The 144,179-nt window shown below is 42.7% G+C and overlaps 1 protein-coding gene across 1 annotated transcript; it reads right to left on the bottom strand.

Annotated features, from left to right (window-relative positions):
- Window positions 1-28,255: 28,255 nt before the first annotated feature.
- On the bottom strand, window positions 28,256-126,104 carry LOC135542374 (protein TMEPAI-like). Its single transcript, XM_064969301.1, has 4 exons — window positions 125,742-126,104; window positions 35,156-35,310; window positions 33,392-33,445; window positions 28,256-32,638 (listed from the first exon to the last, which is right to left on the bottom strand). The coding sequence occupies exons 1-4, from the start codon at window positions 125,845-125,847 to the stop codon at window positions 32,036-32,038; spliced, it is 918 nt and encodes a 305-aa protein (XP_064825373.1). The 5' UTR covers window positions 125,848-126,104; the 3' UTR covers window positions 28,256-32,035.
- Between the last annotated feature and the right edge of the window lie 18,075 nt (window positions 126,105-144,179).

The raw sequence follows: 144,179 nt of genomic DNA, 5'->3' as shown, positions 1-144,179 counted from the left end.
GGAATTTGTACAAGTAGTATCAAGAATTGCACTTTTGATCTAAGAAATGCACCAAAGCGACTGAGAAACTGTAAACCAGCCTCTCTCAAAGAGAGACCATGGTTTACAAGGTCAATAATTGTGGCCCATATCTCATCAGAGACCACCACTCTTGGTCTTCCTCTCCTTTGTCCTCCAGGCAGTCTACCTCTCCCTGCCACTCTTCTTTCCCCACCAACCTGTCTTCCTTGATCCATTTTTCCAAACAAAATAATTCTGAAGCCGTCCTCTTTTGTCTGTTTGGTAACAAAACTAAAAACAGGACACTTGGGTAGGCTTTCAGCTGACATTACAATCAGCTGTGTTTGGAATGATGAAATATTCTGCAGAGATGTTTCAATCTGGTTACTGCAGAAATATATATATATTTTTTTAATTTTTATATTTTGCCATCATTCTGTTTTCAATGCGTTTTTAATAGTTTTGGAAACAGTGTGTTAGCATTTGAAAACGTGCTGCAAATATATAGTTTTGCAGGTGGTGGAGTATGAATGAGAGATGAATGAATGAGTTCATGGATTTCGGAGAATATGGTAATTGAATGCATTTTGTGTGAAGATTTGGTCCAAATACACTTCTGTTTCGCTGACTGTGTGAAGAGTTTTGACAATGTGACTTCAGTTTTGACCAATGGATGTTAGCAATTGAAAAAAACTGTAAATGATTTGATGCCAAGGCTGAACCACATGGAGACGGCTCCATCTACAAGGGAAGTGATGGAAAACTTGATTTCTGAGTAGAAGGGCCCTTAATAGGGGGCACCCGAGTGGCACAGCGGTCTAAGGCACCGCATCTCAGTGCAAGAAGCATCACTACAGACCCTGGTTTAATCTTGGGGTGTATCACAACCAGCCGTGATCGGGAGTCCCATAGGGCGGTGGACAATTGGCCCAGCATCGTCTGGGTTAGGGGAGGGTAAGGCCGGGGTAGGCCGTCATTGTAAAATAAGAATCTGTTCTTATTAACTTCTTGGATATAGGGGGCGCTATTTAAATTTTTGGATGAAAAATGTTCCCGTTTTAAACAAGATATTTTGTCACGAAAAGATGCTCGACTATGCATATAATTGACAGCCTTGGAAAGAAAACACTCTGACGTTTCAAAAACTGCAAAGATATTGTCTGTGAGTGCCACAGAACTGATGTTACAAGCGAAACCCAGATAAAAATTCAATCAGGAAGTGCCACATTTTTTGAAACAGCCTCATGCCAATGACTCCTTATATGGCTGTGAAGGAGCCAGGAGTGAGCTTACGTTTTCCACGTTTTCCCCAAGGTGTCTGCAGCATTGTGACGTCTTTTTAGGCATTTCCATTGGAGAATAGCTGTAAGAGACCATATAGGGTGAGTGGACGCATGGTGTCTCCAGGAGAAAACGTTGCGTAAAATACTGAGGTAGCCATTTTTCCAATAGTTTCTTATGAGAAACCAACTGCCTCCACGGATATATTATTGAATACATATGTTAAAAACACCTTGAGGATGGATCCTAAACAACGTTTGCCGTGTTTCTGTCGATATTATGGAGCAAATTTTGAAAAGAGTTTGGCGTTATAGTTGAAGTATTTTCGGTCGATTACTCAGCCAAGCAGGATGAACAAACGTGACGTTTTTCGCCTACAAAAATATTATTTTTGGAAAAAGGAACATTTGCTATCTAACTGGGAGTCTCCTGAGTGAAAGCATCTGAAGTTCTTCAAAGGTAAATGATTTAATTTGGTTGCTTTTCTTATTTTTGTGAAAATGTTGCCTGCTGCCAACACAGCCTAGCATAGCATTATGCCATGCTAAACTTACACAAATGCTTGTTTAGCGTTGGCTGTAACGCATATTTTGAAAGTCTGAGATGACGGTGTTGTTAACAAAAGGCTAAGCTTGTGTTTCAAAATATGTATTTCATTTCATTTGCGATTTTCATGAATAGGAAACGTTGTGTTATGGTAATGCACTTGAGGCAATGATTACGCTCCCGGTTACGGGATTGCTCATCGCTAGAAGTTAACTGACCTGCCTAGTTGAATAAAATAAATTGGTTTGCAAACCAAAGTGACGTCTAAACTGGTTACAGATCTTGAGAGTGGTTTTTGCCAAAATGTTAACCTGAAGTATCAAACTGAAAAGGGGAATGTGCCAAAGCAGCCAGTAAGGATGGCATACATGAGGAAGATTCTATCTTCACCTTGTAATCAGAGACCAGGCCAAATGTATTAAGAACAGATAGCACAATGGGTAAGGATAAATAGTGGTTTGAGATATAGAGAAGCAAGTCATCAGCATAACATTAGCCCCTTTGTTCGATGTCACCTCTGAATACTCCTGTTATATGTGGGTTGGATCTAAATGCAATAGCGTGGGGCTCGATGGCGATGGAAAAAAGCCAGGGAGACCATTGACACCCCTGTCTAGTGCGTATGAAGAGAGGGAAATAGTCTGAGTTGGTGTTATTCATTCTGACAGATGCAAGTGGAGAAGTGTATAGTAACTTGATCCAAGCAATCCATTTTTACCAAAGCCACATTTTTCTGAAGTATGAAAAGGGTTGCCCCACTCCACTCTCTCAAAAGCCTTCTCAGCATCTGGAGATATTAGAATCTTTGGCTACCTTGAGATTGAATGATTCTACATATATTGTCTGATATTTGAGAAAGAATGTGTATTTTTTATATATCCTGTTTGGTCAGAGAAAATAACAGATGGTAAACCCGACTCCAAACGCACAGCTAGTAGTTTAGCTCAGAGCTTAACATCCACATTGAACATTGAGATTGGGCGATAGGACCTGCAGGAGAGAGGGTCTTTATTATTTTTCAATATAAATGAACTGGAGGCTTGTGTTAAGGTTTGAAGGAGAGATACTGATTCAGAGGATTCAATAAACATATTATTCAAGAGCGGGTCTAATTTATACAGAAACTTCTTATACAATAATATTGGGTATTCATCTGGTCCAGGACATTTACCACCTTGCATTGCATGTGCCACCTCAAATCTCTTCCATGGGGATAGGTTCCTCCAATTGAAGTTTTGAGACTGCAATGAAAAACTTCAATCAGACCTCCTTTTACCCTAGAGGGGGGAAGAAAATAACTAGTAGGGATTAACAACTCACTCTCAATCAAGGGAGAAGAGTCAGGTCTGCACTCAAGATTCACCAAAGGAATGAGCTTTGTTTCAACAAACTTTTTCCAGCTGAAACTCTAACACGTTCAAAAGTGAATATCGGAACAATAGTTCTAACATAGAACATTTGGAATGGTCAGAGGCGAACTATAGAACACTAATGTAATTGTGTTTGTTATTTTGTGATTTTGTTATAAAGGAAATACTGTAACTTGGAAAGTATACCCACTGCATGTATGAAGTTTCCATACTATGCGTTGTGCATGTAATAGGAAAATGATGAACGTGTTTTTGTTAAGAGTGATGTGATTTGAGAAGCTATAAGAGATAATTGTTTTTATAACTTTGCACAGTAAGTAATCACCGTCCCTGAGTGAGGTCAGAGAGCCTGCCTAAAACGCACCTTTCCTGCAAACTATATAAATGATGGCTTAAGAAATTAACATACCATACCAGAAAGACGTGAAGCTGCACGTTTAAATTGGTTTGAACTTTGAATCTCAACACAAGGTGGAGGCGATAAACTCCCCTCCCGGAATATCACTGTTATGGCTGATTAGCTGTCCTAAGTAAAGTATCTTTGAAAGAGAATTTAAGTAGGACCATCCTGTTACTCTGCTCAAACCATCGATATGGCTGGCTAGTCTAGTCCATCTTCAAATAAACCTCTTCAAGAGTGAATGAAAGGAAAGTCAACTGTAGTTCTGTTCAGGACTACATGACAAGTCACCGGATACTGGACAACTACGGAGAAGATTGGAACCATTTTGGACAATTAAAGCCTTACAAGTGTGCCATGAAAATGCCAACTCCCTTTCCAAGGCTGTCCTGTTCACCGAAAGAGATCCCCGGCAAACCCAGGCATTTCACGTAAATACAATCATGATTTCTTACTCAAAGCAGGAGGTGGTTCATGTGCAAAGTATATGGTTACTATAGGTGAGTATTTTCTGAATGTACCAATGTTAAGTGTCTATGTCCCTCTCTCTCCCTCTCCATCTCTTCTTTAACAAGCAGCCATGTTGTTGTCATTCCGCTAGGGACCTGTTTCCAGCGTATTAAGTCTCCAGTCAATAACCGATGCAAAGTGTGTATGTTTATCCCGCGTTCCCATTTAATTAGCTAGTAAATAAATAATTATACCAATTTGGGTAGTACTGAATCATAAGTAAGGCTCTGGTTTTTGCAGATGGAAAGAGGTTACGATTAATAAGTTGAATGTTTATATATGTGATAGGTAAAGACCTTTTAGAGTTTAATTCAGGAGATGGTAACTCTTTAAAGAACCACTCTCGTGGTGCCCCAGATCCTAATGAGTTAGTTACATGATTAATTTAATCGGGTAACAATTAAACATATTTAATTAGATAAATAATAGTCTTCAGATTAATGTTAAAGTCAAGTCACAACAGAATATTTTAAAAAATGTATCAAAAGCCGTAGGGTCAGCAGACTGTTTCCGAAGTGTAAGAGAGTCCTTAAACTTGTTATTTATTAGGTGGGGATCTATTGTTGCACCTGTAGGCGTTTGAATGATGTGTTGAGCAGAGGAAGACTGGTGAAGTGGATGAGAAAGCAATTGACTTGCCTTGTCACCATACTCAGAGTGAGTATGTTGCGACTCAAGCAGCTGCTCCTCAATTTGGCCTGTTGACAAGGTATCGAATTCAGCTTGTAAAGAGAGACGATCCCTGTACACATTCGGGGATGGTGAGGTAGCATAAGTATTGTCTAAATGCAAAATACTAATTGTCAGTTCAGAGTCTCTTTTTTCTTTCAAAACTAGTATATTTTTTATATTTTATTCATTTAATTGAACATTTATTTAACTAAGAAAATCAGTTAAGAACAAATTGTTATTTACAATTGGCCTACCCTTGGCCAAGCCCTAACCCAGACGACGCTGGGCCAATTGTGTGCCACGCAATCACGGCCAGTTGTAATACAGCCTGGAATCGAACCGTAGTGTAGGCCTCTACATCGTCTGTAGTGAGGCCTCTAGCACTGAGATGCAGTGCCTTAGAACACTCTGCCATTCATATGACATGATTTGATCTCTAATGTAGGCCTTAAACTGAAATGTTGGGATGTCGTTAGTAGCTATAAAAACATAAATCTGAGCAGTCACAAAGTTGACAAAACATTAATCAGAAAACAAGCGAGTATTAAAACACCAAGATGCATGAGGCTTAGTCCCACCAGCAAACATTAGCTCTAAAGTCAGAGGGGTGTTTTTTTCTCACCTTTATTTAAACAGGTAGGCTAGTTGAGAAGAAGTTCTCATTTGCAACCTGGCCAAGATAAAGCAAAGCAGTTCGACACATACAACAACACAGAGTTACACATGGAATAAACAAACATACAGTCAATAATACAGTAGAAAAATCTATATACAGGCAATAAATAGGCCATGGTGGCGAAGTAATTACAATATAGCAATTAAACACTGAAATGGTAGAATGTGCAAGTAGAGATACTGGGGTGCAAAGGAGCAAGATAAATAAATAAGGTATGGGGATGAGGTAGATTGGATGGGCTATTTACAGATGAGCTATGTACAGGTGCAGTGATCTGTGAGCTGTTCATACAGCTGGAGGTTAACGCTAGTGAGGGAGGTAAGAGTCTCCAACTTTAGTGATTTTTGCAGTTCGTTCCAGTCATTGGCAGAAGAGAACTTGAAGGAGAGGTGGCCAAAGGATGAAATGGTTTTGGGGGTGACCAGTGAGATATACCTGATGGAGCGCTTGCTATGGGTGGGTGCTGCTATGGTGACCAGTGAGCTGAAATAAGGCGGGGCTTTACCTAGCAAAGACTTGTAAATGACCTGGAGCCAGCGGGTCTGGCGACAAGTATGAAGTGTGGGCCAGCCAACGATAGCGTACAGGTCGCAGTGGTGGGTAGTATATGGGACTTTGGTGACAAAACGGATGGCACTGTGATAGACTGCAATCAATTTGTTGAGTAGAGTGTTGGAGGCTATTTTGTAAATGACATCGCCGAAGTCAAGATTGGTCAGTTTTACGAGGGTAAATTTGGCAGCAAGAGTGAAGGATGCTTTGTTGCGAAATAGGAAGACGATTCTAGATTTAATTTTGGATTGGAGATGCTTAATGTGAGTCTGGAAGGAGAGTTTACAGTCTAGCCAGAATCCTAGGTATTTGTAGCTGTCCAAATATTCTAAGTCACAGTAGTCAGAAGTCAGAACCGTCCACAGTAGTTATGCTGGACGGGCGGGCAGGTGCAGGCAGCGATAGGTTGAAGAGCATGCATTTAGTTTTACTTGCATTTAAGAGCAGTTGGAGGCCACGGGAAAGAGAGTTGAATGGCATCGTCTGCTCGTCTGGAGGTTAGTTACCTCTTGAAACTCCCCATCCCGGATCCGGGATCGTGACTAAAGCCTCAGGCTCATTAGCATAACGCAACGTTAACGATTTCTGAAAATCGCAAATAAAATGAAAATAATGCGTCTGCTCTCAAGCTTAGCCTTTTCTTAACAACACTGTCATCTCAGATTTTCAAAATATGCTTTTGAACCATAGAAATTGACTAATTTGTGTAAGAGTATGGAAAGCTAGCTTAGCATTTTGAGTAGCATTTAGCACGCAACATTTTCACAAAAACCAGATAACCAAATAAATAAAATCATTTACCTTTGAAGAGCTTCGGATGTTTTCAATGAGGAGACTCTCAGTTACATACCAAATGCGCAGTTTTTCCTGAAAGCGTCTGTGTGTAGGAGAAATCGTTCCGTTTTGTACATCGCATCTGGCTACCGAAACGAACCGAAAATTCAGTCACCTACAACGTCAAACTTTTTCCGAATTAACTCCATAATATCGACCGAAACATGGCAAACGTTGTTTGGAATCAATCCTCAAGGTGTTTTTTCACATATCTCTTCATTGATATATCGTTCGTGGAAGCTTGCATTCTTCTCTAAATTCCATGGAAAAATACTTGCAGCTGACTTTTGCGCACCAATTTCGGCGCAGGACACCGGGCGGACACCTGGTAAATGTGGTCTCTTATGGTCAATCTTCCAATGATATGCCTACAAATACGTCACAATGCTGCAGACACCTTGGGGAAACGACAGAAAGGGCAGACTTACTCCTCTCGCATTCACAGCCATATAAGGAGACAATGGAAAACAGAGCCTCAAAAATCCTGCTCATTTCCTGGATGCCGTCTCATCTTGGTTTTGCCTGAAGCTCACGTTCTAGGGCACGCACAGAAAATATCTTGGTAGTTCTGGACACGTCAGAGTGTTTTCTTTCGAAAGCTATCAATTATATGCATAGTCGAGCATCTTTTTGTGACAAAATATCTTGTTTAAAACGGGAACGTTTTTCATCCAAAAATGAAATAGCGCCCCCATAGCATCAAGAGGTTAACACAGTGTCTAAACAAGGCCCAGAAGTATACAGACTGATGTCTGCGTAGAGGTGGGTCAGAGAATCACTAGCAGCAAGAGCGACATCATTGATGTTTACAGAGAAAAGAGTCTGCCCGAGAATTGAACCCTGTGGCCCCCCATAGAGACTGCCAGAGGACAACAGGCCCTCTGATTTGACACACTGAATTCTGTCTGAGAAGGTGTTGGTGTACCAGACGAGGCAGTCATTTGAGAAACCAAGGCTGTTGAGTCTGCCAATAAGAATGTGGTGATTGACAGTCGAAAGCCTTGGCCAGGTCTTTGAATACAGCTGCACTGTACAGTCTCTTATCGATCTTAACAGTACCACCGGGAAACTAAAATCCACAGAGCTGTGAATGCAATGACTGACAGTCCATGAGATCAAAATTATAGTTTTAAACAGATTTTGAAGCAATACATTTTATTTACAAAGACTCAAATGACAACAAAAATATTAATGGAAGTATACAACGTTTGGTTAAGGGTTACGATAGCCTTTAAGAATCACCGGTATATTGTCAATTGAAATAGCCAGAAACAGGATTGTGAATTTGAATATGCTGGAAGTTTATATGCTTCAGTGTAGCTGTAACTGGTAGAGTTTGTCAGGATAAAGTTATATTTCAGCTAAATTTATACACGTGTTTAGCAGATGTTATTGCGGTTGTAGCAAAATGCTTGTGTTTCTAGCTCCAACAGTGCAGTAATATCTAACAATACACACAATCTAAAGTAAAATAATGGAATTGCGAATATATAAATATTTGAATGAGCAATGTCAGAGCGGCATAGACTAAGGTACAGTAGAATAGGACAGGATACAGTATATGAAATGAGTAATGCAAAATATGTAAACATTATTTAAGTGACTAGTGTTCCAATTGTTAAAGTGGGCAGTGATTTCATGTCTATGTATATAGGGGTGAAGCCTCTAATGTGCTAGTGATGGCTATTTAACAGTCTGATGGCCTTGAGAAAGCTGTTTTTCAGTCTGTTTTTCAGTCTCTCGGTCCCAGCTTTGATGCAGCTGCACTATCTCGCCTTCTGGATGATAACGGGGTGAACAGGCAGTGGCACGGGTGGTTGTTGTCCTTGATTATATTTTTTGCCTTCCTGTGACATTGGGTGACACTGTAGATGTCCTGGAGGGCAGATAGTTTGACCCAGATGATCCGTTGGGCAGACTGCACCACCTTCTGGAGAGCCTATGGTTGTGGGAGTTGCAGTTGCCATACCATGCGGTGATACAGCCCGACAGGAAGGTCTCAATTGTGCATCTGTGAGGGTTTTAGGTGCCAAGCCAAATTTCTTCAGCCTCCTGAGGTTGAAGAGGCGCTGTTGCGCCTTCTTCACCACACTGTGAGGGTGGACCATTTCACTTTGTCAGTGATGTGTACGGCGAGGAACTTGAAGCTTTCCTCCACTGCGGTCCTGTCGATGTGCATAGGGGGGTGCTCCCTCTGGTGGTTTCTGAAGTCCACCATCAGCTCCTTTGCTTTGTTGACGTTGGGTGAGAGGTTATTTACCTGGCACTACACTCCCAGGGCCCTCACTTCCTCCCTGTAGGCTGTCTCGTCATTGTTGTTAATCAGGCCTACTACTGTTGTGTAGTCAGCAAACTTGAAGATTGAATTGGAGGTGTGAGTGGCCACAGAGTCATGAGTGAACAGGGAGTACAGGCGGGGGCTGAGCACACATCCTTGTGGGGCCGCAGTATTGAGGATCAGCAAAGTGGAGGTGTTGTTTCCTACCTTCACCATGTGGGACGCCCCGTCAGAAAGGTTCAGACCCAGGGCCTCAAGCTTAATAAGGAGTTTGGAGGGTACTATGGTGTTGAATGCTAAGCTGTAGTCAATGAACTACAGTCTTACATAGGTGTCTAGATGGAATAGGGCAGTGTGTAGTGCGATGGTGATTGCATCGTCTGTGGATCTGTTGGGGTGGTAAGAAAATTGAAGTGGGTCTAGGGTGTCAGGTAAGGTAGAGGTGAAATAATCCTTGACTACTGTCATGACGTTGGCCTGGGGGGTAGGTTTATGACAGTCATAAATACCTCTTCCCCCCTTTTTCCTCTCCACCCTACTGAGGTTACATTTGCAAAACCCTTGGTTAGTATAGAGATTCTGGGAACGTCAGAATGTGAGGGGAAATTAACTATATTCTGGTATTCTGAACAATTGAACATATGCGGTGATACTTAACCTCTTGCGACGAGCAATCACGTATCCGTAATCATAGCCTCAAATGCATTAGCATAACGCAGTGGACATAAATACCCCTAGAAACTATTCCTATTCATGAAAATCACAAATGAAATGAAATAAATATATTCAAGCTTATTAAATATATTCAAACACAAGCTTAGCCTTTTGTTAACCTCTTACATCTATGGGGGCGCTATTTCATTATTGGATAAAAAAACGTGCCCGTTTTAAGCGCAATATTTTGTCACAAAAAGATTCTCGACTATGCATATAATTGATAGCTTTCGAAAGAAAACACTCTGACGTGTCCAGAACTACCAAGATATTTTCTGTGCGTGCCCTAGAACGTGAGCTTCAGGCAAAACCAAGATGAGACGGCATCCAGGACATGAGCAGGATTTTTGAGGCTCTGTTTTCCATTGTCTCCTTATATGGCTGTGAATGCGAGAGGAATGAGTCAACCCTTTCTTTCGTTTCCCCAAGGTGTCTGCAGCATTGTGACGTATTTGTAGGCAGATCATTGGAAGATTGACCATAAGAGACCACATTTACCAGGTGTCCGCCCGGTGTCCTGCGCCGAAATTGGTGCGCAAAAGTCAGCTACCAGTATTTTGGGATTCAGAGAGGAAAGCAAGCTTCCACGAACGATATATCAATGAAGAGATATGTGAAAAAACACCTTGAGGATTGATTACAAACAACGTTTGCCATGTTTTGGTCGATATTATGTAGTTAATTCGGAAAAAGTTTTACGTTGTAGGTGACTGAATTTTCGGTTCGTTTCGGTAGCCAGATGCAATGTAGAAAACGGAACGATTTCTCCTACACACAGACGCTTTCAGGAAAAACTGCGCATTTGGTATGTAACTGAGAGTCTCCTCATTGAAAACATCAGAAGCTCTTCAAAGGTAAATGATTTTATTTATTTGGTTATCTGGTTTTTGTGAAAATGTTGCGTGCTAAATGCTACTCAAAATGCTAAGCTAGCTTTGCATACTCTTACACAAATTAGTCAATTTCTATGGTTCAAAAGCATATTTTGAAAATCTGAGATGACAGTGTTGTTAAGAAAAGGCTAAGCTTGAGAGCAGACGCATTATTTTCATTTTATTTGCGATTTTCAGAAATCGTTAACGTTGCGTTATGCTAATGAGCCTGAGGCTTTAGACACGATCCCGGATCCGGGATGGGGAGTTACAAGAGGTTTTAACAACACTGTCATCTCAGATTTTCAAAATATGCGTTACAGCCAACGCTAGGCAAGCATTTGTGTAAGTTTATTATGGCATAATGCTATGCTAGGCTCTGCTGGCAGCAGGCAACATTTTCACGAAAATAAAAAAAGCAACCAAATTAAATAATTTACCTTTGAAGAACTTCAGAAGCTTTGTGGGACACAATCATGAAGTGGAACGACATTTATTGGATATTTCAAACTTTTTTAACAAATCAAAAACTGAAATATTGGGCATGCAAAATTATTCAGCCCCCTTAAGTTAATACTTTGTAGCGCCACCTTTTGCTGCGATTTCAGCTGTAAGTCGCTTGGGGTATGTCTCTATCAGTTTTGCACATCGAGAGACTGAAATTTTTTCCCATTCCTCCTTGCAAAACAGCTCGAGCTCAGTGAGGTTGGATGGAGAGCATTTGTGAACAGCAGTTTTCAGTTCTTTCCACAGATTCTCGATTGGATTCAGGTCTGGACTTTGACTTGGCCATTCTAACACCTGGATATGTTTATTTTTGAACCATTCCATTGTAGATTTTGCTTTATGTTTTGGATCATTATCTTGTTGGAAGACAAATCTCCGTCCCAGTCTCAGGTCTTTTGCAGACTCCATCAGGTTTTCTTCCAGAATGGTCCTGTATTTGGCTCCATCCATCTTCCCATCAATTTTAACCATCTTCCCTGTCCCTGCTGAAGAAAAGCATGCCCAAACCATGATGCTGCCACCACCATGTTTGACAGTGGGTATGGCGTGTTCAGGGTGATGAGCTGTGTGCTTTTACGCAAAAAATAACGTTTTGCATTGTTGCCAAAAAGTTCAATTTTGGTTTCATCTGACCAGAGCACCTTCTTCCACATGTTTGGTGTATCTCCCTGGTGGCTTGTGGCAAACTTTAAACAACACTTTTTATGGATATCTTTAAGAAATGGCTTTCTTCTTGCCACTCTTCCATAAAGGCCAGATTTGTGCAATATACGACTGATTGTTGTCCTATGGAAAGAGTCTCCCACCTCAGCTTTAGATATATCTGCAGTTCATCCAGAGTGATTTACATTTACATTACATTTAAGTCATTTGGCAGACGCTCTTATCCAGAGCGACTTACAAATTGGTGAATTCACCTTATGACATCCAGTGGAACAACCACTTTACAATAGTGCATCTAAATCATTTAAGGGGGGGGTGAGAAGGATTACTTTATCCTATCCTAGGTATTCCTTAAAGAGGTGGGGTTTTAGGTGTCTCCGGAAGGTGGTGATTGACTCCGCTGTCCTGGCGTCGTGAGGGAGTTTGTTCCACCATTGGGGGGCCAGAGCAGCGAACAGTTTTGACTGGGCTGAGCGGGAACTGTACTTCCTCAGTGGTAGGGAGGCGAGCAGGCCAGAGGTGGATGAACGCAGTGCCCTTGTTTGGGTGTAGGGCCTGATCAGAGCCTGGAGGTACTGCGGTGCCGTTCCCCTCACAGCTCCGTAGGCAAGCACCATGGTCTTGTAGCGGATGCGAGCTTCAACTGGAAGCCAGTGGAGAGAGCGGAGGAGCGGGGTGACGTGAGAGAACTTGGGAAGGTTGAACACCAGACGGGCTGCGGCGTTCCGGATGAGTTGTAGGGGTTTAATGGCACAGGCAGGGAGCCCAGCCAACAGCGAGTTGCAGTAATCCAGACGGGGGATGACAAGTGCCTGGATTAGGACCTGCGCCGCTTCCTGTGTGAGGCAGGGTCGTACTCTGCGGATGTTGTAGAGCATGAACCTACAGGAACGGGCCACCGCCTTGATGTTAGTTGAGAACGACAGGGTGTTGTCCAGGATCACGCCAAGGTTCTTAGCACTCTGGGAAGAGGACACAATGGAGTTGTCAACCGTGATGGCGAGATCATGGAACGGGCAGTCCTTCCCCGGGAGGAAGAGCAGTTCCGTCTTGCCGAGGTTCAGCTTGAGGTGGTGATCCGTCATCCACACTGATATGTCTGCCAGACATGCAGAGATGCGATTCGCCACCTGGTCATCAGAAGGGGGAAAGGAGAAGATTAATTGTGTGTCGTCTGCATAGCAATGATAGGAGAGACCATGTGAGGTTATGACAGAGCCAAGTGACTTGGTGTATAGCGAGAATAGGAGAGGGCCTAGAACAGAGCCCTGGGGGACACCAGTGGTGAGAGCGAGTGGCGAGGAGACAGATTCTCGCCACGCCACCTGGTAGGAGCGACCTGTCAGGTAGGACGCAATCCAAGCGTGGGCCGCGCCGGAGATGCCCAACTCGGAGAGGGTGGAGAGGATCTGATGGTTCACAGTATCGAAGGCAGCCGATAGGTCTAGAAGGATGAGAGCAGAGGAGAGAGTTAGCTTTAGCAGTGCGGAGCGCCTCCGTGATACAGAGAAGAGCAGTCTCAGTTGAATGACTAGTCTTGAAACCTGACTGATTTGGATCAAGAAGGTCATTCTGAGAGAGATAGCGGGAGAGCTGGCCAAGGACGGCACGTTCAAGAGTTTTGAGGAGAAAAGAAAGAAGGGATACTGGTCTGTAGTTGTTGACATCGGAGGGATCGAGTGTAGGTTTTTTCAGAAGGGTTGCAACTCTCGCTCTCTTGAAGACGGAAGGGACGTAGCCAGCGGTCAGGGATGAGTTGATGAGCGAGGTGAGGTAAGGGAGAAGGTCTCCGGAAATGGTCTGGAGAAGAGAGGAGGGGATAGGGTCAAGTGGGCAGGTTGTTGGGCGGCCGGCCGTCACAAGAAGCGAGATTTCATCTGGAGAGAGAGGGGAGAAAGAGGTCAGAGCACAGGGTAGGGCAGTGTGAGCAGAACCAGCGGTGTCGTTTGACTTAGCAAACGAGGATCGGATGTCGTCGACCTTCTTTTCAAAATGGTTGACGAAGTCATCTGCAGAGAGGGAGGAGGGGGGAGGGGGAGGAGGATTCAGGAGGGAGGAGAAGGTGGCAAAGAGCTTCCTAGGGTTAGAGGCAGATGCTTGGAATTTAGAGTGGTAGAAAGTGGCTTTAGCAGCAGAGACAGAGGAGGAAAATGTAGAGAGGAGGGAGTGAAAGGATGCCAGGTCCGCAGGGAGGCGAGTTTTCCTCCATTTCCGCTCGGCTGCCCGGAACCCTGTTCTGTGAGCTCGCAATGAGTCGTCGAGCCACGGAGCGGGAGGGGAGGACCGAGCCGGCCTGGAGGATAGGGGACATAGAGAGTCAAAGGATGCAGAAAGGGAAGAGAGGAGGGTTGAGGAGGCAGAATCAAGAGATAGGTTGGAGAAGGTTTGAGCAGAGGGAAGAGATGATAGGATGGAAGAGGAGAGAGTAGTGGGGGAGAGAGAGCGAAGGTTGGGACGGCGCGATACCATTCGAGTAGGGGCAGTGTGGGAAGTGTTGGATGAGAGCGAGAGGGAAAAGGATACAAGGTAGTGGTCGGAGACTTGGAGGGGAGTTGCAATGAGGTTAGTGGAAGAACAGCATCTAGTAAAGATGAGGTCGAGCGTATTGCCTGCCTTGTGAGTAGGGGGGGAAGGTGAGAGGGTGAGGTCAAAAGAGGAGAGGAGTGGAAAGAAGGAGGCAGAGAGGAATGAGTCAAAGTTAGACGTGGGGAGGTTAAAGTCGCCCAGGACTGTGAGAGGTGAGCCGTCCTCAGGAAAGGAGCTTATCAAGGCATCAAGCTCATTGATGAACTCTCCGAGGGAACCTGGAGGGCGATAAATGATAAGGATGTTAAGCTTGAAAGGGCTGGTAACTGTGACAGCATGGAATTCAAAGGAGGCGATAGACAGATGGGTAAGGGGAGAAAGAGAGAATGACCACTTGGGAGAGATGAGGATCCCGGTGCCACCACCCCGCTGACCAGAAGCTCTCGGGGTGTGCGAGAACACGTGGGCGGACGAAGAGAGAGCAGTAGGAGTAGCAGTGTTATCTGTGGTGATCCATGTTTCCGTCAGTGCCAAGAAGTCGAGGGACTGGAGGGAGGCATAGGCTGAGATGAACTCTGCCTTGTTGGCCGCAGATCGGCAGTTCCAGAGGCTACCGGAGACCTGGAACTCCACGTGGGTCGTGCGCGCTGGGACCACCAGATTAGGGTGGCCGCGGCCACGCGGTGTGGAGCGTTTGCATGGTCTGTGCAGAGAGGAGAGAACAGGGATAGATAGACACATAGTTGACAGGCTACAGAAGAGGCTACGCTAATGCAAAGGAGATTGTAATGACAAGTGGACTACACGTCTCGAATGTTCAGAAAGTTAAGCTTACGTAGCAAGAATCTTATTGACTAAAATGATTGAAATGATACAGTACTGCTGGAGTAGGCTAGCTGGTAGTGGCTGCGTTGTTGACTTTGTAGGCTAGCTGGCAGTGGCTGCGTTGTTGACACTACACTAATCAAGTCGTTCCGTCGAGTGTAATAGTTTCTACAGTGCTGCTATTCGGGGGCTAGCTGGCTAGCTAGCAGTGTTGATTACGTTACGTTACGTTAAAAGAACAACAATAGCTGGCTAGCTAACCTAGAAAATCGCTCTAGACTACACAATTGTCTTAGATACAAAGACGGCTATGTAGCTAGCTAGCTACGATCAAACAAATCAAACCGTTGTACTGATCATGGGCCTCTTGGCTGCATCTCTGATCAGTCTTCTCCTTGTATGAGCTGAAAGTTTAGAGGGACGGCCAGGTCTTGGTAGATTTGCAGTGGTCTGATACTCCTTCCATTTCAATATTATCGCTTGCACAGTGCTCCTTGGGATGTTTAATGCTTGGGAAATATTTTTGTATCCAAATCCGGCTTTAAACTTCTTCACAACAGTATCTCGGACCTGCCTGGTGTGTTCCTTGTTCTTCATGATGCTCTCTGCGCCTTTAACGGACCTCTGAGACTATCACAGTGCAGGTGCATTTATACGTAGACTTGATTACACACAGGTGGATTGTATTTATCATCATTAGTTATTTAGGTCAACATTGGATCATTCAGAGATCCTCACTGGACTTCTGGAGAGAGTTTGCTGCACACACTCGCAAAGTTCAAGGGGGACGGAATACTTTCGCAAGGCACTGTATATTCGATAATATATCCGTCGAGGCAATTGGTTTCTCATAAGAAGCGATTGGAAAAATGGCTACCTCAGTATTTTACGCAAGATTTTCTGCGGGAGACACCATGTGACCACATGCTATATATGGTCCCTTACAGCCATTCTTCAACGGAAATGCCTAAAAAGATGTCACAATGCTGTAGACACCTTGGGGAATACATGGAAAACGTATGCTTATCGTAGCTCATTTACAGCCATATAAGGAGTCATTGGCATGAGGCGGTTTCAAAGAATGCGGCACTTCCTGGTTGGATTTTATCTGGGTTTCGTCTGTAACATCAGTTCTGTGGCACTCACAGACAATATCTTTGCAGTTTTTGAAACATCAGAGTGTTTTCTTTCCAAAGCTGTCAATTATATGCATAGTTGAGCATCTTTTCGTGACAAAATATCTTGTTTAAAACGGGAACGTTTTTCATCCAAAAATTAAAATAGCGCCACCTAGTTGCAAGAAGTTAATGAATATTCGGTTGTCAATATTCGGTTGTCATCTCATCAATGATAAGATGACATAAACTCTACAGTGGAAAGTCTACATATCAGAGTTATCGGATGGAATTGTTGTTCAATTTAAATGTTTGAATATGAAATTATTTGTGATGGGATGAAATGTGATTTTAGCTTCTAAAATGTGAGACATGGAATTGTTGTTCAATTTAAATGTTTGAATATGAAATTATTTGTGATGTGATGAAATGTGATTTTAGCTTCTAAAATGTGAGATGTGGGTTTTCATACAATATTGCTGCTCACTCAGTGGCCCGCCCATGTGAAGAGACAGAGGTTGTAAACTATGACACACACCCCTTTTCTCCCTTTCTATATAAAGCCTTGATGACAACATAACGTCCTGTTCCGATGAGGTAGGATGACGGTCCTATGTCAGAATGGTTCAGATAATAAATACAGAACGAAGCCAACATCAGCATGAGCTTTGGTTGAGAACTTTGAATTCTTAATCACTATAGAAGTGATACCTCCTAGCTGTTGAGTTAGCGACCGCAGCTGCTAACGCAGGTTAGGAAGGAACAGACAGAGTATCCCGTCTATCACACAACAACGTTACTACAACGTATTCGATTGACAACCAGAGACATTCTTCAGAGGACTCGGTTTGACAACACGGCCTTCCATCTACCACCCACCTACTGAAGCGCAGCTCAGAGTAAATATTTATTGCGTTTTCCTTTTCCAAATGGGCGGTAATTTAGAATGCATAAGATACTGTATTTATGATAGCACAGCTTCGCCTTTGTTCCTGTCTTCCCGCTCTGTCACTCAACCCAGCCCCTTTTCCTTTGTGTAACAAGCTGTCATATCTGTTCCGCCCGCTAGGGACATTTTCCTTTATGACATAATTTGTAATCAAGTTATGATTAATTGTGTGTATGTGAATTCTGTGTGATTAGTTAGGTATTTAGTAAATAAATAATTAAACCCAATTTTGTTTTGCTGATTCAACTTGTTAGCCAGGGTTCTTGCAGATTACCAAGAATTTTCAACTTTCAGATAAGACTGAAGTAAGATTAATGTTGACTGCTATTAAAGTAAAATATCACTAGGTCTTTAAGAGTTTATTCGGAAGATAACAGCTCTATAAATATTATTTTGTGGTGCCCGACTCTCTAGTTAATTATATTTACATGATCAGCTCAATCAGGTGATATTAATTACGGAGAAATTATTTTATAGAATAGCATGTCATATCACTTAATCCGGCATAGCCAAAGACACGACACTAGTATCTCAAAGCACTTCATGACAGACAAGAGCGCTATGGGACAATAGTCATTTCGTTTGGTTGGCTAGGGAATAGGGGCTACAGGTCAATTTGGAATATAATCCTTAGTCTCTGTGTAGGCTACTGTGTGTGGTCTATTTATAATAATACATTATAAAAGCCTACCTACCTTCTGTTGGATACTGAGTGTCAATGCCTACACCTTAGAGAAAGAGGCAAAACGAGAGGGATAACTGTGCCCAAAATCTGTCTTCTCCTGCAGGCGGCGTTTAAAACAAATGTTTCGCTCACTAATCAACCAGTTTTTGTATGGTCAATGAGAGTCAAATTTTGTAAACAAAAAATGTAATCGCTTATTTGCCAAGTTTGGCTTATTTAATCAAATATACGCTTCGTTATGCTTAAGTTGTTACGAGTGTACTGATATAAGTGACGTGACGTCGTGACGTCCCGGAAACTTATCATACGTGTATCTACCCTTGTATCATTGGCTAGAATGGTCCCACCTGATCTTGCTTCCTCCCGACTGGCTTTTCATTGTTAGAATGGCCAATGGTGTATCTGGTCAACAAAATTGATAACCTGTATCTACACAAGCATGGTGGGAAAGCTGCAGTGGAGTAATACTCCAACAAATGTGTATGACTGCCATCTTGTGGTAGTATATTTTCACATTTTAGTCATTTAGCAGACATCTTTGAAGATGGCTACAGTAGGTGAGACAACCACATACCACAGAAAAGACAAGTGAGCAAGTATTTTTTTGTAGTATTTACTATCACTATTAAATGAGCAAGACTTTTATTAAACAGGTTGAGTAAAGGACTTTACTTATATTCTATAGCGTCTGAACAGTGAAATTCAACCTGTGAAATTGTCAGCCCATTAGAATAATTTAAGAATTCTTATATGGGTACTCCTGCAACATGAAGTAAGAACCATAACTGGTATATGTCTTAAATTAAGTAGGCCACATTCATACACAGCCATAATATAATAACCATATGTTTTCCTTATAATGTTGTCACATATACAGTGAGCTCCAAAAGTATTGGGACAGTGACAACTTTGTTGTTGTTTTGGCTCTGTACTCCAGCACTTTGGATTTGAAATGATACAATGACTATGAGGTTAAATGTGTCACTCTCCTAATACTTTTTGAGCTCACTGTATTTGACAAACATAGGAATTGCATAATAATCATATGTTGTGTTTTCTTATAGAAAGCCATAATCATAACATTTACTTTATAAAAATATATGTGAATTCTTTCCATAAGGGAGGTTGTACATTGACATAAAGCGTCATGAGAAATTGTGTAGTTGTGGACTAATGTCTGTATTTTACTCTTCATGGTCAGTGAGAGAGTAAAAAGACAAGCAGACCGTTTTTATAAAATGTTTTTATTTGTTTAATTGGGGTATAATTGAAATGTATCAGATTCATAGCATGTTCTGTAATTGGCATTGTGTCTTGTTCTTGTTCAAATATAGATACAAACCCAGCAACACTTTAAGGATCCAATATACAGTACCAGTCAAAAGTTTGAACAGTTTGGACCTACTCATTCAAGGGTTTTTCTTTATTTTTTAAATCCATTTTCTACATTGTATAATAATAGTGAAACATCAGAACTATGTAGTAACCAATATATTTTAGCGTCTTCAAAGTAGCCAGCCTTTGCCTTGATGACAGCTTTGCACACTCTTGGCATTCTCTTAACCAGCTTCACCTGGAATGCTTTTCCAACAGTCTTGAAGGAGTTCCCACATATACTGAGCACTAGTTGGCTGCTTTTCCTTCACTCTGCATTCCAACTAATCCCAAACCATCTCAATTGGGTTGAGGTTGGGTGATTGTGAAGGCCAGGTCATCTTGTGTAGCACTCCATTACTCTCCTTCTTGGTCAAATAGCCCTTACCCAACCTGGTGGTGTGTTGGGTCATTGTCCTGTTGAAAAACAAATGATAGTTCCACTAAGCACAAATCAGATGGGATGGTATATCGCTGCAGAATGCTGTGGTATCCATGCTGGTTAAGTGTGCCTTGAATTCTAAATAAATCATTTAAAGTGTCACCAGTAAAGCAACCCCACACCATCACACCTCCTCCTCCATGCTTCACGTGGGAACCACACATGCGGAGATCATCCGTTCACATACTGTGCATCTCACAAAGACACAGCGGTTAGAACAAAAAATCTCAAATTTGGACTCATCAGACCAAAGCCCGGTTTAATATCCATTGCTCATGTTTTTTTGCGCAAGCAAGTCTCTTCTTCTTATTGGTGTCCTTTAGTAGTGGTTTCTTAGCAGCAAAAGGTTCTTGAAATATTCCGGATTGACTGACCTTCACGTCTTAAAGTAATGATGGACTTAGTCTTTTACCAAATAGGACTATCTTCTGGATACCACCCCTTCCTTGTCATAACGCAATTGATTGGCTCAAAGAAGGAAATACATTCCACAAATTCACTTTTAACAAGGCACACCTGTTAATTGAAATGACTTCCTTATGAAGCTGGTTGAGAGAATGCCAAGAATGTTCAAAGCTGTTATCAAGGCAAAGGGTGTCAACTTTGAAGAATTCAAATATAAAATATATTTAGATCTGTTTAACACTTTTTTGTTGACTAAATGATTCCATATATGTTATTTCATAGTTTTGATGTCTTCACTATTATTCTACAATGTAGGAAATAAAGAAAACCCCTGGAATAAATAGGTGTGTCCAAACTTTTGACTGGTACTGTATATTAAAATAAACAATGTTGATACACGTAAGCAATTATTGTCGACAATTGTAGGACCTACTTATTTACTGCAATACATCTCGGCATGGAGCTTGTTATAGAATAGAACTGATTTTATATTGACAGTATAGCATTACCTCTTCATCAGTACAGAAAGCGTCATAACAAAATAAGCACCAGGATCGTACATTTTTCTGTACAGTTAATACATTGCTTAAGAGTTTTATAAATATGCTTATACTGTAACCATGTGTTTTTTTTTCAAATCAATCATCACTCGTTTTTTAAAATGTATTTATATATTTAAAAGTCGCAAAGCAACACTGATTTGAAGGGCAAAACAAACAAAGCAACAAAACAGTTAAAAAGGGTCAAAACAAAGGAAAAGAGGACAGCCCAAAAGTTTCTGGTTAGGTTTATACAAACAAAGCAACAGAACAGTTAAAAAGGGTCAAAACAAAGGAAAATAGGACAGCCCAAAAGTTTCTGGTTAGGTTTATACAAAAAAAGCAACAGAACAGTTAAAAAGGGTCAAAACAAAGGAAAAGAGGACAGCCCAAAAGTTTCTGGTTAGGTTTAGACAAACAAAGCAACAGAACAGTTAAAAAAGGGTCAAAACAAAGGAAAAGAGGACAGCCCAAAGGTTTCTGGTTAGGTTTATACAAACAAAGCAACAGAACAGTTAAAAAGGGTCAAAACAAAGGAAAAGAGGACAGCCCAAAAGGTTTTGGTTAGGTTTTTATTCCTTCTTTGAAAATGCCTTTTTTTCACTCAAACCCTCAACAGTAACTTATTGAATGAAATAATGCAAATAACAATCTAAAACAGATGATTAAGTAAAAAATGTTATAATGCAGTAGAGGGACATGTATTGTATACTAGGACAAGTTCTGTTTGCTATGTTCTACTGTATATTCATAGAGCTGGGCCCTTAAGAACCTGTCCATCCCATGCTTCTCCCTTTTGGTTTACTTTAGTGCTTCAAATTTGATTTACTTTATCGGTATGTATGCAGTAGAGTTGGAAATTATCATCTTATGATAGAACATGGAGTCAATTCTTTATTGTATTTTTTTTGGTATTACAAATAAGAAGGGCGATTTGTTACATTGAAAAAGCAAATGAATCCAGAGCCAAAAAATTGCACTATAACGCATTACAAAAATAGTCTCAACCACAAAAGGCACACATCTAGAACTGAGCATGTGGTAGAGAAGGGAATCTATAGCGATTTGGGTATGTAGACCATTGGGTAATATGGCAGATTTGAACCCAGTCAGGTCCACTCTACAGTGTCAATATTAGGACAGCCTCAATCACTGCTGTCCTAATATGGACACCGTACTGCTCACACTGGTCAAGGAGAATGTAGTTGGAAGGTAAAAGAAAGTTCTTACCCAGGGTGATGCCTCTAAACCTGACCCCATCTGATTTCTCCTCGTACTCATTTTCAAAATGGTGCCCCCAAAAGGTAGAGAAACACATTCCACATTAAAAACTACAGGGCATGTTGACGACAACTTAAGGGTGAATAGAAGCAAAGACATCATTCTGGCACCTGATTGATCACCTAATAGTACTTCCCATCAACTCTACCAGTTTGAATTAAGTGCAGAAACCTGTGGTCCTGGATACATTGAAACAAAGTGATGCCCAACCTGGTTTGGGCCATTGTCTCCAAAGCCTGACTCACTATGGTAGACAGTATTGCTTGTGAAGACACCTAGTGGTCAAATCATGGAATAAATGTTTTGTTATTAATTTGCGAGTTATACAGCAAAACCCTCATACGCATGTACAATGAATTGGAGCAAAATGTGTATATATATTTTTGAAAACAATAGAAAACAATCATTACATTTTTCCTAATTTTAACAATGACTACATTATCAAAAGGCAAAGATTAGGTATATTGCAACGCTCTCCATGACACCTCTATCAACATTATCATCATTGTTATCATCAACTATAAGTCTCTGTCAATATGTGAGTCAGTCTAGAGCCAGTTTAGTCAGATTGCTAGTTCAGACAGAGCCCAATCTGTCAGCACATGCAGGCACACAAACACTGAACATTTTCAATGGGACCGACAGCCAGCCTATGGCAGCACAAGCTGGTCTGTGTGGGACTCACAGGCATCTCTATGGAACAGGAAGAGCTCATTACAGACAGGGAACCCTAAAGGCACACCATTTGAAATCTTTGGGATTATCTGTTTTGTCTGAGTGGTTCTGTTTTGCTTTCATCTTTCACCCGGTCTAGACGGTACAGTTCATTAGCGGGGCAAGGCAGCGTACATGACCAATGCAAACAAACATGTTATGGGAGAATGAAAAACATTGGATCTTGCAATGACTTAAATTTCTCAATGAAGTACATGTATTAGCAGATATGTTGAAAAGTTAAGTTCTGAGGAAAAAGTTGCTCTTTACTTGATGCAACTTGACATGATACCACATTTTGTTGTTTTCATTAACATTCCTTAACGTCTGCTGTCATTATCCATGACATTTCATTTGAATGACCGAAAAAAAGGTTGTTGTAATGAACAGTCATACAATGTTATGACGGGCATAATGCCAAGTGTTATGTCAAGATTACAAAGCAGTATGGTTTGGTATGCCAATAGTGGCTCCTCCTTCTTCATTTCTAATGGGTCAATTCCCACCCTGCCTGCATAGTTATCAGTCAGCACTGGTTTCCCTGAAGAAAAGACTGGAATCCAACCAGGAAACCTACACAAGCTCCCCTCTGACGTCATTAAACTGCATCATGAGATGTCACCAGGGGTCAGAAGTCAAAGAGCCACACCCCTTAGATCAATCCTTGAGCTGCTTGCGTATGAGGGGTCAGACATCTTTTTTTTTTTAGGTATTTGTCCTCAAATTGAATGTAAAGATACAGTACAAAATAAATTAAGCAGGGCCAATGGGAAGAAAGCGAGAGGGGTGAGCGGACCACCTTGTCTGGTGTTTTTTTCCGTCGACCTCTGTCCTCTCTTCCCTCCCTCTCTCTTCTTTGCTGTGATATAAGCTTAAATTGGGACCTCTTGCAGCTTGAGTCTAGCCTCAGAGGAAGAAGTTGAATCATGCCAATAGAGAAGTGCGACCAATGCTGACAGAGGGAGATTGTGGCTCTCTCATTCTTAATTAAAGTGCTAAGAGATGCCTGTTTGAGAGAAGCCCAGACAGTAGGTGGATGTGTCCAGCGTACAGTTGCCTGCTAATCTCTCTCCCTCTCCCTTTATTTTCCTTTCCTCACTACTTCTCTCCCTCATCCGCGTCTTGGGGCAATTTCACCCTACTTCTGGTCAGACCATCTGGGCTCTCTGCAGATAATGGACTTGAACTGGAGTTTAAAGGCTGATGGCTCTGTCATTCATGATCACACATGTACACAAAATTCCAGGAACCTCATTTATAAACATTGTGCGTGTACAAAATACGCATGCGCCAGTTTTCAAGCAAAAGTTGGCATTCATAAAAACTGAACTTGACAATTGAATGTGCTTATCCTCCCACAAACTGTAACCGTGGGTAAGCACAGTTTTTAGTGGTTGAAGTATTGCATTGCAATAAGGCAAATGTACCCTAGTAGTCTTGTGCAAATTGGGAATACATAATGACTTATTCATAACAAAAAAACAGGTAGTTAAATATAATAATAAGATGCAATCATTTGCTGTTAGTGAGAAGAGCAAAATTATATTTATTTAATCTTTTCCTTCTAAAATAATCTGAAATCTATTTCCGATTATTTATTTAGTTTCCATGATAATTGCAGAATAAATTCCTCACCTTTTCTGACTGATGGTTTCATACTAGCGAAATAGCCTATAGGTCTACAACAAGATAGGATGGGCTACCATTCGTCCCATCTCTCATTTAATTGGACCACTTCATAATAGTAAAAAGATAAGCTACCGGTACTTAAAGTATTTTAACAGTAGAAGAAGGTTCACCTTTTCCATTGATGTTTGAAGGCTATGTCTGAATACTGTAATGACAAATTTCTCGAGCAGCCTAAACAATATTTTATTTGTAAAAATGATGCATAATATCATAACGACCGCACCTTTTCTGGCCATGATAGTTCATATTTGTAGCAATACAACAAATTACCATGCACATCTCTCATTTAATTGGGCCTATTAGAAAGGCTATTATAATTTCATTTTTTTACATGTTTTTGCTCAATGCAGCCGAAATGGAGCACAATACAGTAGAATTTAACAGGTGAACAGACAGTTGATCTTTTGCATTGAAGTGTGTAGGCTACCACTGTAAGTAGGCCTGTACTGTAATTTAAATGTTTTTCAGAATTCGTGGACAGTGCATCACATTTAGGTTCGGGCGAAAGTAAATGCAAAACATTATTGAATAAAAACAATCTGTTTACAAGTCCACGACAATTTGGAATTGTTTTTGTGTTTCAGAAATGGTCAAACATCAAATGTCACTGGAAAAAAAAAACATTTTGGCAACACCTCCAAAGACATTTGATCAAGTTCACAAATGTAGATTTCCTTTAGATATAATGTATTGGCCTAATTTCAATACTATCAAATTATACAGCAAATTAGGCTATTAATGTCACGATAAAACGTAATTGATGGGTGTTATTCAGGTGCAGTTATAATGCTCGTTCACATGTGCACAATTTTATGACAGGTCTGATTTTTAATGGGAAACATGCGCATGTATGGTGTCCTCCAAGTGTATAAATCTCAATATTTATTTTCAGAAATAGAGCACGCAGCTATTGAGAGTAAAATGTACGCAATGGTTATAAATGAGGGCCCCACATTTCCTTGACAATAGAGGTGAATTTTTATTTCTCATTCCATTTAATTGTAATAACAAATAGTGCAATTCTTTTTAACAATTAGACTATATAAATAACTCTAAAATTGCCATTTCTAAGTTAGTTTATTTGTTTCCATATACGTATATACAGTGGGGCAAAAAAGTATTTAGTCAGCCACCAATTGTGCAAGTTCTCCCACATAAAAAGATGAGAGAGGCCTGTAATTTTCATCATATGTACACTTCAACTATGACAGACAAAATGAGAAAAAAAATCCAAAAAATCACATTGTACGATTTGTAATGAATTTATTTGCAAATTATGGTGGAAAATAAGTATTTGGTCACCTACAAACAAGATTTCTGGCTCTCACAGACCTGTAACTTCTTCTTTAAGATGCTCCTCTGTTCTCCACTCATTACCTGTATTAATGGCACCTGTTCGAACTTGTTATCAGTATAAAAGACACCTGTCCACAACCTCAAACAGTCACACTCCAAACTCCACTATGGCCAAGACCAAAGAGCTGGCAAAGGACACCAGAAACAAAATTGTAGACCTGCAACAGGCTGGGAAGACTGAATCTGCAATAGGTAAGCAGCTTGGTTTGAAGAAATCAACTGTGGGAGCAATTATTAGGAAATGGAAGACATACAAGACCACTGATAATCTCCCTCGATCTGGGGCTCCACGCAAGATCTCACCCCGTGGGGTCAAAATTATCACAAGAACGGTGAGCAAAAATCCCAGAATCACATGGAGGGACCTAGTGAATGACCTGCAGAGAGCTGGGACCAAAGTAAAAAAGCCTACCATCAGTACCACACTACGCCGCCAGGGACTCAAATCCTGCAGTGCCAGACGTGTCCCCCTGCTTAAGCTAGTACATGTCCAGGCCCGTCTGAAGTTTGCTAGAGAGCATTTGGATGATCCAGAAGAAGATTGGGAGAATGTCATATGGTCAGATGAAACCAAAATAGAACTTTTTGGTAAAAAATCAACTTGTCATGTTTGGAGGACAAAGAATGCTGAGTTGCATCCAAAGAACACCATACCTACTATGAAGTATGGGGGTGGAAACATCATGCTTTGGGGCTGTTTTTCTGCAAAGGGACCAGGACGACTGATCCGTGTAAAGGAAAGAATGAATGGGGCCGTGTATCGTGAGATTTTGAGTGAAAACCTCCTTCCATCAGCAAGGGCATTGAAGATGAAACGTGGCTGGGTCTTTCAGCATGACAATGATCCCAAACACACCGCCCGGGCAACGAAGGAGCGGCTTCGTAAGAAGCATTTCAAGGTCCTGGAGTGGCCTAGCCAGTCTCTAGATCTCAACCCCATAGAAAATCTTTGGAGGGAGTTGAAAGTCCGTGTTGCCCAGCAACAGCCCCAAAACATCACTGCTCTAGAGGAGATCTGCATGGAGGAATAGGCCAACATAGCAGCAACAGTGTGTGAAAACCTTGTGAAGACTAACAGAAAAAGTTTGACCTCTGTCATTGCCAACAAAGGGTATATAACAAAGTATTGAGATAAACTTTTGTTATTGACCAAATACTTATTTTCCACCATAATTTGAAAATAAATTCATTAAAAATCCTACAATATGATTTTCTGGATTTTTTTAAAACTCATTTTGTCTGTTATAGTTGAAGTGTACCTATGATGAAAATTACAGGCCTCTCTCATATTTTTAAGTGGGAGAACTTGCACAATTGGTGGCTGACTAAATACTTTTTTGCCCCACATATATATACACACACACACACACACACACACACACACACACACACACACACACACACACACACACACACACACACACACACACACACACATACATACATACATATATATATATATATATATATATATATATATATATATATATATATATATATATATATATATATATAGTTGAAGTCAGAAGTTTACATAAACTTAGGTTGGAGCCATTAAAACTCATTTTTCAACCACCACAAATGTCTTGTTAACAAACTATTGTTCCGGCACGTTGGTTAGGACATCTACTTTGTGCATGACACAGGTAATTTTTCCAACAATTGTTTACAGACAGATTATTTCACTTATAATTCACTGTATCACAATTCCAGTGGGTGAGAAGCTTACATACACTAAGATGACTTTAAACAGCCTTTAAACAGCTTGGTGTTCTTCAGCTTGCAAGTCTCCCCCTTTTTCCTCCAAACATAACGGTGGTCATTATGGCAAAACAGTTCTATTTTTGTTTCATCAGACCTGAGGACATTTCTCCAAAAAGTACGATCTTTGTCCCCATGTGCAGTTGCAAACCGTAGTCTGGCTTGTTTATGGCGGTTTTGGAGCAGTGGCTTCTTCCTTGCTGAGCGGCCTTTCAGGTTATGTCGATATAGTGCTCATTTTACTGTGGATATAGATACTTTTGTACCTGTTTCCTCCAGCATCTTCACAAGGTCCTTTGCTGTTGTTCTGGGATTGATTTGCATTTTTCACAACAAAGTACGTTCTTCTCTAGGAGACAGAACGCATCTCCTTCCTGGCTGCGTGTTCTCATGGTGTTTATACTTGCGTACTATTGTTTGTACAGATGAACGTGGTATCTTCAGGCATTTAGAAATTGCTCCCAAGGATGAACCAGACTTGAATAATGGTCAAATTACTTGTCATGCACAAAGAAGATGTCCTAACCGACTTGCCAAAACTATAGTTTGTTAACAAGAAATTTGTGGAATGGTTGAAAAACGAGTTTTAATGACTCCAACCTAAGTGTATGTAAACTTCCGACTTCAACTGTATACACACAGTACCAGTCAAAAGTTTGGACACATCTACTCATTCAAGGGTTTTTCTTTGTTTTTAATATTTTCTACATTGTGGAATAATAGTGAAGATTTCAAAACAATGAAATAACACATATGGAATCATTTAGAAAGCAAAAAGTGTTACAAAAAAAATTGAAATATATTTTAGATTCTTCAAAGTAGTTACGCCTTGATGACAGCTTTGCACACACTTTGCACTCTCTCAATCAGCTTCACCTGGAATGCTTTTCCAACAGTCATTGTGGCATCTTCATAATGCCAAGAGTGTCCAACTCATCCCAAACAATCTCAATTGGGTTGAGGTCAGGTGATTGTGGCGGCCAGGTCATCTGATGCAGCACTCCATCACTCTCCTTCTTGGTCAAATAGCCCTTACACAGCCTGGAGGTGTGGTGCGTCATTGTCCTGTTGAAAAACAAATGATCGTCCCACTAAGTGCAAACCAGATGGGGTGGCGTATCACTGCAGAATGCTGTGGTAGCCATGCTGGTTAAGTGTGCCTTGAATTCTAAATACATTACTGACAGTGTCACCAGCAAAGAACCCCTACACCATCACACCTCCTCCTCCATGCTTCACGGTGGGAACCACACACACACGGAGAACATCTGTTCACCTACTCTGCATCTCACAAAGACACGGCTTTTGGAACCAAAAATCTCAAATTTGGACTCATCAGACCAAAGGACAGATTTCCACCTAATGTCTGTCCATTGCTTGTGTTTTTTGGTCCAAGCATGTCTCTTCTTATTATTGGTGTATTTTCGTAGTGGTTAATTGCAGCAATTGACCATGAAGGCCTGATTCACACAGTCTCCTCTGAACAGTTGATGTTGCAATTTCTGAGGCTGGTAACGCTAATGAACGTATCCTCTTCAGCAGAGCTAACTCTGGGTCTTCTTTTCCTGTGGCGGTCCTCATGAGAGGCAGTTTCATCATAGCGCTTGATGGTTTTTGCGGCTGCACACCACCCCTACCTTGGCACAACACAACTGATTGCCTCAAACGCATTAAGGTAAGAAATTCCATAAATGAACTTTTAACAAGGCACACCTGTTAATTAAAATGCATTCCAGGAGACTACCTCATGAAGCTGTTTGAGAGAATTCCAAGAGTGTGCAAAGCTGTCATCAAGGCAAAGGTTGGCTACTTTGAAGAATCTGAAATATAAAATATATCTAGTGTTTTTAAACACTTTTTGGGTTACTACAAGATTCCATATGTTGTTTTGATGTCTTCACTATTATTCTACGATATAGAAAATAGTAAAAATAAAGAAAAACTTTTGAATGAGTAGGTGTGTCCAAACTTTTGACTGGTACTGTTTATAGAACACACACACACACACACACACACACACACACACACACACACACACACACACACACACACACACACACACACACACACACACACACACACACACACACACACACACACACACACATACATTGATACATATATAGTCATGTCTAAAATGATTGGCACATTTGATAAAGATGAGCAAAATCCTTAGTAAAATAAATAATACAAATACTGCGCTATATTGTATGCTGCCAAAAAGTTGGGAAATTACATTATTTTATACTAATACAATTGCTCAGAGATGCAAGATATGTGTCAAAATTATTGTCACCTCTGTTTTCAATACTCCGGCACCCTGTTTTATGAGACTGGAGAACACATTGGGAGGGATCTTAGACCATTCCTCCACACAGAATCTTTCCAGATCCTTGATATATCTTGTCTGTGCTTATGGACTGCCCTCTAATTCAAACCACAGGTTTTCAATGGGGTTCAAGCCCGGAGACTTTTATTTCCATTGTAAAATTTGGATTTTCTGGTCAATTAACTACTTCTCTGTGGATTTTGATGTGTGCTTGGGGTTATTGTCTTGCTTGAATGTCCACTTGCGGCCAAGTTAACGTCAAAGGCCCACCACCATATATTACAGTAGGAGTGAGGTTATTTTCTGTATATGCATCCTTCTCTCAATGCCAAACCACCATTGGTGTGCTTGGCCAAAGAGTTCTATTTTCATGTCATCTGACCATAGCACAGGTACCATTCTGTGCCATTTAGAAAATTCCAGGCGTTTACATTTGTGGGATGCTTGCAATAAAGGCTTTTTTCTAGCAACCCTTCCAAAGACATTTTGGCATGGAAGTGGCATTTAATTGTAGATACGACAAAGTTTTGTAATTCTCCAATTTTGGCCTTTAGATTGTTCATTGCCTCCTAAACCATCTTCCTCACTGTGCATGGGGACAATATACACATGCATCCAATACCAGGCAAGTTTACCATTGCTCCAGTGGTTTTAAACTCCTTAATTGTTTCCCTAATAGTGGTAAGTGGTATATTTGTTTTTTGTACCCATTGCCTGATTTATGCAGGTCAACAACCATTTGTCTCTTTTCATTTGTGAGTTCTTTGCCTTTCCCCATGGTGATGGATGACAAAGGGATTTTACATGCGTGTTACCTCATTGTTATACCCCAGTGAAACAGGAATTCATGGAAGGAAATAATAAAGTTCCATAAACTGAGATTAATTTAAAAAAAGTAGAATGATATAACAGATAAAATGTTGTTTGTTTTTACTTATTTGCTTATCTTTATCAGGGTGCCAATAATTTGTATATGTATAGATAGCACAAAGTTAAACACGTTTGAGTTGGCACACCAACAGATTACCGTTTTTACCTTTTCTTCTAGAGCAGGCAAAACATTTAAAAAAAATGTTTTTTTATCTTTAGAATCCATTTGTTTACAAAAATACCGCTCCTCTCCTCTCTTATGATACATATTGCAGATTGATTTTCTTTTTCTCCAGATAAACAGTCTTGAATCTTGTGCAAACATCTCTTTAAAAAAGATCATAATAAAAAAAAACAATGAGAGTATTCGCACATAGGAACTCCTGAACTTGTCTGGCCAAAGACCCACAGACAGTACTAAACATGAATAGACAAAGAACTAAAGTACAGTACTAACCTCAGATGGGTCTAGATAGTACAGCACGGTGGATATATATGACTTCAGTGGGCACAGTGATGAACTCAATTGACCCAAACTCAGGACTCTACTCCAGTACTCATGTTGACACACATGGCCTGACACCACAAACCCAGTCAGCTGTCAATCATGTGTTTCCATAGATGCCAACGTTGACCACCGCACCCTCTGATGCAGATTGACGGGGAGTGATGGGGATCTGTCTGGCAGTGAGGCTAACTGGGTCATGAGCTGAGAGGCTAACTCAGGCTAACGTATGAATCTCAATCTTGGATCCCGTGAGAGTCTGAAACTGTCAACCTGTTACAAGAGTGCTATCAATGCCCTCCCTGTACAAGCCAGGTACACGGACAGTATTCAAAGCCAGAAAGGGGTTCGGGGGAGGCTCACTAAAATAACCATCTGCATCTTAAAAAAAGGAAGACCTGGTCATTCTGAAAGTCTTCCGGAGGAACTAAGGATAAACTATGAGGAGATAAGTAACTAGAAATTATGCAGACAAAACAAAATAAACCTAAATACTTGGAGAGAATTTTGTTTTGTTGTTTTTGCATTTGCCAGTACAGAAAAAAAGCTGTAAGCAAGGAAAATAAACAAGTAAATATTTATACAACGTAAGTTTTGGGGGGGGGGGGGTTCAGTAAGACGGTGACCGGGGGTAAAGTTGAGAGGGGAGTGCAGTCCTTTTTCTTTGTGCGCCTGTCCCCCCCCCGCCACTGCATGTCACCCTCTCCAACCCTGCTTGCCACCAACAGTTCAGCTAAAGTGCGCGGAGAAGGAGAAAGCAGCCTCGGAAAACAATGCCCGAGACCAACACTGTCGTCACACCTGTTCAGGAGTCTGCTTCTCCTTCTTGTTGCACACGTTCCTGCTCTCCAGGCTGCTCAGGTGGGCCTGCTTGAGAATCCCGTGGAGTAGCAAGGACGGCGACGAGGGACCCGGGCCTCCTAACCTGACTCCACGCCCTGCGCCCCTGCCGCCACTGGAAGTCTGGTGGTGTTGCCTGGGTAGTGAAGAGGGGTGGTAGTAGTGCCCTATCACCTCGCTATAAGTTGGTGGTGCCCCTTCCACTCGGCTGGAGTAGGCCTGGGCAGCCGTGGCTACCGTGGTAGTGCTGATCCCGGAGTTGAGGCTGGGCGGTGGGCACAGGGAGGTGTCGAGGAGGTGGCTGTCATAGACTGTGCGGTTGGGGGGCGCACGCACCGACTCCCTGTTAAGCTCCATCTGCTGCTCGGGGTCGCGGAGCTGCAGAGTGCAGGGGCCCTGGTAGGGCGGCGGCTCTTCGCCGTCCGACAGCGAGATGGTGGGAGGCAGGTCAATGATGGGGTGGGGTAGGTAGGGATAGGTGGGCTGGAAGCGGGCCAGACGCTCCCTCTGCAGATAGGAGGGGACGCGGTCTGGGGGACGCGTGGTGTACACCTGCTGCTAAAGGGAGGAGGATAGGAAGAGTTAGCGCACACATTTATATTTGGTCATTTATCTTTGTGAGAACAACACACGAAAAAAGTTTAACAATGTATTCCCATTGTCAGAACCCTCTTTTATCCACAGTGACTTAGTGTGAGAGTATATTGATACAGCACCATTGTTGTCATCGCTATGCTATGAACGTCAATAAACATTCATAGCCCATCTGCTCTAATATCCAAGGACGAATACAAAATTAATTTCTGGACAAACACAAGTAGTGGTCCCAGGTTCCTGGGTAGGTTCTTCAAGTCTAGGTTTATGGCCCAAATGGCACCCTATTGCCTATACAGTGCACTACTTTTGATGCCCCGGTCAAAAGTAGTGCACTTTAAAGGGAATAAGGCCCAGACTAGGTCCCTGTGCAGGTCCCTGTGTTTAGGGATAACCCCTATAGACCTAAAGCAGGGGTGGGCAAATGTTTTGGCTCAAGGGCCACATTGGGATTTTGAAGTTGAAAGGAGGGTGGCAAAGATTGTTTTGGTAACGATATGTTAGTCAAAATCAATTTGCTGTCAGAAAATGTGCAGTTATTTAAAAATATATAGGTCCATTATCATTCCTACATACTTACTATCTAGTTTTAAATGTTCAAGAGTGGCTTGGTATGTTTTTTTGCCCATTATAATCATTCCCCCCCAAAACAAAAACTCCTGTGGGACGAATTGAATGGGCAGTAGTTTGCCCACTCCCACCCATAATCCACTTTACCTCGCTCATTCCACTGGCGGGACCTGGGCCATCTGAGGACCACAGACTCCCATCCTGTGAGGAAGAGAGACAGAGAGCATGTATCACGTCAATGGATACCATGTTGTGCCACTAGGTGGAGTTCTTCCCTTTCCAGCCAAAGAGCCAACCACAGAGGATAGGGTGGGGGAGATGAGATTAATCCCTGAGCCAATTTGTCTGAACCCAATGGCTAATAATGGAGGACTTCCTGTCCTTTCATTCCTAGCCTTGTTCTTTCCACATAGATGGGATACATGTAGTATTAAAGTGCTCTTCACAGAAGCAATCCCAGACAAACACACAGACTGACACTGACCCAGAGAGAGAGAGAGAGAGAGAGAGGCGCTCTGTCATCTATGACTCATACCCCCTCCTGCAGAGTACACAGACTTCTGCATAGCTCTAAGGGTTGTGCTCAATTCAGAATTGAATGTCTCATAAATTCCAATTACATTCTTGAATTTGAATCAAAGCAGTAAACAGGATACAAAATTGTAATTTGAATTAAAGGAAATATAATTGAATTCAGTGAAATTCAAATGCCTAGTCTATTCCACATTAGGTGTAAGCCTATTCTATTGAAAAATGTGAATATTCTAAGTTATTATATTTCACAAATAACTTTAACAATTTTGTTCAATATGGGGGAAAGACTACATTTCCCAGAATGCATTAGTTCAGCCCTCAAGTTGACCCTAAAGCCTTCAAAAAGAAGCCAAACCAATAAAATTAATGGTGGAAAATTAAATTTACTATTCTAAGCACTGAGGTTAAAATAACATTTGAACATTGTTTTTGGAGTAAAGTGATATATTATTTGGTTTCTTGAAGTGTAACCTGTCAGATTCAATGAAACTCTCATGTTGTATAACTGAGTGGAATTTCATTGAATTGCACTGAATTCGCTTAAACTCAAAATTCCACATCCTTGTGGGGTGTGGCCAATGTAATTCATAAGTTGAATGGGAGTCAATTCCACAATTCTGAATTAAACACAAACCTGATAACACACACACAGCATCCTGCCCCATATTTCCTAACAGATGAATACCGGGCTAGGTGATTCAGCAGCAGTATGTGTTTGTGTGTGATTCAGAAAGCAGCAGTGCAGTCATATGGTTCTAGAATCTCCAGATCACTGCACTGAGCGATGTGGCAGACATGTGGCAGACAACCCGTCTCCAGTGAGCCTCTGTCTCACAAAGAGACACAAAGAAAGGAACACCAACATCAACACATATACTGTACATAGTATACAGGTCCAACTGAATACCATTGTCTGCTTATCATATGTGTTTGCATTAGTAAAAAATGATCTGCTTTTCTGACATGACTAGTTTGGGCCTGCCATGATGTCCAAATAGGACCCTGTACTATGGCTTGCCTATTTCCAAGTAGAAACAAGGGTGGTTTTAGTTTCATATTAAGTCTATACACTGGTTTGTGTGAAGGCTGTAAAGTAAAGGCTATGTCCTGGTTTGTGTGGAGGCTGTAAAGTAAAGTCTATGTATTGGTCTGTGTGGAGGCTGTAAAGTAGTCTACACCCTGTGTGGAGTAAATGCTGTAAAGGAAAGTTTACTTCCTGGTTTGTGTGGAGGCTATCAAATAAAGTATATTGCCTGTAAAGATGTGTGGAGTGCTTCTAAAGACGGTAAAATCTATGTCCTGGTCTGTGTGGAGGCTGTAAGTCTGTATGAAGACTATAACGTTAGTTTACAGCCCTGGTCAGGGTAGAGTACTTACAGAGGCCAGTGGTAGGTGGCGTCTGCGGGCCTGGCTGTCCCTGGAGATGAAGGAGCGTTCTGACAGGCGGTAGTGGTTGAGCAGGCAGGTGATCACTACCACCATCACCATCATCACCACAACGATCACCAGGATCTGCACAAACTCCAACTGGGCTGGAGAGAGAAGAGAGAGAGGGGACAGGTTAGAACTAGTGGAAGACGTTCTGATTGTATCACCTAAGCTTCATCAAAATATCACATTTTGGAGCAGAGAACAAAAGAGGACAGATACAAGGATATGCACATTGCACAGTTTATTGGGAAAGGGTGTTTGGGACCATGGTAATTGAAGGTCATGACGACTTAATCCGATGTTACGAAACGCAACTAGCATAGCAACTAACTTGTTCTTACTGATTGCATAGAAACCGATATTGTAGAAATGATTTTGTAGCAGGCCATGAGTTTTCACAACTGAAATGTAGGCACGTATGGCCAACTCATTCATAATCTGTCTCAGTTCATTGTATGTTATAACTTGTTGTAGGTTTAGCTACATCAATTACAACTACGTAATAAAGCATGAACCTAGAGTCAATGTCCGCAACCAGGTGGAAAAACAAATTAGCAAAAGTAAACATGTCCCATCCAAATCTCTGTTTAAGCTGGGGTTTTTTTGCATCGGCTGCTTCTCAATCCACCACATCCGTCAGCCTTCTGTGGCGGAATGTGGCAGAGCTACAGTGGTGTTTTTCAGACCATGAGACATCCCGAAAATCAGTCGAACGGTTTAGGCTACAAACTAATATCACCTCACTATGGAAAGCTGAGACTCTCACGAACACGATGGTCTTTTCCGTGCTCTACGACCCCTACAAGCGTCACGGGACTCGTCAGATGTTGGTACAGCCAACTTGCCAACTTCTGTCTGTAGAATCCGCACGGTTTGGGCTACAGACGAGAATGACCCCACCATGGAAAGCTGAGACTCACAAGAACGTACATGTCGGTTGTTTTGCTCTATGACACCCAAAAGCTTCAGAAGACTCGTCTGAAGATAACCCAGTAGCGGTTGAAAAAAAATGTATGGAAGTAAGGCAATAGCTTTTTAAAATATGGGTAAATCATTTATGAAAACTATTTCCTGAGCTTTCTTATATTTCACTTCAAAATATACTTTCTTTTCAAATTTAATTTGACTGACTATCTGTTATGCCATATATGAATATGTTATTCAATGCATTTCTATGGGCTTACAGCAGTAAGGCCAAATTGAATGTTCCATTAAATATATAAACTGGGGGCAGTATTTCATTTTTGGATGAAAAACGTGCCCGTTTTAAACAAGATATTTTGTCACGAAAAGATGCTCGACCATGCATATAATTGACAGCTTTGGAAAGAAAACACTCTGACGTTTCCAAAAACTGCAAAGATATTGTCTGTGAGTACCCCAGAACTAATGCTACAGGCGAAACCAAGATGAAATTTCATACAGGAAGTGAGCCAGATTTTGGAGGCGCTGTGTTCCAATGTCTCCTTATATGGCTGTGAATGCGCAAGGAATGAGCCTACACTTTCTGTCGTTTCCCCAAGGTGTTTGCAGCATTGTGACGTATTTGTAGGCATATCATTGGAAAATTGTCCGCTCGGTGTCCTCCTTCGAAACTATTGCGGAATCTCCAGGTGCAGGCACGTTTCCATTTGGTTCAGAAGAGAAAGTCAACTGCCCCAAATTATTTATCATCGAAAGATATGTGAAAAACACCTTGAGGATTGATTCTAAACAACGTTTGCCATGTTTCTGTCGATATTATGGAGTTAGTTTGGAAAAAAGTTTGCGTTATAATGACTGAATTTTCTGGGGTTTTTCTTAACCAAACGTGATGAACAAAACGGAGCGATTTCTCCTACACAAATAATCTTTTTGGAAAAACTGAACATTTGCTATCTAACTGAGAGTCTCCTCATTGAAAACATCCGAAGTTCTTCAAAGATAAATGATTTTATTTGAATGCTTTTCTTGTTTTTGTGAAAATGTTGCCTGCTGAATGCTAGGCTTAACGCTATGCTAGCTATCAATACTCTTACACAAATGCTTGTGTAGCTATGGTTGAAAAGCATTTTTTGAAAATCTGAGATGACAGTGTTGTGAGCCAATATATTTATTTCATTGAATTTGCGATTTTCATGAATAGTTAACGTTGCGTTATGGTAATGAGCTTGAGGCTATAATTACGCTCCCGGATACGGATTGCTCATCGCAACAGGTTAATACACTGAGTGTACAAAACATTAAAACATTAAGAACTCCTTCCAAATATTGAGTTGCGCCCCCGGATCAAATCCCTGAGCTGACAAGGTACAAAATCTGTCGTTTTGCCCCTGAAAAAGGCAGTTAACCCACTGTTCCTCTCTCTCTTCTTCTCCAGGTATGCTCCTGTTTGTTTGTTCCTTTGTAGTTTTACTTAGTTTTCACTCAGTCATATTCACACACACAGATTCATGCATCCCTGCACTTTACATACACCTTACATTATGATACCTTCACACCTCATTCCATTTTCTTTGTTGAAAGTTAATAGTTTTGGTTTATAATAAGGAACCTTTTTGATTGGCCTATACCTGTTGTTTGTGTCCCCTCATTTTTGCCACAGGCTATGAGCCGGCCTGTGACAAATCCCTGAGCTGACAAGGTACAAAATCTGTCGTTCTGCCCCTGAACAAGGCAGTTAACCCACTGTTCCTAGGCTGTCATTGAAAATAAGAATTTGTTCTTAACTGACTTGCCCAGTTAAATAAAGGTAAAATACATATATATATATTTTAAAGACCACACTATCTACAAATAGTTCTCATCTATATTATTTGTAGCTCTCTATTAACCACCACAAACTGATGCTGGCATGAAGACTGCACTCAACGAGGTGTATACGGCCATAAGCAAACAAGAAATTGCTCATCCAGAAGTGGCGCTCCTAGTGGCCGGGGACATTAATGCAGGCAAACTTAAAACCGCTTTACCTAATTTCTACCACCATGTCATATGTGCAACCAAAGGAAAAAAAACTCTAGATCACCTTTACTCCACACACAGAGACGCATACAAAGCTCTCCCTCGCCCTCCATTTGGCAAATCTGACCATAATTCTATCATCCTGATTCTGCTTAAAAGCTCAAACTAAAGCAGGAAGTACGCAATACGGAATTGGTCAGATGACACGGATGCTACACTACATGACTGTTTTGCTAGCACAGACTAGAATATGTTCCCGGGATTCATCCAATGGAATTGAGGTGTATACAACCTCAGTAACCGGCTTCATCAATAAGTGCATTGACGGTGTCATCCCCACTGTGACTGTACGTACATTTCCCAACCAGAAACCATGGATTACATACAACATCCACACCGAGCTAAAGGCTAGAGCTGCTGCTTTCAAGGAGCGGGACACAAATCCGGACGCTGATAAGAAATCCTGCTACGCCCTCGGGCGAAACAACAAACAGGCAAAGCCTCAATACAGGGCTAAGATTGAATCCTACTACACCGGCTCTTGACGCTCGTGGGATGTGGCAGGGCTTGAAAACTATTACGGACTACAAAGGGAAAGCCGTGAGCTGCCCAGTGACACAAGCCTACCAGTTGAGCTAAATGCCTTTTAAACTTGCTTCAAGGCAAGCAACACTGCATAAGAGCACCAGGTGTTCTGGACGACTGTGTGAGCTAGACCTTTAAACAGGTCAACATTCACAAAGCTGCATGGCCAGACGAGTTACCAGGACATGAACTCAAAGCATGAACAGAACAACTGGCAAGTATCTTCATCGAAATGTTCAGCCTCTCCCTGACCAAGTCTGCAATACCTACATGTTTCAAACAGAGTCTGTAATACCTACATGTTTCACACAGCTTTGTGAATGTTGACATAGTTCTTGTGCCCAAGAAAGCAAAGGTAACCTGCCTAAATGATTTCCGCCCCATAGTACTCACGTCGGTAGCCATGAAGTGCTTTGAAAGGCTGGTCATGGCTCACATCAACACCCATCATCCCAGAAACCCTGGACCCACTCCAATTCGCATACCGCCCGACAGATCCACGGATGACGCAATCTCAATTGTACTCTACTCTGCCCTTTCCCACCTGGGCAAAAGGAACACATATTTGAGAACGCTGTTCATTGACTACAGCTCAACGATCAACACCATAGTACCCACAAAGCTCATCACTAAGCTAAGGACCTGGGACTAAACACCTCCCTCTGCAACTGGATCCTGGACTTCCTGACGGGCCGCCCACTGGTGGTAAGGGTAGGCAACAACACATGTGCCACGCTGATCCTCATCCTGGGCCCCTCCTGTGCTTAGTCTGTATACGTCTGGCCCTTCTTTGGACACTGTGTTAACTAACCTCCAGACAAGCTTCAATGTCATTCAACTCTCTGGTCACCATAGCAGCACCCACTCGTAGCACGCGCTCCAGCAGGTATATCTCACTGGTCACCCCCAAAGCCAATTCCTCCTTTGGTAGCCTTTCCTTGCAGTTCTCTGCTGCCAATGACTGGAACGAACTGCAAAAATCACTAAAGCTGAAGACTCATACCTCCCTCACTAGCTTTAAGCAACAGCTGTCAGAGCAGCTCACAGATCACTGCACCTGTACATAGCCCATCTGTAAACAGCCCATCTATCTACCTCATCCCCATTCTGTATTTATGTATTTATGCACCCCAGTATCTCTACTTGCACATTCAACTTCTGCACATCTACAATTCCAATGTTTAATTGCTATATTGTAATTACTTCGCCACCATGGCCTATTTATTGCCTTAACTCCCTTATCTCACCTCATTTGCACTCACTGTATATAGACTTTTTGTTTTCTTTTTTTCTACTGTATTATTGACTGTATGTTTTGTTTATTCCATGTGTAACTCTGTGTTCTTGTATGTGTAAAATGGTTATATTTTATCTTGGCCAGGTCGCAGTTGCAAATGAGAACTTGTTCTCAAGGAGCCTACCTGGTTAAATAAAGGTGATATATATATATATATATTTAAATATATTAGTCGCCAAACCCACTGGCTCCAGGTCATCTATAAGTCTTTGCTAGGTAAAGCCCAGCCTTATCTCAGCTCACTAGTCACCACAGCAGCACCCACCCACAGCACGCGCTCCAGCAGGTATATTTCGCTGGTCACCCCCAAAGCCAATTCATCCTTTGGCCGCCTTTCCTTACAGTTCTCTGCTGCCAATGACTGAAACGAATTTCAAAAATCACTGAAGCTGAAGACTCATATTTCCCTCACTAACTTTAAGCATCAGCTGCCAGAGCAGCTTACAGATCGTTGCACATAGCCCATCTGTAAATAGCCCACCCAACTCCCTCATCCCCATATTGTTATTTATTTTTTGCTCCTTTGCACCCCAGGATCTCTACTTGCACATTCATCTTCTGCACATCTATCACTCCTGTGTTTAACTTCTAAATTGTAATTATTTTGCCACTATAGCCTATTTATTGCCTTACCTCCCTTACCCTACCTCCTTTGCACACACTGTATATATACTTTTTATATTGTATTATTGACTGTATGTTTGTTTATTCTCTGTGTTGTTTATGTCACACTGCTTTTCTTTATCTTGGAAAGGTTGCAGTTGTAGAACTTGTTCTCAAATGGCCTACCCAGTTAAATAAAAAAATATATAACATTAGTCCCCTCCTGTAGTCCCTGTTCACCCACAACTGTGTGGCCAAGCACAACTCCAACGCAATCATTATGTTTGCTGATGACAACAGTTGTAGGCCTGATCACCGACAAGAATGAGACGGCCTATAGGGAGGAGGTCAGAGAACTGGCAGTGTGGTGCCAGGACAACAACCTCTCCCTCAATGTGAGCAAGACAGAGGAGCTGATCGTGGAGTATATGAAAAGGAGGGCCCAAAAAGCCCCTATTAACATTGACTGGGCTGAAGTGGTGCGGGTCGAGAGTTTCATGTTCCTTGGTGTTCACATCACCAACAAACTATCATGGTCCAAACATCATCTGACCATAAGGCGCTACAGAGGGTAGTGCATATGGGCCAGTACATCACTGGGGCCAAGCTTCCTGACATCCAGGACCTATATACTTGGCGGTGTCAGAGGAAGGCCCAAAGAATTGTCAAAGTTTCCAGTCACCCAAGTCATAGACTTTTCTCTTTGCTACCGCATGGCCAAGTCTAGGACCAAAAGGCTCCTTAACAGCTTCTACCGCATAGCCATAAGACTGCTGAACAATCAAATGGCCACCCGGACTACCCCCTGTATATAGCCTCGTTACTGTTATGTAAATCTTGTGTTAGTTTTTGATTTTATAAAATTTTGATTTTATTTAGTTTATTTTGTAAATATTTTCTTAACTCTATTTCTTCAACTGCATTGTTGGAAGGGCTTGTAAGTAAGCATTACACGGTAAGGTGATATTCAAACATAAGCATTTCACGGTAAGGTAAAATGTTATTTAATTTGATTGGCTGCTTCCAGTGAAAAGTTTGTTATTTACTTCCTGGAAAATACCAACAGAATCCATTAAAATCAAAGCAAATGTATTTGTCACATGCGCCGAATACAACAGGTGTAGACCTCACTGTGAAATGTTTAATGTCTTATGTTTGAATATCACCAGTGATCATCATAGTGATACACTCCAAAAGGTGTTTGTGTACAGTATGTTTGTGCCTGTGCGTCTCTCTTTGTCTTTCTGTCTGTGCATGTGAAGTGAAAAGAGTGAAGTTAGTGGTCCTCTTAGAGGCTCTATTGATCCTGAGGCGATGGGAGCTCTTTTCCCCAGCAGAGTTCACAACAGTGTCGATGCAGACAGACAGAGCAATCTTTGTTTGGAGACAGGGCAGGACAGCCTGACCTTCCCCTCCCCCATGTGACCCCAGACAGACGGAGCATGCATGCACGCACGCACGCACGCACACACACACACACTAACTCAGACACACTTTGTGACACTTCAGCAGTCAGAGAGAAAGAGTGAGAGAAAGTTCACGGACAGCCCTACATAAAAAACCCAGCAGGGACATTGGCCCCAAGCAAATACTTCCATCAAACACAGACAGCCTAACTAAACAGATAAGCAAAGCATAAGATAACACGGTAGCTTCCTCTGTGAAACAGTCTAACCTATTCTATTCAAGATGACAAAGAGACCAAGCTATGCAAAGAGTGTGCACATAACCCAGATACTGAAATGCTCTCGCAGGCTAGACAGACTTGATAATAGTTTGTTGCAAAATTCCATAACTCTTACCAGCAACTATTACACAACATTGTCTGACTTGCAGCTGTATTCAAGGAGAGTTTGCCATCCTCAGACATCAACAAAGGCTTTTATTGCAGTAGCTAAACACAGACAACAACACAATTGGAGAATAAACTGAAATTCGAGAAAGTCTAGAAAATGAGCACAAAGACTCATCGCGTTACACTTTTGACTTGGGAATAAAAACTACAAATGCACTATGAACTTTACACAATCATTAAAATACAAGATACACAAATATTAAAATCTCAAATCCAAGAATGCACAACTCACCGCTACATGGAGTTTGAACACAGTTATAATGGTGGTGGGGACCTCCTGAAACCGGCTGCATCGTGTTACCTACTAATACCTGAACTTTGGTGAGCGAGATGACACACACACTGCGACTCACAAAGGTCTGCAGCCTTGTCCCCACTTTTTCTCACACACATTCCTCGACAGACACAACAGCTGACTTCCTGCAACCCCCTCCCTCTCGCTCACAAATATGGGGGGCAAGTAGAGGGAGGAGGCAAGGAAAGAGAACAAACAGACCTCGTTTTCCAGAGGGAGAGAGCGGGTTAGGGGGAGTGGTAGGACAGACCACAGAAAGACAGATGGGTCAAATATGGAAGGGATAATGATATGAGAAAGACTGAAAGAGAGGGATGAGGAGGGTGGAGGAGCCTGGTTTTTTTGATTGAGTTAATTTTACTTGAAATATGAGAGAAAGGAAATTACCAGAATTACCACTGCAAAGCACATTCCTATATATTTAATAATTTACTGTAAATTACACTTCTTCATAACACATTTATTTACAACCTTAAATACACAAACCTGCGGATAATACAAAAGTATGTTACTAGAATTCCTCATGTTATTAAAGTCAACAGTTATGGAAAAGAAACACAAATACAGTGCATTCAGAAAGTTTGTCCACATTTTGTTGTGTTACAGCCTGAATTTAAAATGGATTCAATTGAAATGTGGTGTCACTGACCTACACACAATACCCCATAAGGTCAAAGTGAAATTATGTTTTCACAATTAAATAAAAGTCGAAACGCTGAAATGTCTTGAGTCAATAAGTATTCAACACCTTTATGGCAAGCCTGAAAATTCACATAATAAGTTGCATGGACTGAGTCTGTGTGCAATAATAGTGTTTAACATTTTTGAATGACTACCTCATCTCTGTACCCCACACATACAATAATTGTAAAGGTCCCTCAGTCGAGCAGTGAATTGCAAACACAGATTCAACCACAAAGACCAGGGAGGTTTTCCAATAAAAGGCACCAATTGGTAGATGAAAAAAAAAGACAAAAACAGACATTGAATATCCCTTTTAGCCTGGTGAAGATATCAATACACCCAGTTGCTACAAAGAAACAGGTGTCATTCCTAACTCTGTTGCTGGAGAGGAAGGAAACCATGAGGCCAACGGTGACTTTAAAACAGGGATAGGAGAAACACTGAGGCTGGATCAACAAGATTGTAGTTACTCCACAATACTAACCTAAATGACAGAGTGAAAAGAAGGAAGCCTGTACAGAATACAAATATTACAAAACATGCATCATGTTTGCAATAAGACACTACAGTAAAACTGCAGAAAAAAATTGGCCAAGAAATTAACTTTGTCTTTATTACTTTATTTATTTAACTTTATGTCCTCAGTACAAAGCGTTATGTTTGGGGCAAATCCAACACAACACTGAGTACCACTCTTCATATTTTCAAGCATGGTGGTGGCTGCATCATGTTATGGGTATGCTTGTCATTGGTAAGGACTAGGGAGTTTTTTTTATGATAAAAACAAAGATAATGGCTCGGTCTGCTTTCCACCAGACACTGCGAGAGAAATTCACCTTTCAGCAGGACAATAACATAAAACACAAGGCCAAATATATACTGGAGATGCTTACCAAGACGATATTGAATGTTCCGGTGTGGCCTAGTTATAGGACCACATCGCAGTGCCCACTGGCTTGCTTTTTCCCTTTCTTCACCCCCTCCCTAGGCCCCCTCTCTCCCTATCCATCCGGGCTTCAGCTCTCCAGCCCAAACACTCACTCTCCCCCCTTGGGGGTTCCATAGACAGAGCCAAATGTCTGGTTCCACTGACATGTCTATTTGGGATATTATATTATGTAGAATCCAGGGACATGGTGTTATTGGGTACCCTATATCATAGGCTAGGCTTACATCATATCAGAGGCTATATATCAAAGCAACAATGAAGCCAGCTAAATCGTCTACAACCAACATTGTGTCTTGTGAGAAGTCTTTTTGTGTTGGTATTAATTGATATTTTGATTTGATTTAAAACAAACCCCATTAGTCGATACCAAGTGAGACAGCTAGTCTGTCTCACTGGGGTCCAACACATAGCGAAAAAGACATTACAGACAAAATACTTTACAACCGACATACAATAATGCACTTCCAGTAGTCCATTTTCTATCTATCGTTTCTGGATCATTTGAACAGACGAACCATTGCATGAGAGAAGTAATATTGTTATGAGAAAGGCAAACGAAATGGAAGTTATTCATATTATTGTTGATTCAGCCGTGCTCCCCTTCATGCTCCTGAATGGCTTATCTTGAGGAATGCAAATGCAAATGTTTTTGGAGTCTGGTCCAGGAATGGTTGTTATCCCATAATATCCGGGTGCAGTTGGACCTGCAAACTGTATTGCTGGGGATTTGAAGGACCACAGTCAGTCAATGGGAAATATCATTGTGCTCTTGGGTAAAAATTCTATTTTTAGGGTTTATTTTTTCAGAATAAATGTTGCTGATGGGGAGGTGTGAGTCTCTAGTAAGACACCATGGGAGAATGGAGGGATGTATTCCGAGAGGAAATGGTAGAATGACGATTTATTGGGAAACATGGGTTGATCTGTGGCTGTCTGAAGGGTGGAATTGAAGAGTGTTGGAATAATTATATAAATGAATGTACAATATAAATGTTTGAGTTCCTCTAAATCAGGAGTGAGGGTGGGGATGGAATTATTGTATGTTTTGCTTTCGCTATTTATGTTTTATGGTTTGGTTTCATGCTGTGAGCGGTCTGTCTTCTGGTCGTGGTAGTTATGGGTGCGCTCGCTTCCATGCCGGCCTGGGCGACGGGAGGAGCTTGGTTTTCCCCTACCTTAGAAAATCCCTTTGGGCTGGGAGCAGGGCCTTGCTTTGCCGGCATCTCTGGGAAGGTGGGAGCGAGCGCTCACCCTGACCAGAGCACCTACGGATGGGAGCGGACATTTTTATTGTATATGTATTGTATAGTATTTTATTGTTGTTTTAAAGAATAATAAATAAATAATATTACATATACAGTGCCTTCTGAAATTATTCAAACACCTTGACTATTTACACATTTTGTTTCGTTACAGCTTCATTTTAAAATTAATGACAAAGCAAAAACAGGCTTTTAGAAATGTTAGAAAATGTATTAAAAATAAAACAAAAACTTTATTTACATACAGTACCAGTCAAAAGTTTGGACACACCTTCTCATTCAAGGGTTTTTCTTTGTTTTTACTATTTTCTACAATGTAGAAAATCAGTGAAGACATCAAAACTATGTGGTCGAATTGCTGCAAAGAAACCACTACTTACCCTAGTAAAACTGACTATCCTACCGATCCTCGACTTCGGCGATGTCATCTACAAAATAGCTTCCAAAACTCTACTCAGCAAACTGGATGCAGTTTATCACAGTGCCATCCATTTTGTTACTAAAGCACCTTATACCACCCACCACTGCGACCTGTATGCTCTAGTCGGCTGGCCCTCGCTACATATTCGTCGCCAGACCCACTGACTCCAGGTCATCTACAAGTCCATGCTAGGTAAAGCTCCGCCTTATCTCAGTTCACTGGTCACGATGGCAACACCCACCCATAGCACGCGCTCCAGCAGGTGTATCTCACTGATCATCCCTAAAGCCAACACCTCATTTGGCCTCCTTTCGTTCCAGTTCTCTGCTTCCTTTGACTGGAACTAATTGCAAAAATCGCTGAAGTTGGAGACTTTTATCTCCCTCACCAACTTCAAACATCTGCTATCTGAGCAGCTAACCGATCACTGCAGCTGTACATAGTCTATCGGTAAATAACCAATAAATAACCGGTAAATAAATGTATCACTCCAGTGTTAATCTGCAAAATTGTAATTATTCGCCTACCTCCTCATGCATTTTGCCCACAATGTACAGTGGGGCAAAAAAGTATGTAGTCAGCCACCAATTGTTTAAGTTCTCCCACTTAAATGGTGAGAGAGGCCTGTAATTTTCATCATAGGTACACTTCAACTATGACAGACAAAATGAGAAACAAAATCACATTGTAGGATTTTTAATGAATTTATTTGCAAATTATGATGGAAAATAAGTCAGAGGCCCGAGCCTTCTCTTGTCTCTACTCCTCCTGTTACGGGTCTGAGACGCCGAAGCTTCCCACCATTAGCTCTGACAAATTGAAAACCCTAATCATTGGGGACTCCATTTACCCGCAGTATTAGACTTAAAACGAATCATCCAGGGGGCAGGGCTACTGACGTTAAGGCTAATCTGAAGATGGTGCTGGCTAAAGCTAAAACTGGCGAGTATAGAGATATTGTTATCCACGTCGGCACCAAGCGCAACATAGCTTCAGCCTGTAAATCAGCTAGAAAGATGGGTCGGCATCGAGTAATTGTCTCTGGGCCCCCTCCCAGTTAGGGGGAGTGATGAGCTCTACAACAGAGTCTCACAACTCAATCGCTGGTTGAAAACTGTTTTCTGCCCTTCCCAAAAGATAGAATTTGTAGATAATTGGCCCTCTTTCTGGGACTCACCCACAAACAGGACCAAGCCTGGCCTGTTGAGGAGTGACATACTCCATCCTAGCTGGAGGGGTGCTCTCATAACTCCTCTAGCTCCACAATGAAATAGGGTGCAGGCCAGGCAGCAGGCTGTTAGCCAGCCTGCCAGCTTAGTGGAGTCTACCACTAGCACAGTCAGTGTAGACAGCTCAGCTATCCCCATTGAGACCGTGTCTGTGCTCGACCTAGGTTGTGCAAAACTAAACATGGCGGTGTTCGCCTTAGCAATCTCACAAGAATAAAGACCTCCTCCATTCCTGCCATTATTGAAAGAGATCGTGATACCTCACATTTCAAAATAGGGCTACTTAATGTTAGATCCTTCATTTCAAAGGCAGTTATAGTCAATGAACTGATCACTGATCATAATCTTGATGTGATTGGCCTGACTGAAACATGGCTTAAGCCTGATGAATTTACTGTGTTAAAGTGAGGCATCACCTCCTGGTTACACTCGTGACCATATCCCTCGTGTATCCCGCAAAGGCGGAGGTGTTGCTAACATTTACGATAGCAAATTTCGATTTACAAACCCCCTCCCGATGTTTTCGTCTTTTGAGCTTCTAGTCATGAAATCTATGCAGCCTACTCAATCACTTTTTATAGCTACTGTTTTACAGGCCTCCTGGGCCATATACAGCGTTCCTCAATGAGTTCCCTGAATTCCTATCGGACCTTGTAGTCACAGCAGATAATATGCACATTTTTGGTGATTTTAATATTCACATGGAAAAGTCCACAGACCCACTCCAAAAGGCTTTTGGAGCCATCATCGACTCAGTGGGTTTTGTCCAACATGTCTCTGGACCTAGATTTGTCCCATGGAATAAATGTTGTGGATCTTAATGTTTTTCCTCATGTTCCTGGACTATCGGACCACCATTTATTACATTTGCAATCGCAACATATAATCTGCTCAGACCCAAACCAAGGAGCATCAAAAGTCATGCTATAAATTCTCAGAAAACCCAAAGATTATTTGATGCCCGTCCAGACTCCCTCTGCCTACCCAAGGACGTCAGAGGACAAAAATCAGTTAACCACTTAACTGAGGAACTCAATTTAACCTTGAGAAATACCCTAGATGCAGTTGCACCCGAAAAACTAAAAACAAGGAATTAGCTCCCTGGTATACAGAAAATACCCGAGCTCTAAAGCAAGCTTCCAGAAAATTGGAACGGAAATGTCGCCACAACAAACTGGAAGTCTTCCGACTAGCTTGGAAAGACAGTACCGTGCAATATCGAAGAGCCCTCACTGCTGCTCGATCATCCTATTTTTCCAACTTAATTGAGGAAAATAAGAACAATCCGAAATGTGTTTTTGATACTGTCGCAAAGCTAACTGAAAAGCAGCATTCCCCAAGAGAGGATCGCTTTCACTTTTCACAGCAGTAATAAATTCACAAACTTCTTTGAGGAAAAGATCATGATCATTAGAAAGCAAATTATGGACTCCTCTTTAAATCTGTGTATTTCTCCAAAGATCAGTTGTCCTGAGTCTACACAACTCTGTCAGGACCTAAGATCAAGAGACACTCAAGTGGTTTAGTACTATATCTCTTGACACAATGATGAAAAGAATCATGGTCTCTAAACCCTCAAGCTGCATACTGGACCCTAATTCCAACTAAACTACTGAAAGAGCTGCTTCCTGGGCTTGGCCCTCCTATGTTGAACATAATAAACGGCTCTCTATCCACCGGATGTGTACCAAACTCACTGAAAGTGGCAGTAATAAAGCCTCTCTTGAAAAAGCCAAACCTTGACCCAGAAAATATTTAAAAAGCTATCGGCCTATATCAAATCTTGAATTCCTCTCAACATTTTTAGAAAAGCTGTTGTGCAGCAACTCACTGCCTTCCTGAAGACAAACAATGTATACTTAATGCTTCAGTCTGGTTTTAGACCCCATCATAGCACTGAGACTGCACTTTTGAAGGTGGTAAATGACCTTTTAATGGCGTCAGACCGAGGCTCTGCATCTGTCATCGCGCTCCTAGACCTTAGTGCTGCTTTTGATACCATATATCACCACATTCTCTTGGAGAGATTGGAAACCCAAATTGGTCTACAGGGACAAGTTCTGGCCTGCATTAGATCTTATCTGTCGGAAAGATATCGGTTTGTCCTCTGACAAATCAACTGTAAATTTCGGTGTTCCTCAAGGTTCCGTTGTAGGACCATTTTGTTTTCACTATATATTTTACCTCTTGGAGATGTCATTCGAAAACATAATGTTAACTTTCACTGCTATGCCGATGACACACAGCTGTACATTTCAATGAAACACTGTGAAGCCCCAAAATTGCCCTCGCTAGAAGCCTGTGTTTCAGATATAAGGAAGTGGATGGCTGCAAACTTTCTACTTTTAAACTCGGACAAAACAGAGATGCTTGTTCTTGGTCTCAAGAAACAAAGAGATCTTCTGATGAATCTGACAATTAATCTTGATGCTTGTACAGTAGTCTCAAATAAAACTGTGAAGGACCTCGGCGTTACTCTGGACGCTGATCTCTCTTTTGACGAACATATCCAGACTGTTTCAATGAAAGCTCTTTTCCATCTCCGTAACATTGCAAAAATCAGAAACTTTCTGTCCAAAAATGAATCCATGCTTTTGTTACTTCTAGGTTAGAATACTGCAATGCTCTCCTTTCCGGCTACCCGGATACAGTGCTAAATAAACTTCAGATAGTGCTAAATACGGCTGCTATAATCCTGACTAGAACCAAAAAATGTGATCATATTACTCCAGTGCTAGCCTCCCTACGCTGGCTTCCTGTTAACCTCTTGAATCTCCCCTTCCCGGATCCGGGATCGTGACTAAAGCCTCAGGCTCATTAGCATAACGCAACGTTAACGATTTCTGAAAATCGCAAATAAAATGAAAATAATGCACCTGCTCTCAAGCTTAGCCTTTTCTTAACAACACTGTCATCTCAGATTTTCAAAATATGCTTTAGCAATTGACTAATTTGTGTAAGAGTATGCTAAGCTAGCTTAGCATTTTGAGTAGCATTTAGCACGCAACATTTTCACAAAAACCAGATAACCAAATAAATAAAATCATTTACCTTTGAAGAGCTTCGGATGTTTTCAATGAGGAGACTCTCAGTTACATACCAAATGCGCAGTTTTTCCTGAAAGCGTCTGTGTGTAGGAGAAATCGCTCCGTTTTGTACATCACATTTGGCTACCGAAACGAACCGAAAATTCAGTCACCTACAACGTCAAACTTTTTCCGAATTAACTCCATAATATCGACGAAACATGGCAAACGTTGTTTGGAATCAATCCTCAAGGTGTTTTTTCACATATCTCTTCATTGATATATCGTTCGTGGAAGCCTGTATTCTTCTCTAAATTCCATGGAAAAATACTTGCAGCTGACTTTTGCGCACCAATTTCGGCGCAGGACACCGGGCGGACACCTGGTAAATGTGGTCTCTTATGGTCAATCTTCCAATGATCTGCCTACAAATACGTCACAATGCTGCAGACACCTTGGGGAAACGACAGAAAGGGCAGACTTACTCCTCTCGCATTCACAGCCATATAAGGAGACAATGGAAAACAGAGCCTCAAAAATCCTGCTCATTTCCTGGATGCCGTCTCATCTTGGTTTTGCCTGAAGCTCACGTTCTAGGGCACGCACAGAAAATATCTTTGCAGTTCTGGACACGTCAGAGTGTTTTCTTTCGAAAGCTATCAATTATATGCATAGTCGAGTATCTTTTTGTGACAAAATATCTTGTTTAAAACGGGAACGTTTTTCATCCAAAAATGAAATTGCGCCCCTAGAGTTTCAACAGGTTAAGGCAAGGTCTGATTTCAGTTTTACTGCTAACCTACAAAGCATTACATGGGCTTGCTCCTACCCATCTTTTCGATTTGGTCCTGCCGTACATATCTACACATACGCTATGGTCACAAGACGCAGGCCTCCTAATTGTCCCTAGAATTTCTAAGCAAACTGCTGGTTGCAGAGCTTTCTCCTATAGAGCTCCTACCCATGTGAGAGACTCAGACTCGGTCTCAACCTTTAAGTCTTTACTGAAGACTCATCTCTTCAGTAGGTCATATGATTGAGTGTAGTCTGGCCCAGGAGTGTGAAGGTGAACGGAAAGGCTCTGGAGCAACGAACTGCCTTTGCTGTCTCTGCCTGGCCGGTTCCCCTCTCTCCACTGGGATTCTCTGCCTCTAACCCTATTACAGGGGCTGTCACTGGCTTACTGGTGCTCTTCCATTCCGTCCCTAGAAGGGGTGCATCACTTGAGTGGGTTGAGTCACTGACGTGATCTTTCTATCTGGGTTGGCGCCCCCCTTGGGTTGTGCCGTGGCGGAGATCTTTTTGGGCTATACTCGGCCTTGTCTCAGGATGGTAAGTTCGTGGTTGAAGATATCCCTCTACCCGCAAAGTGGGTGGGGTTATATCCTGCCTGTTTGGGCCTGTCCGGGGGTATCATCGGATGGGGCCACAGTGTCTCCTGACCCCTCCTGTCTCAGAGTCCAGTATTTATGCTGCAGTAGTTTAGATGTCGGGCGGCTTGGGTCAGTCTGTTATATCTGGAGTACTTCTCCTGTCTTATCTGGTGTCCTGTGTGAATTTAAGTATGCTCTCTCTAATTCTCTCTTTCTTTCTTTCTCCCTCTCTCTCAGAGGACGTGAGCCCTAGGACCATGCCTCAGGACTACCTGGCATGATGACTCCTTGCTGTCCCCAGTCCACCTGGCCGTGCTGCTGCTCCAGCAGTCCACCTGCCTGCGGCTATGGAACACTGATCTGTTCGCTGGACGTGCTACCTGTCCCAGACTTGCTGTTTTCAACTCTCTAGCAACAGCAGGAGCAGTAGAGATACTCTTAATGATCAGCTATGAAAAGCCAACTGACATTTACTCCTGAGGTGCTGACTTGTTGCACCCTCGACAACTACTGTGATTATTATTATTTGACCAAGCTGGTCATTTATGAATATTTGAACATCTTATTTGAACACCATATTTTGTTATAATCTCCACCCAGCACAGCCAGAAGAGGACTGGCCACCCCTCATAGCCTGGTTCCTCTCTAGGTTTCTTCCTAGGTATTGTCCTTTCTAGGGAGTTTTTCCTAGCCACCGTGCTTCTACACTGTAACGGAATTCCTCTTCTTCTTCAGAGGAGTAGCAAGGATCAGACCAATGTGCCGAATGGTAAGTGTCCTTTATGATATATTTAATAAATAAACAGAACACTCAACAAAAATAACAAAAGTACAAACAAACAACCGAAACAGTCCTGTATGGTGAAAACACTAACACAGGATACAACCACCCACAAAACACAATAGAAAACAGGCTACCTAAATATGGCTCCCGATCAGAGACTGACACCTGCGTCTGATTGAGAACCATACTAGGCCAAACACATAGAAATATAACAACAGAACAAAATATAGAAAAACAACATAGAATGCCCACCCCAACTCACACCCTGACCAACTAAAATAAAGACATAAAAAAGGAACTAATGTCAGAACGTGACATACACCTGCATTGCTTGCTGTTTGGGGTTTTTGGCTGGGTTTCTGTACAGCACTTTGAGATATCAGCTGATGTAAGAAGGGTTATATAAATCAATCTGATTTGATTGTTAAGGGCAGCATTTATTCCAGTTCAAAATAGTTTGGCAAAACACTTCCATCAGATTGTCCTGCTTTCCCCTCTTTTGTGACAATTGCTCAACGAGTCTATGACCACAGTTGCATGATTTCTTTTGTTGTTGTTTTGAATCACACGGCCCCCAAAAGGTCTATGCACTTCTCATCCAAAACAGTTTGGAACAGAAAGTACATATATTATGAAGACATTTTGTGAAGTTATGTTCATTTTGGTCTTTGGCAAGGTTTTTTTTCAGCTGTTCGTGCAGAAAGTCTACGCCCCTTCCTTGGTCATTGGTCAACAGTCTTTAAGTGTTTGTTGTCATTCAACAATAGATGACTCGTTTTACATTTTAGTTTGATGAAAAATTGTATGACTAAGAATTCCTCAGTAAAAAAACAGATGTACAAACAGTACCTTTTCTCATTTAAAAAAAATATATATTTTAAGGGAGTAAGCGAGCGCACTCGTTCGGTGTTAGGTGCCTGCCAAACCGAAGCATGCCGAGGTCTTTAGTCGTGGGAAGTTGGGAGTGGCCAGATAGCAGATTGTGTGTGTGTGTGTACAAGGAAGGGTGGGGGTTATCAGTCTGTAAAACTGTCTGTTCACATGGGCAGGAAGGAGGGGTGTGTGTGCGCATGTCTGTGTGTGTCTGTGACAGAGGGGGTTGTAGATGAGAAAAGACTGTTTTGAAAGGGGTTGCAATGCTCAGAGCAGACAGGGCACGTTTGCACTGTGCAGAGTCACTGAGAAGGGCAGAGCAGAGAGAGACCTAGACAGAGAAGAGTGACAGAGAGACACAAGGGGGGGGGGGGTGATAAAGCACATCAATTTTCATTGACTTTGGAGCCACAGTCACACAACCAACAAGTGTGGGAACTTTAGACTGGGTATACTCACACTATTGATACGGGTGAGGGAAAAAAGGAGTGGCAAGGGGGAAGTTGGGCTAAGTGAATTATTTAGCTTTCGGGTGATTTCTCACAAAACTAAAAGGAAAATAGCCATGATGTAACAAAATGTTATCCATAGAACAGTCCTATGGAGGAAGGATTGTTGACATATTTGTGACATTTTGGCCTTACCCAGGCCTCCTTTAAGACTTCATCTGTAGGTGCTACAAAGCAAACATTTATGTCATATGAACCTTTACCGCCTGCACTGTAATATTAGTAGTATTTTGATTTCAATAACAATTTTGTTTAATTACAATAATTTATGAATAACGGAAAATAAAAACATGAATATTGAAAATATATTTTTCAATATTGAAATATTAAATGTAGGAAAATTGTTATTGAAATAAACATACTCATATTACAGAGAAAGCGGTAAACACCAATCTTTCTAGAACCTACAAACATTATGGAGTTTTAAAGGAGGCCTGGGTAAGGCCAAAATGTCACAAATATTGCAACTTCAATTAATTATTTCTCAATTATACTTTAAGTTATACATGTCAAATAAGTCAACAATCTTTCCTCCAAAGGGACCCTTCTATGGGTTACATTTTGTGAAAATCAATAAACGCATGGTGTTTTTTGTTTGTGAGGAATCACCTTTTGCCTTATATAGGGAAATTATAGCGTAGATGCTAACACTGATCTGCTCAGTCAAAAAGTTGGGAACTTAGAGGTTAGTCAGTTGGGCTGGGCGATATGTCCCAAATATAATATAACAATATTTTTGTCAATTTATACTCAACCAAACTAGGAGAAAACATACAGTGTAGTCTTACTTTTTCTTTACATTTTTGTTGGCGTATCTAAACATTGTTAAAAACTATATTGTAAAAATCAATACCAGTATGTGGAGCTTTCAGTGAAATTCTGAGACTACGCTTTCTCAGAAGAGCCAATTGAACTGCAAGCAAAGCATGCACCACCCAACACCCAGCTTATGGCTGGAGCTTTGGTGAACTTCATAGGTGTTTGTGAGTGTATGTTCACACATGTCTAGTGGGTTAGGTGGTGGGTGGGGGAGAGAGAGAGAGGGTGAAAAGGCCCAACGTAATGGGAAACCTTCCTGGAGTCTTTGTTTGGACAAGTCTTGGGGGGTGAAAATGTTCAATAAACAAAGCTGACTGTGCTTTAATCAAACTCAAGTTATAGTAATTATTTCAACCCAAACAACAGGGGCACGCATGAAGGAGTCTAAATGGATTTGATAGAATGAGCGGTGAGTTCAGACAACAGCTGTCGGAAAACAGGTCTAGTGGGACTATGGTTGTCATCTAGTCCGGAGGAAAGGGGACCATTAAGACAAACAAAACCAGAATTGTTGCCCTTTAAAATCTCTGCCTCTATATTTTATGTTTTCAGAAATAGCTAACATCTCAGAGCGAGTTTCAATTGCTGCCCGGCGTGTCTGTTAAGCATTTCCAGACACAGAAGCAACCCACACCCATTCAAACACAGTTTTACTGAGCTGCTGTATATGAAACTCATAGGCCTAGTTAAGAGGCATTCACAAACACATGTTTACATAAATGCTTTTGTCATTTAGCAGATGCTCTAATTCAGAGCCACGTACAGTAGTAGTGAGTGTATACATTTTTCATACTGGTCCCCCATGGGAATCGAACACACAACCCTGGCATTGAAAGTGCCACGCTCTACCAACTGAGGCGAACGGGACGCACAGTATGGGAATACACACACACTAAGTGGACATAACACACACAAACACTATAAGGGAGATAAGCAGGCAGACTTGACATAATGATATGGAGTGCACACAGTGCAGTGCTTTTTCAGTTGACCTTTATTTCACCACATTTGTCCCACGAATGGATTTAAAATATATTTCGGGCCAATATATTTTTACAAGAACGGAATTGCAAAACAGAGAGAAAAACTAAAGCCACTGCAATGAAGCACCAGGAAGGGACTCGAACCATCATTCCAGTCATGTGTGTGGAAGACACTTAGCCATCAAGATACAGGGGTTGTTGGCCCATCCATTAGGCTACACTAACCCTCATGCACTATGCCAAGTTACACCAGGCAGCACACAATCCCAGTCCAATGAAGGGCAACAAAACTACCTCAAGAACCAAATGAATTGCAAAAAGCAACTGTTCTACAAAGTGCAACATAGTCTGTCCACAGTAGGAACGCAACGCTGTGGCTTAACTAAGAACTGATCCTAAACCAGGAATGAAGGAAATGTATAATCTGAATGCAATAACGGGACAGGGAATGGCCTACAGACTTTGCAACTAGATAAATAGAGATTCTTGATTTCAAGGTACAGCTTAGAAAAAACCCACACAGACTGATATTAGAGTCGTGCCATGACACCTACCATCACAGATTGTTCTGAAATCATTTCTGTAGTTAGAAACAGATAAGACTAGCATTCCTGCAACATTATTTTCTTTACATTTGATTTGATCTCTGAGAAATTAAGCTAATTGTTTGCACTCAAATTGGCTCTCGTGATTTATAGGATCCATTTACTATTCACTAAATATAGTACTGAATATCCGAATTGGATATAGTACTGAACATGCGATTTGGACCAAACTTCTTCTTACCATTGGGTAAGGTATTAAATTGTCAAAATCCCCCATGGACCCCCCACGCCAATCCCACCCCAACAACCAGTATACAGTATTAGTTCTACATGTCTGGCAAGTAGTATATCGAGCTGCCGCTTAGAGTATTGCGTCTTCATCCTATGTAATGTATTCCCTGTGAATCTGGTGGGTCTTTCCACCCTGTTTAGAGAAATTAACCATTGTAGTTGCTTGCATTATTTACTATAAATTATTGTGAAAATAGGTTTTGCCCACTACTGTCGTGGCCAAACATTTTGAGAATGAAACAAGTATTAATTTTCACAAAGTTTGCTGCTTCAGTGTCTTTAGATATTTTTTTCAGATGTTACTATGGAATACTGAAGTATAATTACAAGCATTTCATTGACAATTACATGAAGTTGATGCAAAGAGTCAATATTTGCAGTGTTGACCCTTCTCTTTCAAGACCTCTGCCATCCGCCCTGGCCTGCTGTCAACTAACTTCTGGGCCACATCCTGACTGATGGCAGCCCATTCTTGCATAATCAATGTTTGGAGTTTGTCAGAATTTGTGGGTATTTGTTTGTCCACCTGCCTCTTGAGAATTGATCACACGTTCTCAATGGGATTAAGGTCTGGGGAGATTCCTGGCCATGGACCCAAAATATTGATGTTTTGTTCACCGAGCCACTTAGTTATCACTTTTGCCTTATGACAAGGTGCCCCATCATGCTGGAAAAAGCATTGTTTGTCACCAAACTGTTCCTGGATGGTTGGGAGAAGTTGCTCTCGGAGGACGTGTTGGTACCATTCTTTATTCATGGCTGTGTTCTTAGGCAAAATTGTGAGTGAGCCCACTCCCTTGGCTGAGATGCAACCCCACACAGGAATGGTCTCAGGATGCTTTACTGTTGGCATGACACAGGACTGATGGTAGCGCTCACCTTGTCTTCTCCGGACAAGCTTTTTTCCTGATGCCCCGAACAATCGGAAAGGGGATTCATCAGAGAAAATGACTTTACCCCAGTCCTCAGCAGTCCAATCCCTGTACCTATTGCAGAATATCAGTCCGTCCCTGATGTTTTTCCTGGAGAGAAGTGGCTTCTTCGCTGCCCTTCTTGACACCAGGCCATCCTCCAAAAGTCTTCGCCTCCTTGTGCATGCAGATGCACTCACACCTGCCTGCTGCCATTCCTGAGAAAGCTCTGTGCTGGTGGTGCCCTGATCCAGCAGCTGAATCAACTTTAGGAGATGGTCCTGGCGCTTGCTGGACTTTCTTGGGCGCCATGAAGTCTTCTTCACAACAATTTAACCGCTCTCATTGAAGTTCTTGATGATCCGATAAATGGCTGATTTAGGTGCAATCTTACTGGCAGCAATATCCTTGCCTGTGAAGCCCTTTTTGTGCAAAGCAATGATGACGGCACGCGTTTCCTTTTAGGTAACCATGGCTGACAGAGGACGAACAATGAGTCCAAGCACCACCTTCATTTTGAAGCTTCCAGTCTGTTATTCGAACTCAATCAGCATGACAGAGTGATCTCCAGCCTTGTCCTCGTCAACACTCACACCTGTGTTAATGAGAGAATCAATGACATGATGTCAGCTGTTCCTTTTGTGGCAGGGCTGAAATGCAGTGGAAATGTTTGTTTTTTTGTGATTCAGTTCATTTGCATGGCAAAGAGAGACTAATTGTAATTCATCTGATCACTCTTCATAACATTCTGGAGTATGTGCAGATTGTCATCAAACTGAGGCAGCAGACTTTGTGAAAATTAATATTTGTGTCATTCTCAAAACTTTTGGCCACGACTAGATGTCTGCCACACCTTATTATCAATACTGTTAGTCTCTTGTGTTTATTAAATGGATCACATTAAATGGATCACATCATTTTCTTTGCAACTTTGGGTAGTAAACCAACAGCTTTTGCACATAATGAAATTCAATTATATGGGTATCCTCACAAATCAAGGCATTCCTCCATGAAAGCAATTCAGTTTGTCCTTCTCTTAGGCTTAACCCATGTCCAGGAAACAGCTCCTCTAAGTGTGGTTAATTTCCTTTAAAAAAGGTTTGGATTAGTTAAACCATTAGGCTACAGCAGTTCTAATAGTTTCAATGTTGGCCTCTTCAATGGTAAAAGCACAATCTGAGATCCTCTTCTGCTTTTTGAGGTGGAATGACCCATAAGGAAGAAAAGCAAACCCGAGGAAGCACAGCCAATGTTTGTTCCAGTGCACAGCTTGTGCTAACCCACTTTCGATCTGTGACTGTGGCCGACGCTTGTCTGAATCGGTCAGGCTTTGAAGAGTGAATTTTCTTTGGGGGGGCGGACTCGAGTCTCGTCATAACCAGGTCAAGGTGCCAGGGGCAAAACAAGACACCCATGCTATCTTTACCATATTCACCATGTCTGTGCCCCTTCAAACTCGTGAAATATGTCTGGGACTCACCACTTGCTGACAGTTTGCATCAGAGGATAAACAAAATAAACACATATTTTCTCTCTCATCTCGGATTAGTCCCAAGGGAGATGTCTCCCCTCCCCATCCTCTCCCAGACTAGACAGACCTGGCAGCTTCAGGGAATCCTAGACTTCATCCCCCATCTTCCGCCCCACCTAATTTCGCCCCTAACTCCCCACCCCATCTATTAGAAGACACGCGGAGGCATGGCTGGCAAATTACTGAAACAAACAAGTGAGGGGAAGGACAAAGGATGAGCCGGGCTACTGGATAAACTTGACTATTTCTACAAGAGTGTCCTAAAGCAAATAGGAGTTGGATGGGTGAAGGAGCCCTGGAAATGGGAAGAATAAGGCTGCTTGGTTCTGTGGCTACAGGACAGAAAGGGGAGTTTCAAAAGGTCCAGTTCGGGCGAGACAGACCGTGGGTTGGAGGGAAGGTTGCCGGTTAGCGCCTTTATAGTCTGGGGTTGTGTGTGTGTACTGTAAGGTATAGTCATACAGTACATACCCTCCCTGGGATTCACCACCCTTGAAACATGGATGAATAGATAGCAACATCGCAATATGGAGCTGGCAATAGTGGTATTAAACAGACACAAATAACCATCTTCCTAAAGATATCTTCCTAAAGATTGAAAAGGGAAGCTTAATCTTGATAGTACCCATCCCGGATCCGGGATCGTGAATACAGCCTCAAGCTCATTACCATAATGCAACGTTAACTATTTATGAAAATCGCAAATGAAATGAAATAAATATGCTAGCTCTCAAGCTTAGCCTTTTCTTAACAACACTGTCATCTCAGATTTTCAAAATATGCTTTTCAACCATAGCAAAACAAGCATTTGTGTAAGAGTATTGATAGCTAGCGTAGCATTTAGCAGGCAACATTTTCACAAAAAACAGAAAAGCATTCAAATAAAATCATTTACCTTTGAAGAACTTCGGATGTTTTCAATGAGGAGACTCTCAGTTAGATAGCAAATGTTCAGTTCTTCCTGAAAGATTCTTTGTGTGGGAGAAATCGCTACCAAAAAAAAAATACGAAAATTCAGTCATCAAAACGCCAAACTTTTTTCCAAATTAACTCCATAATATCGACTGAAACATGGCAAACGTTGTTTAGAATCAATCCTCAATGTGTTTTTCACATATCTCTTCATTGATATATCGTTCGCGGAAGTCTGATTTCTCCTCTGAATCACATGGAAGAATACTTGCAGCTGAAGATTACGCACCAATTTCGACGCAGGACACCGGGCGGACACCTGGTAAATGTGGTCTCTTATGGTCAATCTTCCAATGATATGCCTACAAATACGCCACAATGCTGCAGACACCTTGGGGAAATGGCAGAAAGTGTAGGCTCGTTCAGGGCGCATTCACAGCCATATAAGGAGACATTGGAAAACAGCGCTTCAAAAATGTTGCTCATTTCCTGTTTGAAGTTTCATCTTGGTTTCACCTGTAGCATCAGTTCTGTGGCACTCACAGATAATATCTTCGCAGTTTTGGAAACTTCAGAGTGTTTTCTTTCCAAAGCTGTCAATTATATGCATAGTCGAGCATCTTTTCGTGACAAAATATCTTGTTTAAAACGGGCACTTTCTTTTAATCCAAAAAGGAAATACTGCCCCTAGAGTTCCAAGAGGTTAGAGCTGTCTGCCACGTCTGCTCCCTATGTTTTAAAAGCATCATGGCGGAATCTCAAATGGAGTTTCCTCCTCTGTGCCATTCTTCACAGCTCAGCGGACGATTAGTGCACAAGCACCTCTGCCCACCACAGGCACGAGTCTGCCTCACCTGCCGGCAGGTACGCACAGACCTAGATGTCTGAAGCGTATGAAAATCTAACCTTGTTATCAGGTGGCCTGTCGCTCATTGTCATTCTAGCCAAAGGGAGCTAGCCCTCGGTTCGCCTTCCCCGGTCCCAGGCTCACCACCTAATTTATCTGTTGTCACCAAGGGCACACATCCGCACCCCCCTTCATTTGAATAAGATAAAAGAAGAGCCAGACTGGGGAGCAAAGAGCAAGTCATCCAGCGCTTGGCTAGCTCCAGCACCCCTCGCTCTGTCTGACAGTCACTCCCGTTTGGGGTGGTGCTAGACATAATTATTATATTGGCTACAGTCTGAATAGGGTGGATCTGCTTTGTCTCCCCTAACAACATCCATACACATAGACATCCAAACCTAAAACCTGTCCATTGTGAGTGCCTCCCTAAATAAATCTTTCCAACGGGTTTCCAGACATAACACATGACAGGCCTATTGCAGGGAAAACATACTACTACTATTTATATAACCTGGCCATATAAAGGAAGGGATTCTTATGAGAATAGAAAGTTCAAGACTTCAAGCGAAAATGTTTCACTTTCACTCTGATAATAAAAACCCAACAGTCTGCTCTACTGTTGACTTTAAAAGCTTGTTTGAACAGAACAACTAATGACTGCATGGGCCTAAAATGCTGATTAAGAGAGGCCATTTCCAGGTGCTGCTACAGGTGCTAGGTTTTATGTTCCAGGTCTGCGCTGTGTAAACTGTCTCTTGGAGGGAACATAGACGTTTGCTAGCATGGCAGCCTCATCTATAAACAGTTGGCTGCCAAGTTTCTCCAGTGCTGAAAAACGTGCCATGCCTGTCAGCCACAGCTGCAGACAGACTCAACATTCGTCCAGACATAACACTGTGTCTAGAGCGAGAACACCACCACCACAGTCAAACTCGTCTAACTACAAGAGCCCCGGCAGGAATCCAGTTAGTTTTCGTCTGGGGCGGGAACTAGACAAAACAACCCTAAACAAAAACCAAACAAACCCAAACTCCACTAAATTAATGTACACTGTAAAAATGAATCTACAAAAATATGGGTAACACAGTAATATTACTGAGTATATTTAATTTCCATTTTTTTTATTATTTAAAAACATAAAGCCCAGAGAAACAATAATAGCCATGTTGGATTTACTGATAATATGATTAAATATGTTGATGTAACACAAATATTTAGTAAAAACACAATGTTTAACATTGTTTATTGTATTCAATAATTTGGCATTTAAACTAGTGATGTGCGGTTCACAAACAATTCCAATTTTTTTAACAACTTTATACTAACTCGAGAGTCATGCTCCGTTTTTCTGAGTGAGTTGTTCGATTTAGCCAACTACGGCATCTGGATTAAGTGATCATTGGTTGCAATTGGGTGTCCCAGTAGTCCCAGGACACCTGATTCCTTTGGCAGTTGGAGTGTTTTGTACCCCACCCTTGGTTAATTGTTGAAATATGGATTCTGGGACCAGAACAGATATTCTGAAATGGTTCTTCAGATGTAGGATAATGTGCTTCTTTTAAATTGGTCAATGGATACCTTTCACATTGTAGGAATGTAATAATTCTACCTTGGTGGTTACAACTACCATCTCCATTTTTCACTTACACTTATTAACATAGGGGCTCCTTGTCATACGTCTCATTGCAACAATTGTAGAATAAAAATGAAAAACAACAAACTTTGAACATAAACATTTAACTCTGAATCCCAGTTACCTTTTTAGTTTCCAACATTTTGAGCCAGATTTTTGCAGGTCTCCTTTTAAACCTAATATGCTCATGAATATAATTATATACACACTCCATGGTTGACTGTTGGGGATAAATTCATTAAACGCTAATCGACTTCACATGACTGTGGGTCACAGATACCTTAAAGAAATGGTAGGGGCGTGGATCAGAAAACCAGTCAATATTTGGTGTGACCACCATTTGCCTCATGCAGCACAACACATCTCCTTTGCTTAGAGTTGATCAGGCTGTTGACTGTAGCCTGTGGAATGTTGTTCCACTCCTCCTCAATGGCTGTGCTAAGTTGCTGGATATTGTCCGGAACTGGAACACGCTGTCATACACATCGATCCAGAGCATCCCACACATGCTCAATTGATGACATGTCTTGTGAGTATGCAGGTCATGGAAGAACTGGGACATAGTCAGCTTCCAGAAATTGTGTACAGATCCTTGCGTCATGGGGCCTTGCATTATCATGCTGAAACATGATGTGATGGCGGAGGATGAATGGCATGACAATGGTCCTCAGGATCTCGTCACGGTATCTTTGTGCATTCAAATTGCCATTGATAAAATGCAATTGTGTTCATTATCCGTAGCTTATGCCTGCCCATACCATAACCCCACCGACACCATGGGGCACTTTGTTCACAAAGTTGACATCAGCAAACTGCTCGCAATCACAACGCCATACACGCTGTCTGCTATCTGCCTGGTACATTTGAAACTGGGATTAATCAGTGCATGGTCCCTCAATACTTGAGATATCTGTGATGTTGTATTGTGTGACACAAATGCAGATTTTAGAGTGGCCTTTTATTGTACCCAGCACAAGGCGCACCTGTATAATGATCATACTGTTTAATCAGCATATTGATATGCCACGCCTGTGAGGTGGATGGATTATCTTGGCTAAGAAGAAATTCCCACTAACTGGGAAGTAAACTAATTGTTACACAACATTTGAGTGTATGGAACATTTCTGGGATCTTTTATTTCAGCTCTTGAAATATTGGCCCAACACTTTACATTGCGTTTATATTTTGGTTCAGTATAATATCTTAAATGCTACTCATTTCCTGAAATCATATTTTAATTTAATTTGTCTTTAATTACAAGTCAAGTCATTAAATGCCATGTGCCTTTTACTGAGGAGTGGCTTCCATCTGGCAGTCTACCATAAAGGCCTGATTGGTGGAGTGATGCAGAGATAGTTGTCCTTCTGGAAGTTTCTCCCATCTCCACAGAGGAACTATGGATCTCTGTTAGAGTGACCATTTGGGTTCTTGGTCATCTCCCTGACCAAGGCCCTTCTCCCCCGATCGCTCAGTTTGTCCTTGCGGCCAGCTCTAGGATGAGTCTTGTTGGTTCCAAACTTTTTCCATTTAAGAATGATTGAGGCCACTGTGTTCTTGGGGGCCTTCAAAGCTGTAGAAATCTTTTAGTACCCTTCCCCAGATCTGTACTTCGACACAATTCTGTCTCGGAGCTCTACGGACAATTCCTTCCACCTCATGGCTTGGTTTTTGCTCTGACATGCACTGTCAACTTATATAGACAGGTGTGTGCCTTTCGAAATCATGTCCAATCAATTGAATTTACCACAAGTGGACTCCAATCAAGTTGTAGAAACATCTGAAGGATTATCAATGAAAACAGGATGCACCTGAGCTCAATTTAGAGTCTCATAGCAAAGGGTCTGAATACTAATGTAGATAAAGTATTTCAGTTTTTTTGTTTTATACATTTGAAAAATGGTATTGTGTGTAGATTGATGAGGAAAAATGTGTATTCAATCCCTTTTAGAATAAGGCTGTAACATAATAAAGTATGTATAAAGGGTAGGGGTCTGAATACTTTCCGAATGCACTGTTAAATCGGACAGACCCAGCTGTTTCCTATTTCGAGGTTAGGTAAAGGAGACACACCCCTTTTTATGGGGCCACACACACACACACACACACACACAAACATTCAGCACCAGTTTGCTGCATTGTTTACTGCATGCATCAGCAAGAACACCCAGTCGGCAGCCAGTCTAGACAAGGCAGCTAACAATGACCACTTCAGACCAGAGGGTAGCCTCAGCACACACCATCACCAACATAAACATTCAACATTTTCACCACCTCTTCCTTCCCCCTCACAGCCAACTATTAACAGCCTTGAAGATGTGTGTATGTGCTACTATGCTTACCAGGAAAATTGTCAGCTTGACGACAGCAGCCAAACTCGTAAAATCAACAACATTTGATCAAAGTATGAAGTTAAATGTTTTACTTCACAGAGGGAACAGGGGTGATACATGCATTGACTTGATTCAATTGACTTCAAATTCAAAATCAATCAACCAGCAAGCAACAACAAGCAGATCTAAACTTCTCTCCCTTTGTGACTGTCTGGAAAGTCTATTATAGTTGGCCACAACACAGACTAAGCGGCTTAAAAGTGAGGGGAAATAAGTACTCGATACAACAAGCTTCAGGCCTCCGTCTGCACAGTTATTTAGACATGAAAGTCAAAAGACATAATAAAACCAGAAAAAAATAAATTTAGAGAGATTGCTTCCTAAATAAACATGTGGTATAATGTTGTACGCTTTTTAATAAGTTTGAGAGGAAAAAACTGGATGGGGAACTTACTTACCTCTTTAGGCCGCACATTAGCTGCCGATGCTAACTGCAGACAGCCTAATGGTAATTAAAAAGGAAATTCATTTAGACAAAGCCGGCTGTGCTAAAAGAAACATTGATAATAAATGTACAGTTGTCAAGCTAGGACATCGGAGAGCCGGTGCCGTGCAAAAATGATTATATTTGCCATTTCAGAGGACATTATCCTTGGGAGGTTTGAACAACCATGTTGCACTTAATAAATAATGCAGGGTTAAAGGTTTACACAAGTCGCTTCCTCCAATAGCTTCGAGCAAAAATAAAAAAGGCAATTTGGTCAAAATATAAAGGGTCATGATTTTGTTGCATCACTGGAAAGAGAGCAAATCTTCACAAATGGTCAAAGTACACTACCCAAGTGAATCCCATGTACACGTGTATGACTATTGCTAATGAGATAGATCTGTCACACTGGACACAGCCAGCTAAGCATGCTGTTCAGTTGCACTCTGTACAATGTCCCAGTTGGGAGGTTAGGAGCTGGGACATGGACACTCACACACACACACACACACACACACACACACACACACACACACACACACACACACACACACACACACACACACACACACACACACACACACACACACACACACACACACACACACACACCTCAGCCCCGCTCTGGAGGCACATCAAGCAGTTTTCAGGAAGAGCACATCAGACCCAGAGGACTGCTTCCTGGGTTTCTACTTTTATAGCGTCATTTGAGCGGAGGAGAAAAAGGGGCTTTACTTTCAACTCTGTCAGCACCTGAGACTCAGGTTCAGATTACTTTAGTTTTGATGGGGGGAAGTTGGGGCAAAACTTGAGCGACTGACACCAAAATACTCATATCTCTCGCAGACTAGTATCGAGGAACACTTGGTCCCATGTCATGTATAACTGGCAGCCATTGGGAGGACCAAACCGAAAGGGGCATTTAGTGTGGGGGGAAGACAGAATGCCTTTTAAATTAGAGTATGTCTGAAATGACGCCGCAATTGTGAGTGCGATATTAATAACAGGGGTAAAAAATGGATGGTGTGTGGGGGTTGTAGGGTTGATTTCAGGCTAGCTCTGTTGTCTTGGGGCAACTATAACTACCCCCACCACACCAGCACTGCTTGCCCCCACCCCCAGTCTTTGTGACAATGAACCCTTTGCTTTGTGTGCAGGGGTGCCACCCCTTAATAACCAATGACCTTTCCCCTCTGACCTTCACCACTCAGACACCGCCAGGTTGCCGGGAGACTCCAACCGGCCCTTTCCATCTCCCTGCAGATGCACGCCAAGCCTGGTTTCATATGCAAAACCGGATTTACATAAATCTGAATTCCAATCATTATAGTGGGGATGGTGGATGGAACTGGGAGGTGTAACCTGGGGGTCTCCACGCTGGTCTTTGTGACCAGCTGGGTTTTATTAGGTGACAGCCCACAGCCACACATAGGAGAAGAATGTTCACAGCCTACTACACCATATCAGAGTGCTGTAAAACTGGATAGGCCTTATAACTCTCATCTATATGTGTTATATGTGTTATTACTACCATTTTGAGTTACAAGTACAGAAGAACTTCGCATGTACGGGCACACCACTGTAAAATGGATATGTCCTGTGGACTCTGTACATCTTATATACATTCATACAAAGTTATAATACAAAAGAAAAACAGAATTGTAGTAGTTCTGTGTGTGGAGCCAGTTAAAATGAGAGTCGTGACATGTTTTGGACCTCATTAGTTGTTCTAATCAGGGATCTAAATGAACATGTTTAGGAGCACCAGGAGATATACAAAAATAGTATTGATTGAGATAGAGCATATTGGGCCTATATGAACTGCAGTTACTTTTGAAGGACATGCTGTGCTCTAGAAACAAATATTTAACCCTGTAAAGACAATCGCTTATTATAAAAAGCTAAAATGTTGATACAAAAACCTGTAACTGAAAATACAAAGTAATTTGTGGAATATTAGCCTTCCTGCGACATGGCTGAACAGGGCCTAGAAACAAATGTTTTGGTCCACCAGCCAGATAAAATCTACCAAACAATCATTTTATTCACCAAAATAACACCAAAAAACACAGGATTTTTTATTTTTTTCCCCAGGTTTCGGAGTCTTTTTTATAGCTTTTCACTCTGAAAATCAAATTTTCTTAAATTGAAAAACAACTAAATTGGATGATGTAAGTCCACAACAATTCTTAAACCAGGTCAGGAGACACCTTTTGTGGTCAGGGGAAGAAAAATAAATTGTGCACCTCAAGAGACTGGTGTTTGGCTGGTGGTATTTCTGTACTGCATGCTCAACAGTAGTTTGCAAAACAAAAGACCACCTGATTGATACAAATCTTCATAAGATCATATCATTCCGCCAGTTAAACCTACTTTGGAGTTCACATTTAATTTGGAAAGTGACTGTTTCGGCATCGCTAACTGGCTATGCAAAGGTGGTAGACACAGGCATTCCCATGCCGTTACGTCTTCAGAAAGAAATGCAAATCACTGATGCATTCTTTAATATTCTTTACATGTAGGCTTTGGATTAAACAGATCTGCACAAATTTTTTTCTTTAGTGCACTCTGAAACAACTGCACAGTGAAGCCTATCATTACAACAACATATCTGGGGGATTTTTCATTTTTTTTAAATACAAAAATATTTAGGAGCATATGCAGCAAAATGGTTGCACTTTAGCAGGCACGTGCACAGATAGGAGTCCACCTGTGCCCGAGCAGCTGCCGCTTTGCCCTCCCATTCACCAAGTGCCCTTTTGGGTGGTGGCACACAGTGCCTTCAGAAAGTATTTGTACACCTTGACTTATTCCCAGTAGCGGTACATGGGTAAAATCACCTATAACCTGTTCATATGCCTCGACACTGTGATATATATATATATATATGCCTAAGGCCGAGACAATAAGAAGACACAGTGTCAGAATAAATTAAACCAAACTATTGTTTCATCACAAAACCGGAGAGTAGCTTCTGTCCAGTGATGTCCTCATGTAACAAACATGACCTACAGCATGGTCAAGCAAAGTAATGTTTCCGACATTTTCAGACTACTAAACTATTGAATTAGAACCATGGAGAGTTACCGCAAGTCGCAAAGAAAACAGGTGCTACCTCCACTAATTCAGCTAATACAGTTACAACAAAAGATACCAAAAAATGTTGTCCAATCTACGTAAGCTAAATATGACGTGGTTGTCCATGGATTTCTGTCTGTGTGTGTGTTTATGTGTGTGCGTGCATGCTTGCAAGTAGAAAGAAACATGTTGACTCACCCTATTTGCAGAGAAATGCCAGCAATTCCTTTCTCCTCTATTCTGTTACCTCAACCGTCTATGATTCTGTCATACAGTACACGCTATAAGTTTTTGTTGTCCTGGGCTACCTAGCTAAAATGCTAGCCTAACTACCATTTCATGGGCAACGACGCGCCAGGCCTACTACATCTTGCTACATGTTTAACCATCCTCTCAGGCCAGGGGCACAATATATACATCTATGGTTGGATCAGAATCGGAGTTAAAATCATTGGCCAAATTAAGTAAAACCACAAGCCCAAATACCTATCTCCATCCATAGCTAATTTAGGCATGTGACGATTTTACCACCGGATGCAAATAAAAAATGTTTTTTTTTGTTGTCAATGATGTTTGGATTCTGGTGATATGATAGATGTGAAAGCTGAAGCCAAACAGGCTTCACCTGACACTTGTTTGGGGTGAGCCAGGACCAAACACAGCTGAGCTCACTCAGTTTAGCTCAACACTGAGTGGCTATTATTTTATTGAAAAAATTATCAAGGGAGGCCAAATGCTTGCTCGCTTCCTTTGCATTCAATGCTACAGGGGGCAACAATATCATGCTCTTTTTGACCAGACAGCATCAGAAAGATGAGCTACACATACTGAGACAGAGGGGTGCATTGTCATTTGGATGCTTTCCCCGGTGAGATACATTTCCTTCAATTTGCAAGAGGCTGAATGTTTGAAACAGAGAGACGAAAAATACATTATTTTGTATGTTGTTTTACTTAATTATTTGGGAAAGCCTGGTTTCCCTTCACATCGATGACTACACGACATTGCTTATTCCACATTTTGTTGTGTTGCACTCTTTTTATGTTCGCAAATGTACTGAAAATTAAATACAGAAATATCTAATTTACACAAGTATTCACACATTTTAGAAATCACCTTTAGCAGAGATACCAGCTGTGAGTCTTTCTGGGAAAGTCTCTAAGAGCTTTGCTCACCTGGATTGTAAAATACTTGCACATTCTTTTTAAAATTCTTTAAGATCGGTCAAGTTGGTGGTTGATCATTGCTAGACAGCAATCTTCAAGTCTTGCCATAGATATTCAAGCCGATTTAAGTCAAAACTGTCACTAGGCCACTCAGGAACATTCCATTTCGTCTTGTTAAGCAACTCCAGTCTATATTTGGCCTTGTGTTTTAGGTTATTGTCCTGCTGAAAGGTCCATTTGTGTCAATGATGTGCGTACTGGGAGCGGAGTCAGGTGCAGGAGAGCAGAGAGTTGTGAACAGGCGCACACTTTATTTAGACAGGAGAAACCAACAGACGGACGCCACTGCGTCGAAACCTCCAGTCAATTGGCAAAACTGCAAAACGCGCAAACAGTCACAATAATTATGTACCAAACAAATAAACATACCTTGTGAATAAAACACAGAATAAACGCATACGAGTATAGCGCGTCACAATAGACACGTAACACAAAACAATCTCACACAAAGACATGAGGGGGAACAGAGGAATAAATACATGTAGTGTGATTGGGGAATGAAAAGCAGGTGTGCAGGGAACAAGACAAAACAAATGGATAAATGAATAATGGAGAGGCGATGGCCAGAAAGATGGTGACGTCGACCGCCGAATGCCACCCGAACAAGGAGAGGAGTCGACTTCGGCGGAAGTCGTGACAATTTGTATCCCAATTTGTGTCTGTTGGAAAACAGACTGAACCAGGTTTTCCTCTATGATTTTGCCTGTGCTTAGCTCTATTCAATTGATTTGAATCCCAAAGCACTCCCTAGTCTATGCCAATAACAAATATACCCATAACATGATACAGCCACCACCATGCTTGAAATTATGAAGAGTGGTAATCAGTGATGTGTTGTGTTGGATTGCCCCGGACATAAAGTACATTTCTTTGCCACACTCTTTGCAGTTTTACTTTAATGCCTTATTGCAAACATGTTTTGAAATATTTGTATTCTTTACAGGCTTCCTTCTTTTTACTCTGTCAGTTATGTTAGTATTGTGGAGTAACTACAATGTTGTTGATCCATTGGGCCTCATGGTGAAATCCCTGAGCAATTTCCTGCACCTCTACGGCAAATTAGTCAGGAAGGACGCCTGTATCTTTGTACTGACTGGGTGTATTGATACACCATTCAAAGTGAAATTAATAACTTCACCTGCTAACAGGGAGAATGTTCTACCAATTGGTGCCCCATACCGAAGCCAAACATACTTACATACACTACTGTTCAAAAGTCTGGGGTCACTTAGAAACGTACGTTTTTTGTCATTTAAAATATATTCAAATGTATCAGAAATACAGAGTAGACATTGTTAATATTAATGTAATGTATCTATATATGCATACAAAGGCCCATTATCAGCAACCATCACTCCTGTGTTCTAATGGCAAGTTGTGTTAACTAATCCAAGTTTATCATTTTAAAAGGCTAATTGATCCATACAAAACCATTTTGCAATTATCTTAGCACAGCTGAAAACTGTTCTTCTAATTAAAGAAGCAATGAGAGTATCTGGAGCATCAGCATTTGTGGGCTCGATTACAGGTTCAAAACCAAAGCGCTTTCTTATGAAACTCATCAGTCTATTCTTGTTCTGAGAAATGAAGGCTATTCCATGTGAGAAATTGGCTAGAAACTGAAGATCTCGTACAACGCTCTGTACTACTCCCTTCAGAGAACAGCGCAAACTGGCCCTAACCAGAATAGAAAGAGGAATGGGAGGCCCCGGTGCATAGAATCTTGTTTCTCATGGTCTGGGAGTCTTTTGGCAAACTCTAAGTGGGCTGTCATGTGCCTTTTTCTGAGGAGTGGCTTCCATCTGGCCACTCTACCATAAAGGCCTGATTGGTGGAGTGCTGCAGAGATGGTTGTCCTTCTGGAAGGTTCTTCCATCCCCACAGAGGATCTCTAGAGCTCTGTCAGAGTGACCATCGGGTTCTTGGTCACCTCCCTGGCCATGGCACTTCACCCTTAATTGCTCAGTTTGGCCAGATCTGTGCTTCAACACAATCCTGTCTCGGCATTCTTTCGGACAATTCCTTCGACCTCATGGCTTCGTTTTTGCTCTGACATCTGTGGGACCTTAAATAGACAGTTGTGTGCCAATCAATTGAATTTACCATAGGTGGACTCCAAGTTGTAGAAACATCTCAAAAATGACCAAAAGAAACAGGATGCACCTGAGCTCAATTTCGAGTCTCATAGCAAAGATCCTGAATAGTGTCATGTCTTGTTATGTCTGTTCCTGTCCTTTCTCTTCACTCTGTCTCTCTCTGCTGGTCTTTTTAGGTTACCTTCTCTGTCTCTCATTCTTCAGCTGTTCTACATCTCCTCTAACTAGCTCATTCACTCTTTCACACCTGTTCTCTCTTCCCCCTCTGATTAGGTCTCTATTTCTCTCTCTGTTCCTGCTACTTTCAGTGTCTGATTCTTGTTTGTGTTTTTGATGCCAGAAGCAAGCTGTCGTCCCGTTTGCTTCCACCTTGTCCTATCCTGTCGGAGTCCGCCTGGCAGGTGCATCCTGCATTATACTGACGTTCTTTTTGTTCCATTGACTACGTTGGAAGAGGATTTATGCCATTCCTGTTTTTCATTAAAGAACTCTGTTTTCTGTTAAAACCGCTTTTGGGTCTTCACTCAAGTACATAACAGAAGAATCAGACCAAGAATGGACCCAGCGGCTCCGGACCCTTTTCACTCCGCCGTCGAGATCCAGGGAGCGATGCTAGGCAGACACGAGGAGGAATTGTCTGCTGCTCGACATGCCGTTGAAACCCTGGCCGTCCAAGTCTCCGACCTCACAAGACAGGTTCACCAACTCCACCTCGATCCACCGCCCACTTCCAGGGTTTCCGAGTCTCCGGAGCCCAGGATCAACAACCCGCCGTGTTACTCTGGGGAGCCCACTGAGTGCCGCTCATTCCTCACTCAGTGTGACATGGTGTTCTCTCTCCAGCCCAACACTTACTCCAGGAGCGCAGCCCGCATCGCCTACGTCATTTCTCTCCTTACCGGACGGGCGCGTGAGTGGGGCACGGCAATCTGGGAGGCGAGGGCTGAGTGTATTAACCAGTATCAGGACTTTAAGGAGGAGATGATACGGGTTTTTGACCGTTCTGTTTTTGGGGAGGAGGCTTCCAGGGCCCTGTCTTCCCTATGTCAGGGGAATCGATCCATAACGGATTATTCTATTGAGTTTCGCACTCTCGCTGCCTCTAGTGACTGGAACGAGCCGGCTTTGCTCGCTCGTTTTCTGGAGGGTCTCCTCGTCGAGGTTAAGGATGAGATCCTCTCCCGGGAGGTTCCTTCCAGTCTGGACTCCTTAATAGCTCTCGCTATTCGCATAGAGCGACGGTTTGATCTTCGTCGCCGAGCTCGTGGAAAGGAGCTCGCGTTCTCCGTTGCTCCCCTCTCCACATCACTGCCACCTGCCGCATCACTGCCACCCTCCTCCGCCGGCTCGGATGCTGAGCCTATGCAGCTGGGGGGTATCCTCATCTCGGCCAAGGAGAAGGAACGGAGAATCACCAATCGCCTCTGTCTCTACTGCGGCTCCGCTGGTCATTTTGTCACCTCATGTCCAGTAAAAGCCAGAGCTCATCAGTAAGAGGAGGGCTACTGGTGAGCGCAACTACTCAGGCCTCTCCTTCTGGATCACGCACTACCTTTCCGGTCCATCTCCGCTGGCCCGGTTCATCTGCTTCCTGCAGTGCCTTGATAGACTCTGGGGCGGAGGGCTGTTTTATGGACGAGACCTGGGCTCGGGAACATGACATTCCTCTCAGACAGTTAGGGGAGCCCACGGCCTTGTTCGCTTTAGATGGTAGTTCTCTCCCCAAGATTCAGCGTGAGACGCTGCCTTTAACCCTCACTGTCTCTGGTAATCATAGCGAAACCATTTCTTTTTTAATTTTTCGTTCACCTTTTACACCTGTTGTTTTGGGTCATCCCTGGCTAGTGCGCCATAACCCTTCTATTAATTGGTCTAGTAATACTATCCTATCCTGGAATGTTTCTTGTCATGTGACCTGTTTAATGTCTGCTATCCCTCCTGTTTCCTCTGTCTCTTCTTCACAGGAGGAGCCTGGCGATCTGCGCACGGTGTTCAGTCGTTCCAAGGCCACTTCTCTCCCTCCACACCGGTCGTATGACTGTAGTATTGATCTCCTTCCGGGAACTACTCCCCCCCGGGGTAGATTATACTCTCTGTCGGCTCCCGAACGTAAGGCTCTCGAGGATTATTTGTCGGTTTCGCTCGGTACCATAGTCTCCTCCTCCTCTCCCGCCGGAGCGGGGTTTTTTTTTGTTCAGAAGAAGGACGGGTCCCTGCGCCCATGCGTGGATTATCGAGGGCTGAATGACATAACAGTTAAGAATCGTTATCCGCTTCCTCTTATGTCTTCAGCCTTCGAGATCCTGCAGGGAGCCAGGTTTTTCACCAAATTGGACCTTCGTAACGCCTACCATCTCGTGCGCATCAGGGAGGGGGACGAGTGGAAGACGGCGTTTAACACTCCGTTAGGGCACTTTGAATACCGGGTTCTTCCTTTCGGCCTCGTTAACTCTCCAGCTGTCTTTCAGGCACTAGTTAACGACGTCCTGAGAGACATGCTGAACATTTTTGTTTTCGTTTACATGGACGATATCCTGATTTTTTCACCGTCTCTCTTGATTCATGTTCAGCACGTGCGACGCGTCCTCCAGCGCCTTTTGGAGAACTGTCTTTATGTGAAGGCTGAGAAGTGCACTTTTCATGCCGCCTCTGTCCCTTTTCTCGGTTCCGTTATTTCCGCTGAGGGCATTAAGATGGATCCCGCTAAGGTCCAGGCTGTCATTGATTGGCCCGTTCCTAAGTCACGCGTCGAGCTGCAGCGCTTTCTGGGCTTCGCTAATTTCTATCGTCGTTTCATCCGTAATTTCGGTCAGGTGGCAGCTCCCCTCACAGCCCTTACTTCTGTTAAGACGTGCTTTAAGTGGTCCGTTTCCGCCCAGGGAGCTTTTGATCTTCTTAAGAATCGTTTTACATCCGCACCTATTCTTGTTACACCTGACATCTCTAGTCAGTTTGTTGTTGAGGTTGACGCGTCAGAGGTGGGCGTGGGAGCCATTCTTTCTCAGCGCTCTCTCTCTGACGGCAAGGTCCATCCTTGCGCGTTTTTCTCTCATCGCTTATCGCCGTCAGAACGTAACTATGATGTTGGTAATCGCGAACTGCTCGCCATCTGCTTAGCCCTAGGCGAATGGCGACAGTGGTTGGAGGGGGCGACCGTTCCTTTTGTCGTTTGGACTGACCATAGGAACCTTGAGTACATCCGTTCAGCCAAACGACTTAATGCGCGTCAGGCTCGTTGGGCTCTGTTTTTCGCTCGTTTCGAGTTTGTTATTTCTTATCGTCCGGGCTCAAAAAACACCAAGCCTGATGCTTTATCTCGTCTCTTCAGTTCTTCTGAGGTCTCCACCGACCCCGAGGGGATTCTCCCTGAAGGGCGTGTTGTCGGGTTGACTGTCTGGGGAATTGAGAGGCAGGTAAAGCAAGCACTCGCTCACACTCCGTCGCCGCGAGCTTGTCCTAGGAACCTTCTGTTCGTTCCCGTTCCTACTCGTCCGGCCGTTCTTCAGTGGGCCCACTCTGCCAAGTTAGCCGGCCACCCCGGCGTTCGGGGTACGCTCGCTTCCATTCGCCAGCGTTTCTGGTGGCCCACTCGGGAACGTGACGCGCGTCGATTTGTCGCCGCTTGTTCGGTCTGCGCGCAGACTAAATCTGGGAACTCTCCTCCTGCCGGCCATCTCAGACCGCTTCCCATTCCCTCTCGACCGTGGTCTCACATCGCTTTAGATTTCATCACCGGACTGCCTTCATCAGCGGGGAAGACAGTTATTCTTACGGTTGTCGATAGATTCTCTAAGGCGGCTCATTTCATTCCTCTCGCTAAGCTCCCTTCTGCTAAGGAGACGGCTCAGATCATTATCGAGAATGTTTTCCGAATTCATGGCCTTCCGTCTGACGTCGTTTCCGACAGAGGCCCGCAGTTCACGTCTCAATTTTGGAGGGAGTTTTGCCGTTTGATTGGGGCTTCCGTCAGTCTCTCGTCCGGCTTTCATCCCCAGTCTAACGGTCAAGCCGAACGGGCCAATCAGACTGTTGGTCGCATTTACGCAGTCTTTCTTTTCGTAACCCTGCGTCTTGGTCAGAACAGCTCCCTGGGCAGAGTACGCCCACAACTCGCTTCCCTCGTCTGCTACCGGTCTATCTCCTTTTCAGAGTAGCCTCGGGTACCAGCCTCCGCTGTTCTCATCTCAGCTCGCCGAGTCCTGCGTCCCCTCCGCTCAGGCTTTTTCCAGCGTTGCGAGCGCACCTGGAAGGGGGTCAGGTCGGCACTTTGCCGTAATAGGGCGCAGACTGTGAGGGCCGCTAATAAGCGTAGGACCAAGAGTCCTAGATATTGTTGCGGTCAGAGAGTATGGCTCTCCACTCAGAACCTTCCCCTTAAGACAGCTTCTCGCAAGTTGGCCCCGCGGTTCATTGGTCCGTTCCGTATTTCCCAGGTCATTAATCCTGTCGCAGTGCGACTTCTTCTCCCGCGCTATCTTCGTCGCGTTCACCCGGTCTTCCATGTCTCCTGTGTTAAGCCCGTTCTTCGCGCCCCCGCTCGTCCCTCCCCCCATCCTTGTCGAGGGCGCACCCATCTACAGGGTTCGTAAGATTTTGGACATGCGCCCTCGGGGCCGTGGTCATCAGTACCTAGTGGATTGGGAGGGGTACGGTCCTGAGGAGAGGAGTTGGGTTCCCTCTCGGGACGTGCTGGACCGTTCGCTGATCGATGATTTCCTCCGTTGCCGCCAGGTTTCCTCCTCGAGTGCGCCAGGAGGCGCTCGGTGAGTGGGGGGGGGGTACTGTCATGTCTTGTTATGTCTGTTCCTGTCCTTTCTCTTCACTCTGTCTCTCTCTGCTGTCGGAGTCCGCCTGGCAGGTGCATCCTGCATTATACTGACGTTCTTTTTGTTCCATTGACTACGTTGGAAGAGGATTTATGCCATTCCTGTTTTTCATTAAAGAACTCTGTTTTCTGTTAAAACCGCTTTTGGGTCTTCACTCAAGTACATAACAAATAGTTGTGTAAGGTGTGTTTTAAATCTTTTTATACATTTGCAAAAATGTCTAAAAACCTGTTTTTGCATTGTCATTATGGGGAATTGTGTGTAGATTGATAATATTTTGTTTTATATTAACCAGTTTTATAATAAGGCTGTAAGGGTTGAATACTTTCTAATCACACTGTATACAATATTTATGAAGTATATTTCACTCGCTAACACAGCATGCTGACAAAATGTATGTCCAGACCATACATTTAAATATATATGAGGTCCAAATAAAACTATTTGGACATTAACAATTTTTGTTGTTGTTTTGGCTCTGTACTCCACCACTTTAGATTTGAAATGATACAATGACTATGAGGTTAAAGTGCAGCCTTAATCTGAGGGTATTTTCATTGAATTGCTGGACATTTTTTACATTGACTCCCCATTTTAGTGAACCCAAAAGTATAAGCACAAATTCACTTATGTGTATTAAATTACTCAAAAGCTTAGTATTGGTCCCATATTCCTAGCGCGTAATGACTACATCAAGCTTGTGGCTCTGCAAACTTGTTAGATGCATTTGCAGTTTGTTTTTGTTGCGTTTCAGATTATTTTGTGCCCAATAGAATTACATGGATATAATATAATATGTTCCTGCAAATGCATCCAGCAAGTTTGTAGAGTCACAAGCTTGATGTAGTCTTTGCGAGCTAGGAATGAGACCAAATACTAAACTTTTGACTACTTTAAAGGGTCAGTGCAGTCAAAAACTAGCATACAGTACCAGTCCAGTTTGGACACACCTACTCAAGGGTTTTTCTTTATTTGTACTATACTACTATAGAATTGTAGCGAAGACATCGAAACTATGACATAACACATATGGAATCATGTAGTAACCAAAAAAGTGTCAAACAAATCTAAATATATTTTATACTTGAGATTCTTCTAAGTCGCCACCCTTTGCCTTGATGACAGCTTTGCACACTCTAAAGTAAAAACCCAAACCAATCTGTGCATCAATACCAGTATAAAGTCAAACATGGTATACTGCCCAGCCCTATCTGATGCTGTCTGGTCAAAAAGAGTATGACAGTTTGGATTTGTCTTCACACCAATCACATCAAAAGCAAACATAATTGACAGAAACAACCTGAATTGTTGCATCTCATTGTGTTGTTGTCCTCCGGTGGCTAGATAGCTAAAATTGTCCCTTTCCTATGATTATAATGGTGATTCTGATCCAACCATAAATGCATAAATTGTACCCTTGGCCTGAGAGGATGGAAGTTCAATATGTATCTCGATGTAGTAGGATAATGTTAACGAGCTGGCTCATTGTTGCCCATGAAAGGAAGTTAGGCTAACGAGCAAGCATTTTAGCCAGTTAACCTAGGACAAAATAAAATAAAAGTGTGGTCAACATGAAAGAGAGAAGGATGGCATTGGCGTTTATCGACAAGTAGGGTGAGTCAACATGTTTTTTCTACTTACACGCACACACACACACACTTCAGAACCATGGACAGTCACATATTTAGCTTACATTGACTAAATAGTTTTTGGTATCTTTTAGTTGCCACTGTGTTAGACTAAGCCGAGGAGATTTGATGATTTGGAATTGAGACTTGCGGTAACTCGCTGAAGTTCTAAATCAATAGTTGTTTAGTAGTCTTGAAAATGTCAGAAACATTAACTTGCTGTTGGTCATGAAACTGTTTGTTACATGCAATATAAACTTTGTCGACTTCACCGGACAGAGGTTGTTCTCCGGTTTTGTGATGAAACAAAGGTGTGGTTGAATTTATTCTCGTGTCTTCTTATTGTCTCTGCCTTGGGCCTATATACTGTATCACGGTAGCAAGGCATATGAACTAACCGGTTTTAGAGCAAACAATGCAGTTATCACCACACATGGGTTGTAATATGTTTTTTTCTGACTTGGCTTCCCCAGTGATTTTACCCACGCACTGCTACTACTGAAATATCTGCTTGTTTTGCGTGGGTGGAATTTTGGCCTGCCAAGCGACATCACCAAGCGCTGAAATTAATAGAACAATAAAAAGGGTTTCAAACCTCTCTGCCAACAATAGGTCGTTTTCAGGTTAAGTATAATTTCAAATCCAAAGTGCTAGAGTACAGTGCCAAAATAAGAACATTTTCACTGTCTAAATACTGTTCGACCTCACTGTATTTAAATATTTTAAATATTTCTAGAGATACATGAAAAGGCCAATTTCAACTATGCTCATGTATGTTTGAACATATATTTAAATATATGTACATAAGGCTTTATTGAGTGGCACCCCTTTTTGCCCTCAGAACAGCCTCAATTTGTGTGGGCATGATCTCTACAAGATGTGCTGGCCCATGTTGTGTCAAGTTGGCCGGGTGTAATTTGGATGGTGGACACAAAGCAAACGGTTGAACGTGAAAAACCCAGCAGCGTTGGGCACCTACTATCATACCCTGTTCAAAGTCAGTTAAATATTTTGTCTTGCCCATTAACCGTATGAATGACACACATACTCAAACCATGTCTCAATTGTCTCAAGGTTTACAATATTTTTTTAAACCTGTTTCCTCCTCTTCATCTTGTAACGTCTGCTTCCAACTCACACTCTCAAACACATAGTTCCCATGAATGCAGCTCACTTTCCAGTTCACACTCTCAAACACACAGATCCCTGAACGCAACTCACTCTCCAGATCCAAATGACCTGAATTCTGATCACCTGTTCACACACCTGTATGTCATCATCACACACTATTTAGTTCTTTGCACCCCATCATTGTGAGGTATTGTTTGTTTTGTGACACACTTCTACTTGGAGCTCTGTTTTTCCCATAATTTAATCCTCCTGTGTCTGATAGTTTTGGCCTGCCTCACTAACGACACCTTTTGCCTATTCCCTATCTGTACTTTAGCCTATTAGATTTCCTGTTATCAACCTATTGCCTGATCTCCCGGACGACGTTACTAGGCTTTTCCCTGCCTGTACTGTTGCCTTTTTGGACCCCCTGTGTATGACATTCTGCCTGCCCAGCTACCTGCCTCCTCCTGTGGTCCTTTACAAATACACACCTGCTGCGCCCTGCACTTGAAACCAGCTCTCTGTCTCCCATCGTGTTCATTACAGAGCTACACTGATTGAAGTGGATTTAACAGATGACATCAATAAAGGATCATAGCTTTCACCTGCACTTTCCAGGTCAGTCTGTCCTAATGTTTTGTACATTGCATTAGGAAAGTATTCACACCCCTTGCCTTTTTCCACATTTTGTTACATTACAGCCTTATTCTAAAACAGATTAAAGAAAAAAAATGTCCTCAATCTACACACAATAGCCAAATGATGACAAAGCAAAAACAGTTATTTAGAAATGTTTGTAAATGTATTAAAAATAAGAAACTGAAATACCTTATTCAGAGTCTTTGCTATGACACAAAAACTTTAGCTCAGGTGCGTCCTGTTTCCATTGATCATCCTTGACATGGTTCTACAACTTGATTGGAGTCCACCTGTGGTAAATTCAATTGACTGGACATGATTTCGAAAAAGGTACACAGTTGACTGTGCACATCAGAGCAAAAAAACAAGCCATGAGGTGGAAGGAATTGTCCGTAGAGCTTCGAGACAGAATTTTGTCGAGATCTGGGGAAGGGTAGCATTGAAGGTCCCCAAGAACACAGTGACCTCCGTCACTCTTAAATGGAAGAAGTTTGGAACCACCAAGACTCTTCCTAGAGCTGGCCACCCAGCCGAGGTGACCAGGGAGGGAGGTGACCAAGAACCCGATGGTCACTCTGACAGAGCTCCAGAGTTCCTCTGTGGAGATGGGAGAATCTCCCAGAAGGAAAAGCATCTCTGGAGCACTCCACAAATCCGGCCTTTATAGTGGAGTGGCCAGACTGTGATGGCTTCTGTGTGTAGCTGGTGTAGAGGAGTCAGGCGCAGGACAGCAGATATGAGTAAATACACGTACTTTACTCAAAATTTACAAATGCGATACAATAAAGAGAGCCCATATAAACGGACTGTACTACAATAAAAACAATTACTCACAAACAGACATAGGGGAACTGAAACCAGGTGTGTAAGACGAAGACAAAACAAATGGAAAATGAAAAGTGGATCGGTGATGTCGACCGCCGAACGCCGCCTGAACAAGGAGAGGGAGCGACTTCGGCGGAAGTCGTGACACAGATGGAAGCCACTCCTCAGTAAAAGTCATGTGACTAGCCCGCTTGGAGTTTGCCAAAAGGCACCTAAAGGACTCTCAGACCATGAGAAACAAGATTCTCTGGTCCGATGAAACTAAGATTGAACTCTTGCCTGAATGCCTAGTGCCATGTGTGGAAGAAACCTGCCACCATCCCTACGGTAAAGCATGGTGGTGGCAGAATCATGCTGCGGAGATGTTTTTTCAGCAGTTGGGAGTGGGAGGCAAGTCAGGATCAAGTGAAAGATGAACGGAGCAAAGTACAGAAAGATCCTTGATGAATACCTGCTCCAGAGCGCTCAGGACCTCAAACTAAGGCGAAGGTTCACCTTCCATCAGGACAACGACACCAAGTACCAAGACAACACAGGGGTAGCTTCGGAACAGGTCTCTGAATGTCCATGAGTGGCCCAGCCAGAGCCCGGACTTGAACCTGATCGAACATCTCTGGAGAGATCTGAAAATAGCTGTGCAGCGACACTCTCCATCCAACTTGACAGAGCTTGAGAGGATCTGCAGAAAATAATGTGAGAAACTCCCCAAATACAGGTGTGCCAAGCTTGTAGCGTCATAGCCAAGAAGACTCAAGGCTGTAATCGCTGCCATAGTTGCTTCAACAAAGTACTGAGTAAAGGGTCTGAATACTTATGTAAATGTGATATTGAAGTTGTTTTTTTCATACATTTGAAAAACATTCTTAACCAGTTTGTGCTTTTTAATTATGGGGTATTGTGTGTATATTGATTTAATATAAGAAATCCTTTTTAGAATAAGGCTATAACTTAACAAAATATGGAAAAAGTCAAGGGGTCTGAATACTTTCTGAATGCACTGTATCTGTGATTTGCGTGTACATAAATACATGCACATATATGTTGTAACCTGTTGAAACTCCCCATCCCGGATCCGGGATCGTGACTAAAGCCTCAGGCTCATTAGCATAACGCAACGTTGACGATTTCTGAAAATCGCAAATAAAATGAAAATAATGCGTCTGCTCTAAAGTTTAGCCTTTTCTTAACAACACTGTCATCTCAGATTTTCAAAATATGCTTTTGAACCATAGAAATTGACTAATTTGTGTAAGAGTATGCAAAGCTAGCATAGCATTTTGAGTAGCATTTAGCCCGCAGGAGACTCTCAGTTACATACCAAATGCACAGTTTTTCCTGAAAGCATCTGTGTGTAGGAGAAATCGTTCCGTTTTCTACATCGCATCTGGCTACCGAAACGAACCGAAAATTCAGTCACCTACAACGTCAAACTTTTTCCGAATTAACTACATAATATCGACCGAAACATGGCAAACGTTGTTTGGAATCAATCCTCAAGGTGTTTTTTCACATATCTCTTCATTGATATATCGTTCGTGGAAGCTTGCTTTCCTCTCTGAATCCCATGGAAAAATACTGGCAGCTGACTTTTGCGCACCAATTTCGGCGCAGGACACCGGGCGGACACCTGGTAAATGTGGTCTCTTATGGTCAATCTTCCAATGATCTGCCTACAAATACGTCACAATGCTGCAGACACCTTGGGGAAACGACAGAAAGGGCAGACTTACTCCTCTCGCATTCACAGCCATATAAGGAGACAATGGAAAACAGAGCCTCAAAAATCCTGCTCATTTCCTGGATGCCGTCTCATCTTGGTTTTGCCTGAAGCTCACGTTCTAGGGCACGCACAGAAAATATCTTGGTAGTTCTGGACACGTCAGAGTGTTTTCTTTCGAAAGCTACCAATTATATGCATAGTCGAGCATCTTTTTGTGACAAAATATCTTGTTTAAAACGGGAACGTTTTTCATCCAAAAATGAAATAGCGCCCCCAGAGCATCAAGAGGTTAAAATGAATTCACTATATAATTTTTCCGTATGGGTGGTCCAATTTGTTCCCCCACAACAGATGCAATGCAGTCCAAAACAAATAACAAGTGGGCTTTTTTTGCTACAAATCTCAGATACATCAAGCTCAAGTGCAAGTTGCGCAACATAATTTCATTAGGAGAAAAATGTCCCCCCATCCTTTCTCAGGACTAGTCCAAATGCAAACCAGGGCAATATGACACACACAACCCAATGCAGATGACAAAAGTTTACATAACACACAGTTGAGGAGGATAGTCTGCACTTTGCTAAGATACATCATACTTTCAATTCCATGACTCAGAACTAAAGGAGTCTTCCAGGATGTCAGAGACATTTTATGCTGGAGTCCTAGACATTGTTCTCTGGGCTATCCCAGAAGTGAACATATGCACTATCCAGGGCCTTTATGGCCCAATACGACACAGAAAGCGAGAGAGGGACAGACAGCTACCCCTCCCCAAACCCCACACCCCAACCCTCCTGCCACAGTGGTGGCAACCAATCATGGGGAGTGACTAGCAGAATGGTCTAATGATGGCTTGGTCGGGGGGTTGGAATGGTTTGTTCTTATGGGAAGGTGCCTTCTTCTGTGCCAACATACGTCCCTACCAATCTCCACTTATTCCCATGACCCACTCCACTGTCCAGGCACCGCAGTGAATAACCCTTTTGTGAGGAGAAACAACTAAGGTTTAGGATAATATTTATACAGGTGAGATATGAGACCTTTTAAAATCATGTTTTGAATGAATGGCGTGACTGACCAAGATAATTTATGACCCGTTAGGAAAAATATACAGTACAGCTTTGCCAAAATCCTTGCTAACGCTAACACAACTTTGATTAGCTTAAGGGTACAACTTACAAAGACACCATACCAAAACCACAACTTAAGTTATTCGTGCCTTATCAAAAATGATGGGAATATCAAATAATATGTTATGTCTTCTTTTTCAAAAGCCTGTGCCAAAAAATACACCCAACTCCAGCCTGTAAAAACCTACTAGGTTTGCCTTCAAGTTGACTTATGGACTGTAAATCCATAGGCAAATGCCAGCATCCAGCTCAAAGTGCTGAATAGCACAGAAACAAGGCTGATCTCTGTGGAGCTTTAACATGGGCTGCCAAAAACCAAAGTCACTGGGAGAACAACATATGGCTCAAGGAGGATCTACTACATCAGGATCTACTACATCATCAGAGGACGGGACAAACACTAACAGAGAGAGGGAGAAAACGAGGAAGAAAGAATAAGGGAGGTGGTGTAATGAATAAGTGCTCACAATGACGGCACCACTGGGCTCTATTTGTAACACATGGTGTTCTGTTTATAGTGGGGCTAGCTTGACTCAGGGGACCTGCAAACCACTGATTAAGAGGCCAAAGCCTTTGTGGCCGACTAACACTCAAAGAGGGGAGCTGGAGAGTGTAGCGGCACTTAGCCTAGCCATTCTAACTATATGTTACTTGCCACATGCGCCAAAAACAACATGTGTAGGCCTTACCGTGACATGCTTACTTACAAGCCCTTAAAACCAACAATGCACTTTTAAGAAAAATAAGGAAAATAAATAAATAAATTAATGTTAAAAAAAAAGAGCAACAGTAAAATAACAATAAAGAGGCTATATACAATGGAGTACCGGCACCAAGTCAATGTGCGGGGATTAGGGTTAGTCGAGGTAATTGAGGTAATATGTACATGTAGGTAGGGGTAAAGCGACTATGCATAGACAATAGATAATAAACAACGAGTAGCAGCAACGTAAAAAAAAGGGGGGAATCAATGCAAATAGTCCGGGTAGCCATTGATTAGCTGTTGAGCAGTCTTATGGCTTGGGAGTAGAAGCTGTTCAAAAGCCTTTTGGACCTAGACTTGGCACTCCGGTACCGCTTGCCGTATGGTAGAAGAGAAAACAGTCTATGACTAAGGTGGCTGGAGTCTTTGGCAATTTTTAGGCCTTCCTCTGACACTGCCTGTTATAGAGGTCCTGGATAACAGGAAGCTTTGCCCCAGTGATGTACTGGGCTGTATCCACTACACGCTGTAGCGCCTTGCGGTCGGCAGCAGAAAAGTTGCCATACCAGGCGGTGATGCAACCAGTCAGGATGCTCTCAATGGTGGGGCTGTATAACTTTTAGAGGATCTGAAGACCCATGCCAAATCTTTTCAGTCTCTTGAGGGGGAAAATGTGTTTTCATGCCCTCTTCACAACTGTCTTGGTGTGTTTGGACCATGATAGTTTGTTGGTGATGTTGGTGTTGGACAGCGCTGAACCTGCTCCACTACAGCCCCATTGATGAGAATGGGGGTGTGCTCGGCCCTCCTTTTCCTATAGTCCACGGTCATCTCCTTTTGTCTTGATCACGTTGAGGAAGAGTTTGTTGTTCTGACACCACACTTCCAGGTGTCTGACCTCCTCACTATAGGCTGTCTCATCGTTGTCGGTGATCAGGCTTACCACCGTTGTGTCGTCGGCAAACTGAATGATGATTTTGGAGTCGTGCTTTGCCACACATGGGGAGACCAGGAGATGGGTTGTTGCCTACCCTTACCACCTGGGGGCAGCCCCTCAGGAAGTCCAGGATCCAGTTGCAGAGGGAGGTGTTTAGTCCCAGGGTCCGTAGCTTAGTGATGAGCTTTGAGGGCACTATGGTGTTGAATGCTTAGCTCACATAGGTGCTCCTTTTGTCCAGGTGGGAAAGGGCAGTGTTGAGTGCAAAATAGATTGTGTCATCTGTGGATCTGTTGGGACAGTATGCAAATTGGAGTGGGTCTAGGGTTTCTGGGATGATGGTGTTGATGTGAGCCATGACCAGCCTGTCAAAGCACTTCATGGCTACAGACGTGAGTGCTATGGGTCGGAAGTCATTTAGGCTATGGTGGTCTGCTTGAAATATGTTGGTATTACAGACTCGGCCAGGGACAGGTTGAAAATGTCAGTGAAGACAATTGCCAGTTGGTCAGCACATGCTCGGAGTACACATCCTGGTAATCCGTCTGGCCCTGCAGCCTTGTGAATGTTACAGAATGCTACGGAGAGCGTGATCACATAATTTTCCGTAACAGCAGGTGCGCTCATGCATGCTTCAATGTTGCTTTCCTCGACGCGTACATAGAAGTAATTTAGCTAGTCTGGTAGGCTTGTGTCACTGGGCAGCTCACGGCTGGGCTTCCCTTTGTAGTCTATAATAGTTTGCAAGCCCTGCCACATCCAACGAGCATTGGAGCCAGTGTAATAGAATTAAATCTTAGTCCTGTATTTATGCTTTGCTTGTATGATGGTTAGTCTGAGGGCATAGTGGGATTTCTTATAAGCGTCCGGGTTAGAGACCCGCTCCTTGAAAGTGGCAGCTCCACCCTTTAGCTTAGTGCAGATGTTGTCTGTAATCCATGGCTTCTGGTTCGGGTATGCACGTACGGTCACAGTGGGGACAATATCACTGGTGCACTTATTGATGAAGCCGGTGACTGATGTGGTATACTCCTCAATGCCATCGGATGAGTCCTGAACATATTCCACCCTGTGTTAGCAAAACAGTCCTGTAGCTTAGTATCTGCGTCACCTGACCACTTCCATATTGAGCAAGTCACTGGTACTTCTTGCTTTAGTTTTTGCTTGTAAGCAGAAATCAGGAGGATAGAAAATGCTGGTCTAGATTTTTCTTCCCCTCTTGTTGCACATGTACAATGCATGGAGAAATGAGGTAAAACGGATATAAAAGTTTCCCTGCAATAAAGTCCCCGGCCACTAGGATTGCCGCTTCTAGATTAGCATTTTCTTGTTTGCTTATGGCTTTATACAGCTCGTTGGGTGTGGTCTTAGTGCCAGCATCGGTTTGTGGTGGTAAACAGACAGGTACGAAAAATATAGATGAAAACGCTCTTGGTAAATAGTGTGGTCTTTAGCTTATCATGATACTCTACCTCAGGCGAGCAAACCTGGAGAATTCCTTAATATTTGATTTTGCGCACCAGCTGTTATTGACAAATAGACACAGACCTCCACCCCTCGTCTTACCGGAGGCAGCTGTTTCATCTTGCCGATGCATGAAAAACCCCGCCAACTGTTTATTATCCATGTCGTCATTCAGCCTCGACTCGATGAAACAGAAGATATTACAGTTTGTGATGTCTCGTTGGTAGGATAGTCTTGAACGGAGATAATCCAGTTTATTATCCAATAATTGCACGTTGGCCAATAGGACGGATGTTAGAGGCGGGTTACCCACTCACTGACAAATTCTCACAAGGCACCCGGACTTGTGTCCCCTGTATCTGCGTATTCTCTTCACGCAATGACAGGGATATGGGCCTTGTCGGGTATCTGGAGTAAATCATTCGCATCCGACTCATTCAAGAAAAAATATTTGTCCAGTTCAAGGTCAGTAATTGCTGTTCTGAAACCCAGAAGCTCTTTTCGGTCATAAGAGACAGTAGCAGAAACATTATGTACAAAGCAAGGAAATAAAACACAACATAGTACAATTGGTTTGGAGCCTGTAAAATGGCAGTCATCTTCTCCCAATTAGGCCCTAATCTACTATACTACAAGGTCCTACTTTGTGCACATAAAGCAGAAAGGATCCCTAAACAGAGATCTGCAATAGCCTACACTCAGTTTACCTATATTCACCCCTAAACTAGTAGAGATTTGTCTGATTGATTCCGGCCAGTTTCAGACAGGACCCCGGGGCTGCCAGCCACTGTGGATAATAACTAAATGACAAAAAGAGACACCACCTGTAAATGGGTATAAAAATAGTGAGGGCCCCCATGTGATCTCCGTGACTTTTACACTGGGCGGCAAGAGAAGGTTAGTGTGACTATGAGTGTACGCCGTAGAGGGAGGGGTGGCAGGGGGGGGTTGGAGTGACAGGGGGGTTTGTATTTATAGAAAGGGGGAACCTCTGCTTAACGAGTGTGAGAACTCGTGCCAGATGGGCAGTGAAGGATCCTTTGGCTTTAAATGTACAGAGAGAGGGTGGGCCTTGTCCCTTTAAAAAGGGGCACTGTATTGAATATAGGTGCCCCTGTGTCCTCATTGGTTCAGCTGCCACTGTTTCCTCATGGGGGTGCTTTTTGTGTGTCCTACAGACCTAGAATCCTTTAAACCAAGAGCCCTAGCTACACAGAATATAACAGGGCCAAAGGACTCGGAGCTCATCTGGGTTTGCAGACTAGCTTCTAAGCTAATCCTGCAGATAGTGTACTGAAAGGACTCGACTGAGCCGAAGCACTGCCAACAGACAGACATAAAAAAATTATCCTGTCGATAGTTAAATTCTTCAGGGGCCTCATTTATAAAAAAAATATAAAAACTGAGCTTGACGTAATAATATCATTTCCTCCAAGCAAGCCATGCATACACACATCTAGTGGTTGAAGAACTGTCTTGAAAGCAGGCAAGGAGGCCTAAGTATTTTGTGCAAATGGGGGATATGATGACATGTTTATTCATTGAAACATAATAACAAGATTGAGGCATTTGCCATTAGATAATTTTTGGAATGGGTAGTCTGAAATATCTTTTTGTAAATGTGAGTGAATATTTCAGTCCAAGAGTCTCTCTTCTCTGGCAGTGCTGCATCAAGCAGTAACAAAAAATATCAGGTGCCGGGTGGTCCCAGAGTTGAGAGAGAACTTGGGTAAATGCATTGGCGCAATTACAAATGTGGACTGACGATTTACAAAAACATAGGCACGGTGGACTTTCGGTTTCAGTCCCTCTAAAACCAGACTGAAAATAAATTCTAAATAACAAACTGGCTTTATTTACCACAGTGTGAAAGAGTGACAGACCCTCTATATAAAGTGAGTTTCTGAAACGGAATGAAAGAGAGTCCAGAGAGGATAGGGAGGGGAAAAGGGTTGCCCATATTTTCAAGACCTGAACTACTTCATTTATTTATGAAATGTACAAGTTTATTTAGGCAATTTAATATACACTGCTCAAAAAAAGGGAACACTTAAACAACACAATGTAACTCCAAGTCAATCACACTTCTGTAAAATCAAACTGTCCACTTAGGAAGCAACACTGATTGACACTAAATTGCACATGCTGTTGTGCAAATGGAATAGACATCAGGTGGAAATTATAGGCAATTAGCAAGACACCCCAAATAAAGGAGTGGTTCTGCAGGTGGTGACCACAGACCACTTCTCAGTTCCTATGCTTCCTGGCTGATGTTTTGGTCACTTTTGAATGCTGGCGGTGCTTTCACTCTAGTCGTAGCATGAGACGGAGTCTACAACCCACACAAGTGGCCCAGGTAGTGCAGCTCATCCAGGATGGCACATCAATGCGATGTGGCAAGAAGGTTTGCTGTGTCTGTCAGCGTAGTGTCCAGAGCATGGAGGCGCTACCAGGAGACAGGCCAGTACATCAGGAGATGTGGAGGAGGCCGTAGGAGGGCAACAACCCAGCAGCAGGACCGCTACCTCAACCTTTGTGCAAGGAGGAGCAGGAGGAGCACTGCCAGAGCCCTGCAAAATGACCGCCAGCAGGCCACAAATGTGCATGTGTCTGCTTAAACGGTCAGAAACAGACTCCATGGGGGTGGTATGAGGGCCCGACTTCCCCAGGTGGGGGTTGTGCTTACAGCCCAACACCGTGCAGGACGTTTGGCATTTGCCAGAAAACACTCAAGATTGGCAAATTCGCCACTGGCGCCATGTGCTCTTCACAGATGAAAGCAGGTTCACACTGAGCACGTGACCGAGTCTGGAGACGCCGTGGAGAACGTTCTGCTGCCTGCAACATCCTCCAGCATGACCGGTTTGGCGGTGGGTCAGTCATGGTGTGGGGTGGCATTTCTATGGGGGGGCCGCACAGCCCTCCATGTGCTCGCCAGAGGTAGCCCGACTGCCATTAGGTACCGAGATGAGGTTCTCAGACCCCTTGTGAGACCATATGCTGGTGCGGTTGGCCCTGGGTTCCTCCTAATGCAAGACAATGCTAGACCTCATGTGGCTGGAGTATGTCAGCAGTTCCTGCAAGAGGAAGGCATTGATGCTATGGACTGGCCCGCTTGTTCCCCAGACCTGAATCCAATTGAGCACATCTGGGACATCATGTCTCGCTCCATTCACCACAGACTGTCTAGGAGTTGGCGGATGCTTTAGTCCAGGTCTGGGAGGAGATCCCTCAGGAGACCATCCGCCACCTCATCATGAGCATGCCCAGGCGTTGTAGGGAGGTAATACAGGCAAGTAGAGGCCACACACACTACTGAGCCTCATTTTGACTTATTTTAAGGACATTACATCAAAGTTGGATCAGCCTGTAGTGTGGTTTTCCACTTTAATTTTGAGTGTGACTCCAAATCCAGACCTCCATGGGTTGATACATTTTATTTCCATTGATAATTTTTGTGTTATTTTGTTGTCAGCACATTCAACTATGTAAAGAAAAAAGTATTTAATAAGAATATTTAATTCATTCAGATCTAGGATGTGTTATTTTAGTGTTCCTTTTATTTTTTGGAGCAGTGTATTTGCTTAGGCTTGGTCAATTTAGTATGCTATTTGTCAGCATAAAAGCTGAGTAACTCACTAATTCGTGGCTTTGTATCAAAAATAAATAAGTACCAACATTTTTTCTGATGGTCTTTAAAAAATAAATGTTTTGACTAAGTTAATCTGCACAAGTTGTGTGTGTTCAATTATTTATGACATTGTGGTTACAATGAAAAATGTAAACTTAATAAAGAAAACTTAAAAAGAATAATCAGATGCGTGTTGTAAGATTTTATTTTATCTTTACAGACAATACAAAACATACAAATAACAACTATATCACAACTGCCCAGACCCACCTGCTCACCAGACCCACCTGCTCACCTCCCCCCCCATCTCCAACGCGCCCGCATCACTCGCCACCACATGGTCTCAAACTTCACCATTTTGTTGTTTTCTGTCGCCCACACGCACTCTTTATTTGGATAATAAAGCATTTAAAGACTGACATTGGTTGATATTCAGTTTTTTAAATTATACATTTTTTCAAGATGATTGACGAGGAAGGTATCGACCAACCCATCTCACTGTACCCTATTATGTCATTTCTTGAAATATGCAGACAGGTGGATTAAAAGTTCATTTCCATTGTAATACTTCTGACAGCAACATTTCTAACTCCACCCATAATGTTTATAGCATTCCCAGAAGGCATGGATTATTATAACCCAATGGGAAATGAACCTGGTAATCTAATTTAAATTTACTGCAGGGCTAAGACCTATTGGCTTAACCTTCTGAATGAATGATTTTATTGAAGATAAAAGTTCAGAGAGCCGATTCGTTACCCCAACAAAATAATATCAATTTATTTAGCCCAATTGTTTTTATGACTGCAGACAGTAGGCTATTATTCATATTTTCCTGCATGTCTATTCAACGTTTGGATAAAAAGAAACCATACCATGAATTAAGAACATATAAATATTTGTTTTTCACAATGCAATGTCTATCCACATGTCAAGTGTAATTGCGCCATTGTATTTACCCAAGTTCTCTCTCAACTCTGGGACGACTCACCAGCTAATTATTATTTTTCTTGCTTGATGCAGGACTCTAGTGCCATAGGAGAGAGTGACTGAAACATTCACACCTCCATTAATTTACAAAAGGTAGTCTAATAGCTTGTTTAGGTGTGAAACATCCCCCAATTTGTGCCACAGTTTAGACTACCAAAAGATGATGTGCTCAGTCAGAGTTGAGTCCTATTGCAAAGTTTAGCCTATTGGCCAAAAAAGGGCAAACTTGCAATGTATGCCATGCTTAAGTACTCTAAAGTTTTACATGTATAATTCAGTATAACAGACAAGATTTACCCTAACAAAAAATGCATCAACCCCTACAAATATATACAATTATATTCCACATAATAATTCAAACGAAATTAGCTGTAACGAGATGAGACACTGCATGCTACAGACAATCAGAAAGAATGTGTCTTTAACCCTGCATTATAATATAACTTATTTTGAATGAAAGACAGGAATGAGTGGCTCACTCAGCCCTATGCTGTTCCTGCTTCTGTTGACTATTTGAGTGTTTGTTTAATATCCTACTGATTCTGTGATCACCAAGTCTCATGCAACCACAAAATGTTGGATAAAGCAGTTTTAAAAATCTGGCTGTTTTCAAACTGCTGTGCAGGACTTTACAATTTTGTTTTATTAGAACATACTGTGGTTGTCATGTCTTGTTATGTCTGTTCCTGTCCTTTCTCTTCACTCTGTCTCTCTCTGCTGGTCTTTTTAGGTTACCTTCTCTGTCTCTCATTCTTCAGCTGTTCTACATTTCCCCTAACTAGCTCATTCACTCTTTTCCCACCTGTTCTCTCTTCCCCCTCTGATTAGGTCTCTATTTCTCTCTCTGTTCCTGCTACTTTCAGTGTCTGATTCTTGTTTGTGTTTTTGATACCAGAAGCAAGCTGTCGTCCCGTTTGCTTCCACCTTGTCCTATCCTGTCGGAGTCTGCCTGGCAGGTGCATCCTGCATTATACTACGTTCTTTTGTTCCATTGACTACGTTGGAAGAGGATTTATGCCATTCCTGTTTTTATTAAAGAACTCTGTTTTCTGTTAAAACCGCTTTTGGGTCTTCACTCAAGTACATAACAGAAGAATCAGACCAAGAATGGACCCAGCGGCTCCGGACCCTTTTCACTCCGCCGTCGAGATCCAGGGAGCGATGCTAGGCAGACACGAGGAGGAATTGTCTGCTGCTCGACATGCCGTTGAGACCCTGGCCGTCCAAGTCTCCGACCTCACAAGACAGGTTCACCAACTCCGCCTCGATCCACCGCCCACTTCCAGGGTTTCCGAGTCTCCGGAGCCCAGGATCAACAACCCGCCGTGTTACTCTGGGAGCCCACTGAGTGCCGCTCATTCCTCACTCAGTGTGATGTGGTGTTCTCTCTCCAGCCCAACACTTACTCCAGGAGCGCAGCCCGCATCGCCTACGTCATTTCTCTCCTTACCGGACGGGCGCGTGAGTGGGGCACGGCAATCTGGGAGGCGAGGGCTGAGTGTATTAACCAGTATCAGGACTTTAAGGAGGAGATGATACGGGTTTTTGACCGTTCTGTTTTTGGCGAGGAGGCTTCCAGGGCCCTGTCTTCCCTATGTCAGGGGAATAGATCCATAACGGATTATTCTATTGAGTTTCGCACTCTCGCTGCCTCTAGTGACTGGAACGAGCCGGCTTTGCTCGCTCGTTTTCTGGAGGGTCTCCTCGTCGAGGTTAAGGATGAGATCCTCTCCCGGGAGGTTCCTTCCTGTCTGGACTCCTTAATAGCTCTCGCTATTCGCATAGAGCGACGGTTTGATCTTCGTCGCCGAGCTCGTGGAAAGGAGCTCGCGTTCTCCGTTGCTCCCCTCTCCACATCACTGCCACCTGCCGCATCACTGCCACCCTCCTCCGCCGGCTCGGATGCTGAGCCTATGCAGCTGGGGGTATCCGCATCTCGGCCAAGGAGAAGGAACGGAGAATCACCAATCGCCTCTGTCTCTACTGCGGCTCCGCTGGTCATTTTGTCACCTCATGTCCAGTAAAAGCCAGAGCTCATCAGTAAAGGGAGGGCTACTGGTGAAACTACTCAGGCCTCTCCTTCTGGATCACGCACTACCTTTCCGGTCCATCTCCGCTGGCCCGGTTCATCTGCTTCCTGCAGTGCCTTGATAGACTCTGGGGCGGAGGGCTGTTTTATGGACGAGACCTGGGCTCGGGAACATGACATTCCTCTCAGACAGTTAGGGAGCCCACGGCCTTGTTCGCTTTAGATGGTAGTTCTCTCCCCAAGATTCAGCGTGAGACGCTGCCTTTAACCCTCACTGTCTCTGGTAATCATAGCGAAACCATTTCTTTTTAATTTTTCGTTCACCTTTTACACCTGTTGTTTTGGGTCATCCCTGGCTAGTGCGCCATAACCCTTCTATTAATTGGTCTAGTAATACTATCCTATCCTGGAATGTTTCTTGTCATGTGACCTGTTTAATGTCTGCTATCCCTCCTGTTTCCTCTGTCTCTTCTTCACAGGAGGAGCCTGGCGATTTGACAGGGGTGCCGGAGGAGTATCACGATCTGCGCACGGTGTTCAGTCGTTCCAAGGCCACTTCTCTCCCTCCACACCGGTCGTATGACTGTAGTATTGATCTCCTTCCGGGAACTACTCCCCCCGGGGTAGATTATACTCTCTGTCGGCTCCCGAACGTAAGGCTCTCGAGGATTATTTGACGGTTTCGCTCAACGCCGGTACCATAGTCTCCTCCTCCTCTCCCGCCAGAGCGGGGTTTTTTTGTTCAGAAGAAGGACGGGTCCCTGCGCCCATGCGTGGATTATCGAGGGCTGAATGACATAACAGTTAAGAATCGTTATCCGCTTCCTCTTATGTCTTCAGCCTTCGAGATCTTGCAGGGAGCCAGGTTTTCACCAAATTGGACATTCGTAACGCCTACCATCTTGTGCGCATCAGGGAGGGGACGAGTGGAAGACGGCGTTTAACACTCCGTTAGGGCACTTTGAATACCGGGTTCTTCCTTTCGGCCTCGTTAACGCTCCAGCTGTCTTTCAGGCACTAGTTAACGATGTCCTGAGAGACATGCTGAACATTTTTGTTTTCGTTTACATGGACGATATCCTGATTTTTCTCCGTCTCTCTCGATTCATGTTCAGCACGTGCGACGCGTCCTCCAGCGCCTTTTGGAGAACTGTCTTTATGTGAAGGCTGAGAAGTGCATTTTTCATGCCGCCTCTGTCCCTTTTCTCGGTTCCGTTATTTCCGCTGAGGGCATTAAGTTGGATCCCGCTAAGGTCCAGGCTGTCATTGATTGGCCCGTTCCTAAGTCACGCGTCGAGCTGCAGCGCTTTCTGGGCTTCGCTAATTTCTATCGTCGTTTCATCCGTAATTTCGGTCAGGTGGCAGCTCCCTCACAGCCCTTACTTCTGTTAAGACGTGCTTTAAGTGGTCCGTTTCCGCCCAGGGAGCTTTTGATCTTCTTAAGAATCGTTTTACATCCGCTCCTATTCTTGTTACACCTGACATCTCTAGACAGTTTGTTGTTGAGGTTGACGCGTCAGAGGTGGGCGTGGGAGCCATTCTTTCTCAGCGCTCTCTCTCTGACGGCAAGGTCCATCCTTGCGCGTTTTTCTCTCATCGCTTATCGCCGTCAGAACGTAACTATGATGTTGGTAATCGCGAACTGCTCGCCATCCGCTTAGCCCTAGGCGAATGGCGACAGTGGTTGGAGGGGGACCGTTCCTTTTGTCGTTTGGACTGACCATAGGAACCTTGAGTACATCCGTTCAGCCAAACGACTTAATGCGCGTCAGGCTCGTTGGGCTCTGTTTTTCGCTCGTTTCGAGTTTGTTATTTCTTATCGTCCGGGCTCAAAAACACCAAGCCTGATGCTTTATCTCGTCTCTTCAGTTCTTCTGAGGTCTCCACCGACCCGAGGGGATTCTCCCTGACGGGCGTGTTGTCGGGTTGACTGTCTGGGGAATTGAGAGGCAGGTAAAGCAAGCACTCGCTCACACTCCGTCGCCGCGAGCTTGTCCTAGGAACCTTCTGTTCGTTCCCGTTCCTACTCATCCGGCCGTTCTTCTGTGGGCCCACTCTGCCAAGTTAGCCGGCCACCCGGCGTTCGGGGTACGCTCGCTTCCATTCGCCAGCGTTTCTGGTGGCCCACTCGGGAACGTGACGCGCGTCGATTTGTCGCCGCTTGTTCGGTCTGCGCGCAGACTAAATCTGCGAACTCTCCTCCTGCCGGCCGTCTCAGACCGCTTCCCATTCCCTCTCGACCGTGGTCTCACATCGCTTTAGATTTTATCACCGGACTGCCTTCATCAGCGGGGAAGACAGTTATTCTTACGGTTGTCGATAGATTCTCTAAGGCGGCTCATTTCATTCCTCTCGATAAGCTCCCTTCTGCTAAGGAGACGGCTCAGATCATTATCGAGAATGTTTTCCGTATTCATGGCCTTCCTTCTGACGTCGTTTCCGACAGAGGCCCGCAGTTCACGTCTCAATTTTGGAGGGAGTTTTGCCGTTTGATTGGGGCTTCCGTCAGTCTCTCGTCCGGCTTTCATCCCCAGTCTAACGGTCAAGCCGAACGGGCCAATCAGACTGTTGGTCGCATTTTACGCAGCCTTTCTTTTCGTAACCCTGCGTCTTGGTCAGAACAGCTCCCCTGGGCAGAGTACGCCCACAACTCGCTTCCCTCGTCTGCTACCGGTCTATCCCCTTTTCAGTGTAGCCTCGGGTACCAGCCTCCGCTGTTCTCATCTCAGCTCGCCGAGTCCTGCGTCCCCTCCGCTCAGGCTTTTGTCCAGCGTTGCGAGCGCACCTGGAAGGGGGTCAGGTCGGCACTTTGCCGTAATAGGGCGCAGACTGTGAGGGCCGCTAATAAGCGTAGGACCAAGAGTCCTAGATATTGTTGCGGTCAGAGAGTATGGCTCTCCACTCAGAACCTTCCCCTTAAGACAGCTTCTCGCAAGTTGGCCCCGCGGTTCATTGGTCCGTTCCGTATTTCTCAGGTCATTAATCCTGTCGCAGTGCGACTTCTTCTCCGCGCTATCTTCGTCGCGTTCACCCGGTCTTCCATGTCTCCTGTGTTAAGCCCGTTCTTCGCGCCCCCGCTCGTCCCTCCCCCCCCATCCTTGTCGAGGCGCACCCATCTACAGGGTTCGTAAGATTTTGGACATGCGCCCTCGGGGCCGTGGTCAGCAGTACCTAGTGGATTGGGAGGGGTACGGTCCTGAGGAGAGGAGTTGGGTTCCCTCTCGGGACGTGCTGGACCGTTCGCTGATCGATGATTTCCTCCGTTGCCGCCAGGTTTCCTCCTCGAGTGCGCCAGGAGGCGCTCGGTGAGTGGGGGGTACTGTCATGTCTTGTTATGTCTGTTCCTGTCCTTTCTCTTCACTCTGTCTCTCTCTGCTGGTCTTTTTAGGTTACCTTCTCTGTCTCTCATTCTTCAGCTGTTCTACATTTCCCCTAACTAGCTCATTCACTCTTTCCCCACCTGTTCTCTCTTCCCCCTCTGATTAGGTCTCTATTTCTCTCTCTGTTCCTGCTACTTTCAGTGTCTGATTCTTGTTTGTGTTTTTGATACCAGAAGCAAGCTGTCGTCCCGTTTGCTTCCACCTTGTCCTATCCTGTCGGAGTCTGCCTGGCAGGTGCATCCTGCATTATACTACGTTCTTTTGTTCCATTGACTACGTTGGAAGAGGATTTATGCCATTCCTGTTTTTTATTAAAGAACTCTGTTTTCTGTTAAAACCGCTTTTGGGTCTTCACTCAAGTACATAACAGTGGTATTACTTATACTTTATTTAGTATTGTTTCAACTGTTCCAAACTGGCAGATAAATTATATTGTAATCTAACAGCACCAGTTTGTCATGCAACAATATCTCTTGCACTTCTGAAAATGTTTTTACATGAGGCCTAATTCACATGACATAAAATACCTAAAATACTTAAATCCACCCAGCTAATAAATAATCAAAACGTTCCTTTGAATTATTTAATTTACCTATATCATCTAATTTCAAGTTATCCCTTTGGAGCACATACAAAGCGATTTGGAGTTGTTGAACGGGAGTGACAAAATGTATTAGAATTTAACTTGAATGAACTAAATGACGAGGATGAAGAAGAAGAGAGTGATTGAATTTAGAACAATAGTGTAAGAATTGCTCTTCCTCTGTCCACTCAAAAAAAACATGTTTGTACTTTGTCAGAAGAAGCTGTAACTGGAACATTGCTTATGTAACGGATGTGAAACGGCTAGCTAGTTAGCGGTGGTGCGCACTAAATAGTGTTTCAATCGGTGATGTCGCTTGCTCTGAGACCTTGAAGTAGTAGTTCCCCTTGCTCTGCAAGGGCCGCGGCTTTTGTGGAGCGATGAGTAACGATGCTTCGTGGGTGACTGTTGTTGATGTGTGCAGAGGGTCCCTGTTTCGCGCCCGGGTATGGGCGAGGGGACGGTCTAAAGTTATACTGTTACACTTATTACTTACTAAAACTGTTGTTCCACTGTAATGTTTTTATCTAAGAGAAACAAAAATTGTCTGTTATAGTCCATTATATTCTTCAAATATATGTGTTGACTGAATATAGGCAAGTGATATCTGCTAAATTAACAAGTTGATAGCGAAGCCATAAAGCCTTCACAACTAAACACAGATACAAAAAAATCTAAAAGGTTTCCCATATTTTCAAGACCTGAGCTATTTATTGTAGGTGTTTTATTTATTACATTTACTTGTGGAATGTTCCCGAATAGATAACAACAAAAATAATAATCTGATGGCATTGGTAGAGTCGGCTGGAGAATGGAGTGAAAGTGCACTGTACTGTAAGTACGCAACAAAGCTGTGGGCCAGGTGTAAATGGTTTAGCAGCCTTCCCAATAAATTTGAATACGAAATAAGCCATCCACACTTGATGCACAGTCTGCAAGGCCATAGACTTGCTGAGTTTAGGGACTTTAAATGTATTAATGGATGTTTGCGAGGCATGTTACTTCATCCATCGCTTTGCACAGCCCACCATATGCATTGTTTTCTAACCACATCTGGATGGATCCATAACAAATTAATATGGGAATAAATATCACTGAATTACATAAATATTGGAATAAATTAAGACTAATGAAGGCAACAAATTATTGCTTACTGGAACACCCAAAGTCATCCAATTGTTATAATAGGATTTGAAGCAATAGCCTACCCGCGTGTGGTTAACTATTTCAGCAGGCCCCGGACTGGGGACCCTCGCTGGAGGCTCCGGACTGCGTAGAGCCGGCACAACACGTCCTGGCTAGATGGTTCCTTTCACCCGGCAAATGCGGAGCGCCAGTCCAGGACACACTGGGCTGTGCAGGCGCACCGGAGACACAGTGCGCAGAGCCGGTGCAGGATATCCTGGGCCGTAGAGCCGCACTGGAGGCCAGATGCGCTGAGCCGGCACGATCCGTCCTGGCTGGATGCCCACTCTAGCCCGGTCGATGCAGGGAGCTGGAATATAGTGCACCGGGCTATGAGTGCGCACTGGAGACACCGTGCACATCACTGCATAACACGGTGCCTGACCAGTCACGCGCTCCCCACGGTAAGCACGGGGAGTTGGCTCAGGTCTCCAACCTGACTCAGCCAATCTCCTCGTGTACCCCCCATGTTTCGGGGCTGCCTCTCGTGCCTGCTCCGCTGTGCCAACTCCTCAAACTGTCGCCGTTATTCATTCGCCACCTCTATCTCCTCCCTTGGACTCCTATACTCTCCAGCCTTTTCCCCAGGGTCCCTTGCCTTCCAAGATCTCCTCCCATGTCCATTCCTCCAGAAAACGCTGCTCCTCCCGGCCACGCAGCTTGGTCAATTTGTGGTGGGTAGTTCTGTCACGAACGTCATCAGGGAAATGACCGGACCAAGGTGCAGCGCGGTGAGCGTACATTTATTTTTTATTTATAAATGTCGCCAACAAAAAGAAGAAACAACTAAATGAACGTGAAGCTTACTAGGCCTATACAGGCCACGAACAAAGTCAACTACCCACAACTAAGGTGGCAAAACAGGCTGCCTGAGTATGATTCACAATCAGAGACAACGACAGACAGCTGTCCCTGATTGAGAACCATACCCCGCCAAAACATAGAAACAGAAAGCATAGAAACTAGAATGCCCACCCTAGTCACACCCTGGCCTAACCAAAATAGAGAATAAAAAGCCTCTCTATGGCCAGGTCGTGTCACCAAAACAGTAAATAGACCGGTAGCTTAAAGTATTGCTGTGCGACAGGTGCACAAACACCATAAACCTATTTAATCCACCACCTTCCGGAGACACCTGAAACCCCACCTCTTTAAGGAATACCTAGGATAGGATAAAGTAATCCTTCTCACCCCCCCTTAAATGATTTAGATGCACTATTGTAAAGTGGCTGTTCCACTGGATGTCATAAGGTGAATTCACCAATTTGTAAGTCGCTCTGGATAAGAGCGTCTGCCAAATGACTTAAATGTAATGTAAATGTAATCTGACAGCCTATACCAAGGGAAGACAGAAATAAAATAATCGATTGATGAACAAAATATTGAACAACAATAAAGTATGTCCTTTGCATAGGGGGGCGGGCGGTAGCCTACTTTTAAATAGTTTCCAATATACAAGAATCTTGCAAAATGCCCAGACAGGCACTTACTATAGGCAGCATAAATGTTTAGTTTGAAAAAGTTACAGCAAAATATAAAAACATGGTGCTCACACCTCTACAGAAATTTGATCCAATACGTCATTGCTCTTTACTTTACTAACTGGCATGGCCTAAATCCAATAGCGCCAAATTATAAAGGGATTTATTGTCACCATGAAAGGTGAACGGGAGGGCATTTGTTTTCTGCTTGTTCATAGGCGCACATTTTTATGACAGGTCTGGTTTATAATGGGAAACATGTATGTATGGCATGAGCAGATATTTAGTTTGAAATGAACACATCGGTTAAAAATTAAGCCTCAGGTGATTACGTTTTCATTACAACATGTGTTGCAACAACAGTGTCTGTGTCCATCTGGCATCTTTGAAGGTATTGTTTGGGAATTGCAACCGAGTGATGGGAGATAAAAGAAAAATGTATCTCTGTGAAAGTTTGTTCATTAAAGGAAAGAAAAGCCCTTCCGTTAACGTTGATCTTTCCCAAGTTGGCAAGATGTGCTGGTGGCATTCGCTAATGCGAGCAGAAATTGACTCTACTCACCCAGATTGCTCGCACACACTCACACAAACACTGACCACTGTTATTAGTGCCAGCAGTGATGTAGTGGCAAAAAGGGGGTAAACTATAAACTCCAGTGAGCGATCGAGATAAGACGAAAAACCACAGATATTAACCAAAATATGACATTTTGGGGGTGCTAGCGAGCTCCTGCTGAAATTGTATTTATTTAATAATTTCTTTGCACTTTTACCCCAAAAGAATGGTGTACTTTACTTTGCACAACATTTATTATTATTATTATTTAATTTTATTTCACCTTTATTTAACCAGGTTAGCAAGTTGAAAACAAGTTCTCATTTACACCTGCGACCTGACCAAGATAAAGCAAAGCAGTGCTACACAAACAACAGAGTTACACATAGAATAAACAAGCGTACAGTCCATAACAAAATAGGAAAAAAAAAAGTCTATATACAGTGTGCGCAAATGGCGTGAGGAGGTAAGGCAATAAATAGGCCATAGTAGCGAAGTAATTACAGTTTAGCAAATTAACACTGGAGTGACAGATGAGCAGATGATGATGTGCAAGTAGAAATACTGGTGTGCAAATTTGCAGAAAAGTAAATAAAAACAAGATGGGGCTAAGGTAGGTAAAAATGGGTGGGTTATTTACAGATGGGCTATATACAGCTGCAGCGATCGGTTAGCTGCTCAAATAGCTGATGTTTAAAGTTAGTGAGGAAAATATAAGTCTCCAGCTTCAGCGATTTTTGCAATTTTTTCCAGTCATTGGCAGCAGAGAACTGGAAGGAAAGGTGGCCAAAGGAGGCTTTGGCTTTGGGGACAACCAGTGAGATATACCTGCTGGAGCGCATGCTACGGGTGGGTGTTGTTATCGTGACCAGTGAGCTGAGACAAGGCGGAGGTTTACCTAGCATAGATGACCTGGAGCCAGTGGGTCTGGCGATGAATATGTAGCGAGGGCCACCTGACTAGAGCATACACGTCCCAGTGGTGGGTGGTATAAGGGGCTTTGGTGACAAAACGATTGGCACTGTGATAGACTGCATCCAGTCTGCTGAGTATTGAGTATTGGAAGCTATTTTGTAAATTACATCGCCAAAGTCGAGGATCGGTAGGATAGTCAGTTTACGAGGGTATGTTTGGCGGCGTGAGTGAAGGAGGCTTTGTTGCGAAATAGGAAGCCAATTCTGGATTTCATTTTGAATTGGAGATGGTTAAAATGAGGCCGGAAGGAGAGTTACCAGTCTAGCCAGACACCTATGTATTTGTCCACATATTCTAAGTCAGAACCGTCCAGAGTAGTGATGCTAGTCGGGTGGGCGGATGCAGGCAGCGAACGGTTGAAAAGCATGCATTTGGTTTTACTAGCGTTTAAGAGCAGTTGGAAGCCACGGAAGGAGAGTTGTATGGCATTGAAGCTCATTTGGATGTTAGTTAACACAGAGTCCAAAGAAAGGCCAGATGTATACAGAATGGTGTCGTCTGCATAGAGGTGGATCAGGGAATCACCCGCAACAAGAGCGACATCATTGATATATACAGAGAAAAGAGTCGGCCCAAGAATTGAACCCTGTGGCACCCCCATAGAGACTGCCAGAGGTCAGAAAAGCATGGCCAGCCGTAGAGAAATGCTTATTGAAATTCTTGATTATCGTGGATTTATCGGTGGTGACAGTGTTACCTAGCCTCAGTGCAGTGGGCAGCTGGGAGGAGGTGCTCTTATTCTTCATGGACTTTATAGTGTCCCAAAACTTTTTGGAGTTAGAGCTACAGGATGCAAATTTATGTTTGAAAAAGCTAGCCTTTGCTCTCCTGACGGACTGTGTATTGGTTCCTGATTTCCCTGAAAAGTTGCATATCGTGGGGAATATTCGATGCTAGTGCAGTCCGCCACAGGATGTTTTTGTGCTGGTTGAGGGCAGTCAGGTCTGGAGTGAACCAAGGGCAATATCTGTTCTTAGTTCTACATTTTTTTGAACGGGGCATGCTTATTTAAGATAGTGAGGAAATTAATTTTAAAGAACAACCAGGCATCCTCGACTGACGGGATGAGGTTGACATCCTTCCAGGATACGCGGGCCAGGACGATTAGAAAGGCCTGCTCGCAGAAGTGTTTTAGGGAGCATTTGACAGTCATGGGGGGTGGTCATTTGACTGCGGACCCATAGCGGATGCAGGCAATGATCACTGAGATCCTGATTGAAAACAGCAGAGGTGAATTTGGAGGGCAAGTGTGTCAGGATAATATCTAGGAGTGTTCCCATGTTTACTGATTTAGAGTTGTACCTGCTGGGTTCCTTGATAATTTGTGTAAAATTGAGGGCATATCTAGTTTAGATTGTAGAACTGCCGGGGTGTTAAGCATATCCCAGTTTAGGTCACCTAGCAGAACGAACTCTGAAGATAGATGGGGTGAAATCATTTCACATATGGTGTCCATGGCACAGCTGGGAGCTGAGGGGGTCTATAACAGACGGCAACAGTGAGAGACTTATTTCTGGAGAGATTCATTTTTATAAGTATAAGCTCAAACTGTTTAGACCTGGAAAGTATGACAGAACTTTGCAGGGTAACTCCTCCCCCTTTGGCAGTTCTATCTTGATGGAAAATGTTGTAGTTGGGGATGGAAATTTCTGAATTTTTGGTGGCCTTCCTTAGCCAGGATTCAGACACGGCAAGGACATCGGGGATGGCGGAGTGTGCTAAAGCAGTGAGTAAAACAAACTTAGGGAGGAGACTTCTAATGTTATCATGCATGAAACCAATACAGTTACAGTTACCTTTTCAGTTACAGAAGTCAACAAATGAGAGTGCCTGGGGACACTCAGGATCTGGGTTAACCTCCACATCACCCGAGGAACAGAGGAGTAAGTAGGATGAGGGTATGGCTAAAGGCTATCAAAACTGGTCGTCTAGTGCATTGGGGACAGAGAATAAAAGGAGCAGATTTCTGGCCGTGGTAGAATAGATTCAGGGCATCATGTACAGACAGAGGTATGATGGGGTGCGGGTACAGTGGAGGTAAACTCAGGCACCGAGTGATGAGAAGCGGTTGCATCTCTGGACGGGCTAGTTATGCTGTGTGAGGTCATCACATGTGTGGGAGGTGGGACAAAGGAGGTATCTGAGGCATGTTGAGTGAGACAAGGGGCTCCGCAGTAAATTAAGACAATGATAAATATCCTAAACAACAGTGTGCAAGGCATACTGACATTTGAGAGAGACAAAGCGAGGTATAAAGTTATCACAGGTGTTGATTGGGAGAGCTTGCTAAGGCAACAACGGGTAAGACAACAGCTAATCAGCTAAGACAACAACAACAGGTAAAATGGCGATGAACGGGCAGAGCGGGTCGGTTAACGACACACAAGGCCTGAGTTGGGGCCGACAGATAAACAAAATGGAGTACCGTGATTAACTTGTTGAAACTCTAGGGGCGCAATTTCATTTTTGGATGAAAAACGTTCCCGTTTTAAACAAGATATTTTGTCACAAAAAGATGCTCGACTATGCATATAATTGATAGCTTTCGAAAGAAAACACTCTGACGTGTCCAGAACTGCAAAGATATTTTCTGTGCGTGCCCTAGAATGTGAGCTTCAGGCAAAACCAAGATGAGACGGCATCCAGGAAATGAGCAGGATTTTTGAGGCTCTGTTTTCCATTGTCTCCTTATATGGCTGTGAATGCGAGAGGAGTAAGTCTGCCCTTTCTGTCGTTTCCCCAAGGTGTCTGCAGCATTGTGACGTATTTGTAGGCATATCATTGGAAGATTGACCATAAGAGACCACATTTAGCAAGTGTCCGCCCGGTGTCCTGCGCCGAAATTGGTGCGCAAAAGTCAGCTGCAAGTATTTTTCCACAGAATTCAGAGGAGAATGCAGGCTTCCACGAACGATATATCAATGAAGAGATATGTGAAAAAACACCTTGAGGATTGATTCCAAACAACGTTTGCCATGTTTCGGTCGATATTATGGAGTTAATTCGGAAAAAGTTTGACGTTGTAGGTGACTGAATTTTCGGTTCGTTTCGGTAGCCAAATGTGATGTACAAAACGGAACGATTTCTCCTACACACAGACGCTTTCAGGAAAAACTGCGCATTTGGTATGTAACTGAGAGTCTCCTCATTGAAAACATCCGAAGCTCTTCAAAGGTAAATGATTTTATTTATTTGGTTATCTGGTTTTTGTGAAAATGTTGCGTGCTAAATGCTACTCAAAATGCTAAGCTAGCTTAGCATACTCTTACACAAATTAGTCAATTGCTATGGTTCAAAAGCATATTTTGAAAATCTGAGATGACAGTGTTGTTAAGAAAAGGCTAAGCTTGAGAGCAGGCGCATTATTTTCATTTTATTTGCAATTTTCAGAAATCGTTAACGTTGCATTATGCTAATGAGCCTGAGGCTTTAGTCACGATCCCGGATCCGGGATGGGGAGTTTCAACAGGTTAATGAACAGTCCAGCAGGCATCAGCTATGTAGCCAAGTGATCATATGGTCCGGTGAACAGCAATAGATGCAACAGGGAAGCCGCGGGGTAGTCATTACTACGCTAGCATGCGGGAGACACAGTGTTTAAATTTAGCAGGCCAGGGTATGTAGAAGCATCTGCTCTGACGTCCGGCGAAGGCCGGTTGAGGGGGTACCGTGTTGACAAAGGGTCCATAAGGCGAAAGAGGTAATTGTAGTTGTAGTAATTTCATTTTCTAGCCCGGAGATGCGCCTGGGGCTTTGGGGCTTTTTTGCTAAGATAACAGATTCTCTCAGGGGACCCCATTCAATTGCAGGGGATCCCACATGGGTCTCCGATCCCAAGTTTGGGAACCACTGTATTACTAACCTCTATCTCTGCTTGTGTATCATTTGCCTCCTGCATTGCAGTCTGCCACACCACTGTCTGTCTCAATACTTTCTGTAAAGCAAAGTTATTTGGTTGAGAATTTACACTACCGTTCAAAAGTTTGGGGTGACTTAGAAATGTCCTTGAAAGAAAAGCAATTTTAGTTGTACATTAAAATAACATCAAATTGGTCAGAAATACAGTGTAGACATCATTAATGTTGTAAATGACTATTGTAATTGGAATATCTACATAACTCCTGTGTTCCAATGGCACATTGTGTTAGCTAATCCAGGTTTATAATTTAAAAAGGTTAATTGATCATTATGTTAGCACAGCTGAAAACTGTTGTCCTGATTAAAGAAGCAATAAAACTGGCCATCTTTAGACTAGTTGAGTATCTGGAGCATCAGCATTTGTGGGTTCGATGACAGGCTCAAAATGGCCAGAAACACATCACTTTATTCTGAAACTCGTCAGTCTATTCTTGTTCTGAGAAATGAAGGCTATTCCATGAGAGAAATTGCCAAGAAACTGAAGATCTGGTACAACGCTGTGTACTACTCCATTCACAGAACAGCCCAAACTGGCTCTAACCAGAATAGAAAGAGGAGTGGGAGGCCCCAGCGCACAACTGAGCAAGAAGACAAGTACATTGGAGTGTCTAGACTGAGAAACAGACGCCTCACAAGGCCTCAACTAGCAGCTTCATTAAAAATAGTACCTGCAAAACACCAGTCTCAACATCAGGCAGAGTTGCTCTGTCCAGTCTGTGTTCTTTTTTTCTTTCTTTTGCTTTTCTTTTTATTGGCCAGTCTGAGATATTACGTTTTCTTTGTAACTCTGCCTAGAAGGCCAGCATCCCGGAGTCACCTCTTCACTGTTGACGATGAGCCTGGTGTTTTGCGAGTTCTATTCTGGTTCTAACATAATTGGCCAGTTCTAACGTAATTGGAAAAAGGGTTTTCTAATGATCAATTAGCCTTTTAAAATGATAAACTTGGATTAGCTAACACAAACAACAGAAATCTCATAATTCCTCAAACATACAAGTATTTTACACCATTTTAAAGATAAACTTGTTGTTAATCCCACGACAGTGTCCGATTTCAAAACGGCTTTACGACAAAAGCATACCATGTGATTGCTAGGTCAGCACCTAGGCACAGAAAAACACAGCCATTTTTCCAGCCAAAAAGAGGAGTCACAAAAAGCAGAAATATAGATAATATTATAGATAATATATAGATAATAGATAATATATAATATCCCCCATTAAGCAGCGAGTCGGAGTCAGAGGCCGAGCCTTCTCTTGTCTCTACTCCTCCCGTTACGGGGTCTGAGACGCCAAAGCTTCCCACTATTAGCTCTGACAAATTGAAAACTCTAGTCATTGGCGACTCCATTACCCGCAGTATTAGACTTAAAACAAATCATCCAGCGATCATACACTGTTTACCAGGGGGCAGGGCTACCAACGTTAAGGCTAATCTGAAGATGGTGCTGGCTAAAGCTAAAACTGGCGAGTGTAGAGAGTATAGAGATATTGTTATCCACGTCGGCACCAACGATGTTAGGATGAAACAGTCAGAGGTCACCAAGCGCAACATAGCCTCTGCGGGTAAATCAGCTAGAAAGATGTGTCGGCATCGAGTGATTGTCTCTGGCCCCTCCCAGTTAGGGGGAGTGATGAGCTCCTAAAGCAGAGTCTCACAACTCAATCGCTGGTTGAAAACTGTTTTCTGCCCCTCCCAAAAGATAGCATTTGTAGATAATTGGCCCTCTTTCTGGGACTCACCCACAAACAGGACCAAGCCTGACCTGCTGAGGAGTGACGAACTCCATCCTAGCTGGAGGGGTGCTCTCATCTTATCTACCAACATAGACAGGGCTCTAACTCCTCTAGCTCCACAATGAAATAGGGTGCAGAGCCAGCCTGCCAGCATAGTGGAGTCTGCCACTAGCACAGTCAGTGTAGTCAGCTCAGCTATCACCATTGAGACCGTGTCTGTGCCTTGACCTAGGTTGGGCAAAACTAAACATGGCGGTGTTCGCCTTAGCAATCTCACTAGGATAAAGACCTCAATTCTTGTCATTATTGAAAGAGATCATGATACCTCAAAATCTCAAAATAGGGCTACTTAATGTTAGATCCCTCACTTCAAAGGCAGTTATAGTCAATGAACTAATCACTGATCATAATCTTGATGTGATTGGCCTGACTGAAACATGGCTTAAGCCTGATGTATTCTCCTGTGTTAAATGAGGCCTCACCTCCTGGCTAAACTAGTGACCATATCCCCCGTGCATCCTGCAAAGGCGGAGGTGTTGCTAACATTTACGATAGCAAATTTCAATGTACAAAAGAAATGGCGTTTTCGTCTTTTGAGCTTCTAGTCATGAAATCTGTGCAGCCTACTCAATCACTTTTTATAGCTACTGTTTACAGGCCTCCTGGGCCATATACAGCATTCCTCATTGAGTTCCCTGAATTCCTATCGGACCTTGTAGTCATAGCAGATAATATTCTAATCTTTGGTGACTTTAATATTCACATGGAAAAGTCCACAGACCCACTCCAAAAGGCTTTCGGAGCCATCATCTACTCAGTGGGTTTTGTCCAACATGTCTCTGGACCCACTCACTGTCACAGTCATACTCTGACCTAGTTTTGTCCCATGGAATAAATGTTGTGGATCTTAATGTTTTTCCTCATAATCCTGGACTATCGGACCACCATTTTATTACGTTTGCAATTGCAACAAATAATCTGCTCAGACCCCAATCAAGGAACATCAAAAGTCGTGCTATAAATTCACAGACAACACAAAGATTCCTTGATGTCCTTCCAGATTCCCTCTGTCTACCCATGGACGCCAGAGGACAAAAATCAGTTAACCACCTAACTGAGGAACTCAATTTAACCTTGCGCAATACCCTAGATGCAGTTGCACCCCTAAAAACATTTCTCATAAGAAACTAGCTCCCTGGTACACAGAAAATACCCGAGCTCTGAAGCAAGCTTCCAGAAAATTGGAACGGAAATGGCGCCACACCAATCTGGAAGTCTTCCGACAAGCTTGGAAAGACAGCACTGTGCAGTACCGAAGAGCCCTTACTGCTGCTCGATCATCCTATTTTTCTAACTTAATTGAGGAAAATAAGAACAATCCGAAATTCCTTTTTGATACTGTCGCAAAGCTAACTAAAAAGCAGCATTCCCCAAGAGAGAATGGATTTCACTTTAGCAGTGATAAATTCATGAACTTCTTTGAGGAAAAGATCATGATTATTAGAAAGCAAATTACGGACTCCTCTTTAAATCTGCGTATTCCTTCAAAGCTCAGTTGTCCTGAGTCTGCACAACTTTGCCAGGACCTAGGATCAAGAGAGACGCTCGAGTGTTTTAGTACTATATCTCTTGACACAATGATGAAAATAACATGGCCTCTAAAACTTCAAGCTGCATACTGGACCCTATTCCAACTAAACTACTGAAAGAGCTGCTTCCTGTGCTTGGCCCTCCTATGTTGAACATAATAAAAGGCTCTCTATCCACCGGATGTGTACCAAACTCACTAAAAGTGGCAGTAATAAAGCCTCTCTTGAAAAAGCCAAACCTTGACCCAGAAAATATAAAAAACAATTGGCCTATATCGAATCTTCCATTCCTGTCAACATTTTTAGAAAAGGCTGTTGCGCAGCAACTCACTGCCTTCCTGAAGACAAACAATGTATACGAAATGCTTCAGTCTGGTTTTAGACCCCATCATAGCACTGAGGCTGCACTTGTGAAGGTGGTAAATGACCTTTTCATGGCATCAGACCGAGGCTCTGCATCTGTCCTCGTGCTCCTAGACCTTAGTGTTGCTTTTGATACCATCGATCACCACATTCTTTTTGGATTGGAAACCCAAATTGGTCTACACAGACAAGTTCTGGCCTGGTTTAGATCTTATCTGTCGGAAAGATATCAGTTTGTCTCTGTGAATGGTTTGTCCTCTGACAAATCAACTGTAAATTTAGGTGTTCCTAGAGGTTTCCGTTTTAGGACCACTATTGTTTTCACTATATATTTTACCTCTTGGGGATGTCATTCGAAAACATAATGTTAACATTCACTGCTATGCGGATGACACACAGCTGTACATTTCAATGAAACATGGTGAAGCCCCAAAATTGCCATCGCTCGAAGCCTGTTTCAGACATAAGAAAGTGGATGGCTGCAAACGTTCTACTTTTAAACTCGGACAAAACAGAGATGCTTGTCCTAGGTCCCAAGAAACAAAGAGATCTTCTGTTGAATCTGACAATTAATCTTAATGGTTGTACAGTCGTCTCAAAAAAAACTGTGAAGGACCTTGGCGTTAATCTGGACCCTGATCTCTCTTTTGAAGAACATATCAAGACCATTTCAAGGACTGCTTTTTTGTAACATTGCAAAAATCAGAAACTTTCTGTCCAAAAATGAAGCAGAAAAATTAATACATGCTTTTGTCACTTCTAGGTTAGACTACTGCATTGCTCTACTTTCCGGCTACCCGGATAAAGCACAAAATAAACTTCAGTTAATGCTAAATACGGCTGCTAGAATCCTGACTAGAACCAAAAAAATTGATCATATTACTCCAGTGCTAGCCTCCCTACACTGGCTTCCTGTCAAAGCAAGGGCTGATTTCAAGGTTTTACTGCTAACCTACAAAGCATTACATGGGCTTGCTCCAACCTACAGTGCCTTGCGAAAGTATTTGGCCCCTTGAACTTTGCGACCTTTTGCCACATCAGGCTTCAAACATAAAGATATAAAACTGTATTTTTTTGTGAAGAATCAACAACAAGTGGGATTTGGATACAAAAAGATTTCCCAAGCTTTACACATCCCAAGGAGCACTGTGCAAGCAATAATATTGAAATGGAAGGAGTATCAGACCACTGCAAATCTACCAAGACCTGGCCGTCCCTCTAAACTTTCAGCTCATACAAGGAGAAGACTGATCAGAGATGCAGCCAAGAGGCCCATGATCACTCTGGATGAACTGCAGAGATCTACAGCTGAGGTGGGAGACTCTGTCCATAGGACAACAATCAGTCGTATATTGCACAAATCTGGCCTTTATGGAAGAGTGGCAAGAAGAAAGCCATTTCTTAAAGATATCCATAAAAAGTGTTGTTTAAAGTTTGCCACAAGCCACCTGGGAAACACACCAAACATGTGGAAGAAGGTACTCTGGTCAGATGAAACCAAAATTGAACTTTTTGGCAACAATGCAAAACATTATGTTTGGCGTAAAAGCAACACAGCTCATCACCCTGAACACACCATCCCCACTGTCAAACATGGTGGTGGCAGCATCATGGTTTGGGCCTGCTTTTCTTCAGCAGGGACAGGGAAGAGGGTTAAAATTGATGGGAAGATGGATGGAGCCAAATACAGGACCATTCTGCAAAAGACCTGAGACTGGGACGGAGAAATCTACAAAGCAAAATCTACAATGGAATGGTTCAAAAATAAACATATCCAGGTGTTAGAATGGCCAAGTCAAAGTCCAGCCCTGAATCCAATCGAGAATCTGTGGAAAGAACTGAAAACTGCTGTTCACAAATGCTCTCCATCCAACCTCACTGAGCTCGAGCTGTTTTGCAAGGAGGAATGGGAAAAAATTTCAGTCTCTCGATGTGCAAAACTGATAGAGACATACCCCAAGCAACTTACAGCTATAATCGCAGCAAAAGGTGGCGCTACAAAGTATTAACTTAAGGGGGCTGAATAATTTTGCACACCCAATTTTTCAGTTTTTGATTTGTTAAAAAAGTTTGATATATCCAATAAATGTCGTTCCACTTCATGATTGTGTCCCACTTGTTGTTGATTCTTCACAAAAAAATACAGTTTTATATCTTTATGTTTGAAGCCTGAAATGTGGCAAAAGGTCGCAAAGTTCAAGGGGGCCGAATACTTTCGCAAGGCACTGTATCTCTCTGATTTGGTCCTGCCGTACATACCTACACGTACGCTACGGTCACAAGACGCAGGCCTCCTAATTGTCCCTAGAATTTCTAAACTAACCACTGAAGGCAGGGCTTTCTCCAACATAGCTCCATTTTTATGGAACGGTCTGCCTACCCATGTCAGAGACACAAACTCGGTCTCAACCTTTAAGTCTTTACTGAAGACTCATCTCTTCAGTGGGTCATATGATTGAGTGTAGTCTGGCCCAGGAGTGGGAAGGTGAACGGAAAGGCTCTGGAGCAACGAACCGCCCTTGCTGTCTCTGCCTGGCCGGTTCCCCTCTTTCCACTGTGATTCTCTGCCTCTAACCCTATTACAGGGGCTGAGTCACTGGCTTCCTGGGGCTCTCTCATACCGTCCCTGGGAGGGGTGCGTCACCTGAGTGGGTTGAGTCACTGATGTGATCATCCTGTCTGGGTTGGCGCCCCCCTCCCCCCTTGGGTTGTGCCGTGGCGGAGATCTTTGTTGGCTATACTCAGGCTTGTCTCAGGATGGTAAGTTGGTGGTTGACGATATCCCTCTAGTGGTGTGGGGGCTGTGCTTTGGCAAAGTGGGTGGGGTTATATCCTTCCTGTTTGGCCCAGTCCTTGGGTGTCCTCGGATGGGGCCACAGTGTCTCCTGACCCCTCCTGTCTCAGCCTCCAGTATTTATGCTGCAGTAGTTTATGTGTTGGGGGTCTAGGGTCAGTTTGTTATATCTGGAGTACTTCTGTCCTATTCAGTGTCCTGTGTGAATTTACGTTTACTCTCTCTAATTATCTCTTTCTCTCTTTATCTCAGAGGACTTGAGCCCTAGGACCATGCCTCAGGACTACCTGACATGATGACTCCTTGCTGTCCCCAGTCCACTTGGCCATGCTGCTGCTCCAGTTTCAACTGTTCTGCCTTATTATTATTGGACCATGCTGGTTATTTATGAACATTTGAACATCTTGGCCATGTTCTGTTATAATCTCCACCCGGCACAGCTAGAAGAGGACTGGCCACCCCACACAGCCTGGTTCCTCTCTAGGTTTCTTCCTAGGTTTTGGCCTTTCTAGGGAGTTTTTCCTAGCCACCGCGCTTCTACACCTGCATTGCTTGCTGTTTGGGGTTTTAGGCTGGGTTTCTGTACAGCACTTTGAGATATCAGCTGATGTACGAAGGACTATATAAATACATTTGATTTGATGATTTGATTTGATTAATCACTAACATTTGATGATCTTCATCAGATGGCACTCATAGGGCTTTATGTTACACAATACATGTATGTTTTGTTCAATAAAGTTCATATTTATATCCAAAAATCCTAGTTTACATTGGCGCGTTATGTTCAGTAATGTTTTGCTTCCAAAACATCCGGTGATTTTGCAGAGAGCCACATCAATTTACAGAAATACTCATCATAAATGTTGATGAAAATAAAGTGTTATGCATGGATTTAAAGATGCACTTCTCCGTAATGCAACTGTTGTGTCAGATTTCAAAAAATCTTTACAGCTAAAGCACACCATGGAATAAACTGAATACAGCACTCAGAGACCAAAACAAGCCATACAGATTCCCGCCATGTTGCGGAGTCAACAGAAGTCAGAAATAGCATTATAAATATTCACTTACATTTGATGATCTTCATCAGAATGCACTCCCAGGAATCCCAGTTCTACAATAAATGTTTGTTTTGTTCGATAAAGTCCATAATTTATGTCCAAATACCTAATTTTTGTTCACGTGTTTAGTTCACAAATCCAAATTCACAAGCACTAGGTCCAGACGAAAAGTTAAAAAAGTCAAACGATGTATAGAATCAATCTTTAGGATGTTTTTATCATGAATCTTCAATAATGTTCCAACCGGACAATTCCTGTCTTTAGAAATGAAAGGGAACGCAGCTCGCTCTCACGGCCGCGCAAGACTTAGCTCATGGCATTCTGCCAGACACCTGGTTCAAACAGCTCTTATTCGCCTGAGTAGCTGGCAGTTTACTCTGGGCACCTTATTCATCCAAACTACTCAATACTGCCCCCCAGCCATAAGAAGTTAATTTCAGACAACGCTCCTGTTGAGGTCAGACTCCATTTAACGTTATCTATAAACTTCATCCTTCTCGCCAGCTAGGGAACGTTAGCTAGCCACCTGACTGAATATCAGCGACTATTTACCAGTTGTACACTCATTCTCCAAGAGTCAGGTTTTTTTGTTTGGGGGGATGTCTGTTGAAGGGGCAGGAGTCAAGGGACGTTCAAGAAAAGTGCCTTAGGTCCGGCATCTCACAAGCCCACTGTCAGCGGCATCTCTACTTGCCCCTTCTCTACTTATTTTACACCTGCTACATTATCTCTCACTGGGGTCAGGGGATATAGAGAGAGGAGCAACATTCTGTTAATAATATGGATCTCTTCCAAATAGGTTGGCGAGCTTCTCCGTAGTGTTTGTGTGTGTGCAGGCCGGCTAAATAAAGCCAGAATTACAGAGCAGAGTGGCCTGTAAAACAGCTGTGTGCAGCAAGCAGAGAGCCTAGATTCCTTGGCCGGGGTGAGATTGCAAAAGTCTGTGATGTGGTTTGCGTATTGCTATATAAATATAGTAATCCAAAAAAAGAAGATGGTAAAATGGAGGCCCTAGCAGAACAATAATGTGCCGTCTCTGCTCTGGGCAGGTTGAGATCTTTCTTTCTCTTTCTCAGTCTTCTTCCGTTTGGTTGTTTTGAAGAGAGAGAACTATTTCATTGAGGCTATTAGGGCTGTTATGGTGTGGAGTGGGCTGTGTTAAATGGAGAGAGAAAGGCAACTGGTGAAGCACACAAATCAGTGCTTCTCAGTGTTGTGGTTACAGTTTTGATGGAACAGTTCTGGATCCCGCAGTCACAAAAAAGGCACAAAATGTTCAGAGTGGCAAGGAAAGAGAGACAAAACGGAGGATGGTGAGTGAAAGAAGAAATTGTGTTTTTGTTTGGGATCTTTTGCAGAACGGAGAAGTACCTGTGTTTTGTGGTTGATACAGTGCTGTACCAAAATGCTTTTGTCATAAAAATTTCCATATGGGAGTAGGATGAGCTTGAAAGGTGTGTGTGTGCAAAAGTGTGTTTTTAGAACCAGACACAATAACCTTAAATGATGTGGTCAAACAGCCAACCCCCCCCCCCACGCACAGGCACATATGGGAGTAGGATGAGCTTGAAAGGTGTGTGTGTGCAAAAGTGTGTTTTTAGAACCAGACACAATAACCTTAAATGATGTGGTCAAACAATGCTCTGCTCTGCCTTTTTAACAACCCCCCCACGCACAGGCACACACAAACCCTGAGGGCTCGACAGACAGACAACCACTGACAAGCGTCTAGGTTTGCTTGCAGCTGCCCTCAGCTGAGCTCAATCCTCGCACACGCACCCACATGCACACACATTTAAACAAGGTCTCTGACCCAATTCCAGCCAAGGCTGTCCATAATAATGCTCTGCTCTGCCTTTTTAACAATACTATCAACAAGGCAGGTCCTACAGGCTCTAGTTTTGTCACACCAGGAATATTGTTCTGTTGAGTGGTCAGATGCCACAAAGAGGGACCTCTGAGAATTACAAATGTCTCAGAACAGGGCAGCACATCTGGCCCTTAAATATACACAGAGCTTCAATTAATGATATGCATGTCAATCTCTCCTGGTTCAAAATGGTGGAGAGATTGACTTCGTCACTACTTGTTTTTGTAAGACGGGTTGACATGCGGAATGCACAGAGTTGTCCGTTTAAACTACGAGCACACAGCTCAGACACCCATGAATACCCCACAAGACATGCCACCAGAGGTCCCTTCACAATCCCAAAGTTAAGAACAGACTATGGGAGGCGCGCATTACTACATAGAGCAATGGCTACATGGAACTCTATTCCACATCAGGTAACTGATGCAAGCAGTAGAATCACATATAAAAAAAATCTAATAAATAAATACACCTTATGGAACAGCGGGGACTGTGAAGAGACACACACACACACGATAAAACACACACGTACACATGGATTTTGATTTGTAGATATGTGGTAGTAGAGTAGTGGCCTGAGGGAACACACTTAATCTGTTGTGAAAAGTGTTATGAAATGTAACGTCATGGAATATTTGTAATTGCATATAACTGTCTTAATGTTGCTGGACCCCAGGAAGACTGCCTTGGCAGCAGCTAATGAGGATCCTTAATAAATACAAATACATCTCAACTGCACGAATTGCGTTAGCCTTGGCTTCATGCAACCACTTCCGGGCCATTTAAAGCTCCTTAAACAAGATGGAACAGATATGAATCTAGGCATGTGCCCACTCAACACCTCCACTATACACTGGACGTGCAAGCTGCCAGGCAGATCTCGAGTGAAGAGCTTCAGCACAAAGTTTCACACTGTGGATATTGAATTTTAGGAGAGTTGATAAAGGGGAACACAGTGGCATGATTCTCAAAATACAGGAGGCATTCCACAGTACATCATCGGGAGAGAGGTGATGTGTGTCAGCTAGAAGGGTTTGACTGTTAGATGGGCACTTACTGTTGAACATGTGCGCACACACACACACACTTGTTCACACTCTCACACTCACTTACTAGCATGTATACTGTATACATGACGTGTGTGCAAACAAACACGTAAAATGACATGAACACACAAACATTATACACACACTGATACCCTCTCTCTCTTCTATCTGTCCCTCTTTTCCCAGAACTGAATAACCCAAATAAATGCTAACTTCCCCAAAAAATTCTCCAGTCTGGTACTCTGGCCAATATCAGACAACAAAGGCCATGCATGTTAGTGCCTATCCGTTAGGAAAACAACTATTATCCATACAGAAAGCTGAGACCCTTTAATATGGACAACTAGTTGGTTCCAAAGTTGTGTTTGTTCCCGCAATTGCATTTTGAAATGTAATAAAATCACGAGGGGCACATGAGAGTGGAAAGAGCATGTGAGAGGCTCGCTCATTACAGCCGCTGGCCCCAGCGAAAGAGGCAGGCCAGACACTTTTATTACAGGAATCATAAGGATAATGCACTTTACTGTTTAATAAATTCATGGTTTTATCCCCCCTAAAAATAGAAGTTTTGATCAAGGTAACCAGGTAGAATGTGCAGCTCCCACCATGTGATACTCGCACAGACAAGGGTCACAAAATGCGACTAAATGGTCACATTCTGGAGTCCTACCGGGACTAGACTGATAACAACAGACGGGATGGGGGGGCGGCGTATATAAAGCATCATACATCTCGGAGCTCAAACTGCTTGCCCACAAAGCCTTAAAAATGCACCCTTATCCCTCACAGGCAAGTCCCCACACGTGCCCGATGGAACCCAAAGAGAGAGCCGTAGGGAGTTGAAGAAGAAGCAGGGTGAGGGAGTAAGTGAGTGAGTAAGGTATGCGGTCAGGACTCCCTTAGTGAAGTTTTCACCCCCTTGTGTCGCTGCGAGGTTTTGCCAGGTCTTGTGACTTCATCTCATTTCCAATGCAAATGAAAGCTGCTTGGCTAGCTAGTGTGTCAGAGCAGATGAGTGAAGACTTCAAAGGGCAGAGGCCTGTGTTTTCTCTATGACTGGGAAGTGAATGGTATTGATGAGATCATCAATACCACTAGCTTGCTAACCCACGAATATGTGGGTAGGTGGCTGGGAAGGGTGTGCACTCAGGGTTATAAGGAGAGTGACTAAAATAATCTTACCCTGCAATTACTGTACATACAAGATCCAGGGAGGGAGTACATTTGAAGGTATAAGCAAATAGTAATCGCCACAAAGTTACAGTCCTTCAACTTGAGTCAACGATCTAGCCTCCTAGAATGTGATATGGAAATTAAGGGTTTGATTAAAAATGGTTTCCAATAAGCAGTCACAAATGCTCTAAAACGAGATGGTGCAACACCCTTACTTTCTCTCTGTCCCGCATGTTCAGATAGCACCTCCTCATTTCGACTCTCCGTTTCAGAGCGTTTTTGTACGTTTCATGCCCACTGAACATGACCTTGAAGGATCATTTAACCATGTTACTTTTGACTGGCTTCTTAAGGATAAAATATATTCTTCCATTTGAAAAAGAACAACAAGTATAGGAGAAGTCATATCTAATGGAAGCCTAATTTAACCATTAACTTGTGATTGGCCACTTCAAAATGTTTCAATCCAACCACTTTATTTTCGTTTCATTTTAGGAGGGAAGGAAGGGGGGGGGTTACTGGACAAAACCTGTATCCTGTCCGGAGGAATATTCCCCATGTTGTTTCCTTTTAATTAGGGGCAGATTTTATATTTTTTGTCACTGCCTGGGCCAGTTATATGCCGTCCAGATGGGTACACTTCATAATCGTTTGATTCTCCAAAAGTAAATAGGAAGTGCTATTTCAATAAACACAAGATGGTGTGTTAGCCTCACTGAAAAGAAAGTGCCTGATAGTTCTGAGGTAATGCTTAGGATGACCACAGCTTCAGTATTATGCTTCACACACAATGGGTGTATCCAATGTATCACACTATGTCCTATTTAGTAGGTTTTTTGTCAAAATGGAATGTGCTTTGAATGCCAGGATGTCCAAGTTAATTTAGTATTTTCATAAAGTAGGAATTCACTGTACAGGAATTCTTTGCGAAGGGAATCACCCTTTTTAGACCCACAGTTGAATGCAACCAGAAAAGGGGACAGGCTGTAAAAGAAAAGTGAGCAAATGGTGGTTGACAACATGATGGAGCATCAGAAGCATGTAGACCTTGTGCATAACAGTAGCATGCAGTAGCTTACTGCATGCATTTTTACTAACAGTATGTTCTAAATAGTAGGCTATATGTAGTACAAGGTAAATATTCTTATGAGAATTCACAGCCATTGTGGTGACTTTCCCCACGAAGCACTGAAAAGTATTTCCACATAATTTAAGAGATTTACAGCATGGCAAGAAACACACACTAAAATAGGCCTAGTGGTCGCCAAAAACAGAGAGAAATAACAGTCTTTGTTCCTCTCCCAAGTCTAATTTGATCACAATCAAGACACCACTTCACAATGAGAAAGAGCCGAATAGATTTGAATCCAAATCATCTGAACCTCTCAGAGGCCACACTTTGATTCCATAGACGGGGGAATGGGTTATTATTTCTCCGGCCAACTTGCAGCTGTTCTCTGTACTTCGCTGTTCTCAGTTCTGCGCAGACAGTCACCTGAAGTTCAGACCTATGAGAGCTAGTCAGACAGACCCGCTTCTTACCCAGTGCTTAAATTTGTAAATCTAGAGGTGCCGGAACAAAAAGTGAGCGTGAGGTGACCTGGGGAGCTCTGAGGTACAAAAACATCCCCTTTATTATAAAGCATTGCATTTGCGTAGTGGCATAGAGCAGTAGAGTTGAGGCAGTTGCAGAAGTTGCACACATGGGGAACATTTTTAGTAGCCTAGGGTCTGGGAAGAATGTGGCCATTTATAAATGCATTTCATGCAATACTATGTCATTTTCCATGACTGGCTACTTTGGCAGAATATTTTTTAATTCAGCAGAAATGATCGAAATGACAGGCTACTTTGACAGCGACAAACGGAGAATCTGAGATTAATAAAAACGACCTTGTCTCAAATCCATCAATAGCCTAGGCCTAGGTGTGTGGAGACATGTTGTAGGCTACAATATGAGGAGGAAATTATAGTCCTAAAAATACTTTCCAGTTTCACTGACCCACTCACTGACGCATTTTACTTTGTAAAACAATATTTGGAAGTTGATCAAATATTTTCGTAGTCTACAGCAGAAAGATTAGTCTTCCCTTTTCTGCGGGAGTTTGTGTTTCCCGCAATTGTATTGAAATATTACGAAAGGCCTGTTTTGACTGCATGTTGTTTGTTCACTGACAGACTTGCCACACATTCCCGAAAGTAGGCTATGCCTTGTTATTGGGCGACACACAGTCCACAGCTAGGCTATTTTTTTTAAAGAAACTATTGATCCTCTGTGGCTACATTATGGGCCTTATCATGGTGTAATAGGCTATTCTGAAATATGACATTTTTTCCTTCTCCCATAACCACGGCCATGCGTTGGTCTCAAACATAGGTTACAATTAGAGATGTATCGGGATATATCGGTGAGAATATCGGAATAGGCCCATATTAGCCAAATATGCCGATGTCTAGTTCAATGCCAATGATGTCAAAGCTGAAGTGCATACCTATATAACGTAGATAGGTGATGTAATGATGTCACAAGAAAATACAGCGCTACACGTGCAACAACAACATTCCTAACCTGGCCCACAATGTCTGCTGTGTGGATCTATTTTGAAGTTTCAAAGGAAGATAACAGAAAGGCCATATGCAATGTTTGTGACGCTATTATTTCCCGAGGGGAGAAAGTGAAAGAAATTGGTTTTGATTATGTTTTGCTGGTAACGGGGACATACGTAAATGCCAACAAAATAACTTTTTAGTCAGTGTGTGTGTGTCTGTGAGAGAAAGACGCATTGTATTTTCATTTTCTGTTACTACATCGGCCAACATTCCAAATGTTGATCTATGCCTAATGATCCTTTGGAATGCAAGAATAATGAAATATGTTGTATTAAATGTACTAACCCCCCCTTTCCCATTATTTGCAGATACTAGAATACCTGACAGAACCTACTATTCCTAGGAATGAAGATGTACTTGGATAATGAAGAAGTAACAAGCAACGTTTCCCCATCATAGCTAAAGCTGCGCACAAGTATCTTGGTGCTCCCTGTACTAGTGTGGACAGTAAGTGCCTTTTCAGTGCAGCTTCACACATTGTAGACAAAAAAAGAAACAGACTCTCTTGTGACAAAGCCGAGCAGGTCCTCTTTGTGAAGGAAAACCTCCCCCAAATGTTAAAGTTGTAAATGGAAAGTCATATTGTAACCCAGCCATCTAGAGCCACTGGAAGAGTGTTTATTAAGCACAATGGCTTTTCTGTTGTTCATTCATGGCTGGTATAGGTCAAGATTTTCATTTAGTTTAAAACAAAGCAGTTGTTTGTTTTTTGTTTTTTTCCTTAATGAAAGATGAAATGTGTTGTAAATGTTCTCTCATTTTACTAGTCAAATCAGTTGAGCACATTTGAAAAGTTTGTTGTGCCATTTATAGCAGTTTATGACAGCCGAGACAGTCATTTTTTTTAAGCAGTTAAAGCTAAAATTATTAACTGCATTTTAGTTTAAACCAATATTCATTTCAAAGCATTTAAGTTTCTGCATATTGTCAAGATTGGATAGTAAGAAGAGCCACCAACAACTTAACAATCTTTATAATGCCCGGGCAGCTAAAATGTGTGTCTGTTGTGCAATAAAATACATTCATGGATGTGTAATTTTTCTAATTTACATGTTATTAAACAATCTGTTCCTAACTGAACATATGACACTTTGTTTCAACTATTTAACTGTACTAAAATGCTTAAAAGGCTGCTAAAATATTAAATATCTGGGGGTTTTTGGCAAGGAAAATATCAGTTATCGGTATCGGCCAAAAATTTAATATCGGTGCATCCCTAGTTACAATGTTGCGCAAACCATAAGTCCTGGCCGACCCAACCCGAATCAACTCTTAGAATATCAGACCAGGCCTGAAAATCTACTTTTTTACATTGTTTTTTCGGGGCAGGATAATTAACGAATGAACTTTGACCGCTTTATTTATAATTTTTACATTGAAAAAAATATATATATATTTTTCATGCCACGAGATGTTCCGGATCCGGCCAAATACCAGATCCGTGGCTGGGTACGTTCCCACTTTCTGCCCATCGCCAAAGTGAGGCTGCAGAATAATGATTTACCTGCCTGATTCCCAGCCTGGCTCACAGGTGTGTGTCTGTGTGTGTGTGTATTCTCCTTCCACAATAAAAGCCCTTGCCTTTAAAAAAAAAATCCAAACCGCAGATGGAATTACAGAGGGCATAATACTAAGTCTATTTTTTTTAATTATTATTTAACTACAATTGATTATGCCTATCTTCACTGCACTGGAGCCATCATTTCTTCAAACTTTTGGCCGAGAATATGGACAGAACCCACAGCATATCATATTCGGTATCTAAAGTTTACACTTGATTGAGAAATTAATTTCCCTTAGAAAATAGTGAGACAACCAACCCTTGCCAAATACCCTTCCTTGTGTCTAAACCTTGGGAGCATTTAAGGTGGATTTAACGTGTGTAAGCCTCATTAGCGTTGGCGAGACTGCTCTGTTGGTTTTGCACCTCCAAGGTATACACCAAACTGCTGTTAGTTAGTTGGTTGTAGAGCAGCATTTACTGTGGCTTGTACTAGAGGTCGACCGATTCATTGGAATGGCCGATTAATTGCACTCCACGAGGAGACTGCGTGGCAGGCTGACTACCTGTTATGCGAGTGTATCAAGGAGCCAAGGTAAGATGCTTGCTAGCATTAAACTTATTTTTTTTAAACAATCATTCTTAACAATCACTAGTTAACTACACATGGTTGATGATATTACTAGTTTATCTAGCTTGTCCTGCATTGCATATAATCGATGCGGTGCCTGTTAATTTATCATTGAATCACAGCCTACTTCGCCAAACGGGTGATTTAACAAGCGCATTCGCGAAAAAAGCACTGTTGTTGCACCAATTTGTACCTAACCATAAACATCAACGCCTTTCTTAAAATCTATTTTTTTATATATATTCTTAAACCTGCATATTTAGTTAATATTGCCTGCTAACATGAATTTCTTTTAACTAGGAAAATTGTGTCACTTCTCTTGCGTTCTGTGCAAGCAGGGTCAGGGTATATGCAGCAGTTTGGGCCGCCTGGCTCGTTGCAAACTGTGTGAAAATAATTTCCTAACAAAGACAGTAATTAATTTGCCAGAATTGTACATAAATATGACATAACATTGAAGGTTGTGCAATGTAACAGCAATAATTAGACTTAGGGATGCCGCCCGTTATGGAAAGGTTCCGTATTTCACTGAAAGAATAAACGTTTTGTTTTCGAAAATATAGTTTACAGATTTGACCATATTAATGACTAAGGCTCGTATTTCTGTGTGTTATTATATTATAATTAGGTCTATGATTTGATAGAGCAGTCTGACTGAGTGATGGTAGGCAGCAGCAGGCTTGTAAGCATTCATTCAAACAGCACTTTCCTGCGTTTGCCAGCAGCTCTTCGCTGTGCTTCAAGCATTGAGCTGTTTATGACTTCAAGCCTATCAACTCCCGAGATTAGGCTGGCAATACTAAAAGTACCTATTAGAACATCCAATAGTCAAAGGTATATGAAATACAAATGGTTTAGAGAGAAAGTCCTATAATAACTACAACCTAAAATTTCTTACCTGGGAATATTGAAGACTCATGTTAAAAGGAACCACCAGCTTTCATTTGTTCTGAGCAAGGAACTTAAACGTTAGCTTTTTTACATGGCACATATTGTACTTTTACTTTCTTCTCCAACACTTTGTTTTTGCATTATTTAAACCAAATTGAACATGTTTCATTATTTAATTGAGACTAAATTGATGTATTATATTAAGTTAAAATAAGTGTTCATTCAGTATTGTTGTAATTGTCATTATTAGAAATATATATATTTCTAATAATGACAATAATGACAATATATCTATATAAATAAAATCGGCCGATTAATCGGTATCAGCTTTTTTTGGTCCCCCAATAATTGGTATCGGTGTTGAAAAATCATAATCGGTCGACCTCTAGCTTATACCCCTGATAGCATTGACATGCCTATTAAAGGCAAACTCATATTTATATTTTTGGGGGGAGAGAGAGAGAAACAGATTAAAAGAAAAGCTGAACCTCTGCCCTTCATGTTTGTATAATGGGAGAGTATCATATTACGATTAATTACAGTATCACGATGTCTCGAACTGAGGGAAGTCCTTTTTGATTCCTCTCTGAGTCTGTCTTGCTGGGAAGGAATCAGAGCCTCGACAGAATCAAATGATCATCAACAGGAATTTGCCACATCAAGAAACCGAAAAGAGGTTTTTGGTCTCTAGTCTGGGCACAGCAAAATAGCCATAAAAGGTAATAGCTTTTTATTTATGATAGACATAGACAATTTGGTATTGTGCATCAAAAGCTATTTTCCACCAGTGCTTATCATCATTGCATCAAATGAATAGGCTAAGTGTTGAGCAGTATTGGAAGCATAGACATACACTGAGTGTACAAAACATCAAGAACCCCAGCTCTGAAAGCTATGATCCCTTATTGATGTCATTGTTAAATCCACTTCAATCAGTGTAGATGAAGGAAAGGAGACAGGTTTAAAAATGATTTTTAAGCCTTGAGACAGTTGAGACATGGATTACATATGTGGGCCATTCAGAAGGTGAATGGGCAAGACAAAATATTTCCGTGCCTTTGATCAGGGTATGGTAGTAGCTGCCAAGCGCAACGGTCTGTGTCAAGAACTGCAACGCTGCTGGGGTTTTTCATGCTCCACAGTTTCCCGTGTGTATCAAGAATGGTCCACCAACCAAAGTACATCCAGCCAATTTGACACAACTCTGGGAAGCATTGACATCAACATGGGCCAGCATCTCTGTGGAACACTAAAAACACCTTGTAGTGTCCATACTCCAACAAATTGAGGCTGTTCTGAGGGCAAAGGGGTGGGGGGCTATTCTCAGTGTATAGGCTAAAGCGTTACTGAATGAATTAGGGGGGAAAGAGAAGATTGTGTACTGAATAAGTGCATTGTATAGGCCTAATGTGACAAATACCATCCTGAGAAAACTGTGGGTGGCGCAATAGCTTTCACTTCTGTAATCCCAAATAGAACTGTAAATTCGACTGGTTTTCCAAATGTGTGCTCTTTAGAATGCCAGACAGCACCAAATCGAAGCTTGAGATGAGCTCTCCGCCAACCCCACCCACATAGTCAGATAATAAGCATTGAAATAGATTTTAACATATTATTTTAAATGCGCAGAGAGAGAGAAAGACAGAGAGCATTCCCAAATAGACTGAGTTTTTGGTTAACAGAGGCAAACAGAGATAATATCCTCATTCTGGCAGTGGTATTTGGATTTTCTGTTCATCTGATTTTGAAGCTTGCTTGGGCATCCACCACATCTCGTTGTTTAGGCAGGCTGTCTAGACGAAACGAAGTGACTTCACAGTGTATTTAGACATGCACTTTACAGTTCATCTTCAATTGAGAATTGCCCTACCACAGAAAAACAAAGCACTTCAGACAGGATACAAGAGGGCACCTTAATTATGGGGTAGCCATGAGCAGGACACATTCGAAATGCCATCATCTCTGCACAAGCACTAAAAATGCTGACATTTTGGCTCGTTCCTTGCGGAAAATATTTATCTGGAAAAGAGGAGACTGTACGCAGAAGGAGACAGGAGCTCACAGTCCATTACTTAGCGGTATTCAAAATGTCCAGATCTTTCTCTAAGATATTTGGACCAGTTGTCTCCTTTGGGAAACTTATCAAATGAGGGAGCATCTCAATCTCTCGTTTTTATCCCCTCCATCTCTAGACAAAACATCACACAGCTCTTGCAGGCAGAGCTTAGCTTAACTGTCTTTAGAGGAAATTCCTATCTTCTCCTAAATTACTTTTTGGGACTAGAGGGTCTGTCAGAGTCATATTCATCAAAGATGATACATTAGTTCCACTAGCCCCTGCCAAAATATGAGTCGATCAATAGACCACACATCATCATACGTCGACATGTCCAAGTGGATTTAGATGGGAAAATAATTGTATTGTTATTGTTGTTAATGTTTAATAAATGTCCCCTCAACTCTAATTACACTATTTAATAAAAACATATTTATATTTGTTACCCTATTTTATTGGGTTTATTAATTAAATAATTAATCTGTCTGAAAAATCAATCTATTGATTTAAATATCCAAAATACCACTGTTTGCTGTCACTCCACCATTGAAGATTTTGGATCACTGTCTGCATGGTATGTACAAGATTTTACTTGTGAATAGAGCTCACTTCAATAACCTGAATTTGCTTTTATTGCCTATAGACATTCACAATTAATTTTTGTAGTATAAAACATATTCGCGGAGACACCTTTTATGGAAGTTTAATTGAACTTATTTAGGATCAATTAGTGTATATCAGAGATAGCCAGACGTCTGACCTGCACAATAATAAACTTTGTTGTGACGATCAAACAATGGCAGACAGTTAAACGTTCAGTTGACGAAAATCCCAATGTTAAGGACGAAAATCCCAATGTTAAGGACAAAAAGTTGCTTGCTGGGAGTTAACTCATGATATGTCTGACAAACGTTGCATACAAAAAAACAGGGCAGTCAGCCAGAAATTGTGCTGAATTGAAAGTATAAAGAGGTGGGATATCTAATAGTTTGCCTACCTGCCACGCAATGGAAGCCTACGCGAGCTAATAGACCCAATCAAGCTTGGTCAGTCCAAGTGGGAAAGAAACGTGCAGAAAAGTAGCAATAGTTCGCTTGAACATTACAAAAAGTACTTACTGATCTCCATGCTTTGGAATGAAGTCGAGCGTTTGCAGTTACATGTACAGGATACATTGGTCTGTATGGCCGCTGTACCGTTTATTAGACCCATGAAGTTGAACATTTACATCTGGAAAGCTAAACGAAAAACGGCTCGAATATCTCTCCAGTTCACTTTTCATGCGCGCGGCGGGGCAGGAATCACAAAAAAACATACGATATTTTATTTCTCGGTAAAGTCTTCTGCGGGTGGAAGTCAGTGGTCTATGGTCTCAGTTGCCTTCGTCCTCCCCCTCCCCCTACCCGGACCGCAGCCTGCCGTAGGTACTCCAGTATCCCTGATGTTTGTGAACAGACAGCTTGTGCTACTTTGTATCAGTCTGTCTGCTGGGCTTCTGAGCTCACCACCTCATTCAAGTCCCAGTCGGCTGAGCTCCTATTGGGGGGGTCCATGCAATCTGGGATCCTTGGGACGTCCCTTTGCCATTGAAGTTTACATTTAAAAAGGTTCATGCCAGGGTTACGGTTAGGGTTAGGTAAGGGTTATCGATATTGATATGGTTAAGGTTGGGGTCAGGTAAGGGTGGGAGTTAGGGTTAGGATTTAGGGCATGGACGGCCCGAGGATCCAGAATAGCTTTTTATTGGGGCGGGGCTTGGATCCAGACAGGATTACGTCAACACCAGACTTGAACAGGCAACAGTGACAGGATGTCTGGCCAATCGGATAGCAAAATCTGAAGTCGACGCAGTTTATTATCGTAGCAATTGAGGGATTTCGATTGAGTGCACCGGTCTATGGCCCGTGACATACTCGCAAAAGTGGTGAGGGAGGAGTTATCTCCTCAAATCGAACGGTAAATCTACCCGCTCGGCCATTGCGTCAACAAAGCAGCACGTTGTATCGTTTTCCATAAAATGTTTTTTTGAATTTTCAAACTAGTTTTCATTGGGACAGCACGTAAAGCTTTTTTTTAATGAAAAGCAATCACCTTTGAATGTGAAAACACAGAATCTTAAACATTTACTCCACGTCACTTTTCCTTTGAGCTGAGTTCGCTGTCAGCCAAAAACGGGGCACCTGGCTCACGCCCAGGAGGCAGCTCTGTTCCAAAGCGAATGCGATCAACGCTAGCCCGGTCCGCCCGGGCATTAATCGAATCCCCTCAATCTGATCGGGAAACTGCACCCGTCAGTCATCCACTGATTTATTTAACAATGACGTGCGGTGAGGTCGGCGGCTGGGTCAGCACTGACTATTATCAAAGCCATATTTACTCACAAATAAACCTTGATGAAGCCAACATTCACCATAGCTCCAACAACCAGTGACATGGGCTATTATACGAAATGGACAACAAAAACGTGTCAATAACAATGTAGCCAAGATACACAAGCTTTCTATTGTGGCATATTTCACATAATCTGAAAAAATGACACTGCTCAATTGAACTCAGGTCAGCCATAGACCGATGTAGCATCCAGAGTTACAAGGTGGCAGTAAAATACCAATTTATGGACACATTTAACCTGAATAATTTGCATTGCAGACTCCATACCCTTTCACAATGGATTCACAATTCTTTCAACGTGCAGCACCTGCAAATACACAAACACGCACATAATATTGTTATGTGAAATATTATTAAAGACACATATAATAACTAAGGTTCTAATGAAATGTCCATATCAACAATCTAAATGATTGAAAAACACAGTTCAAAACATTAAAGTGTCTCATTAAAATTAAATTCTAGCTTGATGAATCAAATGCATTCGAAGGGATGCGGTCTAGCCTCATTATTTAACCGTAGAATAACCCACAAATTGCTAAGGAAAATGCATTTAGGCCTTTATTTATGTCCATTCTCTCTGGTGAATCTCTCGGTGAGAACGTTGTAGAAGTCACAGCAGAACCCCATGTCCATTATTTATTGTGCATGCACACAGCAGGGAGACACATTCACAAGGCCACTTTTGGTTCCATTTTCACACTGACACAAAAAGTCCTTCCTATTCCATCCACAAAGCAAAAATAAATGTCCAAGATGTGTAAAAGTCCAGTTAAAAAGTATGAATTGGTAATGACGTTTCAGACAAATGGTCCAGTACTCACTGTTTGCCTGCCTGACAGCTAGGGAGATGGTGGTTTCCTGTCATGTGACGTGTTGTATGTAGAGCCTCTTTTGGGTGGCAGGTAACCTAGAGGTTAAAGCCATAGCCCGAGCTGACAAGGTGAAAAATCTGTCGATATGCCCTTGGGCAAGGTACTTAACCCTAATATTACTATAGCTGGTAAAACAACACATTTCACTGCACCTATCCGGTCTATGTGACAATAAAACATATTTTTTGCTGCCTCTGCTTCTGTCGGGTCTAAACTTTCATTATAGTTGACATTCCACTCTTCAAACCCTCAAAACGGAGCACTAAATTATTCTTGGATATTTTTTGGGGTCCAATAGTGTCCATTTGTCAGGTTGGTCTTTTTGCAGATAGCTAGATGTGTTCAGTTAAAAGGACGCAAGCGACAAGTTATGTGGAGACACCCAAATGTGCACAGCTTACTCCACCCACACAACATTTTTAGGCAATAAGGGTGGCAGATAGCCTAGCTGTTAAAAGTGTTGGGCCAGTAAATTAAATGTTGCAAGTTGGAAAAATCTGCCGTTCTGTCCTTGAGCAAGGCAGTTAACCCCAACAACAACTGCTCCCTGGGTGCCGGTGATGTGGATATAATTTCTTTATTTTGTGTTCCTTTTAGGAAATGTGTCTTGCATCTCAACAAACAACTGTACAGCATCACCAACAGGTGCATAAATACATCAATCACAAGCAATAACTACAGAAAAACTACACATGTGGATACAGTTTGTAATTCAGTTCGTAAATTCTGGGGGTGGGGGGGGTTGAGCAGTTATTTTTTTTCAATTGACTTATACTGGTGAGCATGAATGATTTATGGGTCTCTGGCAGTTTTGTAAAGATGGCCTCTATTTCGACGGCCTGATGGTAGGAGTTGGCACTGTCAGGTTGGTGGCAATTCTCGCTTCTGCCCTCACCACGCTTTCCAAGAACAGAGCTTCCATGTTCTTGAGATTAATGCCACTGATTTTGCTTGACAGCTTTACTATTTGTGTAGTTGATTTTTATTTGTGATGGATAGCTGATTGTACCAGGCTTGGAAACAGAAAGTGAGAACACTGAAAAAAGGACGTGTAGACTATAGTTGTTCTTTTATTGACCTGATATTTATTTAATCTCATGAAACAGTTGTTGTTGTCCCTTTTTGTATATCTGTTGTGTTTGCAGTCTAGGAGAGTTTTGAGTCCATTATAGTTCCAAGATATTTGTATTGCTCAACTGATTATATTTGCTCTGAGTCATTGTGGATGGGCCTGGTGTCGTCTTTTATAGTTCTGAAGTTTATTGTAATTTCCTTGTTTTTTTTACATTAAGAATGAGTCTGTTTTCCTTGTACCATTCAGTGAAGTGTGTTATTTCTGTCTTGTCGTCATCCTTTGACCCCTCTATTAGACCAACAATTGCTGTATTATCTGCATACTTAACTGTTGCACATTCTGATGTTATTTGGGTGCAACCGTTAGTGTAAAGGGTGAACAGAACTGCTGAAAAAACACTGACCTGGGGTACCCCTATATTGTTGGTTAGGGGGTCCGATGTATTCACATTGAACCACTCTTCTGACCCGACTGGTGAGAAAACACCGGTTACAATTGATGAGATGGTCATTGACGCCCATGGTTGCAAGTTTGTTCACCAGAATATCAGGATCTAATTTGCTGAAGGCAGATGAAAAATCATCAAAACGTTTTCTGGCATATGAATGTGGTTTATCCAGACCCATGTAGATTTTATGAAGAAGGAAGAGCAGTGCATCTTAAACTCCATGGCTTGGTTTATATGCAAACAGGAAAGGGTCCAGTAGGCTCTCCGTGTGTCAGAGAAGGTGTCCAAGGACAATTATGTTCAGAGAAGGTGTCCAAGGACAATTATGTTCAGAGAAGGTGTCCAAGCATTTGATTATCACGAGGTCAAGCATAGTCATTCAGGTATTTGGTATTACATTTAGGTTGAATACATTCAGTTGTGCAACTGACGAGGTATCCCCTTTCCCAATACATGTGCAAAATATTAAATTGTCTCAATGCAACTAAAGAAGGCTCGACAAAGCAGCGATGTCTATGCTGACCCTGTCCATTAACAGTGACTGGACTCAGGAACGGCCTACCCTGTCTGCACGTCACTGCTATTTAATCAAGAATATACACTGAGTGTACAAAATATTAGAATCATCTTCCTAATATTAAGTCGTGACCCTCTTTTGCGCTCAGAACAGCCTCAATTTGTCGGAGCATGGACTCTACAAGGTGTTGAAAGCGATCCACAGGGATGCTGGACCATGTTGACTCCAATGCTTCCAACAGTTGTGTCAAGTTGGCTGGATGTCATTTGTGTAGTGAACCATTCTTGATACACACGGGAAACTGTGAAATGTGAAAAACCCAGCAGCGTTGCAGTTCTTGATACACTCAAACTGGTGCGCCTGGCACCTACTACCATACCCTGTTCAAAGGAACTTAAATATTTTGTCTTGCCAATTCGCCCTCTGAATGGCACACATACATAATCTATGTCTCAAATGTCTCAAGCCTTAAAAATCCTTCTTTAACCTGTCTCCTCCCCTTCATCTACATAAGATATATATTTCCCCTGAATTCCCCTGGTCTGTCTATGTCATGGAAAGAGTAGGTGTTTCTAATGTTTTTACACTCAGTGTATACCGCATATGGGTAGGCTATAAGTAACTTTTGTTTTATCTAACTTTCCCACAGCCTCATTTGCTTCTTATCTACTCGAAAGCCAATAGATTGTCTGTGGTTGTAACAATGACTTGACAACATATCTAAAGCTGCATAACAGTTTAGTAACCCAGAGAAATAATAGCTTATTTTATTTCTGAAGATATGAGCTTATTTTAATTGCTCTACAGTGCCTTCGGAAAGTATTCAGACCCCTTGAATTTTCCCAAATTTGGTTAAGTTAGCCTTATTCTAAAATGGATGAAAGAAAAACAATCCTCAGCAATCTACACACAATACCCAATAATGACAAAACAAAAACTGTTTTTTTGAATATTTTGCTAATTTATAAAAAACAAAAACAGAAATTCCTTATTTACAAGTATTCAGACCATTTGCAATGAGACTCTAATTGAGCTCAGGTGCATCCTGTTTTCCAGTGATCATCCTTGAGATGTTTCAACAACTTGATTGGAGTCCACCTGTGGTAAATTCAATTGATTGGACATGATATGGAAAGGGACACAACGGTCTATATAAGGCCCATCGTTGACAGTGCATGTCAGAGGAAAAACCAAGCCATGAGTTCGAAGGAATTGTCTGTAGAGCTCCGACACAGGATTGTGTCGAGGCACAGATCTGGGGTAGGGTACCAAAAAAATGTCTGCAGTATTAAAGATCCCCAAGAACACAGTGGCCTCCATCATTCTTAAATGGAAGAAGTTTGGAACCACCAACACTCTTACGAGAGCTGGTTGCCCAGTCAAACTGAGCAATTGGGGGAGAAGGGTCTTGGTCAGGGAGGTAACGACGAACCAGATGGTCATTCTGACAGCTCTCTAGAGTTCCTCTGTGGAAATGGGATAACCTTCCAGAAGGACAACCATCTCTGCAGCACCCCACCAATTAGGCCTTTATGGTAGAGTGGCCAGATGGAAGCATCTCAACAGTAAAATGCACATGACCGCCTGCTTGGAGTTTTCCAAAGGCACCTAGAGACTCTCAGACCATGAGAAACAAGATTCTCTGGTTTGATGAAACCAAGATTTAACTCGTTGGTCTGAATGCCAAACATCACATCTGGAGGAAACCTGGCACCATCCCTATGGGGAAGCAATGTGGTGGCAGCATCATTCTGTGGGGGTGTTTTCAGAGGCAGGGAATGGGAGACTGGTCAGGATTGAGGCAAAGATGAATGGAGAAAAGTACAGAGAGATCCTTGATGAAAACCTGCTCCAGTGCTCAGGACCTCAGACTGGGGAGAATGTTCACCTACCAATAGGACAACAAACTTAAGCACACAGCCAAGAAAATGTGGGAGTGGCTTTGGGACAAGTCTCTGAATGTCCTTGAGTGGTCCATCCAGAGACAGGACTTAAAACCGATCAAACATCTCTGGAGAGACCTGAAAATCGCTATGCAGCAACACTCCACATCCAACCTGACAAAGCTTGAGAGGATCTGCAGAGAAGAGTGGTAGAAACATGGAATGACGTTGGAGAGATGAAGCAGGTACTGGGAGTAAAACATTTAATAAATAACGGACATGGAAAAGCGTCAGCAAACAAGTAACACAAACAAAAGACAATCAATGCAGAAGTGGGGAACATAGCTGGGGAACTGACAAATATAGGGGAGGTAATAACAGGTGATGAGTGAGTCCAATATCGCTGATGCGCGTGACGAGGGAAGGCAGGTATACGTAATGGATGACAGGAGTGCATGATGCAGGGCAGCCTTGCGCCCTCAAGCGCCGAGGGGTGGGCTCGAGCAGACGTGACAATAACTCCCAAAATACAGGTGTGCCAAGCTTGTAGCGTCATAAGACTCGAGGTTGTAATCACTGCAAAAGGTGCTTCAACAAAGTACTGAGTGAAGGGTCTGTATTCTTACTGTGGTAAGAAAAAGTATATGGACCCTTGGATTTAACAACTGGTTGAACCTCCTTTGGCAGCAATAACCTCAACCAAACGTTTTCTGTAGTTGCAGATCAGACCTGCACAACGGTGAGGAGGAATTTTTAACTATTCCTCTTTACGAAACGGTTTCAGTTCAGAAATATTATTGAGATATCTGGTGTGAACTGTTCTTGAGGTCATGCTACAGCATCTCAATGGGGTTGAGGTCAGGACTCTGATTGGGCCACTCCAGAAGGCGTATTTTCTTCTGTTGAAGCCATTCGGTTGTTGATTTACTTCTGTGTTTTGGGTCGTTGTCCTGTTGCATCACCCAACTTCTGTTGAGCTTCAATTGGCGGACAGATAGCCTAACTTTATCCTGCAAAATGTCTTGATAAATTTGGGAATTAATTTTGTGCTGTGCTTTTTTTTCTCCACACATAGTGTCGTGTGTTCCTTCCAAACAACTCAACTGTAGTTTCATCTGTCCACAGAATATTTTGCCAGTAGCGCTGTGGAACATCCAGGTGCACTTTTGCAAACTTCAGACTTGCAGCAAGATTTTTTTTGGACAGCAGTCTTCCATGGTGTCCTCCCATGAACACCTTTCTGGTTTAGTGTTTTACGTATTCTAGACTCGTCAACAAAGATGTTTGCATGTTCCAGAGATTTCTGTACGTCTTTAGCTGACACTCTAGGATTCTTCCTAACTTCATTGAGCATTCTGTTCTACACTCTTGCAGTCATCTTTGCAGAACGGCCACTCCTAGGGAGAGTAGCTACAGTGCTGAACTTTCTCCATTTATAGACAATTTGTCTTACCATAGACTGATGAACATCAAGGTCTTATGTCTTCTGAGATCTCTTTTGTTTGAGGCGTGGTTCACATCAGGCAATGCTTCTTGTGAATAGCAAACCCATATTTTGTGAGTGTTTTTTATAGGGAAAGGCAGCTCTAACCAACATCTCTAATCTCATTGATTGGTTAGCTGACTCCTGACTCCATTTAGCTTCTGGAGAAGTCATTAGTCAAGGGGTTCACATACTTTTTCCAACCTCCACTGTGAATGTTTAAATTATGTATTCAATATAGACAATAAAAATACAAAACATTTGTGTTATTAGTTTAAGTACATTGTTTGTATATTGTTGTGACTTTAGATGAAGATCAGATGAAATTTATGCAAAAATCCAGGTAATTCCAAAGGGTTCACATACATTTTCTTGCCACTGGATATGGACAGGGGACCTAGCCTCGACCTCCAGTGTACTAGGGGAGGTTCTCCGTTTTTTAAAATATTTTGTATAAATTAGCAAACATTTCTAAAAAAACGTTTTTTCTTTGTCATTAAAGGGGTATTGTCTGTAGGTTGATAAGGGAATAAAATTAATTTAGTCAATTTTAGAATAAGGCTGTAACCTCACAAAATGTGGAAAAAGTCAAGGGGTCTTTCCGAAGACACTGCATGTAAGACTATCATTGCAGATCATGTTAGGTTGTAGGCCTTAAACTTGCTCAACTTAAATCTCATGAGTTACTTCAGACTAGAGGAACAACTGCCCTCCAATGGAGAATATGGAAATACAAGGTATTTACATACACCATACCCTAAGGGGAAAATGTAATATGATGTATTTTGATCCTTTATGTGGATTTAAATGTGTAACATTTTGACTGCTGACAAAAAGTATGAATGTTTCTTACCTTTAGGCTCAGAGTATCTCCTGTGGTGTATTCCGTAGGAACCGAATGGAAGCAAATAGACCGAAATAGGGAGGGACTAATCTGAACTTTTTGATTCAAAATGTTTTCAGTTTCAAAATGTCTTGCTACGGTTTGCAATGGTGTGCATTAATGAATGCACCACAGGGTCTGACACAATGAAACTCATCCAGAACGTAGCATGGCCATCCCTTTGGTTGTATAGTATTTTCTAATTGATGTACTGTATCTGTATTGCAATGCAATGGATGTCAAACCATCTCTGTCATGCCCTGTTTACACACAGTATTTGCACATGCAGTATAAACAACCATTATCTCTTATATTAGGCCAGTAATGCCACAAGTCATGTCAACATTGCTTCATATTTTGGTGCAAGGAGAGCTTGCTTCAACCAACATCAAATAAAGCATTGCATAATGCATTAAAATAGCTATTTAGGGTGCCATTTGGGACGCATCCTTTGTTTATATCACGGCTTTCGTTGTGGGAAGGAGGAGTGGACCAAAATGCAGCGTGGTTGTTATTCATTTTATTTTAATAAAGAACTATACACGATTAAACTAACAAAATAACAAACGTGCGAAAACCGAAAACAGCCCTATCTGGTGCAAAACTCAGAGACAGGAACAATCACCCACAAACACACAGTGAAACCCAGGCTACCTAAGTATGATTCTCAATCAGAGACAACTAATGACACCTGCCTCTGATTGAGAACCATACTAGGCCGAAACATAGAAATACCCAAAATATAGAACAAACAAACATAGACTGCCCAGCCAACTTACGCCCTGACCATACAAAATAAAGACAAAACAAAGGAAATAAAGGTCAGAACGTGACAGTACCCCCCCCCCCCAAAGGTGCGGACTCCGGCCGCAGAACCTTGACCCATAGGGGAGGGTCCGGGTGGGCGTCTGTCCGCGGTGGTGGCTCTGGCGCGGGACGCGGACTCCACTTCACCATTGTCTTAGTCCGTCTCCGTGGCTTTCTAACCATGGCCACCCTTCTCAATGACCCCACCGGACAGAAAGGCAGCTCGGGACAGAGGGGAAGCTCGGGACAGAGGGGAAGCTCGGGACAGAGGGGCGGAAGCTCTGGCGCCTCTGGGCTGAGGGGCTCTGGCGCCTCTGGGCTGAGGGGCTCTGGCACCTCTGGGCTGAGGGGCTCTGGCGCCGGACAGGCGGGAGACCCCGGCCGCAGCGCCGGACAGGCGGGAGACCCCGGCCGCAGCGCCGGACAGGCGGGAGACCCCGGCCGCAGTGCCGGACAGGCGGGAGACTCCGGCAGCCGCGCCGGACAGACAGGACCACCTGCAGGGAGGAGACAAAGAGACAGCCTGGTGCGTGGGGCTGCCACAGGACCCACCAGGCTGGGGAGACCTTCAGGAGGCTTGGCGTTAGGAGGAGGCACCTGAAGGACGAGGCTGTGGGGGAGCACTGAAGCTCTGGTGCGCAGCCTTGGCACCACTTCCCCAGGCTGGACAACTACGCTAGCCCGGACCCTCCAGAGTGCAGGCACAGGTTGAACCGGGCTGTGGGTAAGCACGGGAAATCTAGTGCTTACTACGCGCACCTCTCCCTTAGGCTCCATTTCCACATTTGCCCGGCACGAGCGGAGCGCAGGCATAGGAAGCACTGCACCCTCCCAGCGCCCCGGAGACACAGCACGCAGAGCCGGCGCAGGATACCCTGGCCCGAAACGATGTACCGGCGACCAGACACGCTGAACAGGCACCATACGCCCTGGCTGGATGCCCACACTCACATGACACTCTCGGGGGGCTGCCCTATAGCACACCGGGCTATGGGAACGTACTGGCGACACCGTGCGCTTAACCGCATAACACGGTGCCTGACCAGTGACGCGCTGCTTATAATAAGCACGAGGAGTGAGCTCAGGTCTGCTACCTGGCTTAGCCCCACACCTCGTCTGCCCCCCCCCCAAAACATTTATGGGGGCTGCCTCTCGTACCTGTTGACATGCCGTGCTGCCTCCTCATATCGCCGCCGCTCAGCTTTCGCTGCCTCCAGCTTTGCTTTGGGGCGGCGATATTCCCCAGCCTGTGCCCAGGGTCCTTCTCCGAATAATTCCTCCTCCCATGTCCATTCCTCTTTTAGTTGCTCCTTGGGGCGGCTACACTCTCCTGGTTTAGCCCAGGGTCCTCTCCCATCGAGGATTTCCTCCCAAGTCCAAAAGTCCTTTTTTCGCTGCTCCTGCTGCTGCCTTTGCTGTTTCCCGTTACCACGCCGCTTGGTCCTGTTTTGGTGGGTGATTCTGTCACGGCTTTCATTGTGGGAAGGAGGAGCGGACCAAAATGCAGCGTGGTTGTTATTCATTTTATTTTAATAAAGAACTATACACGATTAAACTAACCAAATAACAAACGTGCGAAAACCGAAAACAGCCCTATCTGGTGCAAAACACAAATGTAAAATCACTAGAGAACAAACTGGACGATCTCTGTTCGAAACTATCATATCAATGGGACCTGAAGAACTGTAATATCCTATGTTTCTTGGAGTCGTAGCTGAACAAGGATATAATATTCTAGCTGTTTTATCTAGGCATCGGGCTCCTGAGTGGCGCAGCGGTCTAAAGCACTGCATCTCAGCACAAGAGGTGTCACTACAGTCCCTGGTTCAAATCCAGGCTGTATCACATCTAGCTGTGATTAGGAGTCCCATAGGGCTGCTGACAATTGGCCCAGCATTGTCCGGGGTAGACCGTCATTGTAAATAAGAATTTGTTTTTACCTGACTTGCCTAGTTTAATATAAATTAAATAGAAATTGTCAAGACCGGACGGCAGCTTTGTGTGAGGTGTGTGTCTCTTTGTTAACAACAGCTGGTATGCTATCTCTAATGTTAAGGAAGTCTCAAGGTTTTGTTTGCCTGAGTTAGAATACATCATGATAACCTGCAGACCATACTATTTACCAAGAGAGTTTATCTATATTTTTCGTAGCTGTCTATTTACCACCACAAACCAATGATGGTGCTAACATGCTGACCTCACCGCTCGTGTCACATGCGCAAGCGTTGCAAAATACATGTACACATACATGTTACTCAATCATTGCCCTCGCCCGCATAACTAGCGTCTGTATAGCCAGGCGCTAAAATATAACTTGGTTCTATTTGTGACGCTTGACTCGCTGCAAGTATCCTCATTTGTTTTTAGGAGCATATACCCACATGGGTGATTGAAATATGAACTGAGGTCCACACTCCAGTCCAGTTGGTAGTGGTAATGCACATTAAAGTTGGTTGTCAACCACCATATAGTCAAAAGAAGAAGAAGAAGCCTTAAGGAGGAGAGATTAGAAACTAAACAAACTCGGTTTACCCTTTGATCTGTGGATTAATTGAGTAGAGGATGTTGTGAATTTCAGGTAAAATAACAACCCTATGTTTATATCCCAAATTAGCTAGCAACAGCTAACTAGCTAGCTAAATTGCCATAAATGTTTAATGCTTTTCGACCTGTCCCCAAATTAATATAGTTGGTTCAGAGTTAGTTTTGATATTTCAACCTGCGTATCCTGGTATGGGTAGACAAAATCAACATGCGCTTAATGGCGGACTCACGTATGCGAGCAGTCTGGTCAACATGTAAGGTCCCACTCAATGAGCTGTATAAAGCCTTCAGCAAACAGGAAAATGCACATCAAGAGGCGACAACCCCTCTGTTATGGCAAGCCTAAATAAATTCTGGAATGACACTGCTCAGGGATTTCACTATGATGCCAATGGTGACTTTAAAACAGTTCGAGTTTAATGGCTGTGATAAGAGAAAACTGAGGATGGATCAACAATATTGTAGCTACTCAACAATACCAACCAAACTGACAGAGTGAAAATGAATCCAATACAACACATCACTGAATACCACTCTTCATATATTCCAGCATAGTGGTGGCTGTATCATGTAAGGACTGGCGAATTTTTCAGAATAAAAATAATTTCCGGAATGGAGCTAAACATAGGAAAAATCCTGGAGGAAAACCTGGTTCAGTCTGCTGTCCACCAGACACTGGGAGATTAATTCACCTTTCAGCAGGACAATAACATAAAACACAAGGCCAAATCTACACTGGAATTGCTTACCAAGAAGACAGTGAATGTTCCTGAGTTAACATAAATTTGCTTGAAAATCTATGACAAGACTTAAAAATGGTTGTCTAGCTGTCACATTCGTAGTTAACATAATGAGCGGACCAAGGCGCAGCGTGAGTAGAGTTCCACATATTTATTTAAGTGAACCGTCAAAAAAACAACAAAGAATAAACAAACGTGAAGTTCGTACCGCACATAGACCTAAACCAAAATGAAACAATATCCCACAAACGCAGGTGGGAAAAGGACCACATTAAGTATGATCCCCAATTAGAGGCAACGATCATCAGCTGCCTCCAATTGGGAACCATACTCACACCGACATAGAAATTCAAGACTAGAACACCCCCTAGTCACGCTCTGACCTATTGCACCATAGAGAACCCCAAGAGCTCTCTAAGGTCAGGGCGTGACAGTACCCCCCCACCCCAAAGGTGCGGACTCTGACCACAAAACCTGAACCTGGATGGGGAGGGTTAGGGTGGGCAACTAGCGTCGGTGGCGGCTCCAGTGATCAGACCGAGGATCTGACCCTGAAGCCGAGCTGAATGCCGTGCCCGGACTTGGCACCGGAGCAGAGGAAGGCTCTGGCCATGGAGCGGGACTGGACGCTGTGCCTGGACTGGGCATCAGCCCAGATGAAGGCTCCGGCCATGGGGCGGGACTGGACGCCGTGCCTGGACTGGGCACGGCCAGGTCATCTGATGCAGCTCTCCATCACTCTCCTTCTTGGTCAAGTAGTCCATACACAGCCTGTAGGTGTGTTGGGTCATTGTCCTGTTGAAAAACAAATAATAGTCCCACTAAGCCCAACCCAGATGGGATGTCGTATCGCTGCAGAATGCTGTGGTAGCCATGCTGGTTAAGTGTGACTTGAATTATAAATAAATCACAGAGACAGGGTCGCCAACAAAGCACCCCCACAACATAACCCCTCCTCCTCCATGCTTTACGGTGGGAAATACACATGCAGAGATCATCCGTTTACTCACACCGCGTCTCACAAAGACACGGCGGCTGGACCCAAAAATCTCAAATTTGGACTCCAGACCAAAGGACAAATTTCCACCGGTCTGTCTCTTGCTCGTGTTTCTTGGACCAAGCAAGTCTCTTGTTATTATTGGTGTCCTTTAGTAGTTGTTTCTTTACAGAAATTCGACCATGAAGGTCTGATTCACACAGTCTCCTCTGAACAGTTGATGTTGAGATGTGTCTGTTACTTGAACTCCGTGAAGCATTTATTTGCAATGCAATTTCTGAGGCTGGTAACTCTAATGAAGTTATCCTATGCAGTAGAGGTAACTCTGGATCTTCCATTCCTGTGGTGATCATCATAGCGCTTGATAGTTTGAGATCTTCTGTATATCTACCTTATTACAACACACCTGATTGGCTGAAATGCATTAAGACGGAATGAAATTCCACAAATTAACTTTTAACATGGCACACCTGTTAATTGAAATGTATTCCAGGTGACCTCCTGAAGCTGATTGAGAGAATGCCAAGAGTGTGCAAAGATGTCACTTTTTTGGTTACTAAATGATCCCATGTGTTATTTCATAGGTGTGTTATCTTTACTGTTATTCTACAGTGTAGAAAATAGTTTGAATAAAGAAAAACCCTTGAATGAGTAGGTGGTCTAAAACTTTTGACCAGTAGTGTATCTTACCATCATATGAATATCCTTCTCTGACTCAAATTGGATTTCCTCAAGATTGCGCTGAGGTCCAAAATATTTCAAATCAAAATGTCTTGATATTAAAGTTACGTGTATTTGAAAATATCTACATTGGTCTGCCCAAAATTGCTTTTTAATTCTGTCAAGGAAATAAATGTATTTCCTATTGCCAAGTCATTTATGGTTTCTATGCCTTTAGTTTTCCATGTGGACAAATTCTGAAAAGCTTACCAAGAATTGTTTCATAGGGTTGTGCTTTTAGTGAGTGATTGTTACCTCTACTCCCGTTCCCCCTCTCCGGCGCTCGATGTTACCAGTTTACACATTATTACGCACACCTGCGCACCCTCGCCTCATGAGACTCACCTGGACTCCATTACCTTCCTGATTACCTCCCCTATCTGTCACTCCCATTGGTCCTTTCCCCAGGCATTATTGACTCTGTTTCTGTATTTCATGTCTGTACACTGCTCTTGTTTTGTGCCTTTATTTATTAAATTCACTCCCTGTACTTCCCTCCCGATTCTTAGCGTACACGTTACAGTGAAATTGTTTTTTCTAGAATATGTTTAATTTTCTTCCATATTGTTATAGTGTTAGCTATGAAGTTAATGTTCTTAGCTTTATCCTTTGAAATTAGACACCAGAAAAGATTCTGTGGATCAGCATGTGTATCTTCGATATGTACATTAAACTCTATATAGATGCTGCCAATTTTGCACATCTGAATGTCTAAACTCTCTGTGCACTCCCTCAGCTGCATTCCATTTTTGTTGGATACGCTATAAAGCGCATATAGCTTGTCCATAAGTATTTTAAAATGATTGATAGCTCCCATCTCTTTTACCACATCACCTAGTGCGAGCTCAAGCCTGTGTGCAGAGTAGTTATTAGGGAAGAGGGCCTGGAGCCTTGTTGCTACTCCGCTCTTGCGTCCCAGCATGACAGACACATGTCCTCAGTAAACTTTACACCCTCTTTACACCCAGTAAAATTCCCCCAGCAGAGAAATCCTCTAGTTTCACAAGAGCAGCAAAAATGTTTGCTCGTACGTCCATATCTGCGAGCTGATGTATATGAGCAAGGTACTTTTTACTCAAACTAGTAGCCTCATCGAGCATTAGGCTGATTTTGGGAGAGCTCTGTACTATTCATTCAAATAGTTTTTGTATGTTGCTGTATGTTGGAGCAAGCAAAATTGAAATGGACAATTCTCCCCATGTCAAGTCCATTTAACTCCTGAGTCAATTTATTGCTCAAAATCGTGAGCAGTGACTTGTAGCCTCTTTGTAAGCTGTTAGGAAGACTCTGGCTGTAGTGTCTGTTTTTATTTTGAGTGTTAACTACAACCTGTGTTAAGGTGTTCCCTTTAGCCTTGTCTACAATGCATTTTGGTGCTAAATGGGCCTTAATTTAGGCATGTTACAAAACCTTTTTTTCTAACTGCTCTTTGTTGCTTTTTTACATCGGAGGCAGAGGATGTTACTGTACATTCCACCCACTCTATTGCTAGTTTAATCTCTCCAGTCTTTTCCGGGCCCAAATTCCCAATCTTTTTGCATGTTGAATCTTGCTTGAAAAGCCAGGGGTTATAATTTCTCTTAGTCTTGAACTCAGCCCCATCCAAATTGCACCTGCTTCAAAGCACTTCGTTGGTGGATGCACTTTTCTTATTCATTTTTTATTTGGCTTTCCCTCAATTTCAAATTAAGTAGGGAGACGACTATCCTAGGCTACGTGACATGATCACTTAGGGACCTCTTCACTTGCTGACCACCACTGCCAAGACCTGTTTCAAGGTCAGTTACTTACCTGGTCGGCCCACTCCATAACCTATATGTGCAAATAATAGGGCAGGTCTGAAATCGGTGTGGATGGATTAGGATGATTGCACAGAAGGATCACTGCACTTTTACATGATGGTTTTTCTGTGAGGCGGGAGAATTAACCAGGAGGCAACCTGATTTAACTCTGATCGTTTAAAAAGAAGACAGTGCAAACAGTGAACAAGTTGTATAAATAATGCTGTGTAAGGTACCGAAGCTGGGTAAATAGGTGCGGGAACAAACAAGGTCAAATCTGAGAGGTGCTGGATCATTCACGTTTTCAGGTACTGTTCACAAAAAATGCATTCTGGTTCTTGCATAAATATGCATTTGAAATACATTTCTGAAATTGAATATGATGAGGTAATGTTAGAAGAAGACAAATGTATCTTACCAATTGAACTGCATCTATTGCAGGGTAACTCAATGTTAAAGTTGACATAGCTGACCATATATGGATGTTAAATTTTATTTTATGTGTTGGTTATGTAGGCTTCTTCTATCCCATCGCTTTCTACTACATATAATAATACTTGATCTTCAACAATAGGACTTGGAAATATGGAAGATTAGCTAAATTGTTCTACCTGAGTTTGACCCCAAAACTAAGGATTTATTATCCAGCCCTACTCTGTTATGATTTTTTTGTCATGGAGGACTGAATTGGATCATTGATTTGAGTTTAAAAAGAAATGTTGCGCTCATTTAATGGCATGCTTTGAGCACCACTGAAAAGTGCTATTTACATGTGAAAAATGAATGCCATATGCTGCATTTGCTATAGACCTATTGTTTACCTTTTTGTTGGTGACACTTTGATATCTTGATAATATGCAGCAGTTTAAAGGGCAAATCCACAGATAAAACAACAAATCGGTAAAAAAAACAAGCTTATATTTTGGGTTCTCACAGAGTGTGACAGTTGAACTAAGCTCATGAGGCATTTATAAGTTATATTCTTCAACAGTCAATGGTTATAAAAACATTTTAAGTCGGAAGTTTGCATACACCTGAGCCAAATACATTTAAACTCAGTTTTTCACAATTCCTGACATTTAATCCTAGTAACGAGTTTTAATGACTCAAACATAAGTGTATGTAAACTTCCGACTTCAACTATATATATATATATATATATATATATATATATATATATAAGTAATTTACAAGTTCAAAAATGGATGTAGCAACTACAGATTGCTCCTTTTAAGATTATCCAATTTGAATAAAAGCTTGTAGTCATGTAACGGTGTCACGATCTTCCTCCTCTTCATCTGAAGAGGAGAGGCGAGAAGGATCAGAGGACCAAAATGCGGCGTGGTATGTGTTCATGATGAATGTTTAATTAAAGAAAGAACTGAACACTGAATACAAAAAAACAATAAACAAATAAAGACCATGACGCTATCATAAGGACTGCGCTGACACAAGCAACTAACATAGACAATCACCCACAAACAAACAGTGCAACCCAGGCCACCTAAGTATGATTCTCAATCAGAGACAACTAATGACACCTGCCTCTGATTGAGAACCATACTAGGCCGAAACATAGAAATCCACAAATCATAGAAAATCAAACATAGACTGCCCACTCCAACGCACGCCATACTAAATAATGAATACAAAACAAAGGAAATAAAGGTCATTTCCTTTGCCTGCCCCTTGGATTATATTAAATATCAGCGACTCAAACCATCTGCTTCACGTGTCTGCTTCTGAGTCTCGCCCTGTGCCTTTATAGTATGACATCTTCATAACAGTGTTAGTGTGTTTCTCACATTGGCTTTAGCCATGGAGGGAGCAGGCGTGCCATGGTAACTTTTGCCTAGCAACTCTTCATAGCACGACAAATTCCTATGATTTGTGAATCTGTTTCAGACCAAATAGATAGCACTCAGATGTATAATGCTTCCCCGGTATGGATAACCTGGAATGATACAGAGAATATTTATAATGCTCACTAGATTCATCCGTCTTCATCGACCTGGCCAAGGCTTTCGACTCTGTCAATCACCGTATTCTTATCAGCAGACTCAGTAGCCTTGGTTTTTCTGACAACTGCCTCGCCTGGTTCGCCAACTACTTTGCAGACAGAGTTCAGTGTGTCAAATTGGAGGGCCTGTTGTCCGGACCTCTGGCAGTCTCTATGGGGGTACCACAGGGTTCAATACTCGGGCCGACTCTTTTCTCTGCATATATCAATGATGTCACTCTTGCTGCGGGCGATTCCCTGATCCACCTCTACGCAGACGACACCATTCTGTATATATCTGGCCCTTCTTCCGTGGTCTCCAACTGCTCTTAAACGCTAGTAATACCAAATGCATGCTTTCAACCGTCCGCTGCCCGCACCCGCCCGCCCGACTAGCATCACCACCCTGGACG

The sequence above is a fragment of the Oncorhynchus masou genome, chromosome 6, assembly GCF_036934945.1.
Source record: "Oncorhynchus masou masou isolate Uvic2021 chromosome 6, UVic_Omas_1.1, whole genome shotgun sequence".
NCBI lineage: Eukaryota > Metazoa > Chordata > Actinopteri > Salmoniformes > Salmonidae > Oncorhynchus > Oncorhynchus masou.
The sequence above is the reverse complement of the archived record's forward strand: the minus strand, read 5'-3'. Positions and strand labels throughout refer to the sequence as shown.

What these genes read in the sequence shown, in the direction of transcription:
- LOC135542374 (XM_064969301.1), bottom strand. Translation starts at nt 125,847, where the DNA reads ATGTTCAACTTCATGGGTCTAATAAACGGTACAGCGGCCATACAGACC. An exon ending in GCCACCTACCACTGGCCTCT is followed by an intron (nt 33,446 to 35,155) that starts GTAAGTACTCTA and finishes TCTTCCTCACAG; the next exon opens with GATGGGAGTCTGTGGTCCTC. An exon ending in CCGCCAGTGGAATGAGCGAG is followed by an intron (nt 32,639 to 33,391) that starts GTAAAGTGGATT and finishes TCCTCCCTTTAG; the next exon opens with CAGCAGGTGTACACCACGCG.